Raw genomic sequence first — 144,179 nt, forward strand, 5'->3', positions numbered from 1 at the left:
AGGTCATGACAGTGAATCCCTGGCGATCTCAGCCATTGGCTCCGCGGATGTGAAGTATCATGTAAAGTATCTGTAAAGTATCATGACAGTGAGGTCAAATCAGATGAAAAGAAATGGGATCTGCCCTTTGGGTGGTCAGAGCCCTATCTTTAGAGGAGGCCTGTGAAGGAAGGTGAATGGTGTCCTGGAGTGGATGCTGCGGTGCACCACTCAGGTCCCCTTCTTCGGGACTGAAGCAGGCATTCAGCTACGGAGTGTTGGCAAAGAGAGCCACCTCTCCCCTCTGGCACACCCCCTCTCCGGGGGGCAGCCTGAGTCCAGTGACTGGTTGATGCAGGATGAGCCCCTCACCAGCTCCAGAACTCCCCCTCTTATTGGCTGAGGTTGTGGGTGTGACTGCATCTGCAGTCCGCTTTTCCATCTGCCCAAACCTGCTGCACTTTCTCCAGTACTGTGAAGAACATGCACTATGGGGTCAGATTTACCAGGCTTTGTCAATTAGCAGTGTGCTAACTTCTCAAAGTTTTATCTAGTACCTCTGTAAAAAAGTTTGTTAGGATGGTAAATATTTATGTAAGGCCATTTGCATAGTACCTGGAATACAGGAAGTGCTCAGTAAATGTTGGTTTTCATTTCAGACTTGGAGTCCTACCACAGTAGATATATTTCCTAAATCAGAGCAGGTGTATGTATTGGAGGGGTCAAATTACTATTTTAAGTCTTGGATATTTAGAGCTGAAAGGAAATACAGATATGGCAGCTCAACTCACTTATTTCCCTACAATAAAGAAATGGGGGGGGGGGTTCAGAGAACAGTAACAAAAGTGGTAATTTATTGAGGGTCCTCTGTATTCCAGGCATATTCACATACATCATTTCTTTCAAATTCCACAATAACCTTGTGACGCAGGCACTACTGTTGCTATTTTAGAGCAGAAAGATAAGGGTCAGAGGTTAAGTAACATGTTTAAAGTCACAACTAGCAGCTCATGGGGGGGGGAGGGATGCAAATTCAGAGCCTTCTAATTCTTATGCCCATAGATTTTCCAGTACACACACTGCTTTTTTCCTTGGAGTCATGAAGCCAGGTTGGAACCCCAGAGTCTTGATTCAAAGTGTGATTCCACTCTCCCATGTAACCTCTTCTCCAAAATGAGGCACTGACTGCCATACAAGTCAGGAGGAGGCAATTTGCTCAAGATCAAACTGAAACAAAAGGCAGGCTTGTTTAGCACATCACGGTGTAATATCATGCTGTCCTTGTATCTATTAAAGGAGAAATTTCATAACCCATCAGCAGCTGAGATTATAAATACCCAGATCCCCATGCTATAAGGGAGAATAAAAACCAGGAATCATATGCCAGAGTCCACAAGGAAAAGGAAGGGAAGTCAAAGTCTCCTAGTAGTATACACATCATCCACCTTAACCATAGCCACCATTGCTTTTGGCCAACAAGGTATAGATCCAAGCAAAGCAGGCAGCAGAGTTGCTTCACAATGCAGGTACCTAAATCTAGCCTTGAACGCTGCTCAAACCTGGTGCTGTTTCCTCGGCAGGATTTCTAAAATGCCTCTTTGCCTCAACTTCTGATCTCTATTTCTCATACAATAATAGAACAAACCAGGAATACTCCTATATGCCTTTTTTAAAGGTGGGGCGTTCCAAACTGGAAAGACAGAGGGGCATGGGGGAGCAGGGTATATCCAAAGCTTCTGAAAACATAGTTATGAATCTACCTACTGACAAACCTTGGCAAACTAGTTTATAGTCTAGCTATTAAAGCTTTGAAGGAAGTAAAGACAAAGAGGTACTTGACATGCTAAGTATCTAAGACTTTATAACCTTAATAGATTGCATTTCAAGAAAAGCTTAAAAATTTATTTTTTTGATAAATCTTTAATTGATAATTCACAGAAGTTTCATAAAATATTAGTGTTTGGAAGTCATCAGGAAAGATAATGACACACATTTTCCTTGATGCCACCAAAACAGCTAATAGTTCTCCAAGTTCATTAGATCTTCAACATGTTTGTTGACAGTGGATGTGCTCGGAGCCACACTGAAGCATAAATTCATTCTTTTTTTTTTTTTTTAAGATTTTATTTATTTGACAGAGAGAGAGAGACAGAGAGGGAACACAAGCAGGGGGAGTGGGAGAGGGAGAAGCAGGCTTCCTGCGGAGCAGGGAGCCCGATGCGGGGAGCCCGAGGCAGGGAGCCCGATGCGGGGAGCCCGATGCGGGGCTTGATCCCAGGACCCTGAAATCATGACCTGAGCCAAAGGCAGCCGCTTAATGACTGGGCCACCCAGGCGCCCCAGAAATTCATTCTTTCATAAGGTAAGCAGAGGCTTTTTCTTTTTCTGATTAAATTCCTTATATTTCCATTTATAATTAAAAGTTCAAATAAGTATTAAGTATGGTTTTATGTTTAAATTTCAGTACTCTGTTAAACTAAATGGAAATTTTATCATAGGTATAATTCTTGCTCTTGATTATCGATTGTTCTGGCTAAACTTCTGTTCATGAGTTAATTCCTCTTCTGAGGCATAGCCACCATATCCCATCACACTTTCTCCTTCTCATCCCCCTCCCCTCTGCACCCTCTCAGGGTCCACAACCTAAGCTGTCCATCCCACTCCTCTACTCCCATCCCCTCAATTCCTTTGATTTAGTATCAAAACCACAATTTATTTCTCAGTTGCTCTGGAGTAGGTATTTTTTCTTTGACTTAATTTTTGGTCCTTTGCTATTTGTTTTATTGTCATCTTGGGCTTGTATTAGAGACAGAGGAATATAAAAACTTGAAATTTCACCAATACTTGGGAGATTTTTCTCTGATGGTTGAGATAACTTTTTCTTTGATCACAATTTTCAACAACTTCAGTTACTTATAACAGACTTGCCTTTTAGGTTCCTTTGGCAACAAGTTAAAAATACTGATTTGTGAAGTTAGAAAATGCAAATTTTAAAAAAGAACAGAAAAACAAAACAGGCAACTTTTTAATATGAAACTAAATAGATAAAAATCAAGGACAATGTGAAACAAATAATATACAAACTTTTATTCAAAGATATTCAAGAAAGACATGTTTCGGTCATTTTAAAGTGAGATTAATTGAAGATCTCAGAAAAACTGTATTTGATCAACACACATGGCTACTCACAGAAAATTCTCTCTTCTGTTAATAGCAGCTAAATTTATACACACAGAAAAAATTCTTAAGACCATGCAAACTCAGTTGAATTCCATACATTCATTATATTCATCAAAAACCTGTAGTAATGTTCATGCCAAAGTGTTACTTTAAGAAAAAAATTAAAAATACACACCAAAACATGACCAAGATTAAACTAAAGAAAATAATAAATAAGCATAATTTATATTTTATTTAAAAAAGTTTGGCATCACACATATTTAAGTGTGTTACACCATGTTCATTCCTCAGAAGTGGCATTTTAAAGTGTTAAGCATTGTTAAATATCAAAAAATACAACTCTGTTTTACAATGTAGTACTGGCATAATTCAAAGTACTGTGCCAATTATAAATAGTATAATCAAGTTTCAAACATCTTTTCAAACATATTTAAAGGAAAGCATATAGACACACATTTATATGCACACAATTTATTATACTCATGTAATCAAAGATATTTTATAAAAGCAAACAGTTTTATTCCTCAGCTACTTTGTATACTTACACAGATTTTAATACCTGTTCAGATTTTCAGTTCCTGTGTATACAGATTTTCAGGAGAAGGAATAAAGATAAAATTTAATTTTACAAGAACACATTACTTTATCGTCCCTTCACAAAATAATCCATAGTCATTTGAGGTTGGTAAGAACTAGTCTTTAAGAAAGCAACTGTTGTCTAAAGACTACAGAATAAGTACTGTAGTCCGGTTTCTTATTAAAATTCAGTCAGCTGCTGCTCATTGCAGAAAAAGCCTATGCAGTGCTTCTACCAAAAATAATCTTCAGTATCTGAGGCCTATTAAGGCAGCCGATCTGATCTTCTGCTGAGACTTAAAGAGCAGCCACAAGTGGAGAAGTGCTAGACTCTGAGTCGCTTCAGAAATACTTGGTGAAGCTTGCTTCTCATATATAAATATGCCAAAAATGTCCTTCCGGCTCATAATGGTTTATCAATAACTGTGACCCCTGAGCAAAGAAAGAAATAAAACAGAAGTCACAGGCAGCATTCTGTACGCCTGAGAAAAGAGTGAATTCTTTATTACTGAAACAATAGGGACTGAACAAATCATGGTGTCAAGATCTCTTTCTTCAACTTGAATACTACTATCATTTTAATCTAAATGACAGTGAAATCTCTACTCAGTTATGGACCAGAACTACATCAGACTACTTAATCCAGAACTACTCTTTTGCTCTTTATGGTTATAATTAAGGGAAAATAATTTTACTTAGGAAATATCCAAATTCACCTAATACTCAAAAGGGACACAAGAAACTTTTGGGGGTGATGGATATTTTCATTATCTTGATTGTGATGATGGGTTCATGGGTATATACATATGTCAAAACTAATAAAACTGTACACTTTAAATATACACTATTCTATGTCAGTTATATCTCAATAAAAAGCTATTAAAAAATTTTACCTAATTTTGAGCCATGTTATTCTTGGAGCCTACTGTATATAGTTCTTCTATTAGGTGTTGTTTTGGATGATACATAAATAACCGTGATGGCTAATTAGTATAAACTCTTTAATCTCCACTCCTGGGTCAATATTAGAATGAATATTAGAATTTAAAGCAATATACATATGTATCTATCATCAGAATAATATGCAACATACAACTTTAAAGACTCATCATTATATTCATTAAAGATTATTACTATTTCTCTTACTAAGAGAATGAACCCAAAATGGTATTTTATCATTCACCCAGTGCTATGCTTAAGAAAAATTACTCCAGGGCGCCTGGGTGGCTCAGTTGGTTAAGCGACTGCCTTCGGCTCAGGTCATGATCCTGGAGTCCCTGGATCGAGTCCCGCATCGGGCTCCCTGCTCGGCAGGGAGTCTGCTTCTCCCTCTGACCCTCCCCCCTCTCATGTACTCGCTCTCTCTCATTCTCTCTCTCTCAAATAAATAAATAAAATCTTAAAAAAAAAAAAAAAGAAAAAAAAAGAAAAATTACTCCACAGTCTCACTATAGTACTATCACATGGCACCCTGCCAGGGGAGATGTCGTAGTAGTCCTATTTCTTGGATATCTGAGTAATGAAAGCCTTGCCACATAGTGAACTCCGCTCTACTCCATACAGATTTTAGCCATATTAAGTTTTATTATACAATTCTGCACTAGAAAGGTTTGGGATTTTGAATTCAAATGACTGTAGAATGACAAAACAATACCAGTGCTTTATTTTAAAATATATACATCCAATATTAATTATTTTGAGAATAAGAAATTACTTTGAGAAAATTCTCCCTAGAACATTAATATAAAAATCATGATGACATAATTTTTTCATTTAATAGAAGACCGTAAGAAAATTAGACAATTATTACCTGCGTAACTTCTCCCTGTGCTCATACAAGATGACACAACTGTCCATTTATCAGTTGTTGGATTATAATATTCTACAGATGCCAAGTTACAGGAACCATCATCCCCGCCAACTACATATAACAGACCATTAACTGCACAAACTCCTTTAAAAAAGTATGCAAAGAGAAAACAATTATTTTAAAAATTTGGGTAAATATAAATATCCCTATATGTATTTGGTGAGGTGATCCAGAGACACTTATTTCCTTGAAAAGGGGCAAGAAGAGAAGATGGTGAACATGAAAACAATTCCCTTTATATTTGACAGTCTAATACCACTTCCAAGCTCCTCCTCGTTCCATTTGTGTAGTAGTTGTTTTATAAGGGCATTGTTTCAATTAATCTTCATAATAACCTTACTTTATAGATCAGAAACTATTTTAATTCTTACTTTGTTAAAAAAAAAAAAAAAAAGTAAAGGTCAAAAAGTTTAGTTAACTCTCCCGAAGTCAGCTTCTTAGAAAATCCTAAAGAAAAAATATATATTGGTAGAAGGTAAAAATGATTCTGAATTCTGAAATGATACTGAATGGTTAACTATTTTATCTCCTGTAAAAGGAGAGAAAGGCATTATTTATTTCAGAATAACTCATTTTTTGCAAAAATTCAAAATATCTAGAAAAGTATATATAAAAAAAGACCAGGGGTGCCTGGGTGGCTCAGTTGTTAAGCATCTGCCTTCAGCTCAGGTCATGCATGGTCCCAGGGTCCTGGGATCGAGCCCGGCATCCGGCTCCCTGCCCAGCGGAGAGCCTGCTTCTCCTGCTCCTACTCCCCCTGCTTGTGTTCCCTCTCTCGCTGTGTCTCTCTCTGTCAAATAAATAAAATCTTAAAAAAAAAAAAAAGATCACCTCTAATTCTGTACTAATTAGAATAATGACCATTGAAATTCTGATCGCTACTCTTGCTGACTCTTATCTATGCATATATACTCAGATACTTCTTTTTTTAACCTTAAAGTTGCTTATACTACACACACTACTTTATTACCCACTCCCAAACAACATACCTTGGACATTTCCCTAAGTTAATAAATATAGATATACATAATGTTTAATGGCTGCATAGTATTCATCTATAATACCATAATGTAATTGTCTTTGCTGATAGATATTAAGTTATTTTCAGTTTTTTTGCTCTTATCAATGATGTTGCAATAAACAAGGATCCCTCTTGAATACTTCTTTGCATACTTATGCAACTGTTTTCTAAATGTAAATTTTTTTGAAAAAATTGAGTTAAAAAGTAAACTTGTAAAATCTCTTTACTTTTATACTTTAAAAGCATATTTTTTATAATTTTAAACAAGGTTCAGAGCTAACTGGTACCAGAGAGCATCAAAACATCCAGAAGGATGCTGCCCACACACTGGTTTCTGTAGTTTTGTAGATGATTTTGCTAACATAATTAACAGATGCTTGTAGATTTTTAACATAACAAAGTAATGAGTCCAAATCTCTATACAACATTTAAAAATGCACTATCAATAGTATCTTTTTTTTAAAGATTTTATTTATTTATTTGAGAGAAAGCAAGAGAGCACAAGCAAGGGGAGTGGCAGAGGGAGAGGGAGAAGCAGGCTCCCTACTGAGCAGACAGCCCAGTGTGGAGCTCAATGTGGGGCTCGACCCCAGGACCCTGAGATCATGACCTGTGCCAAAGGCAGATGCTTAGCCGACTGAGCCACCCAAGCGCCCCAGCATTAGTATCTTCTGTGCAAATGGAATGGATATTCTCAAATTCAGTTGTGTTATTATTCTAATCTCTTGACAAGAAGCAAACTCATCATTTTAATGTAGTTCAACTGCTTAAAAAGTAAGAGCAAGATGATAGTTCTACATACACAAATTACTGCTTTATTCTTCTAGCTAGAAGAAATGAGCTAATTTTGATTTGAAAACAATAAAATACAGGTAGAGGGGAAAAAAATCAGACTATTCCAGTGTTTAGGAAAATAATGAAAGCTCAAAATGCAAATAAATTTCCCAATCCAGCAAGGCACATGCACATATTACTGTGGCTTTTCTAATCTAATATGTATTAGGGTCAAGCACTTACTCTATTTAGGGCCCAGATTTGTGGGTCTTACCATGGTTCTTGACTATCTAGAGCCAAGAGATTTTTAGTACCTCACCAAATACAATTGATTGGATGAAGGGAAAGATCCTTGCAGTCCCACATACTTAGTTTCCCCTCACAATCACATCACTTAATTAGAAATTTTTTAAAAATAAAGAGAAATTAAGAAGAGCATTTTGGGGGGGATGGAGGGTGCATCTTGCAAAATCATCCAGTGGTGTACAGTGAGTTTGAGAATCAAGAGGAACTTATTTTGGACTATGGGAAATGGCATGAAGATAATGGCTTTTAAAAGATGACTCGCATTTCCTGAAAAGACTATTTAGCTATCCTGAATCTATTTTCCATTTCTATTTCCCTTCCATAGGTCTTCTTTTTAAGTAGTTAGTTCCCTAATCGTGAAGACCTCAGCTTTCTTAAAATTACTTGCTGTTGTAGGGCACCTGGGTGGCTCAGTCGATTAAGTGTCCGACTCTTGATTTCGGCTCAGGTCATGATCTCAGTGTTCTGGGATCAAGCCCTATGTCGGACTCCATGCTCAGCAGGGAGTCTGCTTGAGGATTTCTCTTCCTCTCCCTCTGCCCCTCCCCCTGCTCATGTTCGCTCTCTCTCTCTCAAATAAATAAATCTTTAAAAAAATTGCTTATTGTTGATATGTTGTTTTAGCTTTTCCAACTTTAGAAATCATGAACTATATTAAATTAGGGTTAGCTTCTTCAAGCTTCAAGATAAACAATGAGCTTTTAACCTGGTATAAATATTTACTCAACCAGACTAAATTCCCTGAGGATTGGGATCTTCAGTACATGATACATGGTACGCACTCAAAAATATCTGTGGTAAGAATGGATGAATTTAAGCATCAAATATAGAGGGCTCTTCCTCTAATTTAGTCTACATTATTACCAAAAAGTAGCCACTATGCTAGGCATTCACTATATAGGATTACTACATAAGTTTGTTTTTAAAGAGCTCATCTATTAGAAAACCCAAATCAGTAAAAGAAGAATGAAAATATACGACAGTACTAGTAAAACTCTGAATACAAATCAATATAAATTCCATAATCGTAAGCTAGACAGATACCTGCATTTCTTCTGCACATGTTCATATCTGCAACCTGTCTCCATGTATTGGTGGTAGGATCATACACTTCAACACTTTTTCGTACTAAAGGACCATCATGACCCCCAACAGCATACAGTAAGTTGTTTAACACGCCAACACCTATAAAACACAAAAACCAAACTACAGTAGAGTAAAAGTGACAAATTTGTAACATACTAGGGTTTATTCAAATGACTTATAAAAGTAAGTCAATATTAAAGCACACAAGAAATGGAAATGAATTGATTTGACAAATGAGAATCTCAATAAGAACTATTATTCTAAGAAAGGCATGTCAAATAAAATAAAAAATAGTATGAGGATGAAACACAGAGAGGAAAGTCATTTAACATAATCCTTCTGAAAACAACTTTCACGGTAAAAGCAAACCAGTATTAAAGCACAAAACTTGTAAGAAATGGATATGAAGAGACTTGATTATGAAGTTCGATAAGAACTAAGAACAAAAACTCAAAGAATGCCAAAAAATATAAATAATTAAGTGATACAAGAAGCCTTTAATACAGCACTTAGGAATTTTACAAAGTGATCTTTAATTATAGATAATTAATTCAAAAGACATTTAACAATGTCATTAAAATCAGTATATATGTTTTCTGGTAATATAAAGAGAAGCCAATGAATCATTTCACTTGTTTATTCTTTTCCAACATTTTTGTGTTTTTGGCTTTTTTTAAAAGATTTTATTTATTTATCTGACAGAGAGAGACACAGCGAGAGAGGGAACACAAGCAGGGGGAGTGGGAGAGGGAGAAGCAGGCTTCCCATGGAGCAGGGAGCCCGATGCCGGGCTCGATCCCAGGACCCTGGGATCATGACCTGAGCTGAAAGCAGACGCTTAACGACTGAGCCACCCAGGCATTTTTGTGCTTTAATCTAAATGCTCATTTTTGTGCTTTAATCTAAATGAGTTTCCTACATACCGGCTCCACTCCGTCTGGTGCTCATTTCTGCTATATAGGTCCATTCATTCGTTGTAGCATTATAGCATTCTACTGTGCTAAGACATTGACGTGAAGCTCCATCATACCCCCCTACAGCATAGAGCAAACCTAAACATGGAATCACAAAGAAAGCCACATTCATAAAAAGCTATTTTTTCAAGGCATAAAGTATTTTCCTCCAGAGTAGCAGTTTCCCTTTTATTACCAATTTTTATAAACTATAAAGATCTTGCCTAATGGTGATCGAAGAAGTTACCAAACCACATTATGAAGATCTGTAGGGTATATTTGATGATATTAATTTAATATTTTCATTAATAAATCTGAATAATAAAACAAAGTACACTCATTGCATCTTTGGATAATATTATTTGGTAAGTGAACAACATCGTAGGAAACAGAATTAAATATCCTGGTAATCTTAGTAAAATGGGAAAAAAAGTTAAATCAAGAATTAGTACCAGTATACAGTAGAATATTATTTGGTGATAAAAAGAAATGAGGTACTAGTAAATGCTACAACACAGATGAACCCAGAAAACATTATTTTCAATCAAAGAAGCCAGTCACAAAAGATCACATACTGTATTATTTCATTAATATGAAATGTCCAAAAATGGGAAATTTATATAGAGACAAAGTAGATTAGTGGCTGCTGAGGTCTGGGGAGATGGGGGTGACAGCTAAGGGGAGTGGGGCTGCTTTTTGGGGGAATAAAAATGTTCTAAAATGAATTGTGGTGATGTGTGCACATTGAATTGTACACTTTAAATGGGTGAATTGTATGGTATGTGAATTATATTGCAATAAAGTTGTTTTTAAAAAAAGTTAGTACAAAGAATTATACCAATATAGGGAGAGAGTGAGAACCCACAAATCTGCCCAAGCAGATTAAAAAAAAAAAAAATCACACCAAAAAATAATAGTTACAGCCTTTCTTAAGCTCTTTTGGTGGACAAGGTAGGATATAAATAAATAATTGTGGCAACCCATCCTCTTAAATGTGAAACAGCCTTTCTCCAGAAGTAAAATTTTGCACATGTCATCTGATTTGTTCCCTAAACAACTGAATTAAGATCAGTTAACAGTTTTATATAGGTTACAAACACAGAGAGAGAGAGAGAGAAGAGAAAGGGGTGAAGAAGAGGACAGAGGGAGAGAAGGAGGAGGGGGAGAACGAGGGCTTCCACAACTTAGTTTATATACACAAGCTCATTTTTAAAAAATAATACAAGTTGACAATGGCTCTTCCTTTCCTTGTTTAAATGATCGTTTGCTTGCCCATTTAGAAAACTGGTGTTTAGGTTATTGGAAGAATCCCTTGGAGCAATCAAGAAGCCATCCGTGCCTGGAAAGGTTCACCCGAAACGACTGTCAGCACCCACCTCCGACAACACCGACACCTACGCTGCTCCTCCTTGTGTTCATTGGAGCCACGTGAAACCACTCATTAGACTTTATATTATATGCTTCCACGGATGATAAACCTGTAATAAAGCACAATGCTCTTCACTTCCTCCTCTAAAAAAAAAAAAGTGAGGTGACTGTTCCTTTATATATATTATTAGGGAAGAGTACTTCAGGTTATGTTAAATTGGACTAAATTAAAAGAGGAAAATGCTGGAATGTAAACATATCAATTACATGATACATAGGACTAACCTCTTTTCCCCAGGGCTCCTACCCAAGCTACTGACATTTCTTAGCTTTTTAAATGTGATAAGAGGACTGATGGTGATAATGCATAAAGAAGGAAATTTATATACTTAGTACTCTTCCATTATTTAAAAGAACTCTTTTTTTAAAAAAAAAGATTTATTTATTTATTTGAGAGAGGGAGAGAGAGTGAGCACACAGAGGGAGAGGGAGAAGCAGGCTCCCTGCCAAGCAGGGAGCCCAATGCGGGACTTGATCCCGGGACCCCGGGATCATGACCTGAGCCCAAGGCAGACGCTGAACCCACTGAGCCACCCAGGAGCCCATTATAAGAACTCTTGATGGGAGATTTTAAACTTACCTTTATAATACCTTTAAACACTCAAATGTCTAATTTTGCCACAGTTTATTCCCTAAACTTGACTGCTATGTTAATTCTAATGCAACGTAGAAAAGACCAAAAGGAAGTTACCTGTGCTGCCATCAAAGCCTCCCACAGCATATAACAATCCATTCAATACGGCGGCCCCCAAAGTGCTTCTGCGGTCCCGCATGTTTGCAACGCTGGTCCACTGATCTTTCACGGGGTCATAGGAATCTACAGTGCGGACTCTCAAGGAGCCATTAAAGCCACCGACAGCAAAAACGAGCCCAGCCATGTAGACCATCCCTGCAGAAGAAATCCGGCAGTTAATGATGAATATGCAACCAGACTACCACACTATCTAAAGGCTGCATTCCAGTAAGTCCACAGCTGTTGTCAGAATATAAACTGCTCTTAGGAGAACACTGGCTAAATAGAACTCTATTCATTAGCAAGAATATCTAACCACTAAATTGTCCTCCTTTCTAAGATTATTAAAAAATGCAATGGTGTGGGCTGAGGTATTATTTTGACTCTTGGCTTTTTCAAGTATTTATTTACAGATTTAAATACTGTGGCAATATGTGCCAACTACTTAAACCTGTATACAGCTCCCACAGCTTTCAAATTTTGGATCTTCTACTCTGTATGTTTATACTCAATTTGCATAACGTACTCCTGATTTATCATGTTAGTGAGCTAAATCAGGGGTCGTGATTATTTTTTGTAGAACCTATGAGCTAGGAATGGTTTTTACATTTTTTAATGGTTGAAAAACAACCAAAAAAAAATATTTTGTGACACAGAAAAAATTAAGCGAAATTCAAATTTCTGCACCCATAAATAAAGTCTCACTGGAACACAGCCCCACCCACTCATTTATGTAGGTCTGTGACTGCTTTCACTTGAGTTGTGACAGAGACCATATAACCCACAACTCCTAAAATACGTACTCTCTGGTCCTTTAAGAAGTCTGCTGACCCTGGGCTAATGAGAGGTTAGGGAATTCCTGGATGGAGAAGCCAAATTGCTAGCCTCTGGGTTTAACCACCTTTTCACTTTTCTAAGCTTTTTCCTGCCGTTGTCCTGACCTGAAAAGCCCCTCTCACCATCCACTCTGCTTTCTTTAAGTTTCAAGTCACAGTGAAAGTTCTACATTCTCTCCACCCACTTTAGCCTGAAGGGATTACCTCTAGCTCCTGAACCCCCCAGAGCGAATCACACCTAGAGAGTGCATTTGAGGTTAGTAAATCTTGCACAGTCTGCATTATCATCACTTTACACTGTTCAAAGTTCTACTGTTCTTCAATTCTATAGTGCTTATGTCACTGCTCAGCTTGGGGGCAGGCACTGTGCCTCACAGTTCTCTGAATCCAGTTGGGAGATCAGGAATCACACCAGTCCTAAGTGTTGACCAGCTCAATGCTTCATATGATGTCTTCAGGCAAGGCATATACCATGACCCCCGACAGTCTTACCCTCTGGTGCTTTATCCCCCAGCTCCCAAAATACGTATGGATGTGCAGTCCTTCCTATGGCATGAAGACTCTTTACAGTTCAAATGAAACTGCCTGTGTTGGCAGCTCTCTGTCAGGGAAAGGAATGACTTCTCAGTCCCTGGTTCAATAAGGAAATGAATACTCAAGCTACTTTCTGGTAAATCTCAAGTATTTGAGGAGAGCTGTGGGCAACACACAATTTAAGTAGGCAGAGAACTAATGAAGGATGAAGAGTAACCCCTGGATTTCCTGAGTGCCCTCGATAAAGAAAATGTGGTATGTCTCCTGGGAAGGCCTGGGCAGCCAATGAGTAGTGAACACAGCAGGCAGTATATTTCAGCATGAAAATGCCCTATACCCCAAATGATGAGGAACACTGGGAAAAGTTCATTATGGGAATTTGGACCACTGCAATGTTCATTTTCTTTTCTTTACGAACAAAACAAAAATCTATCATCTCTCAGAGATATGTAGTATGCTTACCAAGTGCTAGAGTATTTCAGGTGACAAGGAAGAAAACAATGTATGAATCCAAACACTCTGGGTGCAGAGGGTGTGAACTAAAAGAACTGATACTCCCTAAAGTTACAGGGAAGCGCCCAGAAGTTTGAGTAATGTGGCCAGAATTCCACAGTTTAAGGGCATCCACTCTAGTCTGAAGTGGGTGGGGAGGCACGTTGTGCTTTCACGAGGGCACAATGAAGGTAAAATTCATGCATGAACAGTACACTTCGGAATGCACCCAGTCTAATGAGTTATGGTGCAATAAAAAGGAAACTGAATCAGGAATCAGATACGAAGTAAGAAACCAGTTATAAATATCAGGGAAGACTCCAAGAGTAACAATAAAGATAAAATACCTAAGAATAAACTTGCCAAGAAATGTACAAAACCATATGAAGAAAATGTTAAAAACCTACTGAAGAAAGAAGATACAAGTCCTATCACCAGTCATGTAACTAGTCCCATCATATCTTAAAACAAATTATAAAGCACAGTAATTATAATGATAACTGCTCTGTTTTGATGCATAAATAGACAAGACGAGTCAATGGAACAGAACAGAATATTTAGAATAAAACCAAATAAATGTAGAAACTTAGTATATGATAAAGGCAGCACTTCAAATGAATGGAAACAGTTGGATTAGCCAATAAAAAATCTTTGGACAACTGGCTACCATTAAAAAAACAAATTCCACATCTTACTTCTTATATCAAAATAAAGTCTAGATGTTTTTATATGAATATAAAAATTAAAACTCTGCAAATACTAGAAAAATTCATATTTTAAAAATATAATTTTGTTTTAGGGGAGAAACCTAGCAGACACCACCTTCACCAAGTGACTGAGGTTAATGTCACCAGAGAGAATCATGATAACCTCCATCTAATAATGAGAAAACATCAAACTGAGAGACATTCTTCAGAACAGCTGACCAAAGAATCAAGGGCATGAAAGATAAGGAAAGACTATGGAGCTATCACAGATCAGAAGAGACTAAGAAAATATGACAATTAAATGCAATATGGGATCTGAAACAGAATAAGGACACTAATGAAAAAACTCATAAAATATGAAGTCTGTAGTTTAGTTAATAGTAATGTACCAGTGCTAATTTCATAGTTTTGAAAATTGTATCATAGTTGTGTAAGATATTAATATTAAAGAATGAATATATCAGAACACTGTAGTATTTTGCAACTCTTCTCTAAATGTAAAATTACCTCAACATAAAAAGTTTAAAAATAATTTTTAAACTTAAATAAAAAACATATATATGTACACACACACACACACAAATAGTTTTGAATAAGGCTTTTCTACACAATAAACAAATCCTTAAATCCAAAGGCAAACTGATGTACAGGACTTCATAAAATGGCAAAAATTTTATATGGTGAAAATAATACAAGTAAAATCAAAAAAGAAAAGATCAATACAAATATTCACACCACATATGACAGACAAAAATGATACTTTCCTTACCATATATCTGTCAAGCCAATGAAATAATAAAAAAATGGCAAAAATCATAAACTGACAACTCAGAAAGACGAACTTTCCTCATAATAAAAGAAGTACAAGGTAAGATGAGATAACATTTTCCATCTACCAGAGTGGCAAAACTCAAAACATTTAATCACAAGGTGTTGTTGGGAATGTAGGGAAATGGGCACCTTCGTATTTCACTATTAGTGGTAGTAATAATTGGTGTTTCCTCTTAGGATACCCTTTGAATCAGGAATTAATTTCTAGAGTTTTACCCCACTAAAATATATTGGCACATGTACAAAATGATGTATGTGTAAGGGATTCACTGTAGCACTGTTTATAACATAAGATTAAAAACAATTTTAATGTTCAATTAAAAATTAACAAAAACTATACCACATCCAGGACCCCCACCCCCAAATATTAAACAGCTCTTAAAGAATGAGGTAACTATGCTGATGTGTAACCATCACCAAGATATACTGCTAAAGTACTACCTTCTATTTTTCTATGGGAGCTATGAATTATGGACCCAAGTTTGAGTCCCAGGAAGGACGCTTAGGGTTTACAACTGCCTTTCTGCTTGCAGTTTTGGCTAAATAAGGTCTATTTCAACAAATGTTTATAAAATGCATGCCTGGAAGAAGGCAACTAACTGTGGATTATAGCAAAGTCAGGAATATCTTAGAACAAAGGGTCCCAACCTAAAGAATTATTTTTCAATACTTCATTAAAGGTAACCAGGAAAATATCCAGCAAATTGCTAGCTATGCCACCTTATACTAGAGAATCAGAAAGGTATGTAAAGGTGAAGACTGAGTGGCTATCTGCAACAATATCTTGGGGCATTAATAACACATCTATTTTAATCTGCAACAATATCTTGGGGCATTAATGACACATCTATTTTAATCAAAGCTTTTCTAATAAAGATTCTTCTAATTAATAAAATAAGACCTGAGAGGGAAGCTCCCAATGACCCAGCAGCACAGAAATGACCAGAATGCATCATGCTTACCTGCCCTACATCTCCTGGAAGGTAATTCTGCTACTTGGTGCCATCGCTCTTCTTTAAAGTCATAGCATTCCACACTTCGGATAGCCTTTGGTGCCTGGCCCCCAACGACCACCATCAACTGGAAGGGCAGAAATGTAAGCACTTGAATAAACAACTATTGCATATGGAGGGATTTAAAATGTCTTACAAAGACACTGATGAGAAGAGTGTTAGGATGAAGATGGTAGGGTGAGCTGGGGAAAAACAACCACCTAATCAACACTTAATAAACATCAACAGAGGGGGCACATGTTAGAACTACAGTTCTATTATCTAGCACATTTAGTCAAAAATAAGGATTTCAGAAACTAGAATATGTTTCTGATCCTTCAAGCAAAAGCAGTATTAAAGCCAAAAACAGCAGGCAGTAGCACTGGCAAGGCTGCAAGAGGTCAGAGGGCTTGCTATAAACTAGACCCTGGCTTCGTAACGACCAGGGATTAGGTCTCCACAATCCAGGAGAACAGACAGAAGTGAAATTTATGTGAGTGGGTAGGTGAAATGAAAAGGGCAGTAAGGTATTAAAAGAAACATGAAAAAAGGGGTTAAAAAAAAAAAACTATTGAAAAAGGGGGAGTAGTTGAATTGGAGTTCACAAGAGAGCACACATTCCTAGATCTCAAGTAGAGACCTCCCTTGATGCCACACAAATAAACCACCCTAAAGGACAGATAATGGAGATACTAGAAATCCTAATGAATGAAGGTACAATAGGCTAGCGCTAAGAATAAACAAGGTCTACCAATTTCTTCAATTCAACTCAATCCAACTATTTACTCAGTGCCTATCATCTATATTTGTCCAGAACTGTGCTGGGTGTCATACACATAAGAAATATAAGACATGGTCTCTACCTCCCAAGAGCTCATAGATCTCACTAAGGAGACAAGACCCATGAAGTAATTCAAGAACAATATACAATTATGTATGACCAAAAAGGTGTATGATTAGTATAGACATTAATCACTAATGCTGATCAAAAAATGGAATGTTGCCATAGTTCAGTGAAAGCTTCCTGGAGGGGGTGGAACCTTGAGAAACAGATGGAATTTAGCTGTCACTGGGTTTGTCTTTTACTGAGTACAAAGGGGCACTCTTTGGCAACACTGAAAACACAGCCATCAAATCGGAAGAACATAAAAGTTAATGATATCACACATGGAAAACTTTAAAGAATGGCAAGGACCCGGGGGGAAAGATGATGTGATGATAGGAGAAAACAGATGTTCAAAGGAAATAAAAAATCAAAGCAAAAGAAAATGGAATGACTCATACACACAAAAAGGGGAGGTTTGTAACCTTAATGAAGCAATGACCTACCTGTACTTAGAACTACAGAAATATGGGTACAGAGAAAACAAGATTCCTGAATCAGAGTAGATCCCAAGTTTCCAAAAAGAAGCCTCTTTTAGCAATGTATTAATTGGAGAATAGAAGAAATTTTAAAGGCCTTAAAAAAGAAGACTGAGCATAGACCAATTATATGATTTTTTTTCAGATGTGTCATTCTTCTGATGCTGATGCAAATAAGTAAAAGGAAGAATTAAGAAAATCTGCAATATTCTCCCCGCTTTTACCCAAGGGGAAAAAAGTGGGTGGGGGGAGAAGAAAGGCAAGGTTGTAAAATCACAGAGGTAGAACAGACAGAAAGATCAATCTCATATCCAGCTATTTATGTAAGATCGATCAGCATTTAAACTTCTAAACACTGCCTCGCAGTTAGGCAGTAGTTAAGAGAGGCTTGGTTAACATCTCTGAAGGTCACTTGAAGAACAAATCTCTGAAGGGCATGCTTTTCAAAAAGTCCTTGAGAAACAATACTGATTTGCTAGATTTCGTGATTCTCAAGCTTTGAACCTCGTGTTTTCGGTGCAGTAGCTCCCTTCTACACATCACAGTGAGGATGGAAGGGAGAGTACACTACTGAATACAGAGAGCAGCAGTATTATCTGTCCTGCACTCAACCAAGAACAGTAGAATGAGTTGAGGATTCGTGACTCCAGGTATCACAGAACAGGGACAAAGAATGGATAATGGGAACACAAGAGAGCAGGGATATTTGTATGAGATCAAGAGACTGCATCAAAAACCACGTTGCTGGGCGCCTGGGTGGCTCAGTCGTTAAGCGTCTGCCTTCAGCTCAGGTCATGATCCCAGGGTCCTGGGATCAAGTCCCACATCGGGCTCCCTGCTCGGCAGGAAGCCTGCTTCTCGCTCTCCCACTCCCCCTGCTTGTGTTCCTGCTCTCGCTATCTCTCTCTCTCTGTCAAATAAATAAATAAAATCTTAAAAAAAAAAAAAAACCACGTTGCTAACCATCAAAAGAGTTGATCATGACCTGACACCCCAGTTATTTGTAAAAGGCATCTGATCTCATTGGAGAAACACCAAACTAATTATGCTAATGTAAAGGAATAGAAAACTGGGAACATTTTTTTGTATGGAAAAGTTAAATGTGACATAATATTTAAGGAAGGCAAGGAGTAGGGAGTTAAACATATTCAAGCGACCATCCTAAAATGTAGATTAAACTTTATTTTTTCATTTTCTTCACCTATTAAATATTAGTTACAAAATGCCTCCTGAAAAATCAAGTTTCATTAATTTTCCAATTGGAAATTTCAAAAGATATCCTGAATAGAGAAAAATACATACACAGAAATAATATGATAACGCTTGTAAAAATACAGATTCCAAAGTGAAAAAGCAACAAAGTACAGTAGCAAACATAGTTTCTCATTACGATGTCCAAATCCAAGAGTGCCTAACACAATCCCAATATTGTTTATTGAAGATGCAAAACTAATGTCTGAGATATAAAAAGAATCATTCATGCTAATCTGTATGAGTCCACAGAATCAGAGCCTAATATAAAAAGTACTAAGTCACTGTCATGGTAGAAATATTACTAAATATTACACAAGTTTCCTTAGCACTACGACCACATTTTGTCTGATTTGACTTATTACTATGATAAAATACATCATTATTTTGAAATACGTAAGCATGAGAAATTAATCTTTGCTTCATTCTTACCTACCTACTCAGAATTAATGTTGAATATAACCATTCTAACATGACAGTGTTGCTGAAAGAGCATCCGATACAAGCATCTTTTCAAAAATATGTGCAGATAAATAAATTCTGAGAAGGGCTCATGCGAATGCAAAGCCAAAGCAACAGTGGAGTTCCCTGCCATCTGCCAAGTCTGCTACTCCTCCTCCCTAGCCACCTGAGAGAGCAGAATGAATGAGAACCTTCTTGGATAGTATGCCCACCACAAAATAAAAGCCAAAAAATTGAGAAATCCAAAAGTATACATAGAGTTGGAAGGGCCACTCCAAAGCCACAACCAGAAAAGCCGAGAAACAACATAACTGAACAGATGATCACAACTCTATAAAAGAGAAGATAAAATACTTGATAGGACTTTACCAAGAACTCCAGAAAGCTTCCAAAAGTGACATGTTTATTCCAGAAATTGGAAAAGAGTTTTCACTCTAAAGGTCATAGCAGCATATTAAAGACAGAAAAACTAAAGATGCCAGAAGAAGGAATACACAAAAAGAGAACTTTTACAAATATGGAATGTTTAAAAAAGTGTTAAAGATAAAATAAACTACTTAGAAGGATGCTGAAAAAAACTAGCATAAAAAGAAATGGTAATTTAAATGGGCTAAGACCATGAACACTTTATAAATCTTTTTTTTTTTTAAGAACAAAAACTGACACCAAATAATATGGACAAATATGAAGTGATGTAGACTTATAAAGATGGCTATTTATAAAAGCAGGTAAAAGGGTATTTGGAAAATGTAAACATTTATAAAATCAGCAGACCCAGATGGCATGCATACTAAAGTGTTAAGGGAACTAGCTAATGTACTTACTGAGCCACTTACAATTATTTTTGAAAAATCTTGGAGAACTGAGGAGAGATCAGAAAATTTAAAAACGGCAAATACCAATTTTCAAAACAGGGTAGGAAGTGAATGCCTTGTAAATACCTTCTACGTGATAATAATTCTGAGTAAAAATTTAGAATATTTTGAGAAAAGCATCCAAACCTCTAGGAGACAACAAAATGATGAGTAACACGCAAAGGGATGTTAAAAAAAAAAAAGTCATGCCAAATTTGAATCTATTTGATCCTGACTCTCACTGGATGTTATAGGCCAAATTACTTATTTTTGGCTTAGATAATAAACATAATCCTATGGACTGAAATTTTCTACGAATGGACTATGTCAGTGAGTGGGTATTTCTAGCAGGGTGTCACCAGGAAGAGTGCTGAGGTCCATTCTAAATTAAAATATTTACTAATGATCTAGAAAAAGGAGTAAATAGCATACTTGCAAAATACACAGTTGGTTCTAAATTGAGAACTGGTATTAACACTGGGCAGAACAGAAAAACAATACCAATATAGATTTGAAGAAATTAAAAATGTACATTCCAAAAATAAAACTTGAAAAACCACTAAGTAAAAGCATTAAGTGAAAGAATTTAAAAGACATAATTTCATGGAAAGGACAGAGTGGTAACTAAAGATGACGTAAGAAAACAATGGGTAACAGATTAATTCTTATTTCTTAATCCATCATTGCCCCCCACACATACAAGAGCTAAAAATAAATACATAAATAAAAGCATTATATTATGGATCATTCTGATTAGACCATACACAAAATGACGCATAAAGTGCTGTTTTTCTAGTACCGTGAAGATGGAAAAAGGCAAAAGAAATTGCAGAGACAGAAATGCGGGGTTATTCTGTAAGGAAAATTAAATCAGTAAAACATAAATGGCTCAACTAAAAAGATAAAGGTAGAATATGAACTCTCACACAAGGGAAATGTGAACACTGGTGATCTGGGACAACAGAGGGGAGACATAATGAAATGGCTACAGATGATGCATGAATGAACTGTCAGACAGTATACAACAGGGAAGATGAAGGAAATGAACCGAACAAGCTGTTTATCAGCCTTAACTCTAATATGTAATTCTGTGAAACTGCTTGGTTTTCAGTTATTACCTAAACACATAGCTTACAGACAAATCTTTCTACCTACTCTGATTTTCCTTTCCACTATAACTAAAGCTAATAAAACTCTGAAGGGACAAAAATCAGTTGCTTTCTGTTCCAGAACAGTGAACATCATGTGGTTTATAAAGATTAAATGAACCAAACAATCCCCACCCTCTACACACAAACCCAAAAGAGAAGTTGAATTATATACACTACAATGAATTCTCAGGCACATGGAAATTCAGGTGGGTAAAAATATTAACAGCCTCACTATGGGCCTTTCAGATGAAGTAATAACAAGTGTGAACAATAGATCCTACTTTGGGAAGGTTCATAGGTGTCCTCAGTCGGGTCCGAACACTCTTCATTAATATACGCTGTTCTGTTGGCAGCAAATGATACTTCATAGCTTCAATGAGGTAATCTTTGCAAGCACTGCTATTCTTGACCAATGCTTCCTCTTCGACCCTCTGTAAGAAGAAATAAGACATACTCCATGACGGGGACAACTTATTTCATGATAAAACTGGCAAAGAAACAGAAGTAAAGAAGAGGGAAAAAAGTAATAACTATCCTCTCTGGTTCAGGCTTTTCCTTCAAAAGGAAAGTTTATGAATATCACTAAGAGAAAAATAAATGAAGCCAAAAAAATTCTCAAGTATCTGGTCTGCAGAGAAAAACATATGTAAGTAATAAAGAGAAGAACTGCAATCAAAATTATATACCTCAACATCAGCTATAAAATAATCTTTAGATAATACTATATTCACCTATCTCTCTCTCTTTTTTTTTTCCTGGGTATATTCATCTATTTCTTATCTTTAAATGTCAAGCCAAAGAGTAAGAAAAAAATTTAGATAATGAGTTCTTCGGGTGGAGTAGGCGACACTAATAAATTAAAGACATTTTTCAAGCACAAAAAGGCAAATAAAATATCCAAAAAAGGGATTCAAAATACCTATACCAACATGCCTACACCACAAATAAATCTTGTCCCTGCTATTCCTGACCTCAAATGCAGGACAGATTTTTCTGTTCATTTTCTTAACAGTGGAGTGCCAATGATTACGTGATCACAACAAATAATGAGGCTTCAAGAAATCCTAAAATGGGGCGCCTGGGTGGCTCAGTTGGTTGAGCGACTGCCTTCGGCTCAGGTCATGATCCTGGAGTCCCGGGATCGAGTCCCGCATCGGGCTCCCTGCTCGGCAGGGAGCCTGCTTCTGCCTCTGACCCTCCCCCCTCTCATGTGCTCTCTCTCTCTTATTCTCTCTCAAATAAATAAATAAAATCTTTAAAGAAAAAAAAAGAAATCCTAAAATGCTCAGATTGAATCTCTTAATAAAGAATGTTTCCTTAAATGGTTTCAATTATAAAAATGTTGAGGGCGCCTGGGTGGCTCAGTTGGCTAAGCGATTGCCTTCGGCTCAGGTCATGATCCTGGAGTCCCGGGATCGAGTCCCGCATCGGGCTCCCTGCTCGGCAGGGAGTCTGCTTCTCCCTCTGACCCTCCTCCCTCTCATGCTCTCTGTCTCTCATTCTCTCTGTCTCAAATAAATAAATAAAATCTTTAAAAAAAAAAAAATGTTGAAATGTTCCTAGTAGGATGCTAATAATAAAAAAATAAATTCAAAATTGTTCACAGACTGCTAAAATCCATTTATTTCTACTTATTTCAAATACCCCGGTTTTCCTCAGATTAGAAACCAAAGGCATGCCACTGTAAAACTGTGAAGTAGAATTAAATACTATTTGGGTCAAATGTCAAAATTCCATTTCTGCAGAGCAATCAGAAGCTATCAAAAGAAAAGCTAAGAAGATGCAGAGCAGGGACACAGAGGCACAGGTGCATTTATTTACTTGTAAATGACCACAAATCCTGCCTGGATAAGCTCTAGCGTTTGCTTGCCCACATCAAAAATCAGGGGAAGCAAATTTCTAAGAATGGGGAGTGGTCGAAGAAGGAGCAGCTGCCAAGGACTGCAGGTGCCTTTACGTCCTCTGTCCTGTGCCCCGTGGATCTGTATTCTGCAGGTCTTACCACCGTGTAACAGGCACCTACATGCTGTCAGCCCAGTGACAAAGTGCCACCAGTGACGAAGTGCTATGTGTATTCATGTGTTTTGCATATGCTTTTACCTGAACTAAATATTCCCGAGGAAGCAAAGGTAACCGCACGTGTTCCATCAGCCGAGCCATAAATTCTTGCCTTACATCCTTGTCGTGGTTTACCCAAGCTATTACTGCTTCAAATACCTTGCAGAATATATGGGGGAAAGAAAAATAAGGAGTGAGTTATGTACCACGGCACCTGAATGAAGTATGAAGAGATTACATTTTATTCACTGTTCTTGCTAAGACATCCAAGTTTAATACATAGCTCAAATTTTTCAAAATCCTGACCTGTGCTGTACTTAAAAAGCTGTTCAGTCTATCTCTTTTAATTTGGTATTTGTAAGTACTTTATTTTTTTCCAGCTTCACTGAAATATAATTGACGGATAACATTGTGTAAGTTTAAGATGTTCATTTGATATATTTATACACTGCAAAATGATGACATCATAGTTTTAGCTAATACCTTCATCGTGTCACATAATTACTTCTTCTTTGTGGTAAGAACATTTAAGATCTACTCTCTTAGCCACTTTCAAATATATAATACAGTTTGTTAACTATAATCACCATTATATTTGTTAACTATAATCACCAACTATAATACATTCCCCAGGACTTACTCATCTTATAACCAGAACTTTGTACCCTTTCACCAACATCTCCTCATTTCTCCCATCCCCAACCCCATGTAACCACCACTGTACTTTGTTTCTATGAGTTCAGTTTATTTAGATTCCATATATAAGTGATATTATACAGCATTTGTTTTTTTCTGACTTATTTCACTTAGCGTAATGCCCTCAAGGTCCACACATGTTGTCACAAATGGCAGTATTTCCTCCTTTCTCGTGGTTGAGTAATATTCCAGTGTGTGTGTGTGTGTGTGTGTGAGAGAGAGAGAGAGAGAGAGAGAGAGAGAGATCTTCTTTATCCATTCATCCACTGATGGACACTAGGTTGTTTCTATATTTTGGCTCTTGTGAATAATATTGCAATAAACCAATGCACATGGGAGTGCAGATGTCTCTTCAAGATTCTGCTTTCATTTCCTTTGGATATAACCAGAAGTGGAATTGCTGGATCATATGGTAGTTCTACTTTTAATTTAGTAAGTACCTTCAGTACTTTTATGTATTAAGTATTTTTCTTTTGGTATTTACTAAGCATTTCACCAAATACATTATCTAATCTTCTTGAACTTAAGTGGTAGCTGTGATAATCTGATGAAACATAATCTAATTCCCTGTTGATAACCTTCCTAATTTGAATTTGGTTCTAACTTACCTAGATTTAAATCTCAAGTCTCTTTGGAATAAAGCACCCAAAATAATAAAGCAAACTGATATTGTAGAATGAAAATCGCATACCCTTATAAACAACTATTTTTGGCTTTTTCTTTAGGTTTATGAATAAATGTTAACCGTACACTTCTAAATCAAGGGTCTGCAGAATAGATGAACTCTCTTTTCTCACAATGGAATATATTAAAATCTAGTATTTTTTTAATTTTCTTAAAAAACGAAATAAGGGCATTACAACTTAATAACATATACCTATGAAAAAGCTAATAAGCTAATAGGAAGACTATATTTGGCTATATAATTTCCTTCCAGCTGATGACCCAGTAATTCTTAAAGGCTTGTAGAAAATGCTTGATGATAGGTAAGTGGATTATTGGAAACAAAACTTCTGCTGATGCAGGAATAGAGCAAGAAACTAAAAATAATCTACATTATAATTAACATGCCTCTTTAATTCAGGTACCTACCAAGTACCTCTATGTGTTGGGTGCTAGCAATAAAAAGAATCCTGTCAATTCTATCTACTATTTCTCACCTCTGCTCCTCTGCTCTCTCTTCTCCACCTGTTTCAACCATCCTACATCAGATCCTATTGCTCAATGGTATGACTTCAACATCCTCCTATCTGACCCATACCCCACTTTTGGTTCATTCAGCACACACCACTGTGACAGCTGGCCTCCAAAATGGTCCCGTAATAAACCACATCTCTGAGTATCCATACTTTATATAGTAAACCTGCCGTAGGGAATCTAAGTTGGCCCTGTGTAAACCCCCCCCCCAAAAAAAAGCAGCAGAAGCAGTGTTGCGTGACTTCTGAAAGCCGGGTGATAAGAAGCCTTTTGGGGCACCTGGGTGGCTCAGTTGTTGAGTGTTTGCCTTCGGCTCAGGTCATGATCCCAGGGTCCTGGGATCGAGCCCCGCATCAGGCTCCCTGCTCGGTGGGAAGCCTGCTTCTCCCTCTCCCACTCCCCCTGCTTGTGTTCCCTCTCTCACCGTGTCTCTCTCTGTCAAATAAATAAATAAAATCTTAAAAGAAAAAAAAGAAGCCTTTCAGTTTTCACTCAGGTCTCTTGAAATGCTCATTTGGGGGAAGACAGATGTCATGCAAGAAGTCTGATTACTTCAGATCACCATGCTATGAGGAACCTAAACTAGCCACAAAGAGGGAGGGCAGGGAAGGGCCAGGGGGAAGAGGACAGAGGTGGAAGGAGATACCAACCAAACTCCAGCCCAGGAGCCAGAGAAGTGAATGAAGGAGCCACTGTGGATATTCTGGAGACATAAGATACCATGTGCAGACGGACTGAAGCTCCAGTATGGCTCATCTGGTATCATGCTGGTATCTCCAGACATTCAAGCCAAGCCAGCAGAAGCCCCAGACACTACAGAGCAGAGATAAGCTGTCCCAATATGCCCTGAATGAATTCTGCCCACAGAATTTTGAGTATAATAAAATGGTTATTGTTTTGTGTCACTACACTTTGGGGTGGCTTGTTATGCAGCAGTAGAAAATCAGAACAGCTTTCATGATATTTCTATTACATAGGTATTATCATGACATTGTCCTACCACTTAAAACCCTTTAAAGGCTCCTCATCACTAGGATGAAGTCAAGGTTCTTTAATATGGCTGAGAAGATATTTTATGTCATCTTCCCATCTTATCTCTTACCACTCTGCCAAACATATTCTAAACTCTAACCATACAGAACCAACGTAATGCCATTATTCCTTAACGCCTTTTTTTACATTTACGTATTCTACCTCTACCTGGAATGCCCTTCCCATTCCCACCCATCCAGACTTCCCCAGCAAACTCATACTCATTTTTAGAACTTGGATCCTACATGTGAGACAGGCTGAACTGCCATGCCCATCCCAGGAATGACGAAATGCTCCTAAGTACCCTCTACAGCATTCCATAATCACTAATTTAACCCACTTGTTGTTCCTCTAGTCTGTGGTGTAAAGATTGCTGTTTTCTTAATATTTCCGTATCTGTGACGCTATGGCAGTGTCTGGTACTCAGCAGGCACTCAATACATGTCTCTTAATATGACTAGTAATGTCTTCCTCTTCTTTATATTTCTGAAGTGCTAAGATTATACATCTAACAACCACTTCTCACGTACTTTTTTCATATGGTAAATATAATAGTAAATGTGCCTTTTTATGCCCAGGCAGGACGGATATCTTTGGAGAATAAAGCTAAATTTCATACAACTTTAAATGCAAAGCACACAAAGGAAAAATGTTTCAGTTTCTCCAAACTCAGTGTGTTCACAAGCTTTTGTGTCCTGATTCCCAAAGAATACAACCCACTAAGAGAAGAGAAAGTGGGGGGGGCGCCTAGGTGGCTCAGTCAGTTAAGCAGACGACTCCTGATTTCAGCTCAGGTCGTGATCTCAGGGTTGTGAGATTAAGCCCCACATCAGGCTTCATCCTCAGCACATAGTCTGCTTGAGATTTTCTCTCCCTCTCTCTCAAATAAATAAATAAATCATAAAAAAAAAAAAAGGTGCAGGTGGCTGACAAAGGCAACTCAAAACGTGGAGAGGGAGGCTACAGCCAGACAAAGCAGCTGCTCTTTGGAAGGGAGAAGGGAAGTGCTGGTAGGGGTGGGCTATGAGTGGCAGGAGATCAATTTAAAGGAAGAGTATGGTCAAGGATGTTCAGTGTAGGGCGCCCGGACGGCTCAGTCGCTTAAGCGTCTGCCTTCAGCTCAGGTCATGGTCCCAGAGTCCTGGGATCGAGTCCCACGTCGGGCTCCCTGCTCAGCAGTGAGTCTGCTTATCCATCTCTCTCTGCCCCTCCCCCCTGCTCTCATGCTCACTCTCTCTCTCTCTCTCAAATAAATAAAATCTTAAAAGAAAAAAAAGAATGTTCAGTCTAGAACAAGCTACTACTCTGTTATCCCTGGTAACTTCTTCCAACTCACAGGACAGTAAAATTACTTTGGTTTGAGAAATACTGCATTTAGATCACAATTTTTATAGGCATCTAGCTTTGGGAAGAAACCCAGCACCAAAGGACTAGTTTCAAACAGTTTAACATGTGCCAGTTCTTACTGTGGGGGTCAAGTACAAAACTCTAATGTCTAGCAATTCAGGGAACTTCCTATGGAGTGAAGAAACAGTAATTTGCACAATCAACAAGTTAACTAGTTAAGTTTCTAATAACTTCCAGATCAAAGATCACTGGCTGTCACTACACATACAGAATTACAAAGTTACGAAACAAAGTGAAATAAAGAAAGGAAAAGTACTACATCACAATATACCAGAAAAGAACAATTTAATTACCTTCTCTTCTGAGGAGATGGTAAGTTTGTCACTTGAGATTAAGCTGCACACTTGTTCAATGCCGAGATTGAGAAATTCTTCACTAAGTACAACATCTGCAAAATGCTGCTCTGTTTGGAGGTTAAAAATAAAATCCATTAACACCAACATTCCATTATCCATCTTCAAACTGCTTCAAAAGGAAAAGGTTTTTCTTAATCTAACCTAATAATGAGAAAAACAACTGCATTTCCTCAAGGCAAGAGCTAACAAAACCCAAACAATCTCAACTGGGGAAGTGCTCTCACTTGAGTAACAAAGTAGAGGCACAGGTAGGAAAACTGCCTTATATACTCAACTGAATCTCTTCTGCTTCACACGGTGGTATTTCATTAACCATGTATTCCTTATATGCTAATAAGACTATCAATATTTAAATCCGTAAAACCTTTTGATTACATAAATCAGATAAAGTACATGGTATTAATATATTCACACACTTGAATGTATTATGTAAAACACTAGAGGACTCCAAAACATAATGGAATAAGGAGGGAAACCTGCTTTATTTGAAAACTTTAAACAAATTTTAAATGCTCGTCAGTCTAAACATATGACTATCATTTAAAAAAAAACAGAATTGATTTATAATATAGATAGCTCTGAATTCTGTGGCAGTTTATCTGGGACCAAAGCATACTATTATATACCCTCAACCCCTTTCCAGAAACTGGTAAAACTAGTAATTCTTGAAATACTAAGAAAACTAAGATTTCACAAATATACCCACTCCTCCAAAGGGGGGGGGAGGAACTGTTCATATAATCAATGATTTTACAACTTTAAAAATTAATCATTTACACAATAACCTTTCCTGCAAATCCAGCTCTCATTTATAAAGTGTGAGTTCACAAGGAAATGTGGTGTTTGGGCTTTGGAGTCAGACACAGAGAGTTAAATCCCAGCTGTCATATGCTAGCTTGTAAAACCTTGGGCGAATTATATCATTTCTCTAAAGCCTTGGTTTCCTCATCTATAAAATGGGAATAATAAGAATACCTTACCTAATAAGACCACTGTGAGGATTAAACAAATTAAAAGTTTATAAAGCACCTAGAACTGTGTATGGTAGAGAGTAAGGATTTAATAACTTAGCTCTTACTGTATTGTTATCCTTAAGTTCTAAAGTAAAAATTTGCCAGGCAACCTAGGTATTTTCTAAAGGTCTTCGCAAGTAATCATATTCTTTTTTTTTTTTTTTTGTCAGGAAATATTTTATTGACAACTAGGGACGTGGCCATAAGAGAGGGAAGCACACAGGACTGCAAACTAAAACCCAACAGGCAGCAAAAGCCCTTTGAGCCAGGAACCCTGAGTCCTGGCGTCCTCACGGTCTCCCACCAAACAAGACTGGGCATTCAGGAGAAGGGGCATGGCTCTGGTGTCCCACAGAGTGAGAGGATATATGATGCCTCATTACGAGCGACAGGGTAAGGAGGTAAAATGGAGGGAGGGTCCATCACTGCCTAAGACCACCTCCTCCTCTCAGAGCCAACACGAGGTGGAGGACTGAACACAAGTAATCATATTCTAACAGTAATTTTTTTAAAAAGGCTTTCTAAGATGAAATAAAGATTCATTTCAAATGTGTTTCAACATACCACAGAAAGGATTAGTTGGCTTCCATCTTTTCAGAAACACTTCAAAATCTGCATTTACATAAACCCCATAACTATTCACTTTACAAAAGATTCATCACAAAATGACTTTAAAAATGATAAGCAGCTCTAGGATCATTATAAAATGATTTGGATTTACAAAAATCCAGCTGACACAATTTTTTTTCTGTTGGAATACATTTTTCTATTTCTTATTTTTTTATTGAAGTATAGTTGACACTGTTAATATTAGTTTCAGGTGTATAACAGTGACTCAACAATTGTATCCATTATGCAGTGCACACCAAGGTAAGTGTAGTTACCATCTGTCATCATACAGTTATCATATTATTGACTATATTCCTTATCTGTACTTTTCACCCCTGCAACTTATTTATTTTGTAAATGCAAGTCTGTACCTCTTAATCCCCTGCAACTATTTCACCCTTCCCCCTCCCCCACCTCAACAACCACCAGTTTGTTCTCTGTATTTAAGAGACTTTCCAGGTTTCTGTGCTTGTTTCATTTTTTAGATTCTCTATGTAAGTGAAATCATATGGTATTTGTCTTTCTCTGAGAAAGGTCCACCACGTTGTTGTGAATGGCAAGATTTCATTCTTTTCTATGGCTAACATTCACTGTACACATACACTACTTGTTCTTTACCCATTCATCTATCAATAGGTATTTGGGCTGCTTCCATATCTTGACTATTGTAAATAATGCCACAGTAAATGTAAGGGTGTATATACCTTTTCAAATTAGAGGTTTGGGTTTCTTTTAGGGAAATACTCAGCAGTAAAATTACTGGATCATATAATATTTCTATCCTTAACTTTTTGAGAAACCTCCATACTGTTTTCCATATGTGCACCAACTTACATTCCCATCAATGGTGCACCCAAGAAACCTTTTCTCCACGTCCTTGCTAACACTTGTCTTTTATTTCTTGTCTTTTTGATACTAGCCATTGTGACTGGTGTGAGATATTTCACTGTGGTTTTGATTTGCATTCCCCTGATTAGTGATGTTGAGCATCTTTTCCTGTGTCTCTTGGCTGCCTGTATGTCTTCTTTGGAAAAATGCCTATTCAGGTCCTCTGTCCATTTCTTAATCGGATTATTTGGGCTTTTTTGGTGTTGAACTATATGAGTTCCTTATATATTTTGGATATTAACCCCTTATAGGATAATCTGTCAATATCTTCTCCCATTCAATAGGTTGCCTTTTCATTTTTTTGTTTTATGGTTTCTCTCACTGTGTGAAAGTTTTTAGTTGGATGTAGTTCCAGTAGTTCACTTTTGCTTTTGTTTCCCTTGCCTAAGGGGACATATCCAGAAAAACGTGAAAGCTGATGTCAAAGAGAATATTACTTATGTTTTCTTTTAGGAGTTTAAAAGGCCTTACATTTAGGTCTTGAATCCATTATGAGTTTACTTTTGTGTATGGTATAATGTAATGGTCCAGTTTCACTCTTTTGCATGTAACTGTCCAGTTTTCCCAGCACCATTTATTGAAGACACTATCTTTTCCCCAATGTATATTCTTGTCTCCTTTGTCATGAGATTAACTGACCATACTATTTATGGGCTTTCAATTCTGTTGCATTGGTCTATGTGTCAATTTTTATGCCAGTACCACCTCTTTTGATTATTATAGTTTTACAAAATAGTTTGAAATCAGGAAATGCAATGCCTTCATTTTTGTTCCTTCTTAGGATTGCTTTGGCTATTCGTGATTCCATAAAATTTGTAGTATTTTTTTTTCTATTTGAACAATACCATTGGAATCTTGATAGGGATTATAGTGAATCTATAGACGGATTTGGTCTGGTATGGGCATTTTAACAATATTAATTCTTCTGATTCATGAATGCAGGATATTCCATTTATTTGTATCTTTTTCAGTTTCTTTCATCTAAGTCTTGTAGTTTTCAATGTAGAGATTGTTTACCTCCTTGGTTAAATTTATTCCTAAGTATGTTATTGTTTTTGATGCTATTATAAATGGGATTGTTTTGTTTTTCAGATATTTCATTGTTAGTGCATAGAAACTCAAGTTGCAAGTTTTGTATCCTGCAAGTTTACTGAATTTATTGATTAGTTCTAAGGTTTTTTTGGTGGAATCTTAGGATTTTCTATATATATGAAATCATATCATCTGCGAAGACAATTTTACTTCTCCCTTTCCAATTGAACGCCTTTTATTTCTTTCTCTTGCCTGATTGCTCAGCTAGGATTTCCGTAATATGTTGAACAGTAGTAGTGAGAGTGGGCATCCTTGTCTTGTTCCTGATCTTAAAGAAACCCTTTCAGTTTTTCACTGCTGAGTATGAAGTTAGCTATGAGTTTGTCATATATGACCTTTACTATATTAAGGTTTAATATATTAACGTATGTTCCTTGTATACCTAATTTGTTGAGAGTTTGTCTCATAGAAGGATGCCATATTTTGACAAATGTTTTTTCAGCATCTGAGATGATCACATAATATTTATCTTTCTTTCTATTCATGCACTGTACTTCATTTAATGATTTACAGATGTTGAACTATCCTTGAATCCTATGGATAAATCCCACTTGATCATGGTATATTATTCTTCTATGGACTCCTGAATCCAGTTTGCTAATATTTGGATAAGAATTTTTGCATCTACATTCTTCAGCTATATTGGACTATAATTTTATTTTCTTGTAATGTCCTTGTCTGGCTTTGGTATCAGAGTTTTAACCCTAGCCTTGTAAAATGAGTTTGGGAATATTCCCTCCTCTTCTATGTTTTGGAAGAGTTGGAGGATTAGTGTTAATTCTTTCAATGTTTGATAGAATTCATCAGTGAAGCTATTTGGTCCTGGAGCTTTCTTTTGGGGAGCTTTTAGATTACTGATTCCATCTCCTTAGTTGCTATTGGTCTGTTCAGATTTTCTATTTCTTCATGATTCAGTGTTGGCAGACTGCATGTTTCTAGAAATTTATCCATTTCTTCTGGTTATATTAGCATATAAGTGTTCTTACTAGTCTCTTATGATACTTTCTATTTCTGTGGTATAAGCTGTAATGTCTCCTTTTTCATTTCTGGTTTTATTTACTTGAGTCTCTGTTTTTTAGTCTAGCTAAAGGTTTCGCAATTTTACCTTCGCAAAAAAACCAGTTCTTAGTTTTATTGACCTTTTCTATTATTTTTCTGGTCTCTATTTCATTTATTTCTACTCTGACTTTTGTCATTTCCTTTCTTCTGCTAACATGGGGTTTAGTTTGTTCTTTTTCTAGTGACTTGAGGTGTAAAATTAGGTTGCTTATTTGGATCTTTTTTCGTAACAGGCCTTTATCACTGTAAACTTTCCTCTTACAATTGCTTTTGCAGCATCCCATAGATTTTGGTGTGGTGTGCTTCTGTTTGCTTCAAGATATTTTATTTCCCTTTTGATTTCTTCCTTGACCCACTGGTGGACTGGTGGTTCAGCATGTTGTTTAATTTCCTCACATTTGTGAATTTTCCTAGTTTCCTCTTATTATTGATTTCTAGCTTCATACCACTGTGCTCAGAAAAGATAACCAGTATGATTTTAATCTTAAATTTGCTAAGACTTGTGTTGTGACTTATCATATGATCTCTCCTGGAGAACATTTTGTGTGTGCTTGAGAAGAATGTGTATTCTGCTATTGTTGGATGTTCTATATGTCTGTTAGGTCTGTTTGGTCTAAAGTATGGCTCAAGTCCAATGTTTCCTCATTGATATTCTGTCTAAACGATCTATCCGTTGTTGAAAATGGATACTGAAGTCTCCTACTACTATTTTATTATACCTGGTCTGTTAGTATTTCTTAATATACTTAGATACTCCAATGTTGAGTCATATGTATTTTTAATTGTTACATCTTGATGAATTGAACCTTTTGTCACTATGTAATTACCTTCTCTGTCTCTACTTACCATTTTTGGTTCAACATCCATTTTGTATGATATCAATACAGCTACACTTGCTCTCTTCTGGTTTCCCCTTGCATGGAATATCTTTTTCCATCCCTTCACTCTGAGTCCTTAAAGCTAAAGTGAGTCTCTGGCGGGCATCATATAGTAGGGTCTTGTTTTTTTAATCCATCCTGCCACTGTGTGCCTTTTGATTGGAGAATTCAATCCATTTACATTTAGAGTATTTATTAATAAGACCTTACTAATTCCATATTATTGTTTTCTGGCTGTTTTATATTTCCTTTGTTCCTTTCTATGGTTTTTGATGTCAAAATTTACCTCTTTTTATATTGTGCATTCACTAACATATTGTAGCTATAGTTATTTTTTTTTTTTTTAATTTTTTTTTTATTTATTTATTCATGAGAGACAGAGAGGCAGAGGGAGAAGCAGGCTCCCAAGGAGCAGGGAGCCCGATGCGGGACTCGATCCCAGGACCCTGAGATCATGACCTGAGCCGAAGGCAGACGCTTAACCATCTGAGCCACCCAGGCGCCCTATAGTTATTTTTAATATTCTTGTCATTTAATCTTATGCTAGAGTTAACACAACACCATATTACATTATTAGAATATTCTATTCTATTCTGTTTATTTATTTGAGCGAGAAAGAGCATGCAAGAGTATGTGTATGAGCAGGGGAGGGGCAGAGGGAAAGGGAGGAGGAGGAAGCAAACTCCCCACTGATTGTGGAGCCCAACATGGGGCTTAATCTCATGACCTTGCGATCATGACTTGAGCCCAAACCAAGAGTCAGATGCTTAACCAACTGAGCCACTCAGGCGCCCCTAGAGTATTCTTAATACAACTGTACACTTGCCTTTACCAACGTCTTGCATATTTTCATATGTTTTCATGTTACTAATAATTAACAAGTCTTTTCACTTCATTTTTGTCAGCATTTCTAAGGCAGGTCTAGTGATGATGAATTCCCTTAGCTTTTTTGTCTGGGAAAGTCTCTTTCCATTTCTGAAAGACAACTTTGCTAAATAATGTATTCTTGGTTGGCAATTTTGTTTTTTTTTCCTCTCAGCACCTTGAATCCCACTCTCCTAGCCTGTAAGATTTCTGCTGAGAAATCCCCGATAGCCTTATGGGGGCTCCCTTATAAGTTACAAGCTTTTTTTTTTTCCTTGTTGCTTTTAATAAAGGTTATCTCTTTGTCTTTGATTTTTGACTATTTTAGTATAATGTGTCATACAGAAAATTTCTTTAAGTTGATTTTGTTTGGTGACCTATAAAAGCTTCATGAACTTAGATATCCAAATCTTCACCCAGATTTAGGTAGTTCTCAGCCCTTCTTTCCTTTTTTTTTTTTTTTTTAAAGATTTTATTTATTTGAGAGAGAGAGAGAGCACAAGCAGGGGGAGGGGCTGAGGGAGAAGCAGACTCCCCGCTGAGCAGGGAGCCTAATGCAGGGCTCGATCCTGGGACCCTGAGATCACAACCTGAGCCAAAGGCAGGCGCTTAGCAGACTGAGCCACCCAGGCACCCCAGCCCTTATTTCTTTAAATAAACATTCTATCCCCTTCTCCCTTTCTTCTTCTAGAACTCCAATAATTCACCATTTGGTCCTTCTAATGGAATTTCATAGATCATGCAGCTTTTCTTCACTCCTTTTCATTTTTTTCCTTATTCTCCTCAGACTGGATAGTTTTAACTTCCTGATTCTTTCTTCTGTGTGACCGTCTCCACTGCATTTTTCATTTCATTCACTGAATTCTTCAGCTCCAAAATTTGTTTGGTTCTTTTTTTTATGATTTCCCTTTGTTAAACTTCTCATTTTATTCATGTATTGTTTTCCTGAAATCACTGAATTATTGGTGTTTTCATGAAGCTCACTGAGTTTTCTTAAAACAGCTAATTTGAATTCGTTATCAGGAAAATAACAGATCTCAAAGTTTTTGGGTTTGGTTATGGGAAGATTACTGTGATCTTTTGGTGGTGTCATGTTACCTTGATTTTCCATGTTTGTTGGAGTTGTGTGCTGCTGTCTCTGTCTCTGACGTAGCGTCATCTCCTCTAGTCTTTGCTATCTTCAGGGGAGTAATACCTGCCTTCAGCCCTGCTGGAGATTCTGAGGATTTCTTGGACCTTCTATGGACACACCTGCTCTAAGCTTCTTATTCCCTTTTGTGGAAGAAATCTTAAGCTTGTATGCTTGTCTTCATCCTGCAACACACCAAACTGAGTGCTCACAGCCTCTCTTTTGTTTTCTCAAAGGTGGTGCTACAGCTGAAGTTTGTGGTCTCTCCCTGGCCCACAGATTTGGGCCTGCTGCATGTGCTTATTTGTCACCTTCCAAAGCTCACTCTTGCCTCTTCCTACAAAAGCACAAACAGGAAACTTGCCACACAGTGGGGGTGGGGGGCATAGCATAGAGGGGGTGGGGTGCATATGGGTCTGTTGAGAGGATCTGAGAGGGAGGCTTTCCCAGCAGCTAGTGGGCAGGCTTTTGATGGGAGTCCACCACGCAGTTAGTAGAACTGTGTCCCTCAGTGCTCACTCATACACTCTTCCTTTTCTGCACTTAAAGAATTGCAGCCTGAGGAAGATCTCTCTTGGCCCTGTGCTGTACACCTTGGGGAGGGGGTGATATGGGTAAAGTCAAACTGTTCCAACCCACTCTAATGTATCCAGACTTCTTTTTTTCTCTGATAAGTGCTGGATCTTCCCCTCTGGAAACCTGGACTTCTTTAAAGGCTCTCCTCTTGTCCACAGGTGACTGTCTAGGTCAATGTTCTCCAGTGGCTCCCTGACTGTGGTCAAGAGGGGCTAGAATGGGTTCATGGGTCACTTCAGAGTCCACAACCAAGACAGGGGTCTGTCTGCCTAGTATGCAATGCACAAGTAGGCAAGACTCCCACCGGATCCCTTGGTGTATGGTGCTGAATCCCACAGGTCCCACAAAGCCACTTTGTTCGTGCATGGATACAGAATACTTGTTATTGGGGGTGGGAGGGCAAAAATGAGGAATGTCTTATGCCACCATGATTAAAAACAAATGTTTTTAGAGGAAGGGAAAAGATGGTGGAGGAGTAGGGGACCCTATTTCAACCGGTCCCCGGAATTGAGCTGGATATCTACCAGACCACTCTGAACACCCAGAAAATCAACCTGAGATGTAAGAAGATAGATCTGGATCTCTACAAACAGAATATCGCAGGTGGTTGGATTCAAGGTACGAAGAGGTTCCGTGGGAAGATATCGAAGGATAAACAGAAGGGGGAGGGAGCTGAGCCATCAGGATCCTACACCACCGATGAGTGATAGCCTCCTGCACTGAGGACCGGACACAGACTCGCAGACCAGTAGCAGCGGGGAAAGGACTTTAGGGCAGCCCCCCGACAGAAACCCGGAGTGGGTGCGAACTGGGGGTGGCTGGTGGTTTTAGAAGCACAAAGGGCAGAGACATGCCCCAACCTGGAGGCAAGGACTGGGAGTGCTGCTGAGAGGCACACAACCCAGGACGCTGCAGTTTTAAGCAGCACAGACAGAAACGGAGATAGTGTGGCCTGGAGAGCTCACGGAAAAACAGACTGTGATCTCTCTGCTCTGAGGCAGAGGTTTGGAAACGGTCTTTTCAGCTCTGATTCTCGGAAGAGACACAGAAAGCCACCAGGGAAAGCCGCCAGAGAACAAAAGCCCCCAAAAAAACACTTTTCACTGAGCCCACCCCACCCCCACATGGGGCAGGGCAACTCTGCCCAAACAGGGTTGCCAGAGTAACAGTGCAGCAGGCCCCTCCCCCAGAAGACAGGCTGGGAAAACAAGAGGGCAACAACCCTAAGGTCCCAAGAAAACAGGTACATCTTGCTTGGGTTGTGGTCAGTAATTTGGACTCTGTACACTCCCAAAACCACCCCTCAACAGAATGACTAGGAGTAGGAATCCCCAAAATAGGAAAGACTCAGAGACTGTGACTTCTGCCACAGATTTACAAATGAATACAGATATAACCAGGATGTCAGAAATGGACTTCAGGGTAACAGTTACGAAGACCATAGCTAGAATGGAGAAATCGATTAATGGCAACATAAGAGTCTCTAAGGGCAGAAATGAAAGCTAAACTGGCAGAACTTAAAAATGCTATCAGTGAGATCCAATCTAATCTAGATACTCTTAATAGCTAGGGTAAACAAGGCAGAAGAACGAACTAGTGTTCTAGAAGACCAATGGATAGAAAAAAAGGAAAAGGAGGAGGCCTGGGAGAAACAGCTCAAAATCCATGAAAACAGAATTAGAAAAATAAGTGACGCCATGAAACGTTCCAATGTCAGAATTATTGGGATCCCCGAGGGGGTGGAGAGAAAGAGAGGACTAGAAGATATATTTGAGCAAATCATAGCTGAGAACTTCCCTAATCTGGGGAATGAAACAAACATTCGTGTCCTAGAGGCAGAAAGGACCCCTCCCAAGATCAAGGAAAAGGGGCCAATGCCCCGGCATGTAATAGTAAAACTCGCAAATCTTAGAACCAAGGAAACCATCTTAAGGGCAGTTAGGGGGAAGAGATTCCTTACATACAGAGGGAGGAACATCAGAATAACGTCAGACCTATCCACAGAGACCTGGCAAGCCAGAAAGGGCTGGCAAGACATATTCAGGGTACTAAACGAGAAGAATATGCAGTCAAGAATACTTTATTTGGCAAGGCTGTCATTTAGAATAGATGGAGAGATGAGAGCTTCCAAGACGGGCAGAAACTGAAAGAATATGTGACCACTAAGCCGGCCCTGAAAGAAATATTAAGGGGGGTTCTGTGAAAGGAGAAAGACCCCAAGAGTGATATATAACAGAAACTGACAGAGACAATCTACAGAAACAAACACTTCACAGGCAACATGATGACAATAAATTCATATCTTTCAATAATCACTCTCAACGTGAACAGCCTAAATGCTCCCATAAAACGGCACAGGGTTGCAGACTGGATAAAAAGACAGGACCCATCCATATGCAGTCTACAAGAGACTCATCTTAAACCTAAAGCTACATCCAGACTGGAAGTGAAGGGATGAGATTCATCTTTCATGCCAACGGACCTCAAGAGAAAGCTGGGGAGGCATTCTTATATCAGACAAAGTAGATTTTAAGCTAAAGACTGTAGTTAGAGACACAGAAGGACACTACATCATTCCTTTTTTTTTTTTTTAAGATTTTATTTATTTATTTGACAGAGAGAGACACAGCGAGAGAGGGAACACAAGCAGGGGGAGAGGGAGAGGGAGAAGTAGGCTTCCTGCCGAGCAGGGAACTTGATGCGGGGCTCAATCCCAGGACCCTGGGATCATGACCTGAGCCAAAGGCAGACACTTAACAACTGAGCCACCCAGGCTCCCCACTGTATCATTCTTAAAGGGTCTATCCAACAAGAAGATCTAACAGTTGTAAATATCTACACCCCCAACATGGAAGCAGCCATCTACATAAGCTAACTGTTAACCAAAATAAAGAGTCCTATTGATAACAACACGTTAATTGTAGGAGACCTCAATGCTCCACTCTCAGCAATAGACAAATCATCTAAGCAGAAAATCAACAAAGAAACAAGAGCTTTGAATGACACACTGGACCAGATGGACCTCACAGATATATACAGAACATTCCACCCTAAAACAAAAGAATACTCATTCTTCTCGAGCGCACAAGGAACTTTCTCCAGAATAGACCACATACTGGGTCACAAATCAGGTCTCAACTGGTACCAAAAGATTTGAGATTATTCCCTGCATAGTCTCAGACCGTAATGTTTTAAAACTGGAACTCAATCACAAGAAAAAATTTGGCAGAAATTCAAACACTTGGAAGCTAAAGACCACTCTGCTCAAGAATGTTTGGGTCAACCAAGAAATCAAAGAAGAACTTAAATAATTCATGGAAACCAATGAGAACGAAAACACATCAGTCCAGATCCTATGGGATACTGCAAAGGCAGTCCTCAGGGGGAAATTCATAGCCATCCAAGCCTCACTCAAAAAAATAGAAAAATCCCGAATTCACCAACAAACATTACACCTTAAAGAACTGGAGAAAAAGCAACAAATGATGCCTAAGCCACGCATTAGAAGAGAAATAATTAAGATTAGAGCAAAGATCAATGAATTAGAAACCAGAAACACAGTAGATCAGATCAACGAAACTAGAAGCTGGTTCTTTGAAAGAATTAATAAGATTGATAAGCCACTGGCCAGACTTATCCAAAAGAAAAAAGAAAGGACACAAATTAATAAAATTATGAAAGGGGAGAGATCATGACTAACACCTAGGAAACAGAAACAATTATTAGAAATTATTATTAACAACTATATGCCAATAAATTAAGCAACATGGAAGAAATGGATGTCTTCCTGGAAACTTATAAACTGCCAAGACTGAAACAGGAAGAAATCGACACCCTGAATAGGCCAATAACCAGTAACAAGATTGAAGCAGTGATCAAAAACCTCCCCCAAAACAAGAGTCCAGGGCCTGATGGATTCCCTGGGGAATTCTATCAAACATTCAAATAAGAAATAATACCTATACTCCTGAAGCTGTTTCAAAAAATAGAAACAGAAGGAAAGCTTCCAGACTCATTCTATGAGGCCAACATTACCTTAATCCCCAAACCAGGCAAAGATCCCATCAAAAGGGAGAATTTCAGACCGATATCCCTGATGAATATGGATTCCAAAATCCTCAACAAAATCCTAGCTAATAGGATCCAACAATACATTAAAAGGATCATCCACCACGACCAAGTGGGATTTATCCCCGGGATGCAAGGGTGGTTCAACATTTGCAAATCAATCAATGTGATAGAACACATTAATAAGAGGAGAGAGAAGAACCATATGGTCCTCCCAATTGATGCAGAAAAAGCATTTGACAAAATACAGCATCCTTTCCTGATTAAAACTCTTCAGAGTATAGGGATAGAGGGAACATTCCTCAAGTTCATAAAATCCATCTATGAAAAACCCACAACGAATATCATCCTCAATGGGGAAAAGCTGAGAGCCTTTCCCTTAGATTAGGAACACGACAAGGATGCCCACTCTTGCCACTACTGTTCAACATAGTACTAGAAGTCCTAGCAACAGCAATCAGACAACAAAAAGAAATAAAAGCATTCACATTGGCAAAGAAGAAGTCAAACTCTCTCTTTTCGCAGAAGACATGATACTTTATGTAGAAAACCCAAAAGACTCCACCCCCAAATTACTAGAACTCATACAGCAATTCAGTAATGGGGCAGGATACAAAATCAATGCACAGAAATCAGTTGCTTTCTTATACACTAACAATGCAACTGTAGAAAGAGAAATTAGAGAAACAATTCCATTTACAATAGCACCCAAAAACATAAGATACCTCGGAATAAACCTAACCAAAGACGTAAACGATCTATACTCTAGGAACTACAGAACACTCATGAAAGAAACTTAAGATGGAAAAACATTTCATGTTCATGGATTGGAAGAAAAAACATTGTTAAAATGTCTATGCTACCCAGAGCAATTTATACCTTCAACACCATCCCAATCAAAGTTCCAATGACACTTTTCAAAGTGCTGGAACAAACTATCCTAAAATTTGTATGGAATCAGAAAAGACCCCAAATTGCCAAGGAAATGTTGAAAAAGGAAAACAAAGCTGGAGGCATCACGCTGAGTGATTTCAAGCTATATTACAAAGCTGTGATCACCAAGATAGCATGGTACTGGCACAAAAACAGACATATAGACCAATGAAACAGAATAGGGAGCCCAGATATGGACCCTCAATTCTATGGTCAAATAATCTTCGACAAAGCAAGAAAAAATATGCAGTGGAAAAAAGTCTCTTCAACAAATGGTGCTAGGAAAATTGGACAGCCACATGCGGAAGAATGAAACTCGACCATTCTCTAACACCACACACAAAGATAAACTAAAAATGGATGAAAGACTTCAATGTGAGACAGAACATAGGCAGTAACCTCTTCGACATCAGCCACAGCAACTTCTTTCAAGACACGTCTCCAAAGGCAAGGGAAACAAATGTGAAAATGAACTTTTGGGACTTCATCAAGATAAAAAGCTTCTGCACAGCAAAGGAAACAGTCAACAAAACAAAGAGGCAACCCACAGAATGGGAGAAGATATTTGCAAATGACACTACAGACAAAGCGCTGATTTCAAAGATCTATAAAGAACTTCTCAAACTCAGCACCCAAAAAACAAATAATCAAGTCAAAACATGGGCAGAAGACATGAACAGACACTTCTCAAAAGAAGACATACAAATGGCTAACAGACACATGAAAAAATGTGCATCATCATTAGCCATCAGGGAAATTCAAATCAAAACCACATTGAGATACCACCTTACACCAGTTAGAATGGCAAAAATTGACAAGGCAAAAATGTTGGAGAGGTTGTGGAGAAAGGGGAACCCTCTTACACTGTTGGTGGGAATGCAAGTTGGTACAGCCACTTTGGAAAACAGTGTGGAGATTCCTCAAAAAATTAAAAATAGAGCTATCCTATGACCCAGCAATTGCACTATTGGGTATTTACCCCAAAGTCACAGATGTAGTGAAAAGAAGGGCCATATGCACCCCAATGTTCATAGCAGCAATGTCCACAATAGCCAAACTGTGGAAAGAGCCAAGATGCCCTTCAACAGACGAATGGATAAAGAAGATGTGGTCCATATATATCATGGAATATTACTCAGCCATTAGAAAGGATGAATACCCAACTTTTACATCAACATGGATGGGACTGGAGGAGATTATGCTAAGTGAAATAAGTCAAGCAGAGAAAGTCAATTATCATATGGTTTCACTTATTCATGGAACATAAGGAATAGCATGGAGGACATTAGGAGAAGGAAGGGGAAAATGAAGCGGGGTAAATCAGAGGAGGAGACGAACCATGAGAGACTATGGACTCCGAGAAACAAACGGAGGGTTTTAGAGGGGAGGGGGGTGGGGGATGCGTTAGCCCAGTGATGGGTATTAAGGAGGGCACGTATTGCATGGAGCACTGGGTGTTATACGAAAACACTGAATCGGGCGCCTGGGTGGCTCAGTTGGTTAAGCGACTGCCTTCGGCTCAGGTCATGATCCTGGAGTCCCGGGATCGAGTCCCGCATCGGGCTCCCTGCTCAGTGGGGAGTCTGCTTCTCCCTCTGACCCTCCTCCCTCTCATGCTCTCTGTCTCTCATTCTCTCTCTCGCAAATAAATAAAATCTTAAAAAAAAAAAAAAAAAAAGAAAACACTGAATCATGGAACACTACATCAAAAGCTAATGATGTACTGTATGGTGACATAGCATAATAAAATTTAAAATTTTTTTTAAAAATAATAAATATAAAAATAAATGTTTTATTCATATGAAAATATTAATGGTTAAGATTTTTTTTAAAAGAAAAAATAAAATATTTCCAAACTAGGTCCAAATAGTTTCCTTCCCCAATGAGAAAGAAAAGTGTTGCTATAGATAATCAATGCATTTCATCTTCTTGACTTCAGTGGACAAATGCTGTCCTAAGTAAGAAAAAAAACAATGGTTTACGCTTCCTATCTTGGGCCACTGCCCTACGTTGCTGGCATTTACACCAAACTTCTTTAGGTCAGATCTTAATACAGAAGCCTCTGAATTTTGATGCACTACACACTCACATCTTTATCTGTTGTAACATAGCCTCTGGCCCACCCTTCCCCTGAATTTGTTCTTTGGAAGTCCTTCTCTTGAGATTAAAACTTCTCAACCCCTGTACTGTGTTTAACCCTAAAGATACTCTCTCCCAGTTTGGATTCTATAATACTTCTTTCTAAACTTTTTTTTTTAAAAGATTTTATTTACTTATTTGACAGAGAGAGACACAGCGAGAGAGGGAACACAAGCAGGGGGAGGGGGAGAGGGAGAAGCAGGCTTCCCGCCAAGCAGGGAGCCCGATGAGGGGCTTGATCCCAGGACCCTGGAATCATGACCTGAGCCGAAGGCAGACGCTTGACGACTAAGCCACCCAGGCGCCCCTCTAACCTTTTTTTTTTAAGTTTTTATTTTTTTAAGTAATCTCTACACCCAACGTGGGTCTCAAACCATAACCCCGAGATCAAGAGTCACACACTCGGGATGCCTGGGTGGCTCAGTCAGAGCATTATTTTCTCCTAAATTTTCTTCTCAGGGTCTATAAACTCCTAAGTCTTTTGAGCATTCCTTGTATAATATCACTTGGGGTCTTCACCATAATCCTGGCTCCAAATTCAGGGCTTCCATTTGTCAGTCTGTCTCAAAACATGTAACCTGAAAATGAACTCAGTTTCATAGGTAACTGTCTGACCCAGGAAGAACAGAATGAGATAATCACCTTACATCTTTCTAGACACAGTTACAGTACTGTTATTGAATACACTATCAGCTAAAACCCTAACATCTTTGGATTGGTTTTACAAATACAAGTCTAATACCTGTCACAAAGCCAAGATAAGAAATTCTTCCTTTTCACTGAACGAATTCTTATTCAGCTTACTGCACCTCAGTAAGGTACAGTACAAATTAACAGCTACTGCACACCGGAATAAATACGCACACAGTAAAATGCACCCACAAAATACTCACTTAAAAAGTTATGCTAAAGGGCAGATCATGTCAGAGTTTGGTCTGTTTCCTTTACTCATATCCAGGGTTGGTTTCCATATCCCCAGTCTGGCTTCAGTCACCCTCTCTCTATCTTCATTACCATGGTTCTCCCTTAACCAACCTCAACTATTGTTTCTAATCCTTTCACTCACATGTTGACAAATTACTCTGAGAGCTTTCACTGTGACTTCAGTAACTTGCCCTTACTAGTTTATCACTGCTGCTGAATAAAGCCAACCTAGTTATGCTGACATTTAATAATCAGTTCCTTTTCTCTAGACAAATCCCACAACTGCAGGAGGGCATAATTCCCAGTAGTACAGACTGTATCATGAATGTGCAATACACATTAAACACATCTATTGTGCATATATGATATATATACATATTCTTCCTTATATATAAGGGCTCTCTTCACTCTCTAGGACAGCTGAACTTTTCTGTTTGCTTCCCTTCTGCACCTAAAATAAGATTATCAAGAAATGAAAGATAATCCTTAAGGATTTGTCACACCAGGTCTATTAGGATCATTAGCTCTGGTCCCTCATCCTAAATTAAGCCCAATGAAATCAATAATAAAAGTCTAAAGTTTTGCTTGTTCAGTTTTGCACCCAGTGATAAGTTACAAAGTATGCTTTATGTTTGATTTCCCAACACCAAACACCTTTTTGATCAAAATTAAGTGCCATGAAGAATTCCTATAATTCCTCTATATTCCACCTAGTGCAGAATTCCATCTGAGAAATGAGGGTAAGTGCATGGATAATAACATATTTTAGACCCACAAACAGCTTATCCCTGAGAGACAAAGTGTTTTTGGAAAAATAAAAATCTCCCTGGTCTTCATTATCCTAATTAATAAAATAAATGTTAGACTAGATAACCGCTAAGGTCCCTACAAGTGCTCATACTCTGTGATTCTTTCATTCTGTATACTATTAGTCTCTAGGAAAAAAAAAAATTACATATATATCTCCAGCAGCTCCATTAACACATACAGCTTTGGTGAAACCCAGAAACAGCTAACTCATCTGAATGAGAAAAACTGTCAACCCAAAGCAGAGCAGAGAGATTGCATGTCGCTTACTAGGACACAAATGAGGACCGTAATGAATGTAAAAATATAAAAATGATTAATTCTTGTAAGAAGCATCAATTAAGTCAGCATGAATTCATCAAGAAGCACTGTACATCAAATGCTTTCATGGTTCTCCAAAGGAAGAATCTTCCACATCAGTAAATTAACATTGCAAAGACCCTTAGATAATCAGCAACTAGTCTTTAGTATGCATATTACATAGTCAAGGCTAGTAATGCTACTATTAAAACCACTCTCTCAACACAAGTTTCTTTCAAAAGGGCAGCTTTCAAAATCATGGGCTTATTTTGAAAGATGTTTACCCTAAGCAGTGATTCCTAGCCTAAATTATAGAATGGTGGGAAATGACTGAAGCAAACTAATGGCAAAAAAAAAAAAAAAGTTATAGGAACTACTTTTACAGAGAATAAGGCATAATCAAGACACACTGAATTTGGGCATAAGTGGAATATTACTGGCCTAGAAACTCCTTGCAAGCAGGGGTTAAATTGCACTGAGCCTCTTTACCACCCACAGCAGCCTGGGTAAAGGCAGGCACATAAAGAGGGTAGCTTTGAAATGACTGACCATTGGCTAAAGGGCCAAGAGATTGCCAGGTAAGTGGCATTAGAGAGCAGATTTATGAAGAAATATAAGAGCATGAGGAGGCAGGAATATAGTCAGCACAAAGCTGTTTCAAATACCAACAAGGCGTTCAAAATACAAACAAGGTTCAACATGCCCTGGAATTGAGGTCTAAGGTGGCAGGTGGGTTTACGGAGGGAAGATGGTGGCCACAAGCAACTAGGAACAGGGAATCTCAACGAAGCCAAAAGTATAGATCCTGAGATCGCTGATGGCAAAAGACAGGAAGTAGAGAGGGAGGAGACAACCTAGGTGTCAAAGACAGAAGCAGACGTGGAGGTCTGGAGAGAGAACAGGCTGCAGAGAGAATGCTGCAGGCCGCCAGTCAGTGGTTCAGAACAGAGGACAGTGACAGGGACAGAACAACAGGCTGAAGTCGTACCCCTTTACCCACCTTCCCGGAGAGTCGGGGGTGGGGGGTGGTCCTCTAAAGAAGTTTGCCCCCAGTTCTCAGGTTTAGAGGGAAAGCAAAGTTTCATTTAAGACAAAGGGAGAGGGGACACACATGAAAACAGCTGGGCATATAAAAAGTGTGGTCATTTTCCAAGCATGGTGGAAAGGCTAAAAGTAGGGCAGTTCAGGCCAGGATGTAAACAGACAACAGGGTTAAGAGCAAGAGGAGGACGAGAAAGAAATTGAAAGTATGTCAGGGACTGGAGAAGACTTCTTTTCAGGTTTTCCTGGTACTGGGGAACGCTGAGTGTTCACCAATCCCAGAATTTCAGCTGGAACACTGGCTTGAAAATGATACTGCAAATCTCCCCAAAGATCACTAAGAACTGATAGTAAGTAGCTTCTCAAACTTTTAGTGTAGGGAGTGGTGAAATGAAGGAATGATTAAGAATCTAAAACTGTTGTTTCCCTTAAATTTGTTTGAAATTCTTACAATTCCACAACTGGCAACTTTTGTTTGTCAACACAGAGGCTAAACACAATTCGTATTTCAAATTAAAATTAAAACCTAACTTCCAAAACAGTCTGGGGCTATTAAAATGCCTTGAAACTAATAAGTTCAGTTTTTATCTCCTCCATATTTTTATCTTGGAGAAAATGCTAAAAACAAAAGTATTCATGATTTGGAAAACTGTTAAAATATGGACACCGCTCAAAACACACGGGAAGTAAAAGCATCCACAAGTTAGCATTATCCAAACAAGTCTCTACAACCTGAAATTAGGTGTGAAAATTTTCTTTTTTAGGCATGCAGCAAAAATAATTCCATCTAGCTCTTTAGCTAAGAAAATAATCATTCAAGAGCATCACAAAGGCTGATTACAGTCCAGAACACCATGCCTCAACATGCAGATCATTTAACCTGGCTGGTCTGGTCGCCGTCAGCTGTCTACAATTTGAAGAACATGTCACTACAGGCCCTGGTGAAGCCGCGTGGGCCAGCGTGACAGGCCGTGACTGCCAGCACCACACGGCCAAAGCCACGAGAGTGCAGCAGGATAAGCAGCAAGGATTTACACCCTCCCTGCTCAGGCTTTCTACCCCGCCCACTGGTTTCTCACATTTTTACTTTCTTTAAAAATGTGATATTATGAAAAATAAGCATGAGTTCATAGAAGAGATTTCCACGGAGCACCTTAATTCTTTCATTATACCTGTATAATTTAATTCAATTATAATACACACCAGAGAACTCATTTCCACTCTGCAAGAGAAAGGAATGAGGCAGATCTTATGTCCAGAATCTCAGGTGAGTTTTCAAAGGACAGGAGTGCTCCAGGCATGCTTGGGCTCAGAAAGTACCCTGAGGTTAAACAAGCCTTCTTGCCTTTCCCATCCTTTCTCTCTGTCGGCCCCCCTTTCTCCTCCCCTCTTCTTTCCATGTCTGTAAGCATGTATGTATGAACCCTTCTATTGCTCTGTATTCCTTCCTTTCTTTCTTTCTTGCCTAGAAAGGCCTGTCACAGGCCCACTGTCTAGGACAGAAAAATGAAAAAGGAAGGTATTAACTTTCTTAATTGCCACTGTCCCCCTTCACTCTCCCAGACCTTTCCACATGCTCCATGATTTGAATTTGAAAGTAATTTAGGAGTTTGGGTAGATTTTCTGGATGCATAAAGTGCTTGAATTGCAAAAAGAAAGAAAAGAAGGACTAAACAATTATTTGTTCACAGCAGGAAAAAAAGACTGTTATCTTCCCATGTGAACTCCTTACCTCCCCACCTCCTATTTGCGTAAGATATAAACAACAATCAGGTATTTTCACTAGGAAGAACAACTGTTTTTTAGTATTATTCTGAATTATTTACTTTAGAAAGTTTGTTATTAATATGCCAAAGTATATGGAAATAGTTTCATTATATGAAGTTGGTCACTGCGATTTTATTTCTTTAAAATTTTAAGAATGAAATAGATACGAAATGATGACAGAATTGCTTCAAATAATACAAGAGGATGTAAAAATTCATCAAGATGTAGACTTGCCACTGTGTACTTTTCTATATATATATACATGTATATATATATATAGGATATCATTAAAAAGTTTACATATAAAAAATAATAACAAGAGGGGGATAGTTAATAACAGGGGTATATAGTTGAAACAAGATTTTTCATGAATTGACAACTCCTAACGTTTGATGAATAGTACTATTCTATTTTCACGTGTGTTATAATTTTTCATAATAAAAGATGTTGTAAAATGTGACTTATAAACTCAAGCAAATATAAGATTCAAAAGCATGGTATAAAAGCAGTATATCCTTTAACACTAGACTACGATTTAAGATATAGTGCATTAGGGGCTCCTAGGTGGCTCAGTCAGTTAAACGTCTGACTCTTGGTTTCGGCTCAGGTCATGATCTCAGGGTCGTGAGATGGAGCCCTCAGTTGGGCTCCATACTCAGCACAGAGTCTGCTTGAGATTCTAACTCTCCCTCTCCTTCTGTCCTTCCCCACTCTCTCTCTCTCTAAAATAATCTTTTTTAAAAAAATAAAATAAAACATAGTGCATTAAAAATTAAGCATTAGGGGCGCCTGGGTGGCTGGCTCAGTCTGTTGAGCGTCCAACTCTTGGTTTTCAGCTCAGGTCATGATCTTATGGGTCATGGGATTGAGCCCCAAGTCGGGCTCCGAGCTCAGTGGGGAGCCTGCTTCCCTCCATCTCCTCCTTCCTGCACTTTCTCTCTTTAAAATAAATAAATAAATCTTTTAAAAAGTTAAGAATTAATTTTTCTTTATAATTTTGCTGAAAATGACATTAAACTGTCCACAAAAAGTTCTTTGCCTAATTATGAAGAAGAACTCTACAAACTAAGACATAGAGGTATTCAAATTCTGGTGGATAACTGTTCATATTTTATAGTATACCACACTAAATTTAAGATTTTAAATAAGAGAAAGAAATAACTAAATCCAATAAAAATCTCCTAAGCACACAGTACATGAGTTGGTTCTGACAGGAACAGAACTAAGAGTTCCAGTATATCATGTGAATTATGTGTGGACATCTTTTGCATGAGTCCTGCTTTATTCATTCTGTCCCCAAGTCCCTTTCCCGATCTCTTAAAAGTCAATAACGTGTATCAAGTCATATGAGACAACTAGCTGCCCAAGAAAGATATGTTTAACAGTGACTGTTTCATGCACAAAAAATTACCAAAAAATATACAAGCCTCCTTCATTCTCCCAATATAAATCACTTACAACAGGCACATTATGTCTAGAGTTAATGGATCTTACAAATTTAGACGGAAAATTTTCTACTTAGCTGAAGAACAGCTGAATTCACTGGAACACATCAGTGAATCCAAATTTGTCTTTGGTTTTTCTTAAAATGTCTCATCCCACTCAGAAGGATTACATGAATATCATTACATATTATAGGCATTCCCCAACTTACAGAAGGGTTGTGTGCTAAAAGTTCATCTGTAAATTAACTTTCTGAAATTCAGATCACATCTTCCCACTGAAAGAATTTTATAAAGGGTAGTCTGACTAATCAGGTCACCCCAAAGAAATCTATAAAATTCAAATTTACTGGACATACTATGTTTCACTGCAGCACTGCAGGTTTTTTCTCCAACTAACCACTTACCATTATTTCTTTGATAAATACAATAGGGATGCAGGCATTATTCCTCTCCAGTGCTTTGTGCGTTCACATGTACACACACGCACATACACACACACCCCTTATCCGGGTCAATGTGCTACAGCACAGTGTCCCTTACTCATCAGAGTAAGCACCGTGGAGCAGAGTTTAGACAAGGAGCTCTTGCATTTGGGGCGCCTGGGTGGCTCAGTTGGTTAAGCGACTGCCTTCGGTTCAGGTTATGATCCTGGAGTCCCGGGATCGAGTCCCGCATCGGGCTCCCTGCTCAGCAGGGAATCTGCTTCTCCCTCTGACCCTCCCCCCTCTCATGCTCTCTCTATCTCATTCTCTCTCTCAAATAAATAAATAAAATCTTTAAAAAAAAAAAAAAAAAAGGAGCTCTTGCATTTGAAGGTGGGAGGAAGTTGGGGTTCTCAAGCATATTAAGGGGCAGGGTCATGGAAGGTTCTATAATAACTGTTCTTATTGGATCTCACAAATACAGGACAGAGATGGTGGGTTATAACTTCCACCAGGCTTATCTTCCCAAAGACGGTTAAAAAAATTAGAAACTTTCTAAGAATCACCTTTAATATGTATTTTTTAAAATGCTTATAAATTCAGAGCAAAATAAATTATAGGTTACTTTTGTGTACTTTAGCTACTCCAACACAATAACAAGAAACTCTGCTCCTCAACTGGAAACATAGGGGATCAGAGGGTTCTATACAGCAACCAAAGTGATGGCTTCCTTGACAACAGCAACGGGCTGTCCTCTGCCACAGAAGGAGGGTGCCAGAAGGTCCTGAGAACTAGTGTCTAAGGAGAAAGAGGCCTATATTTCGGATCTACTTCTCCACTCTGCCCAAAGGCAACTAGACTTCAACACCTTTGAAAATTTTTAAGCCAGGGGGCGCCTGGGTGGCTCAGTCGTTATGCGTCTGCCTTCGGCTCAGGTCATGATCCCAGGGTCCTGGGATCGAGTCCCGCATTGGGCTCCTTGCTCAGCCGGGAGCCTGCTTCTCCCTCTCCCACTCCCCCGCTTGTGTTCCTTCTCTCGCTGTGTCTGTGTCAAATAAATAAATAAAATCTTTAAAAAAAAAAAAAGAAAATTTTTAAGCCAGAAAATTGTTCTGCTAGGTTCAAGAAAAGGGGATACAAAGCCACAGAAATTAAATGACTTAATTCATATGCAAATATTTTCTCATATGTATGTTAATTTGACAATTTGAAAGAAAAAGACATAGGGATTCAATACTTGCATAAAACTATCTATTCTATTCTTCAGGCCCAATACCAATTGATAGAGTTTTTTTTTAAGTTCAGAATTTTATAAACATGGTTCAATTCTGCAGTAATACATCGTAAGATTTTAAATGTATTATTATAAAGTCCCGATCCAGAAACACAACACAACTTTCCAAAAATCACTATAGAATCCCATCAGAACTCAAGAGTTCCAGATTCCTCTGTCTCAAACTCAGCCGAAGTCTATTCCACTTGCCTGCATAGGTGTTGGCTTTGTTCAGGAGGTCTGTGCATGCATGCATATCAGCAAAAGCCCGAATTCCTAAGCAGTTGACAGGGTGAAGCTGAGACTCCAAAAATTCACAGCAGGTCTTCTTCACATCCTGTAACTGTAACAGACCAGCTGCTGGGAGAAGTACCTGCAACATACAAGTAAGTCCGGTTAGGCAGGTGGATGGAGGAACACTATTTACCACTCCTATACAGATCACAACACATGCAGCTATAACTTATGATCTGCATCCAGTCCCAAATACTCCATGGACCCATGGAATACTCCATGGAAAGTAATGGAACAATTATTTGCAAAAAGGGCGATGCCCACATTCCCCATAATTTCTATAGAATCTTTCAAAGATCCCTTCTTGGTCATAAAAATATAAGAGATATCAGATATTAATCATTCTTTTTTATAAGCATAAACAAAATGTACCTTTGACTTTTAAAAACATAAATTATTAGGATGCTAGGGGGTGCTATGGTTCAGTCAAAATGGTTTTTTTCCCCTCAATTCAAGCAGTCATGACCTTCAGTGATTTGTGGGGAAGGCAGGAGCCCAAAGTAATACATACCACAACAAAGCCTCATTTTGCTCTTCCACTGTCTGAATAACACAACAAACTACTTTCCTTAGGGGACAGAACAATCTTAAATTCAACAGTCTCAGTACAATCAGATAATTTCTCTAAAATGTAATATATGTGCTAAAAAGGAAAACACAAAAGATAATTACTTAATATTAACTTTTTAATTTGTATTTGTATTTGAATAATTCCAAGAGATTTTGTATTAATTATGAGTTTTTCTATGGGATCTCACCAGTATCTTCACTATAAACACTATATCCAATACCACAACTGCTTTTTAAATAGGTCAATAATGGAAACATTTTTTTCCTTTTAAGCGAATTAGTGTGAAGCTATGTTAAGTACCACATTTGAAAGTCAAATTAAAGAGGAAAGCTTCATTAAAAAAAGAAGTTCTTGAACATCTGCTGCTCTTTTATAAAAGCCAAAAGAAAAAAATAAACCTCAACTATTAGAACAATGATCAATTTTAGAAAAGATCATATTAGCATAAAAAATAAATAAAACCTAAGTCCCTTCAGGAATTGACTCTCATACATGCCAAGCTGTAGACCAAAGAGAAAAAGAGAAAAGAAACAGTAGTTTAGGATATCTTTTATAAGTTTTCTCTACCAATGTAATAAATCCTAAATGTGGACAAGAAAGTGTGTTCATGTCTTTCTGTAACACAAACTAGTCTACTTGTTTAAATGAACCACAGTTTTACCTCCCAATCTAAAGGCTGCATATGTAGTTAACCCACATGTACACAATGAAATGGCCAGAATTAAGGACTGAGAGAATAATTTCATGTGTTTTTAGTGCAACTTCACCAACTAATATTAGTTTTCTCTAAAAAAATAGAAACAGTATCTAGTGGCCTTTTCCTTCTGAATTTAAGAAAAACAAAATGCAAATAATGCTGTTTATAGCGAAACCTTCTGTATAATATGTATAGTGTGCTTCATTATGTTATGAGAATGATCTCCATGGAAACCTTTAGTTGTTGATAATTTGCAAATTGGAGGTTTTTCTACACTGGTATAATTGTGCTCTGAAGCAACGTAAAGTACATTTCAAGATGCTTAACAGTGCTGCCATTTAATTCAGCAAACACATACAGTTAAGAAAGTGGTCTTCAGTGTAAGATTTAATCTCTGTGAAATTTGCACAAATACTAACAATCACCCATCTAGTTAGCATTTTCCCACAGACAATACAGTGTTAGAAAGTAGTATTCAAACTGGTGGTATAGAAAGACAGGAGCCTTGGGGGGGAAAAGCGGTTGAGCAGAAACGGGCTCACTCATGCACTATTGGCAGGAGTGTATACTGACCCAACGTTGTTGAAAACCAATTTGCCAATTTCAGTCAAAATTACAAATGCACATATCCTCCGACCCAGCAATTTAACCCACAGATACACTAACAAATGCTCAAAATCTCATATGCACAAGACATTCATTGGAGCACTACTGTGAATAACAGCAGAAGTTAGGAAAAAGCCTAAATGTCCATTGCAAGGAAACTGATAAAACACTTATATCCCCGGGGCGCCTGGGTGGCTCAGTCGGTTAAGCATCTGCCTTCGGCTCAGGTCATGATCCCGGGGTCCTGGGATCAAGCCCCGCATCGGGCTCCCTGCTCCGAGGGAAGCCTGCTTCTCCCTCTCCCACTCCCCCTGCTTGTGTTCCCTCTCTCGCTGTGTCTCTCTCTGTCAAATAAATAAATGAAATCTTTAAAAAAAAAAAACAACACTTATATCCCCTCCACTCAATGGAATGCTCTGCAGTCATTCAAAACAATGAGGAAGCTATATGAATGGGACAGTTTCTAAGATATATTCTTAAGTAAAAAATTAGTAATTGATGCATACTATGCTAACATACACATGTACGCCCTCACTTATATACACACCCACCTAAAAAAGTAGCTACAGCAGGCTTTTAAAAGTTTTATTTTGCTTCCTTACCTTCAACTTCATCACTACCAAGTCCAGATCTACCTTATCAGGAGAATGAAATTCATAAAACTGTGGAATACATACACGAGGGACAGAAAAGTTATTTCAATTGTAGGCCATGTAGCCGGAAATTCACATATAATTTTTAATTAATGGCAACGATGAGTCAAGTGGTCCCGTGCCTGGCAAACAATATATATTAAATATACTTTAAGTGCTAGTCAAATGTATAAAACAAGTTTATTTATAATATCCTTCTGTCAGTAAATCCTTTAAAAATGCCTCAGTTTTATGATGTAACTTTACTAGGACTAAATTTCAATAGCTCGTTAATTATTAATTACATACAGCTTCAAAAACAATGAATAATTGGCCCAGGCTTACTAACATGACCCATGGTGACCATCAGTTGCTCATGATGAAAACAGGAAAGCAGTCAGGGGCACACCAACTTTCTAGATTACTTTGTCTATTAGATAGCCAGCAAAAACAAAACAAAATAAAAAGTGCTCCTAATTTCAGATGAACCATATCCCACAATCAGAACCACTCAAACAGCTGACAGCCTATGAGCTGGATGCCTTGGGATCAAATCAAATCAAACCTTCTAATTCATCTGATAAAGAAACCAAATCCTAGAAGAGGCCAAAAGACTGGACCAAGTGATACAGCTGATCAGTGGAAAGCTAAGAATATAATCAAATTTGCCAACTCTTTGGTCTACAGTTCCTTCCACTACCTTGAGCCCTCTCTGTAGGTGCAGAATGGAAGTGTTTGTCCAATTTCTAAATCTCCAATACTTCTCTTTTCAGCAAGAGTAATAAAGAAAACAATCACTTCAACAATACATTGTTGTAATTGCTTCCACTTAATGAGCAATTACTACATCAGCACTGTGCTAAGCACTTGGCAGGCAATAATATCTCATTATCCCCATTATACACAAGTGAACACAGAAGCCTGGAGAAGTTGGGTAACTTGCCCAAGGTCACACACCTGGTATGGGACAGGTCGAGTCTACTATGAGAGCAGCAATAACCAGAATGAGTATAATGCTTTTAGATGGCACCCAGATAAACATTCTTACGTCATTAGTTAGGAGTAGGTTTTTAAAGTTACCCTCTATTTATTTCAATAATATAAACTTTTTTCTAAGTACATTTATTTAAGCAAGAATTGAATCAACATAAAGAAAAACATTAAATATTTAATAGTGCCAGCAGTATAGAATATAGCAAAATCATGAAGGTGACACACAAATTACTAAACTTTAGAAACCTCTGATATGGGAGATCACATTTAGTATTTTAATCTTTCAATATGTGATCTCATTCTGATTCTTATGGCTTTTGCCTATCACCGAAAAGGAAGGATGTGCTTTAATCTGGGGCTATCACAATCCCATGGCATATTTTCTACAGGGTGGATAAACTCTGCTATTAGTAACAAATGCGGGAAACACCTAGCAATGTAAAGAGGTGGTTTCTTAATTTGCTATTTAGGTCACAAAAATATCTTGGGCATTGTAATTAAAAGGTCTGAAGAATAAATTTATGCCTTAAAAACTAATTTTTCTGAGCTCCCTAGAGCAAAGGTGCAGTTGAACAGTGCTGCTTCTTATATGAAGTGGAATTATATTGACACCATAAACCTCCAGCCACATAGCATTATGACCTAATGGAAAATTTCCATTTGCTCCATTTTCCACATTAACGCTGAGATTGATGAAAATAACCCAAAGGCACTCTAAGATCTAAAGTGTATTCCAAAACATCAAAGAAAAAGCAATTATGTTTGTTATATAATACAAATGTTAATGATATAGTCTAAGAATTAAAAAGTGATTAATTCCCATACAGTATATACACTGAGGGAGGGCCACACTCCAAAAATTGAAATATCTCTCTTGATTATGTTGGTTTTTTTTTTAAGATTTTTATTTATTTGATAGAGAGAGACACAGCGAGAGAGGGAACACAAGCAGGGGGGAGTGGGAGAGGGAGAAGCAGGCTTCCCTCGGAGCAGGGAGCCCAATGTGGGGCTTGATCCCAGGACCCTGAGACCATGACCTGAGCCGAAGGCAGACGCTTAACGACTGAGCCACCCAGGCGCCCCGCTTGATTATGCTGAGGCCTAAGGAAAAATATACAGCTGGCAGTGTGTCTTGGGGTCCAGCCCTCCCTCCCCTTCCAGCAGCCTCTTCCACATTCTCCTTTAGTTCTATTCTATCAACCGTGAGCTTCTCCACTCAGACCCTGGTGTTCTCACCATGATCTCTCAGTCCCTTTCAGGTCACCACAAACAGCATCACACCAGCTTCATCTGCTTTGTAACACTTACCATTGTCAGAAATGATTTTATGTATCTGCTCCCATGTTTACTGTTTCTCTCCCTGCAGAAGAATATATGCTCTGGGCCTGTGAGGTCTTATCTGTTTTACCCCCATTATAGCCTCAGGTACTAGAAGAATATCTAGATGCAAAATAAATGAATCAATCTGAATGTACTCTCCTGGGTATTTGTATTTTAAAAGAGATACAATTTTGGATGTCCTTTGACCCAGAAATACAAATTCTATTTCTAGAATGTGTCTATATGGGACACTTGTGTCCTACTACAAATCTTCTGAGCCCTACCTCTTGCTCAAGCCACCACAGCAGCAACCAGGTCCAAGTAGACTTTGATCACCTCCATGAAAATGTAACTTAACAGAGCCTCCCCCCTCCCCCCACCTCCTACCATACCTCTCTCTGGTGTCCCAGCCAGGAAATGCACTGGGGACTCACAGCTGCACCATCTGGAAGCACAGGGAAACGCTTGTAGGGCCAGCCCTGACCTATGAAGAATGGTCCAAAGAAAGATGATAGCTAAATGCTTCCCTTCTTTATTCCCAAGCAGATAGTTCTGAGACACATTTCATAAGCCTCCTCAGATGGTCCTGGTGGAAAGCAAGATAAAGAATGCACTTCTGGATCTCCAGAATTCTAACCAAGGTAGCAATGGTAAAGGCAGCTATTTATTTGGTGATCATCACCCACCACTCACCAGACATGGCTTCAGTTTGGCCTGTCCTCTGAGTACCATGAGTCTCAAAGGCCTATGATCATCCAACTAGTGTTCTGTAGAATGTTACATAGGCTCTACACATTATTCTTTTTGTTCATGTGAAAAGCATTATCTCTAAGTGCCGGGAAAAACACGAAGTAAAAGAACATGACCAGCTAATTAAATAAACAACTTCAAATCAATCATTTTGGTAAATAGGAAAAATTTATTTTCACCTAGATGTGCTGATTTCCAAAATACGGAGACAATAAAAGCCTAAACATTTTACACCGTGGAGACGTTTTCTGCAATGAACAAAGAAGCAGGGGGAAAGCTACCACTGATTAGAGAAGACAAGTGGAACACTAGACATGGAAGACACACGAGACAAACAATTAGCACCCGTGTGACACTCTTACACCAGCTGCACATTTTAAAGGAAGATGCTTTCATCCTACTTCCCTTTGACAAGCCAAATTACACATAAGATGTTTCGCTTAGACAAGTACACTCCTTCTGCTTGGCTATTAGGATCTGCAATTTATTTTCAGCTTGGGCATTTACTCCATAGGGGGAAATAATTTATGTAGTCTTTTAAATCCTGAGCCATTAGCAGTGTGTTTATTAGAAAAGACTACCAAGGGGTCTGACTGTTCCATACACAAGATTTCCAGATGTCTATGAAAACATGCAAACATGAAACAGCTCAGCCACTACTAACTTTACAATGAGTGTACTATTAAAAAGGTTTTTATTAATTTCCCAGCCATTTTATATTCCTATCAGAAGCACCTGTCTGTTTAAAAGCAAGGGGGCACTTGGGTGGCTCAGTCAGTTAAGCGTCCGACTCTTGACTTCAGCCTAGGTCGATTTCAGGGTCATGGGATCAAGCCCCACATGAGGCTCTGCACTCAGCAGCGAGTCTGCCTGAGATTCCTTCTCCCTCTCTCGCTGCCCCTCCCCCCACTCTAGCGCAAGCGTGCCCTCTCTCAAATAAATAAATAAATCCTTTAAAAATAAAGAGCAAGGGCCTTGTGTGCCAGGAATGACCTAAAAACAAACAGAGAAACAGCTGTTCAAAGGGCATGAAGAGAGAGAAGAAATTATTCCCAAACTTAAAGAAGCTATATGCTGTTGGACCAAAAAAAATCTCATTATGAAATATAACCTATAACTTTCAGTACTATACATCTTCTAAAATCTGCACTTAGTCTCCAGATTATAAATAAATCATGTTCCACAAGTTTATTTTTTCAACTGGCTTCTTGATGCTCATTTAGTCATAAAACAGTATTAAAAATAGTTATAAATCACAGTATCAATGAATATACCACTTGACTGCTGCGGCCTCATGGGGCATTGGGTTCAGGAAAGAAGGAGAAAGAAAGTTTCCTTCCTCTTTCTGGGATGTAGGCCTGGCTGGGTGCAGAGTTTTGAAATAGGAAGTGTTTGACCACGGCATCCTGCCACCTCACTCACACTTCCACGTCTCAAAACCCTAAATCTCAACCACCAGGAGCTGGCCTCTGCTCTGTACACCCAGCTATGATTCCCCACACAGATCTGCCTTTCCTGACCGCTAAATGTTTCATCCTCTAAATAGATTTACCTCACCCCCTCCTCCCAACACCCCCCCGTCCCAAGCTCCATCCCTCCGGGTAGCTACTGCCAGCAAAGTCAAAAGGAAAGCCGTCTTATTATTAATTCATACTAATGGTTAATAACGCATCACCTTGGGGCACCCGGGTGGCTCAGTCATTAAGTGTTTGCTTTTGGTTCAGGTCATGATCCCAGGGTCCTGGGATCAAGCCCCGCATCGGGTTCCCTGGTCGGCGGGAGGCCTGCTTCTCCCTCTCCCACTCCCCCTGCTTGTGTTCCCTCTCTCACTGTGTCGCTCTCTGTCAAATAAATGGATAAAATCTTTAAATAAATAAATAAATAATGTATCACCTTCCAGGACAAATACCTTCCAGAGATATTTAAACTTTTAAGAGAGGCTGACTCTTAAGCAGAATACATTCTGTAATTGAAGTCATTTCCAATGGTATAATAAATGAGGCAGAAAGGCAAAAGTAGTACAGAAAGAGGATATATGTGGGCAATGTGGCTTTCCCACAGGCTGAAAACCACCCCTCCTCTACTATCCTTTCTACAGCTGCTTTTTCCATTCTTTTTAACCTAAGTTTTCTCTAAAATCTCTCACTTCTTCAACAGTGGCTCAAATGTATAACAAACATAGCACCTACCGTATAGAGTGTTGAAAAAAAATAAGTTGGTCTACCGCTCAACACAGTGCCTGGCACCTGGCAAAGGAGCACATTAGCTCTAATTCAAGGTTTCTTCTTGGATTGAATCGAACATTCAATCCCGTAACAACAGAATGCCAGGATTTCCTTTCTCCCTCACAAGATGATCTTCTATGCCAGATCATTTATAATAAGCGTAAGGTTGCTTTCTTTTTTGATCAAATATTCCCAAAGTAAAAGATATAATCAGGGACAATTCGAAAAGAACAAACACCGCATATAAATATGGGAAATATATTTGATATCCCACTGCCTATTAAATAAATATGAATTGAAATAATGATACAGCATTTTATGACTATTGATATTCTCTTTTTTTAAGATTTATTTATTTATTTGAGAGAGAGAGTGAGATAGAGAGAGAGCATGAGCAGGGGGAATGCGAGAGAGAGAAGCAAGCCCCCCCCGCTAAGCAGGGAGCGGGATGCGGGGCTCCATCCCAAGACCCTGGGATCATGACCTGAGCGGAAGGCAGACGTTTAACCGACTGAGCCACCCAGGTGCCTGACTATTGATATTTTCAACCACATATATTCAGGCCAAGGGATAGTAAGCCTTGGCCCCTATCACATTTTTGCCCTCACTGTAAACTAGTTAACTCTCTTAGAAAAGAAATAGGCAATATTCATCAAGAGCTACCAAAAATTATAAAAGTTTAAAGGCTTTGATGATGGAAGTATGTTCCCAATAATTTACCCTGAGAAAACAGTTCAAAAACTAGAACAGGCTACAACCATGAATTTTACTTTAGCATTATTTATAAGAATAGGAAAAAAACAGAAACAACTACAGATTTAGCAATATGGCAACAATTAGGTGAATTATGTTAAACCCACATGATAAAATATTATATTCAATGACAATGGAAACTAATAATGGTTTTAAAAAACTAGTATTTCTAAAATATTTGCAATAACATATAATATTATAAAATGAGACGGATACCCAGCTAGCTCTAACCTATGATTACATTAGAAAAACTTAACAGACATCAAGTGGACATTTCCACACGATTTAGTTTTTCTAACACATAATGGACATAAGTAAAGAAAGCGGTGCACGGGTCTTTTTAACAACAGCTTGGCTCCCTGCCCTCGCATCTGTCCGCTCTATAGCTAGCAGCACTGGATCTGGATCCAATCCTATCTCTAATCAGAACATCTCTCAGCTCTAACTAGAAGCAGCTCAACCTGGTCAACTTCATGTCAGTGCTAATGCGACCTTGGACACTTTGATGCTTTGTTCCCTAGACCAAGCTCCAGCCCACCTGCCTCTAACTAGGATCCTTCCCTAGTGGGCATCAGTAACTTGGCCCGACTTTACTATGCATGGACCAGTTCTCCCAGAGGCTGAAATCCTGCCCCCGGGGTCCCAGCCCAGAAAACGCGGAGTGCTTGTTCCCAGACTCCCTTCCTCCTGTTCTCCCAGGACCTCCTGCCTGGCTCTGCTCCTATCCATCAAACAGGGCCTATTCATCAAACAGGCCTATCCTATGGGCATTCCCCCATTATTCACCTAACAAATATTTGTTGAGTATTTAGTCTAGGGTCCAATCACTAGTCTAAGGTTCTAGGGATACGGCAGTGAACAAAATGGACAAATATACCAGCCATCCTAGAGCTTGAATTCTAACAGGTAGTGCTTACATTTAGTAGGGGCATATGTAATTTCCATCATCCCAGCACTCCTGCCCTTCAAAGTGGTCTTCATATCTCAAAGTCTAAAGTCCGGAAGCACTGGAGGATTTGAGAGCTATAGATTTTAAGCCCCAACCTGTTGCTGAGTTCCAGTAAAGCCTCAAGGGCAGAATGCAGTTAGTATGAAAAGAATGGAGAACGGAAACCATACCACAGGCTCAAGAGAACTCTGGTCTTGAATGCTGGACATGCTCCACAATAACTGTGTGACCCAAGAAAATCGCTTAACCTCCCTGAGCTGCAATTCTCTAAGTTGTAAAAAAAACAACTCTCTGTCCAGGATGTTGTAAAAACTAAATGAGATCATGTTTGGGGATTAACATAACAATAAAAAAAAAAGATGCACATTCTCCTGTGACAGCTAAAAAAAAAAAAAACTAAATGAGATCAGTATTTAGCAAAGTGACTGGAACATGGAAGGTAGGCAGCCCCTTCTTCCTAAATGAATATTTTTTATTCTATTTCTGCTGTCTTTTATGGGCATTAATCCACTTAAATTTCTTCTCCTTTAGTCCTTCCTCTCTAAAATCACCTCAAATAAAAAAAAATGACTACTAGCCGCTTTACTAACTGATCATGCATTTTAGTCCTATTATATAGATCAAAATTTCCCCTGTATCTCCTCTGTATTCTCCAGGATTCTTCCTTTCCACAACCTCAGAATTTCATGAATAAAGAACAGACTAACAGACTATCACTGACTCCACATCCACCTTCAACACAGAATTTAAACTCGTTAGTTTAGGGTGGTGAGACTGAGGCATCAATCCACTGCCTAACAAAGAAAACAGGGACCAACAAGAACTGTCAGCAGGCCCCAAAAATATTTTTTTAAAAATTGAAATCAAAGCAAGCAAGTTTAAGGGCCAAGGCTATCAACAAAGGTAAGATTCGAGTCTTAGTACAGGGACTAATGATGCTTCTGGCTTTTCAAAGGTGCTGCGTGGATATATTCACAACTGTGGATGGTAACTGCCAAATAAAATGCCAAATATAACTGTCGAAATAAGTTATCTTCACTGTCTTCACTCCCCAGGGCACTGTATTGCTTTATCACACACAACTCCCTCTTCTTCCTCTCCTCCTCCTTGGTCTTTCCAGTCTTACTCTTTCCCTCTTGCCTTTTTGTCTATGCTTGCTCTTTTTTTCATCTTCTTTCTAAACTGATTTATATTATTCGGAGCCTCCCCAACCCCACCAATTATGAAGTTTATTTCAGTGGAGTTTTTTCAAGACCAAAGAGACCGCTAATATTTTTTAAAGATTTTTTTTGTTTTCACAAATAATATAATGCTAAATCAAAACACATGGACACCCATTCACGCATGCACACACACATACCAACACTCACATACATCATATACTTCTTGGACAAACAACTCTTTTTCTGTCGCATGTTTATTATTCTCTCCTTCCAACCCTGTCTGTAATCAATATTCATATATCATCTCCCAACCCTATTTGTCAAAGCCCAGGCTTGACATGAAATGGAGATTATAAGATAAGATCAAGATCAAATTATTGCTGAAGAATGAAAAGTGAGAAAATACATAAGAAAGCACATGTCAAGCAAAAAAAAAAAAAAAACCAACAACAACAACAAATCCCTTTTAATAGGCAATTAAATAACTTTATCCATCTTACTTATTAGCCTCTCCCTGACCCCAACTAGAGCTTAATTACAGAATATGTGTTTCTCAATCCCCTTTATCAAAGTGCCTTAAGTCTTATTCATAACAGCCCAAAACTTTAAATACATGTCCATCATCATGCTGAACTGCAATAAACCCATACAACAGAATACTCAGCATTTATAAAAAGCAACTAACCACTAGAACATGCAGCAACACAGATAAATCTCACAAATGCTCTGTTATGCCAAAGTCAGCCTCAAAAGAATACATTCTGTATGATTCTATTTATATAAAGTTCAATATCAGGCAAAACTAATCTGTTCTAACAGAAATCCTATCAGTGGTTGCCTGGAGTCAGAGGTGAGGGATTTATTAGGAAGAGGCCTGAGGTTATAAATGCTCAATATCCTGATTTGGGTGTGGGTTAATGGGTATATTCATTTGTTAAAACTTAGCAAACTGAACATGTAAACAATAGCCCACTAAGGAAAAAAAAAAAAATGAATGCTTTAGGCCCACACTAAGATGCACCACAAGTCAGTGGAAGGCATTTATAAATTATGAAATAAATTTTTAAAATGAAAAATAAAAATCATACCTGACAGAACCCCAAATAAGAAAATAAATGAAAATATATCAAATGTATTTACATAACCAAATTTCTATACTAGTATTCGTAAAGTTAATTTAAAACAACAGCTTTTGAAGAAATGTTAGTGATATGCTACATTCTATTTTCACAAAAAATGAATCATATAACCTGGGGAAAGACACATGTATACTTAAACTAGATGATGAGAAGCACATTAATTTTACTAACCTGACAATGGAATTATGACATTGAAGTACAAAAGGTAATAATATTATTTAAAGTTGTGGATCAATAATGCTAGGATTTATAAAACCTTTGGCTTATTTCAAACTAAATATGCCAGAACCACAGATAATTCAACAACTCTAGGCTCTCACCACCTAAACTGGTTTGGAGAGCAGGATCCTGAACACTGGCAGCAAGCCTGTCACAGATGTGCTTTGCCCCACGTAGGTCCAAACATAAACAATATGAGGCATAGGTCAAACATGAAGAAAAAAATCCACCTAATAAGGACTCTGATGTATATCTAACCTTTCCCTGCTCAAATTACGACACTGCTATAAGATGCTGGATCACAATCAGGAAGGAGCCATTTTTTGCTCATCAAGATAAAATTCTTCTTATATACCACATGAAGCTAATTAAAATATCAATCACAAAATGACTCAACGGTGGACACCTTCAAAGATTATATATTTTAGGAGCATCTAGGTGGCTCAGTCAGTTAAGTATCTGACTCTTGGTTTCAGTTCAAGTCATGATCTCAAGGTCCTAAGATCGAGCTCTGCATCGGGCTCCGTGCTTAGCGCAGAGTCTGCTTGTCCTTCTCCCTCTGCTCCTCCCCCGCATGTTCTTTCTTTCTCTGGCTCTCTCGCTCTCTGGAATAATAAAATATTTTTTTAATTATATATCTTAATAATGTAAAGCCACAAGTACCTTAGTTATTAATATTTCTTGAATATCTAGCTTTTTAATACCTAGCTTAAAAAACCTAGCTTTTTAATACCTAGCTTAAAAAACCACTTCAAGTTTGATGCCCATTTAAATTTTATAACATGTTCTTATGATAAACTCTCTAGATTTTTCTCAAACTAGCTGACCTCCAACGGCTTCTTCCATACTAAATTTTAAGTAAGTTTTCATTTATCCTGTACTTTTAACTTATACAGAATAAAACAATTTAACTGGAATGACTGGAGAACAGATATTCTAGCTGGTCAAGTATTTTAATTAAAATTATGAGGATTACCAAGTTCAGACTTAAAATATAATAAAATGCAATTAACACCAAAACTCAATTGTAAATAATTTTTAAATTTATAATAATTATTAATATAAAAGAAATTCACCATTTTGTGCCTCTAGATAATAATAAACTAAAATTATCACAATTCTGGTAAAGCGATAAAATACTAGTTTACCAGTTTTCTGAGTATTAGAATGTCAGATAAATTCACTTCCATGATAGGATTTCCCACTACTATCCCATAAATAACCATTAATCCTGAAAGTTGGACTCAACACATTTTTATGTGTTTTTTTTTTTTTAAAGTTTTAACCTGTGTTTTAAGCACATCATCTGCCAAACTCTTTTAGTCACAAAGAACTACTTTCTGTCTCATAAAAGAAACAGAACATGAAAATGGAAAAACAATAAGGCTTCCAACACCTGTGCTAGGAAAAATAGCACTTTTTCTTGAACCACTGCCCGTCAAACCAGTGGAAGAGGATGTTACAAATTGGTACTGCAATCACCCCAGAGTGCTGTCTCTACACTAACCCAAATACACAAATCCTGTTGGCTGGAGAGAAATCTACAGCAAATTAAGATTTATTTTATAAAAAGAGAGGGAAAGGTTACATGAGCCATTTTTTTTTTACCCAGTAATCCCAAACAATCTCAGTGGGTTCTTCTTCTTCCTCGTGGTCACAAGACTTTTTATTGCTGCCCATTTCTTATTTCTGCTCAACATTTACAGAGCACTTTAATATTTTTATAAGCTTTAACTGGCATATTTCATATATCACAGCATTTCTGTGAGGTGTCAAAGCATTATCAGCTTTTATTTATAATAGCTAAAAAACAGAAAAGTTAATGTCTTACTCAAGGCCATTCTTGAAATCAATGGTTAAAATCACGATGTGAGCTCTGAATTCTAATACAATAATTAACCAGAGTCCACTAGCCCATGAAGGTTTTCTAGCAGAGAGCCAATCTAAGGGGGCTCCTTATTATTTTCTGAGTTGTTCAACAGTAACTTAAATATACTTGATTTAAATGATTTTATTTAAACCAGAAACATTTACAAAACTGCTCAGTAGATGTTTTTGCTCACCCTGAAGATAAGCCTGCTACTGAACTCCTCTGGTACATGAGCAACTTCTAATTGTGTGGCTGAGAATGGAAAATGGTCATTCAATTAAGATAACTAAAGGGCAGATCTGGAATGTGACTGTAATTAAGGTTAAAGCATAACCAAGTGTATAGTTATAGTCTCTGTCAGAAGAAATCATTCTTAACAGAAGTGCAAAATAGTTCTTATTATTCAATCTCTATATGGAGACAGATGAGAATTCAAAATTCCGGGCCCCTACCCTCTAATTAAGAATCCAGGCCTCAATGAGCCACCATGGCTGGTAGAGTTCCTTACAGCCTCAAGGGCCTGGAGGTAGAAAAGACAACTACCAGACAATAAAATGTTCAGAAATGGGTCATCTAAAGAGAAATTACTTGTCAGTTTTTCTGGATTCCATGCAGAGGAGAGAGGCATTGGATCTGACGGCACTCGATCAATTTCCTGATCACTAGAGATGTGTTTTGTAGTAGAATTAGTAGTAGAACAGTCCATTAGGGCCCTCCTTAATCCATTTGAAGTAACCTCCCTTCTCTATGATTTCATGCTCACCAAACAATCCTCTGATTAGAAGTCTATCACTTAGAGACCTAGGTCCTGGGAATGATGTGCATTGGATAACATACACATCTATCCAGTCACTAGAAACACCTATTACCCTGTAATGTAACAGGCTATAAAGGCTCTTAGGACAAGGGCCTTGTCTGTCTTACTTGATACTGTATCACCAATAGCTGGAACACTGCCTGGCATAAAATAGATGCTCCATAAAATCTTAATGAATTACCACTGAAAACTGGAATTCATAAGGATCAACACCGGCATTGGAAAAATGGGAAAACTCAATACCTTTAGAAATAAGAAAGGGAAAGAGCAAGCCATGTATAAAGAAGCAGTGAAACAGTTATTAATCCTTACTTGATCTATCCTCATCTAGCTGACGATGTTAAAAGCCTTAGATCTTCAAGTTCAGTCCAATTCAGTCTTAAACTAATCCTGACCAAGACTGTGAAGTTTATTAGGAGCCCAACCAGTGTTTCTAGTCTGTCATTAATCTTGCTGCCTTAAATGTGGTCTGCTTCCCAAAGCATCCTCATGCTTACCAAGCCACGTTGTGAGCCCTAAAGCCCTGCCCAACTAAGCATGGCCTCAGATCCTGGATTTGCCATCCACAATCCCAACTTTACATAGCTATGGTATTACAACTGCCTAGCGTTTACCAAGTCTCTTTCCCAACAAGTGAGCTTGGGGCTGTAGACTTGACTCACTGTTCACTCAGGGCAGCTCTTCCTGGATCAAAGACACTGCCAGCAGCCTAACAGCAGGTACCACCACCACCACCACCACCACCACCATAAGACTTCCTGCTGCCATGCCTCCTATAGCACCTCATTCAGACCTGAATCTGTCACTCGTCCTGGAGCACTTTCATTCGGATTACATGCTGCCCTCAATTTTAAACAATACTTATTGGGGCGACTGGGTAGCTCAGTTGGTTAAGCCTCTGCCTTCAACTCCGGTCATGATCCCAGGGTCCTGGGATCGAGCCCCACATCGGGCTCCCTGCTCAGCAGGAAGCCTGCTTCTCCCTCTCCCTCTGCCTGCCACTCCCCCTGCTTGTGCTCTCTCTCTCTCTCTCTCTCTGTCAAATAAATAAAATCTTTAAAAAAATAAATGAATTAAAATTAAAAATAAATTTAAAAATACTTACTGAGTGCTTGCTCTCCCAGATTCTTGCCCCTATTTTTGGCCCCATTCATTCCTGGCCCAAGCCTCAATCCCAACTATGCTTTTAGTGAGGTCCCAGCATGTCTCACCTGTACATAAACCAGTTATCTAATGAGTCATGTTTCACAAGCTCCTATATATGAAAGAACAGAATTTATCCCATCTCAGACAAGAAAATAAAGCTCAGAGAAGTTAAGAACTTTGGACAAAGTCACGTGGTATTTCAATAGCACAGCCAACAGCTATCCTCTATTTACTATGCTTTGTTCCTTGTTCATTTTTGGTAGCATCAGGACCAAGCACAGGACTGAAGACTTAGCAGATACTCCATCAGTCTGCTTAAATGATAGGGTGTTTTCAATATCCATTTTAAAATAAATATCCATCTAATGGGAATCTCATTTCAGTGTTTATCTACACAATGCAGAAATACACACAGCAAAAGCACTGGTTTACCAGCCAATGCTTCACCTGCTCACCTAACTAACCAACTCTCCCAAGTTCTCTGTACTCTCTAATATGCTTGCACACTTCTGCCCCTCCAGCTGAGCTGCATTTTATCAACTCATACATCTTGGTTTCACTCCCAAATCTGTTTATGGTACTTGCACTTGTTACTGAAATTATATAATTTAAATAAACATATATAATCCAATGAGATATAAGTGTAAAAAGAGAGCTATTTCTATGAAAACTAAGTTGATTGCTTTAGAATGATTTGATCAATGCGTTACTGCAAAAAAAAAAAAAAGCTCTCAAATTACACATGGGGGAAGAAAAGAGAAATTGTGTAACTCTAAGATGACTTTGCACTGAGATTTGTTTTCAAGTGTCTCAGTTCTTGCTGCACTTTTTTAAAAACTAGAAAATTAGAGTTGCTCCATCATTATGATGTCCTATGTGCAAAAAAGCATATGGCTCTCCGAGCAGCTAACCACACTAGTTTTACAACAAAAAATTGTCATACAATTTTACAGTTGCATGTTGTAAGTTAAAATAAAATATTTGGGGTATACATGTATTCTTTTTTGATGGTTTCTCCACTTTAATAGCCTTTTGTTGATTAAGTGGTCAACCATGTCAACAGGTCTCCTACTGTGGATGCTCTTTCCCTCTGATGCCTTCTTTTTAGGAACACCTCACTGGTAAAAAGTTATACAATATACTGTTAGCACTTCTGGTCTGAAACAAACAAAAATAACCTGCCCTACACCACCAACAAAATGGACACACTATGTTGAATTTTCTACTGTACTGAGATGGTGTAAAATACTCCGGTGTGTTTATTGCCAAAAATTAATTTTAACTGTCTCTTGAAAAATTTCACTTAAATTCTGTTCCTTTTCCAAAAAGATGAGATTTTCTATCCCAAATAATTTCAATTTATGCAACATCTAAGTTTTCTGAACTGTTTAAAATCTATCCACTCACAATTATCAGATGCTTCTTAAATTCTTCTGAAATGAGAAAAGTTCTAATAATGTAGACAGAACTTGTAGATGAACACTCATATAATATTAATTTGGAAATAAGAGTATTTACTTACACTGGCACTAGATACTTACCTTTGTTTTTCACACTTACATCAAGTGAAAACTCTTAGCTTCTTTTAGCAAGCCAAAACAAATACACAAAAGCTGAGAAGTCAAAATGTATGTAACAAAACCACAAATTTAGCAATGAAGTAAATGTTCTGAAAAATTCAAGTTGCTTTAGTATTCTCCAAAAATGTTGATCAACACATCAAATGAAGAAGAGTTAAACCTCCAATAATTTTTAGATAATGAAAAAAATATTTTTAGTTATAAAGGTATTTTTATTTTCATATTTATAAACTCTTTTTAAGCAACACTAGTTAATGGCAACTTAACAGCTGCTATGTGATACTGAACAAATTACTTAGCCTTCTTGAGCTTCCATTGCAAAATGGAGTTAATACCTATCTAATAAGGTGATGAATATCAAATGAGATATATGTAAAATGCCTAGTACATAACTGAAAATAAACCTTCATACAAACACACACATATAAAGCTAAGTATTCTTAACAGTGGGAGAGTGAGGCGGGGAGAGACAAAGTACATGAATTACCTAAAAGTGTATGCAAAACTCTGTGCATAAATGGCTATGTGCACTTTACTTGGGAAAGGGTCCATAGTTTTTCATCATTCTCAAAGGAATCCATGATGTCCCCAAATTTAAACAGTTTTTGTGTTTGTGTGTATGTGTTTTTAAGAGAGCTCGAGCAAGTGGCAGAGGGGAGAAAGAGGGAGAGAGAATCCTAGGAGTCTGATGTGGGGCTCAATCTCACAACCCTGAGATGATGATCTGAGCTGAAACCAAGAGTCAGATGCTTAAGCGAAAAAGCCACCCAGGTGCCCCATGATGTCCTCAAATTTAAAAAGCCTTTGACTTTATTTTCTCTGTTCCCAGATACATAATGTTTATAAAATTTCACTGGAAACTCTAGAAACAAGTTAAATTTAAATTACTCAATAGGAACAACAAAGTTCAATTAAAAGCATGATCGTGGTAAGATATATATTCTTTTATTTTTCCTTTAAAAAAAATACACAAACAAATTCATTTGGTTCAAATTATTCCCCAACCTTGCCATAAATAAAAGCAAATACCTAAATTCAAAACCAAAATTTAAAAACCTAAACAAAAAAAACAGCATCAAAAAAAAAAAAAAAATCAGGGAAACCCTGAAGAGCCAAGAAATTAAAGTGCTATTACTTATACGACACAATAATAATTATTCTTTTTTTGGAGTTAATGCTTCAAATTGATTCAATCCCTCATTCTGACTCAAAGTTCAACCTTCACTTCAAACAACTGTGATATATATATTTTTTAATTTGTGTAATAGGAGACTATATAGTATCACAGAACAGGCCCTAAACTAGGAATCAGGGAAACCAGGGTTTTGGTCCTGTTCAGGCACCAACTGACTAAGACAGCTGGACCTCAACATTCTATGGCACCATGATTCTACATCAAAACATGTAATCCCAAAGTAAAACACTAAGATATCTGCTATCCTAAAATCGTATCTTATTATTTATTACTAAAACAGAAACTTATTAAAAGAGAGGTTACCTGACCAGAGACTTGATTCTAGGTCTAATAAGAAAATATACCTATAACAACAAACTTTTGAACTACAGAAAGGTCTACTCCCACTGTCAAGTCTCTCAAAATATATATACTCAGAGCAGGCTCCCAGTTGGGGCCATTTAAAATTTTAGCTTAACTTTAACAAGAACACCACATACCTCCACCATACCACTCCCTTCCCTAAGGTGACCAGTGCTTATAAGAAAGATATAACAAAGTGTACACAGACAAAAATAAACAAGACAGAGGAGAGAGCAGTTTGGCCTATCTTGATAGGTAAACCCTAATTTTGTATTTCACTGAAAAATACCTGTTACGGAAAAGGCAACTTATTTTAATCAATTTTATTTCCAAACTGCCTTTTCTAAAATAAGTATTTTTCAATGGAATATAAATGAGGCTAAGCTCTCTTCCCCCACCCCCCCAAAAATAAAAACTACATGAATATTAAGCATTTAGTAAGTCTGCCAAATACAACTCTTTGAATGTACTCCTATAGGAGCTGAACATATACAAAAAAGGCAAATCAACATGGCAAGAGGTTTTCTGAAAGGCTGTGATAACTAATATTTCAGGACTGGAACGTGACAGTTATTAAAAGAAACAAGAGAGGCATTCTCCCAGTTCCTCATAGGCCAATGTCTCCACCACCAAGAACTACTACAAACAGCACTGAGGGCTGAATTCACACAGTCTATTAGGCCTAAATCATCTTAGGCCTAAATCATCTTTTGCAAATTTCCCCCATGTCACATTTTATGACAGCAATTCATTGGCTGAAGGTCAGATACAGGGCACAATGAGGCCCATGAACTCAAATGAATTTTTAAAAAGGAGCAAAAAAAAAACCAAGATAAAATCTTGTTGAAAATGATGTCCCCAAATCCAGCAACTAGCATAACCATACAGAAAAAATCAGATTGTTGGTACTGTTACTTCATGACATGAACCAAACACTTTCCTCCAGGTTAAAAAAAAAAAAAGTTCGCATAGCAGTTGATTCACACCTTTATACACGACTTTAATATCCAAACAACCAAGGTTGTTTCAAATGCCTTACCTCATGAACTGGATTTCCAAGCAAAGGCAAATGAGGCCACCTGGGAAAGATCACCCGAAGGCTTCACCACTGCCAATATTTCAGATTTAATAACAGCATGTCTTAACAAGTTAATGTCCAAAGATTTCAGTCTCCAAACTCAAAAAGTTTGTATTATATTTCAACTAATTATAAGGGACAAAAGATTGAGCCCACACTTTCCTATCTGAGCAAGTAGAATTCAGAGATTATTTCTTAAGAAGTTAGTCCTAATTCTTTTTGTTGTCCTCAAAACACAGTTTACCTGTTGGAACAAGGAGTATAAATAAACTTTCAGTTGGCAATTTGGCATAACTATCAAAAATTAAAACATGCATGCACCCACTGATCCACCAATTACATTTGAGAAATCTAATCCATGAAGTTTTGGATATAAACATAAAAATGTCCATTCACTGCAGTACTTTTATAAAGGTGGAAAAATCATATATGCTTTTTAACATATGGGATGCCATTCAAAAAAAGGAGCTGGGCCCACATATACTGACATGTGAAGAACTTCAAGATACTTTGTACAGTGAAAAAAGCAAGTTCCAGAATAACAGGCATAGTGAAAATATACTTATATCAGGAAAACTGTGCATGGGTGTGAGTGCATGGGTATATATAATTGCATAGAAAATGGTCTGAAACGATTCACACCAAGCAGATAGCAGAAGCTACCCTCTGGGGCAGGAGAATAGATCAATGTGTGTGGGTTGGGGTAGGTGAGAAAGGAAGGGCAGTTTAAAAGAGGCACTTTCACCTTCTACACTACATACATCTGTATTATTCATTTACATCATATATATATAAAACATTTGTTCTTTAAAGAAAGAAAATGCAATGTCAAATTTTAGCTAAATTCTAGAATCACAGAATATGCTGTAATAGAAAAAGAAGTAAAGACTGTTGATAGTCAAAAACATTCTTTGTAGATTTCAACCTCAAGGGAACAGAGAAATGTGAGCAGCATCAATCAGTAGTTATAAATGAATATGACAGCGTTTTCACAAACAAGTGTCATTCAGAGAACTGAAAGATTGGAACTTCAAGACTATAAAAGATACTGAAATCAGAAACATCACTAGAAAGATGTAATCATTCCAAACGTCCCTTAGAAATTCAGTTTTAACAACGAATTCCATTACTTTGGTACAAAAAGTATCCTGTGGTGTGGGTATGCTATTTTGATTTAAAAAACTGGCATGTACGAAGAACCAAATGGTATGAGGGGTTTACTCTCACCTGTACATTTTCTTCCGTAACCTGAATTTCTGCAGTGTAAACATAATCGATCAGCATCCTCAGAGTCCAGCCGTCTACCTCTTTTATTCGAACTCTCTTTGCTCGGCTCTCACTCATCTCACCTAAAACACAAAGGAGGAAAAGTGACACTACTGCAAGCCACTGCTGTGAAAATACCAATACCATTTTCTTGCCATTCACTATATTTTGTAGGCAACACAACCAGCCATTTTTTGCAGGCCTAAAACATTCCATTACCTCCCCTAGCAGCTTACCTAAGCAAATCATAAAACGTACTTCCGTTACCACATCAAAACAGTGAACATGCCACGTGCCCAGCTGTAATACCCGTGGCATTATTAGGTTCAGTATCTGATGCTGTCCATGCTTTTTTTGGTCCATGCTTGTGGGCAGCTTGTTTTCTTTTTGGATTTCTACTCATGACTAGAAGAGTCACAATGTTACCCCTTTTGACTAATAGCAATGAGCACTTGCTAAAAAGGACCCACTTGGTTAGCAGCATTCATTCAATAAGCACGGCAGTGGCTGCCATGGGCATGAGTGGCCTGCACCGGACACAGAGGCTTTGTTCTCGGGGACAGCATGACCCTCATGCAGGAAACAATTAGGACACAAACTATAGAAGCTGCTGAGGGAATGCAAGACAAAAGAAAGATCACAAAAGGGCTAGTCAATGACATGGGTTTGTTACAGAGATATTCTAGTCCAAGTTCTACTCCTCTTTGTCATCTGTGGTAACTTCATCCACAAACCTAAGTCACTTCCATACCAGCCTTTCTTACTAAAGCCAGATATTCTTCTATCTCACTGCCTGCTAAAAAGTGCTATAAGACCGCTCTCCTTTACTCACTGAACTAGTGAAGCATTCAAGGATCATAAATAAGGTCCTCTCTTGTGGAAAGAAACAGGAAAGCAGAAAAGAGAAGGGAACTTAGGGAGAGAAAGCAGCAGGTTTGAGCTCATATGTGTGGACAACATAAAATGACCCAAGACATAGGGAAGCATAAATTATCTAATGGTAGGGAAAGAAAACTTCAATTTAAAATGATGAAGGCAGTCTAGAAATTATGTTGACTCCTACGAGACACCTAGCACAAGGGTTTGGATCCACTGAGTTTCAAAGACAAAAGAAGCAGCATCAAAACCACTAATCCTTCACCTTAATCCAGTATCTGTTAGAAAAACAACATAACAGCCTCAGGATTTCTTGAAAGTTCATTTCTTTTTTAGCCATGGTACACTGTCAGCGACCATAAGCTATCAGAAAAGCCTACAGGAATCCATAATTACACAAAATTCCTTTGTAAACACAAACCCTGGGAGGAGAGAAATAATAATAGTGATGTACATTTAACTGCATGCTTCCCTGGAGATTATTTCTGACAAGATCTCAGAAAGAAGCTGTTCTCCTAAGAGCTAAAATATCTCAAAAGTATCCTGCCACCTCCCAGGGAGGGATGGGGGGGGGACGGGGGGCATCCACCAGTGTTATAAGAGAAGGGAGATAGTTAATGAGAAAGAGGTATGTATGCCTATACAGCAGGAAGACAAGGGACTGGGTTATGTGTCTGTTGCCTCAGCATGTTTTTTCCCCTCTAAAAAAAGGGAGGAAAAAGGAAAGGTTGAGAAATACAGAAATATTATATAAAGGCACATTCCTCTATCCTACTCTCTCGGATCTTGTAGACAGATAGGATTTGTATCATCTCAAAGTTCTTTTGTGTCTGAAGTGAAGACACTTTGGAATGTAGACTTGGACTTTGGACAAAGGCCACATCTAATTCACCTATAGGGCTCCGGCGATGTGTAAAGCCCTGCAGGGCCTGAGGCCACACAAGTATAAAGCCATGTACTTAGTTCTCAAGGAGTGAATTCAGCTCTCAGGACTTAGGCATGACCTAGCTTAGACAAAAACAAGTCTGACTTTAATTTACATATTTGTGTAAAAAATTAGTCCTTTGCCAAGCAGTTTTTAATATTCTAGTTTTTAAGGTATTGCTATAAGACATACTTTGCTAATTCATATATTCCATATGCGTCTTTTTTAATATGAATTTTCTTTCCCCAGAAAACTGTATCTGCTTTCAACAAATTCAATCTCTATCATGTGTTGCTTTAAAAATGTTTTAATCCTTATGTTTCATGTTAAGCTACAAAAACAGTAACAAACAGCTTGCCACAGATTGCATTAATAGTTTACAAATTCCAGTAAATACTAAGAATTAAAACACATACCAAAGAGAGTTGTAGGGATGCCTCGGTGGCTCAGTCGGTTAAGCATCTGCCTTCAGCTCAGATCATGATCCCAGGGTCCCCCACATTGGGCTCCTTGCTCGGCAGGGAGCCTGCCTCTCCCTCTGCCTGCAGTTGCCCCTGCTTGTGCTCTCTCTCTCTCTCTCTCACACACAAATAAATAAATAAAATCTTTTTTAAAAAATTATTTAAAAAAATAAAAATAAAGAGAGTTGTAAAAGCTATTTAGATCTAATTCTAGTTGTTACACATTACCTGAGTTACTGCCCTTTGCTGTTTATAGAGGAAATCTTTAGGCATTATGGTTTTGTGAGATTTATTTTTGATAATGCCTTTTTAAAAAATATTCAATGATACTGTACAGAGTTTATTCGTATCATTTTTAACTTCACAAAGTCTCTCTCCAGATTAGGGTGTTTTGCTTCTGTATCTTGATCATGTAGACCTGTGAAGCTCTATGAGGATATCCGCACAGATATCATCACTAAAATCCTGAGAAGCACTTTTGACTCTCCCCTCTTCCTTACCCACCCATCCCATCATTCACTAAAACCTTCAGAATGAACCTCAGAGAGATCTCAAATCGATGCCCCCCTCTCCTCTCCATCCCTTCCGCCACTATGTCACCAGGGTCCTACTACATCTTGCCAACACCAGCACAGCAACCTCCTAATTCTTTCCTTGCCCCCGGGACGACTCCACAGATCTGACCATGGTAGTCAAAAGCCTCCAGCTACTCCTAGTTCAGGCATGTGAGCTCCTTCCATATTCAGTCCCTGCTTCACTATCCAGCCTCCTCTCTCTCCTACTTCTAGCCTTAAAATATATCCAGAAGAATATTACGCAGCCATCAAAAAAAAAAAGAAAGAAATCTTGCCATTTGCAACAACGTGGATGGAACGAGAGGGTATTATCCTAAGCAAAATAAGTATCATATGATATCGCTGATATGAGAAATCTGAGAAACAAGACAGAGGATCATAGGGGAAGGGAGGGAAAAATGAAACAAGATGAAACCAGAGAGGGAGACAAACCATAAGAGACTCTTAATCTCAGGAAACAAACTGAGGGTTGCTGGAGTGGAAGCGGGGTGGGAGGGTTGGGGTGGCTATGTGATGGACGCTGGGGAGGGTATGTGCTATGGTGAGCGCTGTGAATTGTGTAAGACTGATGAATCACAGGGGCGCCTGGGTGGCTCAGTTGGTTAAGCGACTGCCTTCGGCTCAGGTCATGATCCTGGAGTCCCTGGATCGAGTCCCGCATCGGGCTCCCTGCTCGGCAGGGAGTCTGCTTCTCCCTCTGACCCTCCTCCCTCTCATGCTCTCTGTCTCTCATTCTCTCTGTCTCAAATAAATAAATAAAATCTTTAAAAAAAAAAAAAAAAGACTGATGAATCACAGACCTGAACCCCTGAAACAAATAATACATTATGTGTTAATAAAAAATATATATATCCAGAAGAAACTTCCTGTAGTTTTCCACATGCAGCGAATAACTTCCTGCTTTGATGCCTTTGTTAAGCTTTGTCCTCTTTGTCTCCCCATGCTCTCATTCCCCAGGCTAATCCCCATTCTTCAAGAGTCAGCTGGACCCTCTCCAGGTAGGCTTACCTATTGGTGGCCCAAAGCCAGGTTAGGCTCTCATCCTGGGTACATTGGGTACCTCCTGCAAATCCACTCTGTCCTAATAATACTTAGTTCCCCCTACCTGGATCCTTGAGCTCCCTGAGGGCAAGATGTCTTTCTCATCTTATCTCTGTATCCCACAACGCCTGACCTATTATAGATACCCAATAAATTCTGGTTGGATAAATGAATGACTAGAAGAATAAAAAGTGATACACATGCCAATCTAAAATGTAGCCTCTTTACTCAACATAATTAACACTTGAATTAGTCTTGAACATGGGTTTCTAGCTATGAAGGATTTCAGTCAACATTCACTGAACATCCACTATACATTCCAGGCCAAGCTAAGTACCTCACTAGTGAACACTGCACCATCTCCAAATTGTAAAAGTTTACAGACATATTTGTGGATAGAAACATTTCCATCTAAAAGACCTTTAATCAAGGCTCCTGAAACCTAGCACAAACTGATGACTTTATTCATGCACTCTAAAGTTCTAAAAAGTGAACAGGCTAAGAGAGCAAACCCTAAGATCCATTTCAATGTAAAAATCCTATGATTCTAATTTCAATTATTGTTTAGCATATAAAAATATCTAAGAAAAACATAAAAGCATAATACAGAATCTTTTACTATGCTGAAATGCTAAAAAGTGAATGGCAAATTTACAATTACATGTAGTAAATAAATTTTATTCCATTACTCTTCAGGTTCATTTGTAATCTAATCATTATTGCCCCTTTGTTTGTCATTAGTCCTGGGTTACAAAGAAGCTACTGATACACAGGTATTTTCATTCTGGCAAGCTGACCCGGATGCCCCTGCCAGCCATTCTCTATGATGGTCATGGCACATAATTCCCCAATCCTACCACTAATCTGAGGCAAACGTTGTAGCCACATTCCCCTGCCAGTTTCGGTCTAGTTTGAGTAACTTCTGGAAAAGGTCTACTAGACCCTAAAAGGGAGAAAAAAAGAAAAAGCACGCCCTCCCTCTCCTTCCTTGAGATGTTGAGTCCACTCTGATAGGCATCTTCCATTCACAAGGGGAGGCAACCTTGGGATAACATTTTTACTGCAAACAGCAGGGCAGAGAGAGAAGGAAGCGGATCCCTGATGAAATTCTCAGGCTGCAGATCTGACCATGCCTGGTGTCCAGCCTACCTCCCAGTTATGAGAGAATACACTTCCTTACTATTTAATAAACCAGTTTAAGTGGAGTTTCTGTCATGTGCAGACTAAGGCATCCTAACTTAAGCTCTTTATGCACAACACTCTATTTAATTTCAGAAATTATCTTTTCTTTGCATTTACTCTCTAACCTTTCCCCCTCTTCCAAGGAGAATCATGAGAGCAGGGACTTATCTGTCTTGTTCATCTCTAAAGTTCTCAAACCTAGGATAATGCCTAGCACACAGAAGATGCTCAATACATATTCCTTGATGAAAGAAAGCATGAATCTTAGACAAATATAACCATGCAAACAACTTTTTAAAAATACCACTTCTTAATCGTGCACATGATAATCCACCTTTTCATATTCTAACTTACTGAATCATGTTCAATATGACAAAAGAAATCATCAAAAAGCACAATACAAAGGAGTAAAAGTAAAAATTCAATATTTCCCACTAGATGTCATATACTTTAGACTGTGGCACTAAATAAGCCTCAAATGTATCTGTAAGAGAAATAGCATTTTAAATGCCACATTTGTAACAAGTAATTTAAAAAAAGAGCCCAATCTGATATATGCTTTCTCAAGTAACAGTTAAACCACCTGGCCTTGCTCTAAATAGGCCCACACTTCACAGAGTAAAAACCTGTGAATACATCACAGAATTACTTTTCACCTCCCTTCTCTACCCAAATACTTGGAATTACAATGAGTAACAGAATTCTTTTTTAGGTGATATAATTTGAATGAAAATTTCCCTACAATTTATGGAAGATTAAAAACAAGGGCCAAAAAAGGACATCTGCATATTTCCTAATAGGGGAGTCACAGGAAAACAAAAGAAGAGTAGGTAATGCCCTGTGCCATTGCAAACACTTCTGATTACCCTCGAAGCAGGAGAAAATAAATATACATAATGTATGATGCAATGGAAGCATGCAAAGGTCTACTGGTTGGCCTCACCATATTTTTTATAATAAAATTTAACAGGGCTTCAGATCAAAAAAAAAAAAAAACAGGAAAAGAAATAATGGAGTCATATTCTAGCAAAAAGTAAATAAATGTATGTACACTAAACCACCTAGACCAAATCTCCTTATGTTCCTTACCTAATCTCTGACAAATGATGTACTATTCAGTGGATTCAAAAGGAGAAAATGTACAAAGATCGCCAGAAAGGTGAACAGCATCTATTGCTTTCTATCTATGCACTATCACTTCACCATAAAGTCAAGCCTAATAAGCATGTCCATTTTTTAATTGAATTATTTGGTTTTTTGGTGTTGAGTTCTATAAATTCTTTATATATTTTGGATTTACCAAAAACAAAACCAAAAAAATTAATTTGAAAAAATTACATACAACTCCTGTTTATTGCAGCATTATTTACAATAGCCAAGACATGAAAGCAACCCAAATGGCCATCAATAGATGAATGGAAAAAAGAAGATTTGGTACATATATATGTGATAGAATACTACTCAGCTGTAAAAAAAAAAAATGAGATCTTAGCATTTGAGCCACCATGGATGGACCTAGAAGGTATCATGCTAATGAAATAAGTCAGACAGAGAAAAATATATACCACATGATTTTACTTATATATGGAATCAAAAATACAAAACAAACAAGCAGAAACAGGCCCATAAATATAGAGAACAAACTTGTGGTTACCAGAGGGGAAAGGGTAGCAGGACGGGCAAAACAGGTGAATGGGAGTTGGGGATACAGGCTTCTAGTTAGTGAATGAGTAAGTTCCGGGGATGAAAGGTACAGCACAGGGAAAATAATCAGTGGTATTGTAATACTGTTGTATGGTGGTGGCTGGCAGCTAGTGTTGTGGTGAGCACGGCATAACATACAGAGATGCTGAATCACTCTGTTGTACACCTGAAACTAACATTGTATGTCTGCTATTCTTCAATTAAAGTAGTAATAACCATAATTACAGCCAAAATTAATTACGTATTTTCTCTGTGCCAAGTAAGAAAACTGCTAAGAAATTCACATATATGATCTCATTTAATTTTTACAAAAATCCTAGGAAGTGGGTAATATGATCATCCCCCTTCTCCAGATGGGGAAACGGTAGCATAAATTGATGACATGAGTTTCCCATAGTTTCCAACAAGGAAGTAGCAACAGCAGTGTCATGGGAGAGAATGCCACTTACAGGGGACAGCACTATACAGGGAATTCCTAAACTAGGCCAACACATTCCAGCTAGAACCCTCCTCTCACAAGCCTAGAGACTCTGTTGAGAAAACTGTCCAGGAGAAATAAGTAAAATGTGAACCACGAGACTGAAATGAACCCTAGGACATAAAAATTTGACTAGTCTCACTTCATCAGAATTGACTTTTCAAATCAGCCTCAGCTAAAGAAAGGCACCCTCCCAACTTGGCTCACTGCCCCTCTGCTATCCTTCCTACATTCTTGATTATTTAACTCTGTTCAGGAACAGCAAGGCTGCAACAGACTAAATAGTGAGGGGCTCTAGACTCCTCTCTACTCCTAAAACACTAAGCCCATCCTCTTCACATGGCCTTCTGCACTCATCTTCATCTGTGTGAGTCCTTTAAACCTACCAGGTTTCAGGAAATGTCAGATCCCCTTCTCTCAGTGCTGCCCATCACAGCCCTTACCATCAGCATCACTGCTCTGGGCACCCAGATCTTCCACACACTACTGCATTATTTAAAGTGTGCAGATCATTACGGGGTGGGAAGCACACTTACGCCGGTGTGTATTCCTTGAAGTAGCTAAGCAAAATGTCAAGCACAAGAAATACTTCATGATTTCTGAAGTATGAATAGCTTTGTATTTGTGCTTTTTGGTATAACCACATTTGTTTTTATAAGTATTTTGTTTGCCCTACCAATACTCTTAAGATTATAAGCTCACTGTTGGAACAGATAGTAACTTCATTTCTTTGTACAGTAATATGTTTAAATTTATTTTATTTTATTTTTTTTAAGGATGAGGTTAAGAGGGCACCTGGGTGGCTCAGTCAGTTACGTTTCTGACTTCAGCTCAGGTCATGATCTCTGGGTCCTGGGATTGAGCCCTGCATCAGGCTCCCACTCAGCAGGGAGTCTACTTCTCCCTCCCTCTCTCTCTGCCCCTCCCCCTGCTCATGCTCTCCCTCTCGCTCTCAAATAAACAAATAAAATTTAAAAAAAAAAAAAAGGATGAGGTTAAGGACTTCAAGTGTTGCAAGCAAATTACTTTTTTCCGGAAGTACTGAAATTATTCTATATATTTTTTTACAGTTACCTAAGTTTTTTACAGTTACCTATTTTTTTTATGTAACCAAGTCAAAGGACACTAAATAAACATCTCTTTATTCATGGTAAAGAATAAGTGAAGCATATGTGAAAATCATTTGAAAAAATGGGAACAGTAAATGCACTTTTCTTTTGCCAAAATAATGAAGTGCCAAAAGTTGTTATAAATAGCAGGAAAGTAAACTGAGCCAATATATGTAAACATAAATATAAAGGGGGAAAATTGAGCATAAAATTGTGAGTATGTGAATGTACACATACACACAACATGATTGCAAAAATGAAAAACAATGAGGAAGAGGAATTTGAAACAAAGCAAGAGCATTTACTTCCATTACGATACTGAATTTCGTAACAGTAAAATGTTAGTAAGAAAAGAAAGTATGGAGAGAAAAGCCCAGATCTGTATACATTTAAAAAACACCCATAACTAAGACATTTCATACCTGTAAACATGGCATGAAAGTAAGGACTACAGGCAGCCAGCACCACTCTATGAGCAGAGATTTCCATGTCTTCAGCCACGATTGTGACATCACATAGCAAATTTTGACTGTTTACAAAGCAGAGAGAGAAACAAAATTTTAATGATACCAATAATAAATGTATTGAACATCCTGTGCAAATATATTATAGTAAAAGCACACTCTTCTGAAGTTGAGGCTAACTTTTAAAACTGCAATCCTGGGGGGCGCCTGGGTGGCTCAGATGATTAAGCAATCTGCCTTCGGCTCAGGTCATGATCCCAGGGTCCTGGGATCGAGTCCCACATCGGGATCCCTGCTAGGCGCGGAGCCTGCTTCTCCCTCTGCCTCTGCCTCTCTCTCTCTCTGACTTCCATGAATGAATAAATAAAACATTTTTAAAAAAAACAAAAAACACTGCAATCCTGGGGCGCCTGGGTGGCTCAATCATTAAGCGTCTGCCTTCAGCTCAGGTCATGATCCCAGGGTCCTGGAATCAAGCCCCGCACTGGGCTCCCTGCTCGGTGGGAAGCCTACTTCTCCCTCTCCCACTCCCCTGCTTGTGTTCCCTCTCTCGCTGTATCTTTCTCTGCCAAATAAATAAATAAAATCTTTAAAAAAAATAAAATAAAACTGCGATCCTTTGGGGCACCTGGGTAGCACAGTGAGTTAAGCAGCTGACTCTTGGTTTCGACTCAGGTCCTGATCTCAGGGTCCTGGGATCGATCCCCCACCTTTGGGCTCTGGCTCACACAGAGTCTGCTTCAGATTCTCTCTCCCTCTCCCTCTGCCCCTCCCGCTCATGCGTGCGCACTCTCTCTCTAAAATAGATAAATAAATCTTTTTAAAAAAAAAATAAATAAAACTGCGATCCTTTAAAACAGAATTCCTAAACATGAAGCACACAGAAAACAGGCATGACAAAAGCCCGACATGCATTGGGCCCTCACTCAGAATCTTGCCTTTGTTTAACAGACCAATCTTTCCCAATTTGATTACTGATTTCTCAACCTAAAGTAAATTACTAGCAGCAAACCATCAGTGGATTGTAAAAGGGGAGGTTGTTTGAATTAAGAACAACATCAGCAGAAGTGGCAGATGGCAGTTTGACGTTAAGATGAAGACAAAATGGGGCGCCTGGGTGGCTCAGATGGTTAAGCGTCTGCCTTCGGCTCAGGTCATGATCCCAGGGTCCTGGGATCGAGTCCCGCATCAGGGTCCCTGCTCCTTGGGAGCCTGCTTCTCCCTCGGCCTCTCTCTCTCTCTCTCTCTCTGTCTCTCATGAATAAATAAATAAAATCTTTAAAAAAAAAAAAAAAGATGAAGACAAAATAAAACATATGTAGAAAACCAAATTGGGTCAAAGTACCAAAAAAAAAAAAAAAAGATACTTAAAATGATGCTGGTCATCAAGCAAAGGTAAAATTATATTCAATTACACCTGCTATTTAAAAGGCATATAAGACACTTGAAGCTTAACTTAATCAGAACTTTTTACCAGTGAAAATTATCTCATTCCTCAAGGCTAAAAAAATTACCATATACAAAATTAAAAAGCATTTTGTTACCTTAAAACAAACCATTATTCAGCAAACATAATTATACCTCCAATTCTGAAATATCCATTTTAAGTCATTCAAAACCATGTGGTGAACACTTCTTACATTCTACACAAGCTGCTAGATGAGACTCTCCAGCTAAGTAAGAATGTCACAGAGTATCTTTTTGGCAAAAAGTGGTGCTGACGCTTCTTCCAGAACAAGCAAGAGGGCTCCAACTCTAAAACCCACCTTACCGGTCGTCATGTCATTAATGACTGAAACAGGTGTGGTGAACCCAAAAGTCCTTTCCACACCTCAAATACCCAAGCACTGAATTTATATGTAGAGCACACATAGGTCACACTTGGCCCCCCTCCTCCACTATTGTATTTCCTACAAGGATGGCCTGTCTGCTTCTGTAATTTTCTAGGAGCTCACAAGCAACATTTTCACATGAGCTTCACCAAGTCCTTGACGTTTTCCACTTTTCCGCACTGCTTACAAACTTGTTTCTGCGGAGATCATACCAAAAGTTTTCGGAGACCCTACTGGCATCTATTTTCCCTCCGGTCCAAGAGAAACTAAGAAAAAGGAGTCCCACGGCACTGGTGGTAAGTGTGTTCCAGGCCTCACTGCTGATGAGCTTGCCATGCCCTTTAGACTGAAGTATGGCTCATGGGCGTCACTATCATGGCTCCCGATGCTGTATGAGACATCAGGCAGGTCGCACATTAGAGTCATCAAAGGTGGCCTCAGGTCACCCATTTGTGAGTCCTCCACTGTGGAAAACTGACAAAGTCTACTGTCTGCTCGGAGAATATAAAACGACTCTGCAAGTCTGTGACTTCCATGGGTTCACAAGTAACCAGGGTGGGAAAAGTCCGTGGTGTTTTCAGGAGAATACTATGCAAGAGCTATACCTGCATGTATTATCTCATTCTGACCTCACCACAATCTTTAGGAGGTAGGTATTATTATGATTTTTACTCCCAAAATGTATAGCTGGGGAAGTCAAGGTTAAAGATGAACGACCAGGGCGCCTGGGTGGCTCAGTTGGTTAAGCGACTGCCTTCGGCTCAGGTCATGATCCTGGAGTCCCGGGATCGAGTCCCGCATCGGGCTCCCTGCTCGGCAGGGAGTCTGCTTCTCCCTCTGACCCTCCCCCTTCACGTGCTCTCTCTCTCTCATTCTCTCTCTCAAATAAATAAATAAAATCTTTAAAAAAAAAAAAAAAAAAGATGAACGACCAGCCGTAAGTCCCCACTAGTGGCAATGCCAGGATTCAAAGCCATGGAGTCTGGCTCCAAAGCCTTTTAACCACCACACAAAACCACCTAAAGCCATGCGGTTTCAAACTTGGTAAAGCTTGACTAAAACAGGAAATAAAATGTACAAATCAAATAATACCAATTTATTAGTTGACATACTATATACTAGAAACAATTTTTAAAGTTCTGTATATACTTTATAAAAGGCCTAATTTTAGTGGGTTTTTAGCACTACCTCTCCAAGAATATTTAGAAAAATCAAATTCAACAAAGCACTGCAAGGTCATCTCTGCCCTTAAGTTGTCTAGCAGAAAGGACTGGCAATGCCAAGATTATAGGATAAAGTGGAAAACATCGTTGTAAAGGTGCTATGGGAGGAACTAAATCAGACGAGCGGTCAGAAGAGTCTTCTTCAGCTACTGACCTTAAGCTGAGTTCTTTTTTTTTTTTTTAAAGATTTTATTTATTTATTTGAGAGAGCGAGAATGAGAGAGAGTACATGAGAGGGGGGAGGGTCAGAGGGAGAAGCAGACTCCCCGCCGAGCAGGGAGCCCGATGCGGGACTGGATCCCGGGACTCCAGGATCATGACCTGAGCCGAAGGCAGTCGCTTAACCACTGAGCCACCCAGGCGCCCCTTAAGCTGAGTTCTTGTGCGCCAAGCACTATGTTCATTTACTGTGTGTGCTGCCAAAGCAAGCATGCACTATGCTCATTTACAATAGCAAGATAATGTCCATGAACGGCAAGGAGTTTACAGTCTAAAGGGGAGAAACAGACAAGCTAGCAGGTAATTATAAAAATCAAACCTATAACTTTTAAGATGGGGCAGGTATGAGGTGTTTAGGAACACACAAGTGAGGCCAAGCCCAACCTTAAGGAGGCTTTGCAAAGGAAGCTGACTCTAAGCTCAAATGTGGAGAAGAGCAATTACACAGGCCTTATGTAAAACTGAAATTGCCCAGAAAAATGAAAGGCACTCCATCTCCTAAATGAAACAACATCATGCAAATTGATCCTTCTCAGGAAAGATACTGTTTTGAAAATTAATGAAACATGCCCGGACATACCAAGACATCCTTTAGTTTTCTGATATAAAGTGACCAATTCCCAAGACTGGAAAAACCTATCACTGCTGTGTATCTATTTTCTCAAAGTAAAATAGGCCATCTGGCTCTGAGGTCAAAAATAATTGGCAGTCACCTAAACAAGAATTTACTTTCTACTGGAAGTGGGGGTGGTGAGGCGATCACATGGCATCTGTCCATCTGTCTCCCTCGGGTACCAGGAAAACCTGGAGGCACTCCTGCCACATGGAGTGGAATCAGAGGAACAGCCAAAGCACCAGGCTGGTGAGATGAGCTGTCAGCCAGAGTCCATGGGCGAACCACAAACTATAGCCCAGGGATGTGCCCAAAGTCATCTCTGGAACAGCATCAGGTGTTAGAATAAAAGAAACAATAGCAAGACATAAAAAGAAATCAGACAAGGGGTCAGAAATCAAGGCAAGAAGGAAAGGAGCCAAGGAAATTAAAAACTGGCCAGGAACCAGAGGGTGAGCCAGACACAGAGATGCTGTTCCGGACATGGCTGCATCATGGAGTACTTTCCTCGGCACGAAGGGAGGTGGGGTGGGGAGATGAGCTGGTTTAAAGGTGAAAGGCTTCCCGACTGCTGACTTATGTCATATTTAACCAAACCTCCTGTAACTGACAATTTCATTCAACAGACAAGGGAGATACAATCTGGCTGTAATGTCAATAATCTCGAAGAGCAACAGAACTCCATGACAAGTGTCACCACTGTCTTCCTTCTTCTTCTTCTTAAAACCATGATGGTTTGATTTTGATATGAATTTGAATTTCTGTTGGCTGGTAAGCACAGGGAAAAACCTAGATGTTGGGTTTAGTAAGAGTCACCATCATAGTAAAAGTCCTGAAAAATAGCACAGCCCCCTCAACAGATATGTACCTGCGGAGATTTTCAAGCAGGAAGCAGGAAGTGGTGACATTCAATTTGGAAAGTTAGGGAAAACTACTACAGTCAGTGACTTAGAAACTGCCTGAAACTACTAAAGGGTCCCAGAATAGAGAATATTATTCTTTTCAAATAGAATCGAGACAGCACAATGACGTGAAAAATGACAAAACGGAGCCACAGGAAGACGTGGGGGAAAGCATGTCATCGAATACCTCAGAGAAGGGAAGGTAAGATCTTCAGATCTGACGACTGCAAGAACACTGGACCACAGTTGAGAGGAGAAGATGGAAAGAATAATTAGAAATAAAGTGAAAGAAGATATTAGGGACAGAGGAAAGCTGGTGGGGAGAGGGAGAAGAGAGAAATGAGGAAGGTGAGGGATTTCAGGGGAAAAGTAATATAGTGATGAGTTTCTGAACATGCAGATGAAAAGCCTATGTGGTAGAAAATGTAGGATGTATACAAAGGAAACTTCCTCATTAAAAGGTTTTTTTTTTAAATTGGTGAAATAAATCAGGAGTACTCTTAGCTATAATAATTTAAAGAAAAAAGCCAGAGTAAGATCTTCTGATTTTCTGATTTAAGACGGCCTAGTGAAAGCGAGCTTTGAAACAGAACACTCTCTCACATGTGGTAGGTATTCAACAACATGGAGAAAGGGAAAAGAAACAAACTGGGTCAGTAAACTACTTCACTACTATCCATTATTCATATTCTTTGAAATGTTAAATGATTCTATCCATGCTCAATAAACACCACTTAAAAAGAGATCAATCACATGTGCTTAAGAAACTCTGCAGATTACCAGTTAGTTGAGACTTGAAGTTTCAAACTATATCTTAAACTTTCTAAATAAACAAGTCTATTTGATTTGGGGGCTCTTCCCAACTGCTCTATCTTTCAAGGAATGTTTTATATTCTACTCTAGTACAACATGAAAACAAAAGAACTTCACAATGTCTTACCATAGAAAAAATATAGGTATTAGAGCAATACAAAAAATTCACATATGTAATTTCCTAAAATCTCTTTTAAAACAGTAATAAAGCTATGAAGAGACAGACTCACTTAAATTTTTTCTCTAATTCACTTGCCATTTTAGCAACAGAATACAAATAACTAAAGAGCCACAACTCACAGTTTTCAAAGATGCACAACAGATTCAAAGATGCACAACAGATAATTTAACCCTACTAGTGACCTGGATCCACAATGTCTAAAAGTCCTGGAGGAAAAATACAATAAGCACTCCTTTAAGAGAGAGCTTCAGGCTTTTTTGTTTAAATTATCTTTTGAAACGTAAGAACTGCTATTATAACTGAACCAATAAATATTTATGACTTATATGTGATGTATGGGGGAGCATTTGAATTGCTTCATATGATTTATCCTTACTTAAAACTTTCAACTCCTAAATACAACTTAAGGATCAAAATAATCTTCCTTCTAAAGAAGTAACAGGTTGGCCCCAACTAATAGTCATTGAAATTTTTAAAGCTCAAATACAGTCTTATCCCATGACCTACAAAACTGAAGTTTTTCTGTTTAAAATTTATTGTGAAGGCAAAATGCTACCTCTTGACAATTCCTTTTTTTGGTCATCTCAAAAAGCCACAACATAATGTTCTCAATAAAACATGTCTGAGATTTAGTCTGCTTGTCTCCTCCACAGACCCAATACAGTGTGTTGCACATAATAAGCCCTCTGTAAAGATCTATTGATTTGATTTTGAAAATGTCAGTGTTCTGAAAAACTCCTACCCCCACCAATTCATGCTAGGGAAATTGAAAGAGCTGCATTTCCTGCCAGAGATGTGTTGCTAAAAAGACCTGTCCTTACACCACACTGCCAGGTTGTTCCTCCAACATCATTAATCTTACAACGCTGCTCCCCTTTTCAAAAACTTTCCCTGATTCCCACTGCCCACAGGATTAAGTCCAAATTCATCCCGCTATTTAAGCCTGCACAATTCTGTCCTTCTCCCGCTTCCTAGCCACTGACTCCCCAGCATGAACTCTTGATTCGCTTTATCCAACAAGTTCTGTTTCTCCGCTCCCTCGCTCATGCAATTATCCAGGCCAGGAACTGCCTTTCCTCTCCTGTCCTTTGTATGAATCCTACTGCTCGCCATCAGGCCCAGCAGAAACCACTTCTGTGGGCCGCTGTAGATTTCTCCTGTGAAAATCCTCTTCGGCCCACGATCTTCCACCACCTCATCCTCTTCTCTGGACATCTCCTGCAGCAATCCAGACGCTTGCTGGGAATGGGCCAAGTCTGATACTGTTTCTGGCTCCCGCACAGCCTCTTGGGCAGGCGAGCTGATTTCAAAGGAGAACCAGCTGCTTACAAATACTTGTTGAATACACTGTTTAGAAGGGACTGCAGGGTTTTTAAACCAAGTAATTTTAAGTTATTCAAGCTCATATTGGGCTAGGACATGGAGCTGTACCTGGGCCAAACAAAACCAAAAATCAATCACTTCCATCAGCCAAAGGTTCATAAACATAGTGCCTACCATCCGGCTGTTACTGTACCAGGTAGAGGTGAGGGCACAAGAGCAGAGTGGTAAGAACAAGGAAGATCTCCCTTCCCAGAAGTCAGGAAACCCACTCTTAGCTACCCCTTCCTGGCAGCAGGAAGCTGATGCAATGGCAGGAAATAAGATTTCCAGCTGTAAGGAGTAGGCCTCTTTAGAGACTTTTTTTTTTTAATTACTCAGTGGGCCCTAAGGAGTAAGAGAGAAGTGAATGACATTAAAAACAAACCAAAAAAAGGGTTCTGATGAACCCCAAAGAGAGTTTAGTTTTTAAAACACTACCTGCTAGTGACTTTATTAAAACAATCACACGGTCATAGAGCGGGCAGCCAAAACCCTCCCGCTGTTCAAAGGTCATTCTTTGTCCTGAAAATCAGCATCAACTACCAGCCTGGTGACACATTAGCTCCTGAGATGGTGTGACACAAAGAACGAGGTACTATTTCACAGCCATACAGCTCACACCCAAAATGGGACAAATAGGTACATGAAGGCTAGCGCTAAATAATTCCAGGACGAGGTGCAGGCAGGCAGGAAAAAAATCTCACAGGCTCAGAGAATGTCCAAGCAACAACAAACCTTACATTCCATCCTGTCCCGTCCCCTCATTTCATAGCTAAGCCTAAAAGCCGTAAAACAGCTGCCCCAAGGCCAAAGAGTTTGTCCCCAAACCTGGGTCATCCACTTCAGGGGCAGGTGTCACCTGCCCTGACGTGCAGTGAGTTATGCCTGGGTCACCAGGGAGCTACTCACACCAGTGGAAGGGCCACGGCTACTGCGCCCCACAGGCGGGGTGGGGGGCGAGTTATGAATAGACATAGAAAAAGTCAGTCTTTCTAGACTTCTCAAAGAAAAAGAAGAGCCATTAAAAATCTTAGTCTTAAGATGACCAGCCTGTTTTTCTTACTTTTCTTGCAGGTCTATTTAGTAACCACTGCAGTTTACCTTCTCATAACGACTGTTACAATGGAATTAAAAAACTAAAACAGCACAGCCAGACCTGCTAGATTATCCCACCTATATATCTGCCCAAAGACTAAAATGAAAACACACTTATTAAAAATGCTGTCATTACACTATGTGTTAACTAGAATTTAAATAAAAATTTGGGAAAAAATTATTAGTAAAAATAAAAATAAAAAATAGGGACACCTGGGTGGCATAGTCAGTTAAGCATCAGACTCTTGGTTTTGGCTCAGGTCGTGATCTCAGGGTCCTGGGCTGGGCCTGTGTCTGTCTCTGCGCTCAGTGGGGAGTCTGCTTGTCCCTCTTCCTCCCCCTCTACTGCTCCCCACTCCCACTTGCGCGTGTGCGTGCATGCACACTTTCTCTCTCAAATAAACAAAATCTTTAAAAATAAATAAACAAAAATAAAAATGCTGTCAGAGCAGGACCAGGAAGCAAGTCAAATATGTAAAAGTCAATTTAACTTTTTTGTCTCTCTCCAATCCGCTTTCCACCTGGCAGCAAATACGTTCTTTTCAAGATGAAAATCTGATCATGTCACAACCCTGCCCGCTTAAAACTCTCCAATGGCTTCCTCCCATGACGACTCCTGATAAAGACCAAAATGTATAAAGACCATAAGTATACTGGGCCTCACCTGACCACTCAGGCTTCTTCCTTGTCATGACCCCCCTGGCCATCTGCACCCCAGCTGCCCCTCAGTTCCTCCAATGAGGCCAGCTCCCTCCCACCACCAGACTTGGGCACTGCCATTTCCTGTGTCTGGAATCCTGTTCTCTAATCTCTCCCACCCTCATCCTGGCTTCATTTCTTTTGCCTCTATTTTGCTTTAGATCTCAGCACAATTATTTCTATCTTCCCAAGGAAGCCTTTCCTGACCACTATAATCCACCTTCATAGCACCAGGCAGCCCTCCTTTGTAGCACTTACTGCCATTAAGATTTACAGTAAATTATGTGTGTAATTCTCTGATTAAGGCCTGCTTCCTGCATTCAACCATAAGCTACATGTCTGTTTTTGCTCACCACTGTATCTCTAGCACCCAACAGATAAATATTTACTGAATCTTTAAGTAAAGAAGAAACAAATGATGGACTTATAGCGTGGGCTTTTAGGAGGACATAGCACAGACAGATCGAAGGAAAGTATAAGTTATTCCCTTCTTTGTAGTCCAAGCTTTTAAATATATATACTTTGACAAAGAGAACAATGGGGTAAAAAATATATATATATATGTCTTTCACAAACAGCTAAGAAAACCAAGACTGTTACTACATACATTAGTCTTTTAATTAAGAAAAAAATTACTTGTGGCTCAATCAATTTGGGGGTAGGGGGCAGAGAAAGAGGGAGAGAATCTTAAGCAGGCTCCATACCCAGCATGGAACGGAGCTCGATCCCACAGCCCTGAGATCATAACCTGAGCCGAAATCAAGGGTCAGACATTTAACCGACTGGGCCACTCCAGGCGCCTCTTGATCAATTTTAAAGTCACTCCTTTCATATCAGTGACTCTCAAAATACTCTAGAATTACCTTAGCGATGGACATGTCACCAATCCTCAAAATTCCTACCACTACCACCACACCACCACCACCACCAGAGTCACATTTTTCTCTGACAGTTTTCTTTTTTGTCTTTTTTTTTTAAGATTTTATTGATTTATTTGTGAGACAGAGCGCACACAGAGGGAGAGTGAGAGGGAGACGCAGGCTCCCCGCTGAGCAGGGAACCCGAAGCGGGGCTCGATCCCAGGACCCTGAGATCATGACCTGAGCCGAAGGCAGACACTTAACCAACTGAGCCACCCAGGTATTCCTCTCTGACAGTCTTCTTTCCATATTCTTTGTGGTAAGTTAGAAACCTTAGACCAGTGCAGTTCAGTAGAAATATGGGATATAGATATAGATATATAAAAAATATATAAATGCAAGGTCAAAATCTTGTACTAATCACAAAAAAAGAAGTGAAAATAATTTCAATAATATATTCTATTTAACCCAAAATATCCCACATATTATCATTTCAAAATGTAATCAATATTCTTAAAAAAAATTTTTTTAAGATTTTATTTATTTATTTGAGACAGAGAGATACAGAGAGAGAGAGAGCACGAACAGGGGATAGGCAGAGGGAGAGGGAGAAGCAGGCTCCCCGCCGAGCCAGGAACCAGACATGGGGCCCAATCCCAGGACCCTGGGATTATGACCTAAGCCGAAGGCAGACACTTAACCATCTGAGCCATCCAGGTGCCCTAAAAACTTATTAATAAAACATTTTACATTCCTTTTTGTATTAAATCTTAGAAATCCATTATATATTTTCCACTTACAGAACATCTCGATTCAGACTAGCCACATGTGGCCAGTGGCTACCATATCAGACTAAGCAGTCTTATACTATTCATGCTTCTGATAAAAAATCTGCAGAAAAAGCTTTTAATGTTCTCTGTATCACACAAAGCAACAATGAGGCATGAAGAGTGTATTCAGTATAAACAACTGAAAAATAAAGGGAAGAGACCCATGGTTACACATATATTAAGTAACAATACCTTCTTAATTCATTCATGACTTTAAAAGCTTTCTTCATATGCCAAGGATTCACTGTCACTGGGCAGTGTTTTTCAGTATTATCATCTTTTGAATCGAGAGGCTTCTGATGACCCTGCTTTGTGCATCTGTGCATAAAAGAAAAGAACAAAAAAACAGAAAAGACCTTATTATAGATAATTTAGTTCAGGTTTATCAGGCTACAAGAGATACAATGAATCTCCCAAACTCGTTTAGAGGAAGTCTCACAGTATATCCCAATGTAAGATTAAGACACAATTCAGAACATTTTCTGATGGTCACTATGATTTTAACAAAAAAAAGTGGGTAATCACCTCCACAGTGTTAAAGCTCTGTCAAAGATGAGCAAAGAAAATTCAGTAAAAGTGGTTCGGCAGACAACTCAAAATAAAAATGATGAGAAATGATCTTCTGTGTTGGAAATTAACCTGCTTTTAACAATCTGTTGTAGTCATATATTATTTACAAACATATTACAAGACAGGAACAGGATCATATTTTATACAAACTTCAGAAACTCAGAATCTGATTTGAATTTTGCTTTCCACCTGCCAGGTTATTTACCCCACATATTTCAGACCTACTCTTGTAACAAGAGATTAATCATGTTAGCTAGAGTTTATTGAGTATTTGCTATACAGCAGCCACAGTGCTAAGTCATTTACCTGCATTATTTGCTTAATCTTCACAACAACTCTGTGAACTCATTACTATTATTATCCCCATTTAACAGATGAAAAGATAAAGGCAACAAAATTATTTGGGTAACTAAACAGTAGAGCTGGGTGAGACTGAAGCCAGTCTGACTCTTCGAGCTCATTCTTTTCACTCATGGTTCAATACCATTTCCTACATTAAGCAATGATACTTAACTTCATATTTAAACATAATTTTTAAGGGCATGGGCTATATTACTACTGGCATATAAATTATTCTTTTGAGACTTGGGGGCAAAAAAAATTAACAAATAAAATCAAGGTACCACGGCAGGGAGGGGGGATTAACTGCTGATGGACACAAGGGAAGTTTTCGAGGAGATGGCTGAACAACTCCAGAAATGTACTAAAAATCACTGAATTGTACAATTATAATAGTTGAATTTTATGGCATGTAAATTATGCCTCAATAAAGCTTTAAATAAAAAAATCAGGATACCAAATTAAGCCTAAAAATCATACTTGTTTATATATATCACACAAAGAACAGAGAAACATCATTATCTATTGCTGCATTTCTCTTCACACCTCTTCCTTTTCTGACCCATTTTGAAAGGATCGTTCATTTTTAAAACATTCTCTCTCACAAATTCATTCAGCACATATTATTTCAGTGCCAACTATGTACCAAGCACTGTTCTAGGCCCTTGGAATACATGTGAACAATGAACAAAAAAAGACTCCTATCCTCACAGAGCTTGGAGTCTAGCAGAGGAGAGAGAAGAGAGGGAAGAGACAACACACAGAACAAACCAGTGAAGTAGGAAGCATATTAGAAAATAAGAGCGATGGATGGAAGAAAAAAGGCAGGGTTAAAAGAAGCAAGAGTATGGAGTGATGCAACTTGCACTAGTCAATACAGTCATCAGAGCATCAATAGCCCAACTGAGAAGTGAGATTTGAAGCAGGACTAGGAGTGAGAGAATGTCCAGAAGGATGAAGAGCTAGAGCAAAGGCCTGTACGAGCCTCGTGTATTCCGGGAACTGTGAGACCAGGGCTGGGGCAGGGGGGCAGAGGGGCAGAGGGGAAGGCAGATCATGAAGGGCTGTAGATGCTGGAAGGCTTTTATCCTGAAGGCAATAGGGAGGCATTGCAGAAGAGTGACACAATCCAACTTATGTTTTCAAAGGATCACTTTGGCTGCTGGTTGAGAACAGTCAACATGGGCAAAGATGAAGGAGGGTTAGCTATTTAGGAGAGTAATGCAGTAGGGGGTAAGAGGGGCTCCGAGCACGGCAGCAGCAGTGGAGGTAGGAGCAGTGATGAGAAGCGACTGGGCTCTGGGTATATTTTAAAGGTAGTGCCAACAAGATTTGTTGACAGAATGTATGTGGCACGTCAAAGAAAATCGGAACGATTCCAGTTTTTTTGGTTTGAGCAACTGGACGGATAGAGTCTCTATTAATTGAAATGGGGGAGGCTGCAGGTGGAACCAGTTTGGGGGTAGGGAGATCAAGAGCTTCGTCTTCATACATGTTGCTTTTAAGACATCAGACATCCAAGTGAAGATATCAAATTGGCATATTAGAGTCTAGAGCTGGAAAGAAAATTTTAGCTGGATAGAAATGTGGGGATCATTGATTCCATAGAAGGTACATGAAGCAGTGAAACCCAGGCACTCAAACATTAATGTAACCTCCATAATCAACCATAGATGCTATCCTTGCTCATTCCTTGGAGCCCCAGGAATCAACACGAGTTGAGGCATCTGATTCTTCCAGGGTTTGCATACTAGATGTGGATATAAGTCCTGTTTCCCCATCCCTTGAGAGTTTTTGAAGGGGCCTTACAAATAAATTAGTACAAGATACTGCCTCTAGTGGGTGAGCCCACAGCTGGAGTGGAAGAACAGGATGGTGCACTCTACTACCCGTGGCCTCTGTGTGTGTGTGTGTATGTGGAGAGAGGGACGAGTTACACCTGGCCTGAGAAAAGGAGCTAGTAAGTCTAGGAACCAAAGATGAAAGAACATTCAGATCTGGCCGAGGAGACTGGGAAACATTTTACAGTATAAGACATATTCTCATAATGCTATGTCCCACCATCCTTTCATAAAGAAAATAGTAGGAAAAATTAAATTATGTAGGTATATGCAACCTATGCAAACTTTCTGACCACATAACACTTACTGTCCACATGTATAGGAAGTTAAGATTTACATCTGCTTCTAGTTTAATAACTTAAGAGTTTACAACAAAGGGGAAATATAATATTGAGGATTGACAAAACTATTAGAAGGCTTTTCAATGCTCAGAATGGAAGCAAAAGCAAATCAGCCCTAGAAAGAATATCATTATATAAGAGTCAAGAGTGTTTATATTTGCTTAAGAAATTATTAATTAAAACTTCCTGCATTAGAGAATTAACTTTAAGACAGCTACCATACAATAATCAATATCTACATTGGGGCATTCTTAAAGCTATTTTCAGCTCCTGCTTTTCCTGATGTACTCCAAAAACTCTACAAAGAAAAGACTTTATTCAAAGGCTTAAAGGAATAAGTAAGAAATAACATTGAATTTTTTTTAAGTGTTCTCTGTACTGAGAGCTACTTAGAAATACAGCACCCTGCCACGCAGGGCTACATTTTAACACTAAAGTCCTTTCCATAATTTTCCACTTCCTATGTGGTTTTGTTAGTCTCTCATTCAGAAGCAGAACTGAGTAACAAAATGACACATCATGCCTAAAACTACAGATGTAGAAAATGAACATATACTAGGAAGCAGGTAAGTGGGAGGTGAAGGTTTAACCTTTAAGTTATACCAGTGAAGTGTAGTTATACCTTCTCCCTACTTCCCTTCTAAAGCAGGGAGTTAGCCTTTTCCAGAGAAGCTTCTTATTCTGAGAACTGTCTTCTTTAAATTATCCGGAGGAGATACTTTTTCAAGGTTCTTTCATTTTTAAATCTTTCCCCAACTCTATACTCTGTAACCAGTCTTAAAATTGTCCAATAGCCTATTGTTATCAAAACATACTCTAGGGCGCCTGGGTGGCTCGGTTGGTTAAGCGACTGCCTTCGGCTCAGGTCATGATCCTGGAGTCCCAGGATTGAGTCCCGCATCGGGCTCCCTGCTCGGCAGGGAGCCTGCTTCTCCCTGACCCTCCCCCCTCTCATGTGCTCTCTGTCTCTCTCATTCTCTCTGTCTCAAATAAATAAATAAAATCTTTAAAAAAAAAAAAAATACTCTAAAGTAGTTGAGGTTTCCAAGGGTTTGGATCCCAATACATGGCTACACTTTATAATAGGTAATCCTGAAGCCTTTCTCAGTGACTGACTCTTCTGCAAATTTCCAGCTGCAGGCAAAGTTGGCTTCTCAGACTAGGTAACTAGGTAACTCTAACTCTGCCCCAAAACACACTACTGGCAGTAAATGAATTCTCAGAGAAGAAGAAAATAAAGACTCTAATAGGGCTGTCTCCCTCAAAGACTCAAGATCCATAACCAGGTTCTGAGGCCATCTTAGAAATGAGGTATAGTTTCTTCAGATATAGAGTATTTGCTCTGGAATAGTGATTCCCATTGGTGGGGGAGAGGACCAGCATGACCCAAGCAATTTTTTCAAACTGCATACAACCATCCCTTTTCACATGAAGATTCAGGCAAGCCCCTTTTATAGGACTAGGTATATCAGAGTGACAGCATCTCCAGGAGTAGGGGTGAAAGGCAGGTCTGTATAATTTAAAATTTAAAAAAAAAAAAAAAGGTGATGTAATATGTCCCACCCACTTACCTCCGACCCTGGGACAATCAACTCAGATTGAGAACAAACACTTTAGAAAATATGGGTTGTTCATGTTTTTAGGGTTTTCTGGTAGAAGCAATGCTATAATTCATGTGAATGATGCAGCTGCAAAATTTAACAGGGCACCAGACATTTTCACATTCAGGACACAAATACTTAGCCCCTGGGTGGCCACCATCTCTGCTCTCCCCTCTGCCTGTTCACCTCAAAAGCTGCAAGACTCCCTTGCTTGCAATGAGTCACCCACCATTACTCACAAACTTCTGCCAAGTTCACGTCAGCAGCTGTTGTTTTCAAAGTCACCATCCATGCTGTACTGCTCTGAAGTTTCTCCATTACCTTACAACATCTCTCCTACTTCCTCTGCTGTCTTCCTAGCTAAACTTGCATTCAGAGGCTGATTATCATACTAACATTGCTCCCATTCACAAAGCCAAGATATCACAAGTAGAGATTCAACCATAACTAATATTTTAACTAGTATTTGTTATGTCACTCTACAGTTTCCCAACAAAATACTCTCACATCCTTCATCTCACCCAAATAACCACTATAGTACTTACAGGTTGTAAAAATAGAGGGCTTTCTCCACTGGAAACATGTTTTGGTTTGTGGCAGAGTTGTGGTTTCAGTTTTTGCAATTAGCTAAAGACAAAGAGACCTTCTCTGCAAATTCCCTTCAAGTGTTTGGAATTTAAACTTAGGTACAGAGCCAACAGACTAACTAGAATTTACAAACATACAGTCATATTACCAAATAAATGTACCTTAAAAAAAAATGTTAACATCTGCCCTACTGACATTTAAGAATTTGGATTATACCTTCAGTATGAAGACCTTTAGGAACTGAATAGGAAGCATCTGTGAGACAAACACAAAAAAAGAAAGAAAAAAAACCCTGCCATCTAGTCAGAGAACATACATCATAATATTGCCACTGAAATCTTGCCATTTGCAATGACATGGATGAACCTAAAGAGTAGTATGGTAAGTGAAAAAGGTCAAAGACAAATACCACATGATTTCACTTACATGTGGAATCTAAACAAACAAACAACAAAAGAGACACAGACTCATACATATAGAGAACAACCTAGTGGTTGCTAGAGAGGAGAAGGTTTGGGGGGGTGGGCAAAACAGGTGAAGGGGATTAGGAGGTACAAACTTCCAGTTATAAAATAAGTCACGACAATGAGAAGTACAGCCTAGGGAATATAGTCAACGATATGGTAATAACTTTGCATGGTGACAGAATAAAAGGTAATATCCCTGAATACATCAGTATAGTACATATACTGTCGAAAGTTATGTTTCAGATTTCTCTGAGCTGGAAAAGCTGGAAAGGCCCAATTTTACTAAAATGGATTAGCAAAGAAAGCAGAACACTGAACCTACTGGAGGACGGAGGGAGAGATCATATACGTCCCCTCTTCTCCCCCTAGAATTTAGTTGTGTGGCTTTATGTTCAGAGTGTGGGGAAGCACTGGCAGGAGGAGGTGGTTGGGATGTCTGAAGTGGAGAGGTTGATGGAAGCTGGGATATAATTGTTCTCTGATAGTAGAACAATAGAGCTGTAAAAAGCTCTGCTTCAGTTCAACTCAGCTCTCTCTCCCTCTTTCCCTCCCACCTACATGACAAACAGAGCACAATCAGGCACTTTTTGTCCCTGGCAGTGACTATTACCAGGAAAGGGACCAGGGTAAAAGTATGTCTTATGCAAGATCAATCTTATTTTAAAGAATACGTTATAAACGGTTAACAAAACACTGTCAGAGCAGGATATCTATGATGTGCTAAAATCGGGAGAAGGAGGTTGATGATCCACTTCAAACACTTTCATGTCTTTTATCAACTCATATTTCTGGACTTTCTTTCACCACTTCTCCTAGGATTACTAGCACTTGGCTAGTAAGAGAGGGCTGCAATTTGATTGGACAATTCAGTTGACTAGCTACATTTTCCAGCACTTGAATGAAAAGGCACTAGGAGAGGACCAGAATCAGCTGGAAGACCTGAATTGTTCTGCCTACGCCAAATACTAACCAAGTGACCTTGGGTATAGTAACTTTGGCCTCTCTGGGCTTCAGACTGTTTACTTATAAAATAAGGTTTTGTTATTCCACAAATATGTCTAATATGAAATGCAATAGGAAAGTCAAAGATAATAACACCTCACCTACTTGCCTCAGGGAGCTGTACAAGCACTAAATACTGTATGAAAGTAAATACAGAGTTAAGAAGAAAAATGTTGAGGTTAGAAGCTAACCTGAATATAGAGATAGATTTTTATGGATTTTACTGGCCTTCCTCATTTTTAATTGCAACATTCGATCAAAAGTTGTTAGCAACAGTCCAGACAACCATCGCTGTTAATAAATCAAGTAGGTTTATTACAGTATTACAGTAACTGCCTACATGCCGACTGCACACCCTAACATTAACCAGAGTGAGGGATACACAGGAGGATGGATGCAGGAAACTTCTCCACTTAGCATCTAACTGGGGAGGGGCATCTGAAACCACTAGGGAATGGCACAAGTCAGGACACAAGTGCAAGATGATGGGTTATACTGATACTGTAGGATTGCAAAGAGCAGCTGGAACGAATTGGGATAAACAGGGGAGACTGTGTGAAGGAAGACAGGGTTCCACATGGGCCTTGGAAGAATTCCAAGTTGTTTTAACTGGGGACGGGATAGGAAAAGGCTGGAGACTCCTGCCTTGTGATAAGGCAGAGCTGACTTTAGGAGGTCAAAAGCAAATAATAATTTTGAACGTACTATAAGATTAGGCCAAAATGAGAGAGGGTTCTGATCATCTGGTTGAGATAACTGGTTTGGTAAGTCATTTGATGTGACTCTAAGATGTTGTTGGGATCAAAACAGTAGGTGGACTGAAAGGTGAGGAAAGAACACATGGAGGTTAATAGGAGAAAAGGTAGGAGAAAAAAAATGCAGGTATCAAGGGATAAAATCTGTTCATCAGAATGGTAGTGGTCAGAATGGACACTTGAAACCAGGACTCTACAGTTCCTGGAAGCTGGTAAGATGTGGAAGATGAGGAGAGAGAGAGAAATCAGAGACCATTCCAAGGCTTTGGATATCTGGGACCAGAAGAATGAGTATTGCACTGAATAAGTGCAGATGTTATAAAGGGAAGTCAGTTTGAGAACTCAGTTTTAGGCATGTTGCATCTGAGACATAAGAGTAGACGTTCTGTAAGAAGCTGAAAATTCAAGGCCGAAGCACCGATCTAGAGCCCAGGCTTAAGATATAGATGGAGCCAAAACCTAGTGATTAATAGTTGATTAAAAAGAACTGGCCAAGACCTGCATTCGTGAGGAACTGCCACCGCCAACAGTAACAGAAGAGAAGCCCTGTAAAACAGGAAAAAAGTGATCGAGTCCCACCTTCCCCTCTACTTGATAACCAATGAAAAGTAATTTACCATCTGAAAAAAGACAATAGAGACCTTAAGGGTGTTGACAAGATTAAACGAGATAAAGTAAATCACATTTAGCAACCTGGGCGCTTGGGTGGCTCAGTTGGTTAAGCGACTGCCTTCGGCTCAGGTCATGATTCTGGAGTCCTGGGATCGAGTCCCACATCGGGCTCTCTGCTCGGCAGGGAGTCTGCTTCTCCCTCTGACCCTCCTCCCTCTCATGCTCTCTGTCTCTCATTCTCTCTGTCTCAAATAAATAAATAAAATCTTTAAAAAAAAAAAATCACATTTAGCAACCTAAAACTACAGGAGGAAACCAAGAAAAAGTAGTGTCATGGAAAGCAAGAGCTTATTTTTCAAGGCAGGATCAGTGAAAAGAACTTGTCAAAAAAATACTTCAGCAAAGGCCAATAGTCTGAAATGTAAAACAGTAAAGCACTTAACACACAAAATATACTGACCCATGCACTACAGTAATTGTATTATATATTTGTTCACTATCAGTTTCAACCTCGAGGAAAAGGACTTTGTTTTCTGAGATATCCCCAAAGCCTGGTCATAGTAAGCATCCAGTAAGTATGAATGAAAAACCTGAACTCCCTTATTATAAACAGTAAATACATTTGGAATTTGGAAGAATTCTAAGGAAGAGCATCTGGAAAGCAATTTTCATTCTCTGTATCACCTCGAAAGAATTTTCCATCTGATCTTAATTAAGAAGTTCAGTTGTTTTCATAAACATTCCTGATGCAGTTCCATAACAGCCACAGGTGAGTAAATTTACAGTAACGTTCATGAAAGCACACTTACTAATATTTATTGAATGTCTACTGTGCGCATTAGGAAATATACATCAGAAACAAGGTTTGGGCCTATTTAATGGGATGGGGACGAGTGATTTCCCAGCATCAGAAAATTTAGACCACTGCAGAAATGTTACCTATTTCCAGAATCCACTTCTCAAGTTCCCAAATACACCTCAGAATTTTCCTTATATAACACTTCCTTCAACACACATTGATCCATGTCTTCTCTCAACATTACCTTGTCAGCCATTATTGCTCCTAAATATTTTAAACATCTTTGTCACTGAGGAGATTCACCTATGATCTGACAGATGCCCAATTTACATTCATGTCTAGGTAAACAAAAACAAGAATACATTTCAATGTGCTATAAAAGACAAACCAATGAATATTGGGGTAACCTCTGTCAAGGTTCCAAATTCACAGTAATTGAATCTAAAAAGTAGAAAACATTAAAGGTCATCTGGTCCAGTGGATCACAAATATCAGGCTTCCGTGAACTTTTTACTGGTCTGTGACAAAATAAGGAAAATGTAGTAAGTTTTCATAAAACTAAATTAATTCAATTTAAGGACTATCCTTTAGTCTGAAATAATGTCCTTCTTTGTATTTGGAAAGGGACACTAAAATGTCCTCTCTCTTACCAAAAGATGGTGAGAGTTGATAATTATTTTATCGATTTTTTTTTCTGCTAGGCAAAACAAAAAACTTAGCAATTCTGTGTTGGACCTCAGTTTTTTCTTTTAACTTCACAGGTCAGTGAAACCCAAAATTCTGAAAACCTCTGTTCTAATTCAACCCATCTTCTGCTGTCTAAATCCCTTAGAACATGGTCAACAAGAGGTTTGGTCTGCCTACGCTTGAACAACTCCGATGCCAAGATATGGCAGTGATGTGGAAACACTGGTCCAAGATATGGTTGTATCTGAGGCACGTTTGCTTAGTTTTGTGAAGGAAAAACAAAAACGTAAGGCTTGTAAGGAGAAAGCCAACTTGTGAAAGAGGAGCCAGTAAGAAAATGAGGGTTAAGAAACTGTTCAGTGAGGGGTGGTCAAAGGAATGCACTCCATCCTATACCTCGGTGTTCCCTCAACTTAATAATTATGAAAATCCTTTGCAAAAATAACTATAAAAGCTAGAATCTGTGAAAAGTTCCTAAGGTCAGGTCTGCACATCTCAGTTTACCACCTGAATTTCCTTTACTACCCTACATCTAGTTTTTAGTCACACACCTTCAGGTTCTATCAGAGGCAAATGTCCCATCATCTTCCTATCACCCAGACTCCAAAATGCAGGAGAATCTAAATGCCACATATAGGATGCAAAAACAATAAGCAGAGATATGACACCCAATGACAATATGAAAATCAAAAAGGATGAGGAGAACTTGGAGGCAAAGAGTGGAAAGAGTACAAAAGATCAAACCCTAATTTCAACAAGCCTATCCCAAAGGAATTAGGGAAACTCTGCCCCTCCAAGACAGTATGTTAACAGGCCAAAGGGCAGCAAGGTGGGATTTGAAAACAACGTGAAACTGGCTGTTAGAAAAGAAGCACGAGTATAAGCTCCTACACAGTGCCAGGCAGAGACAGGCATTCAAATATTTGCAGAATTAATGAATTAACAAACAGACATTTGCCCAAAGAGGATCTGAATCCCTGCTTCCAACCACATCACCCAAGGCATATTAAGCCCACATCAAACATCTTGCCTTGCCTTAAAGCTCAGGCTAAAAATCTAACCTTATGAAAGACTGAGCCCTCCCAATAACTTCCACTGCCTCCATCCACCAAGCTCTAGCCCAGTGAGGCCCAATAAAGCTCCTTCCCAAAAAGATACTGCCTTGCAATTCTCAAACACAGCACCCCTGATTTCGTGTGGAAGGGAAAAGTGAGCTAATGGGAGTGAAGGCAAACAGGCCAAGGGGTCAGAAGGAAAACTATTTCTGATTCTAACAAACTCTGAACTGAGGGTTAATCCTACATAGACCAAATGAAAATAAACCCTATTTGTATTTATTATTAAGTGAACGTGAACAATGAAGAAGTCTCACCAACTTTAGCCACCCATGATTAAAAGAAGTTTTAACAGTTCTTTCTTCCCTGCTGGTATTCCTAGCTTTCCATCACCTCTCAGCCTGCCATTGTTCCAGCATTACTGATGGAGTCTCAATACCAAAGAACTGTGCTAGATACCAAAATTATGATTAATTGATCTGTCCTAGATTTTGTTTATCAATATTTGCATGCACACGTATTTCATTTTCAATTATGTCTATTTAAATCATTTTCTATGCCTCTACTCCCTCCCTCCAGAGCCTGCTTATTGTCCACACCCTTTTTTCACCTGCATTTCTGAGAGCCCCCGTTCTTTCCTGTAGTTCCCTCTGCTCCAAAAGTAAAATGGGACTGCAGAAAAGGGATATAAAGGGGGCAGATTTACTACAGATAACATGCCTACATGGTATATTCTATATATTACGTGCTGTCTATACACAGGTAACGTTTCCTGCCTTAATTGACTCTAAGCCTGGACAGAACCCATGTGCTGGTGCTGTATTCACGCTACTGATGCTAACAGTCCACCATCATGTTTCCTAGGGGTTCCGGAGCTTTCCCAAAGCTGCTGAAGAACATGACCAGAAAACAAAGCCCTCAAAACCACAGTGATCAGGAAGCAACTGAGCCCCTGCTTCTACCAGCCCAGGAGGGTCAATTCATCAATCTTACTCCTTAGATCCCCATGACCTGTTCCACTCAAGCTAAAAATTCTGTAAGGCACTTTTAGAAACTGTAGTTCTAGGATCCTATTAGCTCTCCTAAAAGGACTCAACATCAAAAAATTATTCAGCCCAAGCCAAATATCCATATTTTGGCTGGAATTCTGCCACACATCCACAAGAGGCTGGTGCCGTACAACTGCCATGGAGTGAAACCGGCCAAATCTAAGTGAAAAACGCTAAGACTCCATGAATAAGATCTCATGAAAAGGTACACCGTTCTCAGAATGAGGTCTGCTTCGGTTTGAAAAGTCAGATTCAAAGGGCTCTTGTTCCTTCACAAAGGTTAACCTAAGGAAGGCAAACCAAAGCTGAAATTTCCAAAACTCCTGGGGATTTATAGTCCACTTTTACTAAATACTTCCAAAAAAATAACATTGTACTGAATAATGCAAATCTTCGATATCTTCCACAATAATTGTTCAACTGTTATTATTTCTGGAAAGTAGTTTCGTTGCCGGTATCTTGAATGTATCTGGGTACCAAGGAAAAAGACACCTGTGCCTGGCAGGTCGCTACACTACTAATTTGCCCAGGGTACCAAGGAAACAGAAGATGCTCTGGTTTCTGGATACAATTTTCTGCAGTGCCAGGTAAAAGAGGTCACATGCCCCGAAGAGCCGTGGCTCATTTAGAGTGATGTAAAAGCTCCTCAGATATTAATTTTGCTAGAAATCCAGAGAAGCAAGCAACCTAAGACCAATTCATTTAGACACCGGTGTCTGGTACTTTCCAGTTTCCTTTTTTTCAACGGACTCCCGTGCAGCACATCTCCATCCCGAGAAAGGGGTTGGCAAGCTGGGCACCAGCAACCCATGCATTCCAGGGAGGCGCACACAGGACGGGCAGAGTCCCCAAGCCCAGCCCCATCCCGAATCTTCTATTCGCCTGGGGCCAGGGAGACCCTTCCCTGGAAATCCTGGACAGGGTTCTAAGTCACTGCCTGGCCAGCGGAGTTTCCGTCCGCGTCCGCCTCAGGACTGCGGGAACCGCGCCGTCACGCCCCGCAGCTCCCACCTCCCGCGGCCCCCCGGCGTCCGCTCCCCGGCGGCTCCCGGCGGCCGTCCCCGAGCAGCACCCGCGGCCGGCGACACGCGCCGCAGCGGCGCGCGTCTCTGCAGCGGCACAGCCCGCCCGCTCGCCGGCTCACTCACGCGGGAGGTAGCGGCGGCGTCTCCATTGTGGCTCCTCCTGGGCTTCAGAACGCAGGCACCGACCGCCGCCGCCAGCACCATTCCAGCCGCGGACGCCGGCACTGCCCGCCCGCCGAGCCGCGTTCCATCCGCCCCAGAGGGGGCGCCGCGCTCGCCTCACCGCGCGCCACCACCTGCGGCGGCGGCCCCCGCGGCCATGGCCCGCTCGGCCGGGCGCGCTCCGTCTGCCTGCGCGGCTCCCGCGCTCGCCGGAGTGCGGGGCGGTGGCGGCGGCGGCGGCGGCGGCGGCGGCGGCGGGACGGGCGGGCGCGCGGGCTCGGCGACTTCCGGGTTCGGCCCCGGCCGCGCCGACGCCGTGACGGGACGGTGATGCGGCCTCCCGCGGCGGCCGAGGACCCCTCCCTCGGCGCCTCCCCTTCCTCCTGCTCCGGCTTGCGGCTGCTGAGGGTGCTGCCGCTGCGGAGGGTGCTGCTACTGCCGCTGCCGTTGCTGCCGCTAGCGGTGGAGGCGGGCGGGCGCCAGCCGGGAGCGGGGCGGGCGTGCCCAGACGCGGGCCCGCGGGGCGGGACGGGGGCGGCGGCCGCCCGCAGCTGGCGCTGGGGCTCACCCGGGCGGCGGGAGCTGGAAAATGGGAGGGGGTGTTGTCTGTGCGGGGAAAGGGCACCCGAAAACAGCATATCGGCGCTCGCTCTTCACTTACTGCTCTGCTTCGCGGGCGTGTTCACATCGCTCTCTTTTGATTTGAGCCTGTGCCCAGGGAGATGGGAAGGGTAGGCACTAACCAACCACTTCCTTCACAAATGGTGAAACTGAGGCAAGAAGAAGTGAATTTGCCTGTCCAGTGTCCCAAGCAAGGACCTGGGCCTCCCTTCCCAGTGTATGATCCATTCGTTGGACAAGTGAAGTGAGCACCTACTAGACAAGGTTTTGGTACGGGATACGACAAGAGAGCAAAGCCATCATGGAGCTGTCAATCTAGACGGGCTAAGAAACAAACGAAGGATGCGTGCTGTGAAGAAAATCAGAGTGAGGAAATGGGATGCTATTTTAGGAGTAACCAGAGAAGGCCCCTCAAATGATATCATTTAAACAGAGATGGAATAAAATTAATCTTGAGGAAAGCAAAGAGAGCTCAGGGCAAGGGAAGAGTAAGGCAGAGACTCCTATGCAAAACCTTGCCTGGCTTGTTGAGGAACAGGAAGGAGAACAATGTAGCAGGTGATCGTCCAAATATGCCCGCTGGACAACAGTAGCATCTGGCAGTTGGTTAGAAATGCGAATTCAGGAGGCCCACTTCAGATCTACTGAACCAGAAACTCTGGGGGTGGAGCCTAGGAGTCTGTCCTGTAACAAGGCTTCCAGATGATGCTGATGCGCGCTAAGGTTTGAGAACCTCTGCTGTAGCTGAAGCAGAGTGAGGACAGGAGACAGTCCGAGGAGGTGTTGTGTGGGGAGTACTGACAGGTCACAAAGGTCTTGTAGGCCATCATTAAAGATTTGGCTTTTACCAAGAAGAGACACAACTGTAAAGTTGTGAGCAGATTAATCTGATAATTAAAAGGACGCCTTTGCTGGTATTTGTTTTAAAATACTCCACCCAAAAAAAGGGGGGGGTAGGGAATAGTAGAAAAAGATGGACAAATTGCTAATTTTTGATGCTGAATGATGGGTGCATGAGGGTGGTCATCATTTATGTATATGTGTATGTTTTTAAAGGCCCATAATAAAAAAAAAAGTTATTTTTTTCAAAAGATGACTGGTTGCTATATGAGTGGTATATGTAGGGAAGTAAGAGAGCAAACAAGGAGATTAGCCTAGCTGGAATGAAAAATAAGGATGGCCTAGACTAAAGTCAGAGTGATGGAGAGAAGTGGTCAGATTCTGATTCTATTTAGAAGATAAAGCACACGGGAATTGCTGATAGGTTAGATATGAGTATAAGAAAAAGATAGAGTCAAAGATAATCCCCAGGGTTTTGATCTGGGCTCTTGGGAGAATGGACTTGACATTTACTGAGATTGGGGAGATAGAAACAGATTTGGTCAGGGGAAGGAAATATTTGTAAACTCTGATTTAGACATGGTTAAGTTTGAGGTGTCTATTAAACATCCATGTGAAGATAGGTGTAGACAACTAGATAAATATATCTGAAGTGGACATAACTGTGGAGTTTGTCAGCATACAGATGTTATTTAAAGTCACGGAACTGGAAACCACAGAGGTAGACAAATCATAAGAGACTCTTAATCTCAGGAAACAAACAGGGTTGCTGGAGTGGAGGTGGGTGGGAGGGATGGGGTGGCTGGGTGATGGACATTGGGGAGGGTATGTGCTATGGTGATAGCTGTGAATTGTGTAAGACTGATGAATCACAGACCTGTACCCCTGAAACAAATAATACATTATATGTTAATAAAAATAAATAAATTAAAAAAAAATAAAGTTACAGAACTGGCTGAGATCAACTACATAATTAGCTATGGAAGAGGACAAAGAAATGAGCCCTGGGGCACTCCAACATTAAGATATTAAGGTGAAGAGAATTCAGGAAAGGAGACAGAGAAGGAGCAGTGGGCAGGGTAGGAGGAGGACCAGAAATGTCTTGGTGGCCTACTGAAGTGTTCCAGAAAAAGGCAATATTTTAATATGCCTTAGCATGGGCTAACCTTGATCCACCATGAATAGGACATACACCATGAGTTACTGGTGGTTGTTTTTTTTTGTTTTGTTTTGTTTTTTCAGATTCCAAAGAAAACTTCCTACTTTATCAGGTCATTGTAAGAATTAAATGAAATAATCTATGTAAAGTGTATAACACTAAGTGTATAATGGAAGCACTTAATAAATGGTCATGGCTATTATTATTTCTACATATTTCCATGATATCAGTCATACCTGACTGAGCTAGGAATTGAGATTAAGTGCTGGACCCAAGAGATACACACTAACTTAGGTTTGATCAAAACTTTGATCTGACTTCTTTCTTCTGCATGCAAGGTGAGTGAGCAGAGCTGTTTGATCACCCATTTCAGGAACTCTTTCAAGAAAAAACAAAAAAAGTCTTCTATTGCTTGTGTATATTCCCACCCAAATGAAGATGTGTCAGTCTGACAATTAAGTACACAACTCCAAACCATAGTTCCCCTAGATTAATTTTTTCTGTTATAATTCTCTGCTCCTTAAGGGATCCAGATCATCTAGAATGCTAAGTATCTATCCAAACCTTTTCTTTTTCATTATCTATTTCTAAATTTGTAGACTTTACAAATGGTCTGGGAAAGAGTACCTTTTTACCCTCGTACAGCTCAACCTCACTGAGAGTCAAATGTCAGGTAGATTTGAAGGCAGTCCATGTTTCTAATCCAAGTCTCTGCCCTGGAGCCCATTCCTTGCAAAGAAGGGGAAGAAATAAACCCACAACTCAACATCTCATCTAAGAATTTTGAAGCAGTTTGAAAATGTTAACTAATCTCCACTGAGCTTTTGTTGTTTTCTGAAGAGACAGTGATGGAAACTTTGGCTTTCAGATGTAAGTAGACCTGCCCAAGATCAGTAGCAATTTATGAGGCCAGTTTCCATTTTCATCTTTGCATGGGCCAAGTAACTTCACAAAGCTGGCCCTTGGCCAGATGCAACCTCAAGACCTAACCCTGCCTTACATTCATGAGAAAAGTAAACAAAAATGCTTGACAGGATGAAGACAAGTCCATTTGTGGGGGAAAAAAACTTTTAATACATCTTTCTTTGTATGTCAGCTTCACCATTTTCTCAAGTAAAGGGCACAAAGGATTAAGAGTAGTTGCCCAAGGCCACCAAGGACTTCTCATTTCCATTTCCCTTGGTATGGAGCTGACTGGACATGCAAAGGTGTTTGAGATCTCCCTCCTTGGGTTATTAGCTCCACTCATCTCCTGATTATTCTTTAGATGAGTTGTTTACTCCCCACAGAGGGATGACACAAAAGTCCATTTGTTATACTGTTGAAATAGAACAAGTCCTTAGCCATGTTAGTAACCACAACCTAAAGCTAATGTGAGTAACCAGAATATATCACTTGTAAAGAAGATGGAACCACACAGAGGAACACATCAATGACAGTAGCTGGTGACAAAAGTTACTCAGATCGAGTTGAAATCAGATGTTGCAGTAGACTAATGACATGACATGGCAGGCACAGATACATCATATGGCAAGAATCTGGGAACTGGGGATTGTTCATGTAAAGAAAAGATTTAATTTCACCAGAGAGTATAAAGCTGTAAGATCCCATTTTTGTAATTCTTTTCAGTGTAAATATAGCAAATATGAAAAGCATCACTTATTCAAAAATACACCTTTAAAGAAAGCTGAAGACCTTCTATAAAGTCTTATTTTCTATCCTAAAGAGGTGGTTTAAAATTCATTACTTGGGTGCCTGGGTGGCTCAGTTGGTTGAGCAATTGCTTCGGCTCAGGTCATGAGCCCGGAGTGGGATAGAGCCCCACATTGGGCTCCCTGCTCAGCGGGGAGCCTGCTTCTCCCTCTGACCCTCTCCCCTCTCATGCTGTTTCTCACTCTCTCTCTCTCACTCAAATAAATAAATAAATAAATAAATAAATAAATAAATAAATAAATAAAAATCTTTAAAATGCATTACTTGAGTTGTTTTTCTATTTTTAAATTAGGGTTTTTGTTTTTATTCTTCTGATTTGGAAGCAGCTTAGTGTACATAATATGAAGCATTTCAAAATATCTTTGCAAGATTTTGCTATTTAGCAAATGGATTTGTTGATACATTAAAGGTATTTATTACATGCTTTGTGGTGTTAAATGGGGTGATGTGAGTCTTCTGCTCCAGACCAGTAGAAAATCCTTAATTGAAGGAATCCTTCATTTTTATGACTCCAGTTTCCTCTGCAAATGCTTCCTTGTTTTCATAGTCTTTAAGCTACCAACCCTACTTCCAGCGCAGCACACCCGCCCATTATCCTGTATGGGAGGCTCCTGGAGAAATAAAAGCAAATTGTTTGCTGCCAAGTTTAATTGGAAATCTGCTGGAATGGGTACAGGAAGTATCCAAAAGTAGAGTTCACACTAATGTATATCAGGTAAGCAGTTTCTCTGTGCTTTTTTTAAGAAAAGAAAATCTACTTAATCTATTTTTACTTGTATAGTTATATGGTATCTATTTATGTAGTCTAGTGATATAATACCTCATTAGAGAATTATCTAAGACTAAACATCTTTCTTTTTTAAAATTTTTTTTTCTTCTAAAAGATTTTATTCATTTATTTGACAGAGAGAGACAGCGAGAGAGGGAACACAAGCAGGGGGAGTGGGAGAGGGAGAAGCAGGCTTCCCGCGGAGCAGGGAGCCAGATGCGGGGCTCGATCCCAGGACCCTGGGATCATAATCTGAGCCAAAGGCAGACGCTTAACGACTGAGCCACCCACGTGCCCCTTTTTTTAAAAAAAATTTTTATTGTTATGTTAATCACCATACATCATTAGTTTTTGATGTAGTGTTCCATGATTCATTGTTTGCGTATAACACCCAGTGCTCCATGCAATACGTGCCCTAATACCCATCACCAGGCTAACCCATCCCCCACCCCCTCCCCTCTAGAACCCTCAGTTTGTTTCTCAGGGTCCATAGTCTCTCATGGTTCATCTCCCCCTCCGATTTCCCCCCCTCCATTCTTCCCCTCCTGCTATCTTCTTCTTTTTTTTTTTTTCTCTTAACATATATTGCATTATTTGTTTCAGAGGTACAGGTCTGTGATTCAACAATTCACAACTGCACAATTCACGGCGCTCACCATAGCACATACTGTCCCCAGTGTCCATCACCCAGCCACCCCGTCCCTCCCACCCCCAGTACTAGAGCAACCCTCAGTTTGTAAGACTAAACATATTTCTACACAGTCAGCAATGCTGGGGGGAGGAAAGAGCAAGTAAAAATTCTTGACAAACTACAGGAACTACAGGAAGCATTATTAGCATGTTGTCATTCTTCTCAAGTTATGCGTGCGTGTGCGCACGCACACACAAACTTCTGTTTGTCCATCACAGCTGACTGTTCGTAGCATGGACCTTAAACCAAACTGTGAAATACATTTGTTGTTGGCATTCTCATTTTCCCCATTCTGTTCCTTTTTTTCCCTTTGACATCAATATATCTATCACCTCTGACCCTCCCCATCCACTCATCTCCAAAGTCCTTTCTTCATCCCTAATAAAACTTAGAAATTATCTAATATGAGTTAACAGAATGGTTGATTAGTGGATTATACTTTAATATAATAGCTTTAATATAATGGAGTAACTTCTTATTGGTATTATTTTAGCCAAATAATATTTTATACCCTAGTCTTTCTCCTAGAATGCATTTCAATGCCCTCTATATTATTTTAATCACAATATTTTTGATAACAAAGTGTGATGTTGAAATGTGTCTTTTTCATTAATGGACTTGGACTTCATTCAATGAACTGTGAAAGGAATGTTTTACTTAAATAAAAGACAATGCTGATAGAAGAGATGAAAAATATTCCTGAACTCTAGACTTTTTTGAGACCAAAACCTCTGGAAGTTTGTATTATTTGTTCAAATTGTTCACATGGCAATATGAAAGATAAGTCTTGAATTTCCACATAAATCCTAAAATTTGAGCTCAGCCCAAGTCTCGGAATTATTTTTGCAAGTAAGGATCCTTTGCCAAGAAATCCTTTCTAGTTCTTAATCTGGTTCTAGTCAGCTTCTGGATGCAGAGAAGCATGTTTAATGCACGATATAAGTGGTTAGTCAATTCCTGAGGCATCCATATTTCTTCATTTTCCTTGTTAAGATTTTGGTAATAATCCAACCCAAGAAATAGAATTGAATCCAGGCTGCATATGTATGAGAACTATTCTTCACTGAACTAAAAATGAACCTAAGCTGCCATTTTGAAGTCTTTGTTAAAAGCCAACTATAATTAAATCATAAGAAAAATATTCCTAGTCATACTTTCTGAGGCAAACTAATTCAAGCAAATGTTAATTGTATTACACTTAGGTATTATATCAATTTTTTAATGCCAGGTGGGGAAAACACTGACCACCTTATTTTAAGTTGCAGTTGTACTCTCAACACTCTCTAAACTCCTTTTCTGATTTATTTTTCCCCAAAGCACTTATTTATAAATCACAATTTAACAAAGTAGGTGTTTTACATGTTTATTTCATTTATTGTCTGTCTTCCCCCTTAGAATGTAAGCTCTGTGAAGGCATAGATTTTAGTCTGTTTGGTCCCTGCAGTATGAGGCTTAGAAAAGTTCTGGCACATAGTATGCATGCGACACATACTATTGAATGAACAAATTGGCACTATTTACTATATTTACCAACCAAAACACTTACCTCCAGGAATGTATATTCTAACTCAGATTCATGCAATGTACATTTTAACACTTATATACAACAATTATATATAATTATATATTAATTTTTCTTCTTTTTTACTTTTGGAAGCATAAAATTGATGCTCCCCAGAAATAAGGAAGGCACAGAGAAACTTACTTTGATTCCAGTCAGTCAACAAGCTAACATTTACTGAATGATTTATTTGATGAATATACTGGGTTGAGAGTTGGGGGGAGTGGTAGAAATAATACAAAGCATAATGTGGGATGCCTGGGTAGCTCAGTCGTTAAGCATCTGCCTTTGGCTCAGGTCATGATCTCAGAGTCCTGGGATCAAAGCCTGCATTGGGCTCCCTGCTCAGCAGGGAGTCCACTTCTTCCTCTCCCTCTGCTGCTCCCCCTGCTTGTGCTCTCTCTCTCTCTTTCTCTGACAAATCAATAAAATCTTTAAAAAAAAAAAGCTTAAGACAAGAATTCTGCCTTTAAGAAACTTGTCATTAACTTCAGACTTCAAGACATAAATCTAGTATATTAAATCAAATTAATTGAACAAAAGTACCAGACAACAAAGTCTTCACAAATAAGGTGAGTACTGACTTGCTCACTTAAGAAAGAGAAAGGCACACAGTAGGAAAAGAGAATATATTCCTGGACAGAAAAGGGGGATTTTAGACAACAAATGATTTCAAAGACTGGGGTAATAAGAAATAAAGCCAAGATGTTAATGTGAAGGTCAGATTCTAGAGATCCTTGAATAGGTTTTATATGAAATAAGTAGATAAGTATTAGAGGAGCATGTCTGTCCATCTGTGTGTGTGTGTGTGTGTGTGTGTTTGGCCAGGTAGTAGAGTACAAACTACTGTAAGAATTTTAATCTGGCATTGGTGTGCAAAATTAATAACAGATGGAAGAGACTAGAAGCAGGAAGATCAGCTGGGAAACTATATAATCATAAGAGTTCATGTGGGGGCACCTGGGTGGCTCAGTTGTTAAGGGTCTGCCTTCGGCTCAGGTCATGATCCAAGGCAGTCCCGGGATCGAGTCCCACATCAGGCTCCCCCTGCTCTGTGGGGATCCTGCTTCTTCCTCTCCCTCTGCTTACCACTCCCCCTGCCTCTGCTCTCTCTCTCTTTCTCTCTCTCTCGGACAAATAAATAAATAAAATATTTTTTAAAAAATAAGAGTTCATGTGTGAGATGATAAAACTTGAAGTAGAGTAGTGTGCTATTAATGAAAAGGAAAGGCCAAATGAAAAAGATGGAATAAGCATGACTTGTTGACTAATTTGACATGAAGGCAAAGGAATATGAAGTTGTCAAATATCTTGGTGTTTTGACAGATATTGATAAAAAAGAATATGATGATATAATTTTTTTAAGATTTTATTTATTTATTTGACAGAGAGAGAGAACGAGCACACAAGCAGGGGGAGAAGCAGGCAGAGGGAGAGGGAGAAGCAGGCTCTCCACAGAGCAAGGAGCCCGAAGCAGGACTCGATCCCAGGACTCTGGGATCATGACCCAAGCCGAAGGCAGATGCTTAACCAACTGAGCCACCCAGGCGCCCCATATGGTGATAGAATTGATAAAAAAGGGGGCGCCTGGGTGGCTCAGTCGTTAAGTGTCTGCCTTCGGCTCAGGTCATGATCCCAGGGTCCTGGAATGGAGTCCCACATCGGGCTCCCTGCTCGGCGGGAGGCCTGCTTCTCCCTCTCCCACTCCCCCTGCTTGTGTTCCTGCTCTCGCTATCTCTCTTTCTCTGTCAAATAAATAAATAAAATCTTTAATAGAAAAAAAAAAGAATTGATAAAAAAGAAGAAAAATCACATGGGATAAATGATAATGGGTATGGCTTTAGGACTAAGAGTTTGCAGTAATAGCAAGATAGCCAAGCGAAATGTCCAGCAGAAAGTTGTAGATAAGCCCGACAAGGCCACTGGGTACAAAGATTCAGTCACTCAGAGAGTTATTGTACCCTGAAGAAACAGGTAATGCAACTTTCTGTGGCAAGCTACTTTGTTACAAGATGTAAACTCTCCCCCATGTTCTCCACATTATTCTATGCATAGGTTGACATCCCTGTGTTGTTACTGGTTAACTTCTTAATTGTTAATTTTTTAGGCAAATAACACATGATTATATTCTTACAGTAAAAATTCAGACCATAAAGTGAAACTTCCCACTGACCTCTCCCCCAATCCCCTTCCCAGAGGTAACACACATTAACCATTTTATGAATGTCCTTTCAAACATTTTTCTAGGCAGTTACATACATATGTGGTACATATAGAAACACATGTGTTTGTATTTGTTTGTTTTACATGAGTGGAATCATGCTGTATGGTACTATCAGCCCAATAGCAGCTGCTAAGGAAGTCTTACTGCCAATTTGCTGTAGCTGTGGGGAACCGAGGCAGGGAAAGCTCGGCTGCCAGTTGCCAATACATCCAAGATTTTAACTGACACTAATTTCAGGGAAAATTCTGAACATCGGAAGCTTGGCTAATGCATTAGATTAAATAGTACCTTGCCAGATAGAACTCCATTGGGTCTCAGTACCACAGAAACTTTTTCCCTCCCCTCTCACCAAAAGGCACACACTCGTTTGGAAATCTTATTTTTACTCTAATCCTTAGGAACAAGATTCAAGTCACTACTTCTCCAGTAAAAAAAAAAAAAAAAAAAAATCTTTAAACAGATTTACATTACCAGAAATCCTTAGTTTTTCTAGATTCTCAATGTTTTTTTCATAAAATCTCTTGTTCTAACCTGCACTTTTTCTCTCCGTAATTTTTCATTTCAGTTACTATTTTTAAAAAGGAGGCTTTCTCTTTAAAACTCGGGGTATGAGGAAGATCTAGAAGAGCTGAGTTATGGTGGATATCTGTTCATTTTATATTGGTCAAAAGCTGCTGAAATTTCAAATTTCATTCTCTTGTGTTTTTGTTCCTGGTTAAATCTTCCTAAAACCATAGTAATTACATGCCTACTTATAATGATTTACTTTAAAGTATATTTAAATATTGCAACAACATGCATTTTATTTAGCACAATCCATTTTTAAAGTTCTAACTGTGGGAAGCTTTCTATATATGTTCATAATTACAGTTTATTTGAATGTGGAATATTTTTGGAAAGTGAAGTACCATACTTTGGGGGGGTGGAATGAAAATAATTTATGTATTTTTAAATGAACTAAAGTTGTTTTTTTTTTTAATGTTCAGTATCTAGGGTAATTTTTAAATTTGTTGGTTCTATTTTATATTATAAGCCTTGAATAAAAATATCTTTATACAATGAAATCTCACTAATGTTTTCAAAATGCATATCATTGGCCATCTCCAACTACTTTGGTAATTGTGGTGATTAAATTACCATTGCAAGATTTTTTTCTTATACTGAATTCCATACAAAATAATTCTTGCAAGTGGAGGTATCTTTCAAAAAACTAGCTGAAAATTATTTATATTTTATCAGTAACGAATTATAATCATAGTACTAGAAAAGTATGGCTGAAGCCACTTTGATAACTTATCCAGTCCATTCACCTCATTTTATATGGGAATATAACCAATTCTTTTTTTTTAAATTTATTTATTTGTCAGAGAGAGAGAGAGAAAGCATAGCAGGGGAAGCAGCAGGCAGAGGGAGAAGCAGGCTCCGCACTGAGCAAGGAACCCGATGCAGGACTCAATCCCAGGACCCTGGGATCATGACCTGAGCCGAAGGCAGATGCTTAACCGACTGAGCCACCCAGGCGTCCCATAACCAATTCTTACAGGCATTCAGGGCATATTTCAGAACTTTCTCCAATAACTCATTCTACACTTTTACAGTCCTTTTCAAGACTTAGTACCTAGCATTGTGTTTACCTTGGAGACAGATTCAAAAAATAACGTGCCTGGGAATAGCTTGTGTACCCTGAGGAAATGAGATATACATATCTAAAATTATAGGGGAATCCGATTCATGAGTATAAAGATAATAAGGGTTGGATTATCCCAGAAACACTTTTTGGAAAGGTATAATTTGATTTGGGGACATGTAAGATTTACATCAATAGAGGAGAAAAGGGAACAGTTTCCTCACATAGGGAAGGAAAAAACAAAACAAATGCTGGACCTGGCAAAAATATAGGTCTACCCTGATTGGATTTGAAGAGTAGGTGAGATTGGACAGGTAAGACAAGGTGCTTTCTCAGGGGACCCCCCAAGGCCCTGGGTGTGCGGTACTTTATAAATTGGTCTAATAAGCTAGAAGACTGAGGCTTTTTAACAAGTGAGTAAACTATGCAAGCATTACTTTATTGAGATTTATCTGGCTGAAGTAGAAATGACCAAGTTGGGGTTTGGGAAGTTTTAGAAGGAAGGACATTGACCAAGGAGGCCTTACACTTTGCACCAAAGGTTTCAAAAATACCTATGTCCTTGTGACACAACACTTGCACTTCTAGGAATTTATCCCAAAGAAGTAATCATATGTGCACATGGGCCATCTACCAGAATATTTAATGCAGTTTATTTCTATAACAATAAATTAGAACCTTAAATTGATCAATAGGTGAGTGGCCAAATATTATTATAATACCACCATGTGGTGGCCTGTTATGGGACCATTAAAAGTGATACATTACAAGACCACTTAATGTCATAAAAAGATGACATACCTTTGACAGGAAAAGAAAGTTACAAAATCTGTGTATAGTATGATCCTATGTATCTAAAAGGAAAAAAAGGGTGTGCATGTGTGACAGAGAGAGAGTGAGAGAGCATCTCTGCTTGTAACTAGGAAGTTGAGCAAACAGGACACCTTTTGATTGGGTAGAAAATGCAACTTTTATCTTCCATTGTCCTTTTAAGTATGTGTTCGTTGGTGTTCCTGCCTTAAGGTGAAGGGTGAAAGGGGCCCATCACTTTAAGATGACAAAAAGTTCTTCAGCCAGTTATAGTCTTAAAAAACCACAACTCTGTCTTAATTGTCAAAATTCCAAACCTCACTCTGTGCTAACTTTTCTTCCCTCCCCAATCTCTGACTACTTCAGTCTGAAATCTTGCAGAGGGAAAAGTTGGAGAGGGAGTGAAATCCCTCACCAATACTCTTTAGACTGTGGATGGCCAATCAGGAAATTTGCATTCTAGAACCACCTCTACATCTCAAACTAGTAAATTAACCACTCCAGTTTTTCATTACCTCCATGTGAAAAATGGAACTAATAACACTTGGCCTACCTACATCTTAGATTTATTAGGCACATCAAATTATATCACAGAAGCAGAATTACTTTGCAGAGTTGAATAGTGTTTGGGTAGTGTATTATGAAACACAACCCACTAGACTAGGGATCCAAAAACCAAATGCCTACAGGAGGCCAGGAAGGTAACCTAAATGACTACATCATTTAAAATGTAAGGTGATAAATAGGAACGAGCATCTGACCTTAACTCTGGGGAAGTGATGGAGAGCCCCCGCCCAGGGAGAGGGAGCAGCTACCCCTCAGATCTGAGTCACTTGTGCCGTGGAGAAATACAGGCCATGTTACCGGATCCTCTGATATTTCAAGGAAAGCCAGAATTCCTGATTTTTATGTGAAATCTTCTAATTTTCCAATATTGACAACTGATTTAAATATCAAACACAACATAGACCAACAATGTGTGATCTGAACTAATGATGAGGCTAGATTCAGGCCCCAGGACATCATTTCATAATCCTGCACTAGACTATAAACAACTTGAAGGCAGAGACCTTGACTTTTATCTCTGTGGTCTCAATATTTGACACAATGTCTGACATATTTGGTGCTGAAAACATGCTGGTAAAATGATAGATGCTCCCTGCTAAATTGAAAGACTGTTTCTACACATGAAGACCACTCAAACAACTCAAGACTGCCTCTGCATAAACTTTTTTTATATATGTAAACTTAACTGTAACAGTCCTTCCTTTTATTTTTCCCAACCAGTCAAAATAGAGTAGGGGAAAGAAGTAGAAGAAAGCTAAAGAAATAGAGGCAAAATAAAAGATGAATGTGAGCAAAGAGTTAAGTAAATAAATCATAAGATGTTTGGTTATTTCTGGGGCTTTGTCAAATCTCCTGTAAGGAGATTAGGTTGATCTGATTGAAGTGGGTGGATTTAAGCACTAAAGAGGTAGGTGAGAAGAAGAGCAGCACCTGACTTAGGGGATGTTGGTGTCTGTTGTGGGGATAGCAGTAGTCAGAGAAGACTTCCTGAGGATGTGTTGCTATTTAATTCAACAAGTGATTTAATTCAACAAATAGGTACTGCATATTTACTATGGAATATATCAGTAAGCAAAACAGAGACCTCTAGCCCTCATAGAACTTACATTTTGCTGGGAGGAGGCAGACAATGGACATAATAAATTAGAAAATTATATAGTATGTTAGATGGTATGATGGTCAATTTTATGTGCCATTTGGTTAGTCTATAGCCCTTAGTTATTCAATCAAACACTGATCTAGGTGTTGCTGTGAAGGTTATCTTGGATTATCTGGATAGGCCTGATTCGATCAGTTGAATGACCTTAAGGATAAAACTGAGGTTTTGAGAAATTCTGCCCATGGACTGCAACTTTAACTCATGTTGGCAAGTTCTAGCCTGCCCTTCCTGACAGCATGCCCTGTGGATTTGGGACTTGCCTAGCTAGCCCCCACAGTTGCATAAGCCAGTTTCTTATACCACATAAGAAATCATTTGTCTTAGTATCAAACTATTGCTACAGAACAAACCACCCCCAGATTTAATGATCCTATCACCATTTGCCCAAGATTCTGGGCATTAGCAATTTGGATTTAGCTGGAAGAGTTCATCTCTGCTCCATGCCATGTCAGCTGGAATCACTCATGTGTTTGCAATCATTTGGCTAGCCAGCCAGGCTAGCTAGTGCCAAATGGCTTCTTTCACAGGTCTAACAGTTGACTGAGGGGGTGGGGCTGCTGGGATACCTCTCTCACCACCAGCAAACTAGCTCAAGCTTCTTCAGGTGATGGCTGGGTTCAAAAAAGCAGCAAGTGAGACAGTACAAAAACTCAATGTGCAATCACTCATCAAGCCTCTGCTTCTGCCATTGGCCAAAGCAGGCCATGTGGCCAAGCCCAACATCAATGTGAGAGGAGACTTCACAAAAGCACAAGAGCCTGGGTTTAGAGATCCATGACATACAGGGTTTGCCATTACTTCAACAATCCACCACAGTCTTTATAAAAAGCCTGTGAGGTAGGTACTGTTAATGTCCCCATTTTTTAGATGAGGCAACTGAAGCCCAACAAGGTGTTAAGTAACCGAGGGGCATCCGGGTGGCTCAGTGGGTTGAATGTCTGACTCTTGGTTTTGGCTCAGGTCATGATCTCAGGGTCATGGGATCCAGCCCTGCATTGGGTTCCATGCTCAGCAGAGAGTCTGCTTGAGATTCTCTACTTCTGCCCTTCCCCCCACTGGCATGCTCGCTCTCTCTCAAAATAAATAAAAAAATATTTTTTAAAAAAATGTATTAAGTAACCCATACCTAGTATCAGGCAAGGCTAAGATTTGAGCCAAGTCTGACTTCAGGGACTGTGCCCTTAACCACTAAGCTCTACATGAGGAAAAGCTGTGGGAGACAGACCAGAGGGGTGAAATGGTGCAGATGTGATGGGTCTTGAACACTGTCAAGGTCCCATCCTCTAGGTCCGTGCAGACTGCAACGGCAGGTATGGGCAGCAACAGGTAAAGAACTTGTGGGTTGAGATTCCTGAAAAAAAGAAGAGAGAAAAGCTTTACCAAGAAACGGAGTCAGAGTCACAAGCTGGGAGAAAATGAACCCTGGACCAAACCGCAGAAGGCTGGTGGTGACATAAATAGATGTCACATCTAGAAGTCAACACCGAAGAAGGTCAAGAGAATGGAGTGAAAACAGAGTGTTCCACACATTGCCACAGCCAAACCAGAAGTTAATTTTGCATCTCTAGGGTCTGGTACCCCTAAAAAATGAGATCTACTTTTGTAACAATTTGTCTGGAGTCATGCTCACCATAGCAGAAATAAATTCAGTTTTACTCCTTTTTCCTGAGGGTGCGGGTGTATGTAAAAACTGGGAATAGTGGATGTGCTGAAATTACAGTGAGCAGCTTTGAGCAGCCTCTGAGTGTATTTATAGATATCAAGCACACGAAACACGCCCACATCATACACCCTCTCCCCAGGAATACAGGATGTATGAAGAATAATACAAGGTGTACATTTGGCAGTCTGTACCACACAAGGGTGTGCTGGGCATCATAATTTTAAAAATCCTTTATCATACCTGACCAGTGTTTTATCAAAACTCTAAAATGAATGATTGGAAAGCTTGTAGACAGAATCATTTCAAATGCACAATTTTTCTTTTTTCCAACATGGGCACCAACATAATCTGTCTGAATCTCTTAAGGTCAAGACATATTGGTTATGACCTCAGGTGAATGGAGTAATGATAAGATGGCAAAGCGTTGGAACTCTTCCTTTTTACTCCATTCAGTTCTCTACCATCACTTTTAACAAAAAATATATTGCTTTTATGGTTAAGAAAACCTTATTTAAAAAAAACTAATAGGATCTCTAGACAGAGCTGTCTGGCTCTGTCTAGTGTGAAACACAGAGAGAATTACCGGGACAGAAGAGGTACAGGTACTTCAGTCAGAGGGGTACTCTGCCAATCCTCCATGCCCCAAAGATCTGGGAATGAAATCATTAAACTCTAGGACCAAATTCCAACCAATAATAGTTTCTTGGTGTGAAAAATAGGGACCTTTTGATTTGTTATCTTCAGAGGCAATGGAGACACATTGTTTATCAGAGAAGACATCACTTTTGCACTCACCAGAAAAAAAAAAAAAAGAGAGAGAAAGATAGAAAGAAAGAAATTACTGTGAGACCCAGGCTTAGAACAGACAGTACAAAAGATTGAGGGCATCTGCTCTCTTGTCGCCAATTTAGTGAGGCGCAAAGAACAGAAAAGATTGGCAGAGACTCAGAAATACTTAATATGAGAGAGAACACAGACACATGCTTGCTTGTTCCATACCAAGTACACCTCAACATTCTTAATGAAACAAACATTAATTGAGCACCTACTCTCTGCGGCCGAGTGCTACAGGGGGTTCACTACTGTATCAAACACAGCTTCTGCCCTCAAGGAGGTGATAATTTAACCATCCAAGTTGCTCTCAAGAACTTTATAGCAACTACAACACACTCTCCCTATTTCTTGGAATTAGATCTGCTTCTTTGCTTTATTTCATTTTGGTCTCTTACTGTTTCCTACCACTAGTTTCTCCAGATATTTGATGGCTGGTGGACTTTATTTTTTATTTTTTAAAGATTTTATTTATTTATTTGAGAGAGAGAGAGAATGAGTGAGAGCGAGCGAGCACATGAGAGGGGGGAGGGTCAGAGGCAGAAGCAGACTCCCTGCCGAGCAGGGAGCCCGATGCGGGACTCGATCCAGGGACTCCAGGATCATGACCTGAGCCGAAGGCAGTCGCTCAACCAACTGAGCCACCGAGGCGCCCAGGACTTTATTTTTTAATTTGAGTCTCTCACATCTGATTTCCTGGGAGAAGAAAAGACGGATTAACAATATGTTATCTGTTGGGATGTTTTCAAGTGACTCACTCCTTGAGGTTCCTAACTCACAAGAGCTCAGTGACAGGAGAAAATCTCTCTTTCTCCAAGTTGTTAATTCCTGCTTTAGGGTATAAGCCATCTTCTCTTTTAACAGAATTTCATAATGAGTTCTCTCTTGGCATAGTAATAATAGCAAAAGTTATAAATCCACTCTTTCTGACTTTTACATTATCTGTGAGTCACCATACCTCTGACTTCATCTGGCTCTGTGACACCCAGCAACTCCACACTCCCTGGTTTCAGTTGTACCTGTTACTACCTGACTAACTGTCCTGAGGAGAAAGCCAAGGAAAGCTGAAACCATCTGGCTTCTGGCTACCACAGGTCCCTAGAACTAATCTTGCTTGCTTGTGTGCTTGCTTGCTTTCTTCTCTTTTTGAATCATAGCATGGAGCTCATAGAATGCTCTGAGGAGAAACCTTAAATAATGTAGCACCTAGATTTATAGGAACAGGGAGAAATAAAACAAGTAGAATTTATGAAGGTCCTTTATTAAAAAGAAGGAAAAAGGGATGAGGCCAGGGCACATTTCATTCTTTTTTTTTCCCCCCTGTTCCTTTCCCTTCAGTGAGAGAACACTCTGTATAGAACATCCTTCCCAACCTGCATTTATATCGGTGGTGTCCTTCTGGGTAAACCTCTCTCTCCTCAGGCTCAAGCAGGCCTTTGCTGAGAAGTAGCCCAGGACAGGAAAGGATGGTGAGCCAGGACAAACAAAAGAAAACCAAGCAAAACTGTTGTTCTTTAAAATTCAACTAGAGCTCAGGAATCTGTAGAAATTCAGAAGTGAAAGAGCCCATTTTTATTTTTATTTATTTTTCTAGTGGGAGAAAGAGAGCATGGGGGTGTGGGGGAGACACAGAGGGAGAGGGAAAGAGAGATCCTTTTTTTTTTTTTAACATGTAATGTATTATTTATTTCCAGGGTACACGTCTGTGATTCGTCAGTCTTACACAATTCACAGCGCTCACCATTGCACATACCCTCCCCAGCTTCCATCACACAGCCACCCCATCCCTCCCACCCCCCACCATTCCAGCAACCCTCAGTTTGTTTCCTGAGATTAAGAATCTCTTATGGTTTGTCTCCCTCTCTGGTTTCATCTTGTGTCATTTTTCCCTCCCTTCCCCTATGATCCTCTGTCTTGTTTCTCAGATTTCTCATATCAGTGAGATCATATGATACTTGTTGGAAAGAGAGATTCTTAAGCTGGCTCCACATCCAGCACAGAGCCCCACACAGCGCTTGATCTCAGGACCCTGAGATTATGACCTGAGCCAAAATCAAGAGTCGGGCGCTTAATCGACTGAGCCACTCAGGCGCCCAGAAAGAGCCCATTTTTAGTTAACGGAAACAAGGAAGGGATAACAGAGGGGGTGGTCTGACAGATGGGTAGGACTTCCATGGCACAGATGACGGATGGGGAAAGACAACTACCTGCTTCCGCCATAGTGTGAGCCTGTTAACCCCACCCCTGAGATCCCATAGCTTCCTCTCTAGAATGTGGATTTGGGGACCTGGAAAGTTTCCTCCCAATTCATCTCTTGTTCTAGCATGTGATTTATAATAATAATATTGCTTGCATCTTGATGGAGATCTTTCCCACTCACCTTCTCTTTTATGCTAACTTTTGTCTTTCTCCATTTCCTCCTATTTATCCTCTTTAAGTTAATAATGAAATAATAATATCAATGAGTGTATTTGTTAGCCATTGCCAGGATTACACTGCATATAAACTACCCCACAATTTAGTGGCCTATGACATTAATTTGCACACTCATCAGGTCTCTGGAGTAGCTGCTCTGGCCTGGATTTTTCTGGACAGTTCTGCTTCACCTCCCAACCTTAGTAGGCTCCAGTTTATTCTCATTATCACTTCCAAATAATGTTTTGTATTCTTACCTTTGTCTACACCATCTCCCAACACATTGCTTATGTGGAAAAAGATGCATATAAGTATTCATTAGCAAAGTCAACAAAAAAAATCCACAAAATTTTCCAGAATTGTGTTTACTGTTGAAACGAATGTCCTAGAAGTAGCTAAGATCAAACCAGAAGGAACTGCCGTCTGGACTGTTTTCCACAAGCTTTATACATTATGACACAGTTACCATTCTTGTGTGTTAAAAGTAATGATGAGGATTCTAGTAATATCTCACTCAGTAAACCTAGTACTTAAGAGGATGAGATAGTTCAGGGCACCTAGATGGCTCAGGTGGTTTGGGTCTGACTCTTGGTTTCAGCTTGGGTCATGATCTCACGGTGGTGGGATCGAGCCCCACATCAGGCTCTGTACTCGGCATGGAATCTGCTTCAGCTTCTCTCTCCCACTATCTCTCAAATGAAAAAAGAAAATCTTAAAAAAAAGAAAAAAAAAGATGAGATAGTTCTAGTGAGGCAAGGTCACAACTTTTATACTTTTTCTGAAGAAAGTGGTTGCTAAGTAAATTAGTAATGAAAAGCAATCCAGAGGGAACCATTAGCAGTCCTCAGAAAGTCCTCTCAAGCATTCTTGAAATTCTGTGGCAGCATATATTTGCATATGAATGATAAACTAAAAATGATTTTTATTTGTTAAAGTAGGTTCAAAAGAAGCTCTCCTTGGAAGTTTTGTGGGAATTAGCCCACATTCCAGGAGAGCTTTAAAATATGAACTTGTAGATCTCAAAAAGAACTTTATACAATCAGACTTTAATTCACATGAGTCTTTCAGATAATTTTTCTGAATTAGAATTTTTCCCTTGTTAAGCAGTTTTACCCACCTACTGATGACTCTTAACAAAGCATTTTAGGAAGGATAGCAAGTGGAGAAGTGCTTTGGGTATTATTAAGCCAAATCAGTCAGCCCAGACAAACCTCATTGCATCATGACCCACCTGTACCACCCTGGGATCCAACTGTACCACAACAACCTGAAGAGAAAGGTCATGGGAAACACAAAAAATATGAGTATTACTCTCCAGAATTGACTCTGCTTATATCTTAAAATAAGTCTTCTTCCATGCAATACAGGTAGAATGTCCCTGTTTGTTCTCCAGGGAATGCAGTTCTGTAACAGTTCAGTGTAATTATTGTTCAGTAAATGGTAAAATTATGAAAATGTGAGTGTCTGCTGTGCTATTTGCCTCCAAATGGCATATGCTTTTGATTATTATTTGTAATTCCTGTTTCTAGCAGTAATAGACTTGTTACCTTAAAATGCTTAATCCCTGTGCATTGTAGTAAACAGCATTTTTAAATACCATACATTCAATTTTATGATGATTTATTGTTAGTGATCCTGTGCTTCTTTATAAACTTAAAAGTCAAATAAATTTATCTTAATTTTCTCTCTCTGCCTTTCTTCCCAAATGTGCTCATGCATGCTCGCTCTTGTTCTCTCTCTCTCTCCCCCTTTCTTACTACCAAATCTTCCCCTGTTTACTTTCTCAATCATCTTTGGACCAAATCAAATACTTTAACCTTCTGGAATTGACATTTGGGAAGGGTTAATTTTATCTGTTTCATTTCAGAAGTGCAGTACCAAAAGATTTTGACCGAACTCAGCCTTTTTTCAAAGTAATCAAGCCACAGATTAAACCTTCCAAATTCACAGCTTGCTCATGAACTAGACAAGCATGGGATGGGGGAGGAAACTGGAACATTCGGTACTGCATGATCCTCCCCATCCCTCTGTCACCTCTTTTGCCAAGAAAATTTTCTTAAGCTCCAAGCTAAATGACCAGCTCTTTTTAACCCTCTTTCCTTCACAAGAGTTTTCAGTATTTATCAGTGCTTCTCAAGCTTTTTTGACCTACACACCTTATTTTTTCTAGAGTTTTACCTGCTGTAGTTTTATTACAAAATCAGTGTTTCTGCCAAAATTATAATATTGAATTCTTTTCCACTCACATACACTGGAGATTCTCATGCATTCCTGAGTGAGGCATGGAGGGGCTGGGGTTGACTCTGTACTCTCCTTTTTTAAGAATCACTACAACTGGACTGCTCCTAGGAGCTTGGTTAGTAAGTCTCCCAAAGCTGAAAAAGAAATTCTAAAGAGTAAGTCATTATTGTTGTAGATATTCCAAATTGCATTAAATTAAGAGTTAGGACTATAAACAATGAATGAATTGGTCCCTGGAGGAAATACTCAAGTTTCTATGAGATGCTACGGTTGGTACTAGAACCTTGCACTGACTTTAGAGATTTTGCAACTAATAAAGACTAGCAGCCCATGATAATCTTTGTTTTGCTAAATAGAATTTAGAGAGCTGTTTGATTAATCTAAATGAGTTTTCTATTTTCAATCCTTTTTCCAAAATACGTGGTTCTGCATTTCAGTTTTTATACTGAATTGGCTTATGCACATTCCTAAAAAAAAAAATGAGATCCAGAAGTTAGTGATTAATGAATAGATAAGGCTGAACAACATTGGAACAATGTGATAAGCTTGTCTTCTGTTAGCATTTCTTTGACCTTGGGAACTTTGGTTTTTAAAGCTGAAGGTTTTGGGGATTTTGTTTGTTTACTTTCCTTAGCAAGGCACTAAGGTAGAATTTGTCTATGAATGTGAAACACTGAAAATATTAAAATTTACATATGCTTTCATTTATTCCTTTTAGTTATCAACATGTAATAAGCACATCAATAGCATTTTTTTCCCCTTTTCCTAAATATGGTTTATGAATATTATCTCATTAACCCTTACTGCCCCCCTGTGGTATAAGGGAATGTTCTCTTTCTCTGTCTCTTTAAATTGGGCTGACCAAATCTTTTAGAAATAAAGACGTTTGTCCAAACTGAACAGTGTAGAATTCAAGGCAGCAGGGTCTAACATTTCTCAATCAAGTTGCAGTAGAATATAAAATTTGACTCAATATATACCGTGTCAAGGAAGCTTATTCAAGACAAAACTTATTTAGGGGGTGCCTACTGGCATCATTACATGAAAAAAAAAACTGTAGATAAGTATATGTGAAAATTTATAACAAATATAAAGCCTATTCTGTTCTATTGGTCTCTGTGTCTATTTTGTACCCAGTACCATACTGTTTTGATCACTACAGCTTTGTAATAGAACTTGTAGTCCAGAATTGTGATGCCTTCAGCTTTGCTTTTCCTTTTCAGGGTTGCTTTGGCTCTCTAGGGTCTTTTGTGGTTCCATACAAATTTTTAGGATTGTTTGTTCTAGTTCTGGTAAAAAAAAAAAATTGCTGTTGGTATTTTGATAGGGCACAGAAATAAATACATGGATCAATAAGTAGAACAGAATAGAAAACCCAGAAATAAGCACACAACTATATGGTCAATTAATCTTCAACAGAGCAGGAAAGAGGGCGACTGGATGGCTCAGTTGGTTAAGCTACTGCCTTCAGCTCAGGTCATGATCCTGGAGTCCCTGGATCGAGTCCCGCATCGGGCTCCCCACTCAGCAAGGAGTCTGCTTCTCCCTCTGATCCTCCCCCCTCTCATACTCTCTCTCTCCCTCATTCTCTCTCTCTCAAATAAATAAATAAAATCTTTAAAAAAAAATCTTCAACAGAGCAGGAAAGAATATCCAATGGGAAAAAGACAGTCTCTTCAAAAACAGTGCTGGGGAAACTGGACAGTTACATGCAAAAGAATGAAACTGGACCTCTTTCTTAAACCATACACAAAAATAAACTCAAATTGGATTAGAGACCTAAATGTGAGACCTGAAACCATAAAAATCCTAGAAGAGAACACAGGCAGTAATGTCTCTGACATTGGCCATAGCAACTTTTTTCTAGATAGATCTCCTGAGGCAGGAAAACAAAAGCAAAAATAAACTATTGGGATTTCATCAAAATAAAAAGCTTCTGCACAGTGAAGGAAACAATCAACAAAACTAAAAGGCAACCCATGGAATGGGAGAAGATATTTGTAAATGATGTATCCAAAAAAGGGTTAGTATCCAAAATACATGAAGAACTTATAAAACTCAACACCCAAAAAACAAATAATTCAATTAAAAAGTGGGCAGAAGACATGAACAGACATTTCTCCAAAGAAGACATCCAGATGGCCAACAGACACATGAAAAGATGCTCAAATTCACTGATCATCAGGGAAATGCAAATCAAAACTACAGTGAGATATCACCTCACACCTATCAGAATAGCTAAAATCAACAACACAAGAAACAACAGGTGTTGTGGAGGATGTGGAGAAAGGGGAGGCCTCTTGTACTGTTGGTGGGAATGTAAACTGATGCAGCCACTCTAGAAAACAGTATGGAGGTTAAAAGTTAAAAGTAGAACTATCCGAGGGCGCCTGGGTGGCTCAGTTGGTTAAGCGACTGCCTTCGGCTCAGGTCATGATCCTGGAGTCCCTGGATCGAGTCCCGCATCAGGCTCCCTGCTCGGCAGGGAGCCTGCTTCTGCCTCTGACCCTCCCCCCTCTCATGTGCTCTCTCTCTCTCATTCTCTCTGTCTCAAAAAAAAAAAGTAGAACTATCCGGGGCACCTGGGTGGCTCAGTCAGCTCAGGTCATGATCCCAGGATCCTGGGATCAAGACCCATATTGGGCTCCCTGCTTGGTGAGCCTGCTTCTCCCTCTCCCTCTGTTGCTCCGCCTGCTTGTGCTCTCTCTCTCTCTCTCTGTTAAATAAATAAATAAAATCTGAAAAAAAAGAAAAAGTAGAACTATCCTATGACCTAGCAACTGCACTTCTAGGTATTTACCCAAAGAATACAAAAACACGAAATCAAAGGGATATACGCACCCTTATGTTTATAGCAGCATTGTCTACAGTAGCCTTATGGAAGCAGCCCAAGTGTCCATCAATTGATGAATGGATAAAGAAGATGTGGCATATATACAATGGAGTAGCCATAAAAAAATTGAAATCTTGCCATTTGCAGCGACATGGATGGAACTAGAGAGTATTATGCTAAGCAAAATAAGTCAATCAGAGAAAGACAATTACCATGTGATTTCACTCATATGTGGAACTTAAGAAACAAAGCAAATGAGCAAAAGGGGAGAAAAGAGAGAGAAAGAGGCAAACCAAGAAACAGACTCTTGACTATAGAGAACAAACTGGTGGTTACCAGAGGGGAGGTGGGTGGGAGGATGGGTTAAATGGGGATGGGGGTGAAGGAGGGCACTTGCTGTGATGAACACCAGGCGTCGTATGGAATTGATGAATCACTATATTGTACACCTAAAACTAATATTACACGTGTGTTAACTACACTGGAATTAAAATAAAAACTTAAAAAGTAGAAATATAAAGCCCTGTTGCTTTCAATATTATGGAGATCTTGCCTACTAGTTGCTGGTGTTCAGAAATGCTTCAGGTCAGGGAAGGGAAGACTAAATCTATTCCTAAATCCATTCCATTCTCCTGAAACATAATACCCTCTTGAATATATTTGATAGTTGAATTACCAATCCTGTTTCTTTGCCAGAAGTAGGTTCCTGGTAATGCTATGCAATATACCTGGCCTTGCCCTGATACTATTTTTTGGCCTCTGACTGCAAATGTTTCCTTCATGGGAGTCAATAGTGCTTTACATGGATATAACGTGAACTCTGAAGCCACATTATTGAGTATGGAGTTATCCCTCTCTATAGGAAGCACCTTGTTTCTAGTGTACTAAATATCTCTCGATATCTCCTCTGGTCACTGAGCTTTTCTTGCATTTTTCTTTAGGACTGAGGGTGTTTTAGGGGAGAAATATCCTTGACATGATCATTTCTCCTGTATCTGTTGCAGCCTGCTAACACATGCATTTCCATGTTGAAAGGAGCTACATTTAGGGTCAATTTTTTAAAAAATTTTTTGATAGAGTCAATTTTTATTTTATTTTATTTATTTATTTTTAAAGATTTTTATTTATTCTTTTAGAGAGAGCGACAGAGCACAAGCAGGAGGGCAGAGGGAGAGGGAAAGAGGGAATCTTAAATAGACTCCGTGTTGAGCACGGAGCCTGCTGCAGGGGCTCGATCTCACATCGCATGAGATCATGACCTGAGCTGAAACCAAGAGTTAGATGTTCAAGTGACTGAACCACCCAGGGGAATAGGGTCAATTTTTAAAACTAGCTTGCTGTTGGGCGCCTGGGTGGCTCAGTTGGTTAAGCGACTGCCTTCGGCTCAGGTCATGATCCTGGAGTTCCGGGATTGAATCCCCCATCGGGCTCCCTGCTCGGCAGGGAGCCTGCTTTTCCCTCTGACCCTCCCCCCTCTCGTGCTCTCTCTCCCATTCTCTCTCTCAGATGAATAAATAAAATCTTTAAAAAAAAAAAAAAAAACTAGCTTGCTGTTTTTAGAATATGATATATTCTCACTATGAACAAAATTCTGACATGACAGAAAAATACAAAGAAGAAAGTAAAAATATACCTAAAATTGTATCACCAGAGAAAACATCTGACAGTATGGTGAACATCCTCCAGACATTTCTCTATGCATTTCTATGCATTTGTAGATTAATGCAATTTTACATAAATGAAATCACATACTATATGCACTCTTCTGAAACATGCTTCTTTTCAGTCAATCATTTGTCCCTGAGATCTTTCCATATCCATCAATAAAGAACTACTTTCTTGTTTTACAGGCTGAAGTGTATTCTTTTTTTTTTTTTAACCAAAAAAAGATACTTATTGAACAGTTACTCACCACTGGATTAGACTTAGACAGGCCTTATAGAGAGTTTCCACCTTCCTGATTTATTTTCAGCCCTTGAGATCATCATCATAGATCAAAGTCAAGGCCCCCAGGAAGGTGACATATTCCTGGAAGCTTACCACTTTGCCCTTGTTCCAGTCCAAGTCGTCCATCAGCTTTGCAATCTCAGCATCCTGCAGCTTCAGGCCAATGGTGAGCTCTTTCTGGATCAGCTCCGTCAGGTCCTTCTTGCCCAGGGTGTTCTTGTCACCATCCCTGCCCAAGTACTTGCAGAAGATGACCACAAGGAGGCCAACGGCCTGATCCAGGGGGCGCTCCTTAGTTGGGCACTAGGCTCAGAGCACATGGCAGGGGGAATGTGGAGGAACAACTGGGGTGGTGGCCAGTGCACCTTTTAGCCTACACGCTGCAGTGTATTCTACTGAATCCATGTGTTACTTTGACACGACTTATCTAGGCTGGTTCTGAATTTCTACCATTATAAAAAGAGCCACATGAGGTATCCCATGGTTACATCTATTCTCACTTACTCATTTATTTCTTTTGGATAAATTACTATATGTAGGGTTTTAGGTCATTTTTATGCATATTGCCAAACTATCCTCTAGAAATATTGTACCAATTTATATTCCCACCAATAGGACATGAAAGTATGCATTTCCTGAAACCATATCCAATTCTGAATGTTAACTTTTTCAATATTTGTTGAGATCCAGGGCACCTGGGTGACTCAGTCATTAAGCGTCTGCCTTCGGCTCAGGTCATGATCCCAGAGTCCTGGGATCGAGCCCCGCATCGGGCTCCCTTCTCCGCAGGAAGCCTGCTTCTCCCTCTCCCATTCCCCCTGCTTGTGTTCCCTCTCTTGCTGTATCTCTCTCTGTCAAATAAATAAAACCTTTAAAAAAAAAATTTGTTGAGATCCAAAAAATGGTATTTAATTGATATTTTACTTAGTTAGTATTTGATTCCTAATAAGATTAAACATCTCCTGGGGCACCTGGGTAGCTCAGATAGTTAAGCGTCTGCCTTCCGCTCAGGTCATGATCCCAAGGTCCTGGGATTGAGCCCCATGTCTGGCTCCTGGCTCCGCGGGAAGCCTGCTTCTCCCTCTCCCTCTGCCTCTCTCCCTGCTCATGCTCTCTCTCTGTATCTCTCTGTCTCAAATGAATAAATAATAATAAAAAAATCTTAAAAAAAAAAGAAAGAAAAAGAAATTTAAAAAAAAGATTAAACATCTCCTATGCTTATTGGTTATTTGGATTCCTTCTTTTTTTTTTAATTCCTTCTTTTTATAAATTTCTTGCTTGTATTCTTTTGTCATCTTTCTTTTTGTTTCCCCCATATATGTACACATTTATTTTTATTTTTAGCACTTTGTTATGTGTCGTGTTATGAAACATTTTCCTAATTTGTCTTCTCTCTCTCTCCCTTCCTTACAGTGTGAATTGTTAAGTTCATTTTTTGTTTGGTTGTCTGCAACACAAAAGTTTAAAAAGTCAAAGTTATCAGTCTTATCCTTTTTGGCTTCTGAATTTTTGTGACACAGTTTTAAAAAGTCTGCTGTATCTCAAAGGGAAATATATTTATCCATTTTTTTCCCTCTAGTACTTCTGAGTCATCTATCACACTTACATATGTGATCCATCTAGAAGGTATTTACCATGTAAGGAGTTAAAATTTTGATCTGTTTGGTTTTTTCTTTTTTTTTTCCTGGATGGATGACTAATCTATTGTCCCAAACCCTTACCGAATGACTTTTCTTTACCACTTATTTAAAATGTTACCTTTATCTATAAATTAATATATTTTCATCTGGCATAGTGATCAACATTGTATTTGGAGTCAAACAGATCTCAATAAAGTTTGATCATTTTCTTCATATAGCACTTCTTGTTAAGGTTTTCTTATTTAATTTAAATTTTTGTTGCTATTGAAATTGATGTGTTGTGTGCCACTCTATTTTATGACTAGGGATTTTTTGTATATAAGCCAACTACTAATTTTGTACATATAGTTTAAAATAACCTCCAAAGGACGCCTGGGTGGCTCAGTTGGTTAAGCGACTGCCTTCGGCTCAGGTCATGATCCTGGAGTCCCTGGATCGAGTCCCGCATCGGGCTCCCTGCTCGGCGGGGAGTCTGCTTCTCCCTCTGACCCTCCCGACCCTCCCCCTCTCATGTGCTCTCTCTCTCAAATAAATAAATAAAATCTTTAAAAAAAAAATAACCTCCAAAAATGACAATTTTGCTGCTTCCATTCCAGTTCTTATTGGGTTCCTTGTTTTAATATACTAGTGGCACCTCTATTTTACTCCAGACATTAATGAGTTAAGGAAAAAAATTATCTAATTCTACTTTATTGAGTGATTTCACTGGAAATGGATATTAAATTTTGTTAAATGCATTTTTGGCCTCAGTCGAGATTATCATACAGTTTCTCCTCTTTGACTTATTAATATTGTGATTATATTAATAGTTTTTTAAAACTATAAACCTCATTTGCATTTTTGGAATAAATCCCACTTGGTCATAGAGTATCAGTCTTTTAATATACTTCTTCATTCTGTTCAAGATATGCAAGATTATTTTCACATTTATAATTTGACTGTCAATAGTGTATCCTAACAGTCCCACCATTTTTTTTTGTTCTACTTCAGGTACTAACTTCAAAGTCAATTAATGTAAAATACATTGCTTGGGGCGCCTGGCTAGCTCAGTTGGAAGAGCACCAACTCTTGATTTCTGGGTCATGAGTTTGAGCCCCACATTGGGTGTAGGATTAAGAGATAAAATAAATAAACTTAAAATAAAATAAAATACTATGCTTTATAAAATGGAACTACTAAACAAAGTCAGAAATGAAAGAGGAGAAATAACCGACACCACAGAAATACAAAGGATTATAAGAGAATATTCTGAAAAATTATATAGCAGAAACAGATAAGTTCCTAGAAACATATATCCTCCCAAAGCAGAATCAGGAAGAAATAGAAAATTTGGACAGACTGATTATCAGCAATAAAATTGAATCAGTAATCAAAAAACTCCCAGTGAACAAAAGCCCAGGACTGGATGGCTCCACAAGTGAATTCTACCAAACATTTAAAGAAGAGTTAATACCTACTCAAACTATTCCAAAAACAAAGAAGAGAAAGGAAAGCTTCCAAATTCATTCTATGGGGCCAGCATTACCCTGATACCAAAACCAGATGAAGACACCACAAAAAAAGAGAACTACAGGCCAATATCTCTGATGTATGTGATGCAAAAATCCTCAACAAAATATTAGCAAACAGAAACCAACAATACATTCAAAAAAATCATTCACCACAATCAAGTGGGATTTATTCCTGAGATGCAAGAGTAGTTCAATATATGTAGATCAATCAATGTGATATATCACATTAACAAGAGAAAGGATAAAAACCGCATAGTCATTTCAATAGATGCAGAAAAAACATTTGACAAAGTATGACATCCATTCATGATAAAAATCCTGAACAAAGTAGGTTTAGAGGGAATATACCTCAGCATAACAAAGACCATATTTGAAAAACCCACAGCTAACATCACACTCTGTGTTGAAACACTGAGAGCTTTTCCCCTAAGGTCAGGAACAAGACAAGGGTGTCCACTCTCACCACTTTTATTCAACATAGTACTGGAAGTCCTAGCCACAGCAACCAAATAAGAAAAAGAAATAAAAAGCATCCAAATTGGTAAAGAAGAAGTAAAACTTTCACTATTTGCAGATAACATGATACTATATATAGAAAACCTTAAAGACTCCACCCAAAAAAAAACCTAATAGAACTAATAAATGAATTCAGTAAGGATACAGGATACAAAATCAATATACAGAAACCCACAGCATTTCTATATACAATTAATGAGGTAGGAGAGCGAGAAACTGAGAAAAAAAATCCCATTTACAATTGCACTAAAAACAATAAAATACCTCCAGGGGTGCCTGGGTGGCTCAGTTGGTTAAACGTCTGCCTTCAGCTCAGGTCATGATCATGGGTTCCTGGGATCAAACCCCATGTCCAGTTCCCTGCTCAGTGGGGAGCCTGCTTCTCCCTCTCCCTCTGCCTTTCCCTCCACTTGTTCTCTCTCCCTCCCTCCCTTTCCCTCTCTCTCTCTCTCCTTTCAAATAAATAAATAAAATCTTGAAAAAAATTTTTAAAAATATTTTTTAAAAAAGAATAAAATACCTCGGAACAAATTTAACCAAGAAGATGAAAGATCTATACTCTGAAAACTAAAACACTGATGAAAGAAGATGAAGATGAAACAAACAAATGGAAAGATATTCTATGTTCATGGATTAGGAGAACAAATATTGTTAAAATGTCCATACTACCCAAAGCAACCTACAGATTTAATACAATCCCTGTCAGAATACTAACAGCATTTTTCACAGAACTAGAACAAATAATCCTAAAATTGATATGGAACCACAAAAGACCCAGAATAGCCAAAGCAATCTTGAAAAAGAAGAACAAGACTAGAGATACCATAATTCCAGATTTCAAGATACACCACAAACCTGTGGTAATCAAAATAGTATGGTACTGGCACATAAAAAGACACATAGATCAATAGAACAGATAGAGAGAAATAAACCCATGATTGTATGGTCAATTAATCTTTGACGAAGCAAGAATATGCACTGGGAAAAAGACAGTCTCTTCAATAAACAGTGTTGGGAAAACTGTATGGCAACATATAAAAGAATGAACCTGGACCACTTCTTTACATCATAGACAAAAATAAACTCAAAATGGAAAAAAGATCTAAATGTGAGACCTGATACCATAAAAATCCTAGAAAAGAGCACAAGCACTGATTTCTTTGACATTGGCAATAGCAACATTTTTCTAGATACGTCTCTAAGGCAAGGGAAACAAAAGCAAAAATAAATTATTGGGACTACATCAAAATAAAAAGTTTCTCCACAGCAAAGGAAATAATCAACAAAACAAAAGACAACCTACTGAATGGGAGAAGATATTTGCAAATGATATTCGATAAGGGGTTAGTATCCAAAATATATAAAGGACTTACACAACTTGACACCAAAACACCCCAGAAAATCCGATGAACAGACATTTCTCCAAAGAAGACATTCAGCTGCCCACAGACACATGAAAAGATGTTACACATCACTCATTATCAGGGAAATGCAAATCAAAATCACATTGAGGTATCACCTCACACCTGTCAGAGTGGCTAAAATCAAATCAACAACACAAGCAACAACAGGTATTGGTGAGGATGTGGGAAAAAAGGAACCCTCTAGCATTGTTGGTGGGAATGCAAACTGGTCCAGCTACTGTGAAAACAGTATGGAGTTTCCTTAACAAATTAAAAATAGAATTACCATATGATGCAGTAATTCTGCTACTGAGTATTTACTCAAAGAATAGGAAAACAGTCATTTGAAAAGATATATGCGCCCCTATGTTTATAGCAGCATTATTTACAATAGCCAAGATATGGAAGCAGCCCAAATGTCCATTGATAGATGAATGGATAGAGAAGAGATGATATATATATTATACCCTCTAGATCCACCCATGTTGTTGCAGGATGGCAAGATTTCATTCTTTTGAAAGAATGAAAGTACTCAGCCATAAAAAAAAGAATGAAGGGCACCAGGGTGGCTCAGTCAGTTAAGCGTCTGCCTTCGGCTCAGGTCATGATCCCAGGGTCCTGGGATCGAGCCCCGCATCGGGCTCCCTGCTCCGCGGGAAGCCTGCTTCTCCCTCTCCCACTCCCCCAGCTTGTGTTCCGTCTCTCGCTGTGTCTCTCTCTGTCAAAATAAATAAATAAAATCTTTAAAAAAAATGAAATCTTGCCATTTGCAACAACATAGATGGATCTAAAGAGTATAATCCTAAGTGAAATTAAGTCAGTCAGAGAAAGACAAATACCATATGATTTTATTCCTATGAGAAATTTAAGAAACAAAACAAACGAACAAATGAACAAAGAAAAAAGAGACAAAAAAACAAACTCTTAAATGTAGAGAACATATGGCCCACAAAAATGTGTACACAAATGTCCATAACATTATTCATAATAGCCAAAAACTGGAAACAACCCAAATGTCCACCAACTGACACATAAAGATAAACAAAATGTTGTATAGCCATACAGTGGAATATTATTCAGCAGTGAAAAGGAATGAAGTACTGATACATGCTACAACATAGATGAAAGTCTTAAAAACACTTTGCTAAATGAAATAAGCCAGTCACAAAAGGCCACATAATGTATATTTTCATTTATAGGAAATGTCCGTAATAGGCAAGTCCAAAGGTACAGAAAGTGGGTCAGTTGTCACCAGGGGCTGGGAGTGATGGGAAATGTGGTAACTACTAATGTGTACAAGGTTTCTTTTTAGGGTGGTGAAAATGTTCTAAAATTAGGTGGTGGAGATAGTTAACAATTCTGTGAATATACTATGTATCACTCAATTATATACTTTGAAAGGCTGAATTTCATTATATGTGAATTTTATCTCAATAAAGCTGTTATTTAAAAAAAAAAAATCATATGAGGGATGCCTGGGTGGCTCAGTCAGTTAAGTGTTCAACTCTTGATTTTGGCTCAGGTCATAATCTCAGGGTCGTGAGATTGAGCCCCACGTCGGGCTCCGCGCTAGGCGTAGAGCATGCTTAAGATTCTCTCTCTTCCTCTCCCTCTGCCCCTCCCCCCACTTGCACATGCTCCCTCTCTCTCCGTCTAAAAAATAAAAATAAGTAAAAAAATTTTTTAATTTTATGAGGAAAAAATAGTGAAGCCACACGGGGGAAGCAATTATTTACTTTTTTATTTTTTTCTCTTTCCAAAGGCTAGCTTAGGAATTAAAAACCTCTGTTAAAAACTGACGCTCTGCTGCAGAGGAACAAAGAACACCCTAAATCTCTTGACTATCACAGACTGAGAAATGTATAAGGTTCCCAACAACCAATCACAGACCTGTACTAGTGAACAATAGTGTAATTTCCCTGGCCTATAAAATTTTGCTGACAAAAGGCTTTACATTTAAAAGATATAAATGTAAAATACATTTGCACAAATTCATCTGACCTTCCATGTCTTCTGCTTTTACCACAAAGGTAATGATGAATCTGCTGGGAATAAGTTGGCAGGTAGACGAGCATATAGGAATGAGCTACAAAGGGTAAAAGGAGGGAGGAGTATAGGAGATCCGTGATGTGTTTGTCAGAGAAGGGCACTCTCATCCATCAACATGTTCTCCGGCTTTAAACCCTTCTTGGGAAGGCTACAGTTCCCAGTATCACACCTCAGAACCATTGTGAGGCAACTGGTCCTAATTGTAAGCCCTGAAAGACCAACCATATCAACTCATGCGAGTCATCAAACAAGACCCAAGTTATTGGGGCGCCTGGGTGGCTCAGTCTGTTAAGCGTCTGCCTTCGGCTCAGGTCATGATCCCAGGGTCCTGGGATCGAGCCCCACATCGGGCTCCCTGCTCAGCGGGAAGCCTGCTTCTCCCTCTCCCACTCCCCCTGCTTGTGTTCCCTCTCTCGCTGTGTCTCTCTCTGTCAAATAAATAAATAAAATCTTTAAAAAAAAAAAAAAAAGACCCAAGTTATCCTTTTGTTGCTGCTGTTGTCTAAAGGGTCGTGTTGCTTCATGAAATCAGTCAGAGTCTGGTCTAGGGATCTTTTAGGAAAATGTAATCAAGTCTGTGTTTAATACTTCATTCCCAATTCAGTACAGTATGTTAATGAACACTGACTAATGTGGAAATTATAGTACTGTAGGGCGCAGTAGAGTTCTTGCACAGGAAGAATTCTACCTCTGCGTTTGCCCTCACCTGCAATCACCGTGGTGCAGCCATATATCTTTGAGCAACTTGGACTTAATTTTTGAAAAGCCTTTTTAAAGCGTCTTATTATCTAATCGTTGTTAGGACTGGGTATCTGTGTTACAGATATGCTTCAAGAAACAATAACCATGGAAAAAGTTCTGTTTTTTATAAACAGTACAGTACATACTGCTAACCTTTCCACTAGCAGTAGTAGTAGTAGAAGAAGAATTATTACTATGGAGGGTCCTTATCCAGTATACTTGGAATCTATTATTTAAACAAAAAAGAGGGAGAGGGTTTCTAGTAATCAAACTAATAAAGGGTAGCTGGAGCATTTATTATGATAACAAATATCCCAGAGGAGGAAAATGTTACAAAATCCATCTTCAAGGACGAAGATGTCACTACTTATCCACTATTAGTGAGCAAAAATTTTAAACTTTTTCTATAGTGCTGATGAATTTGTACTGACCTATTATCACTTTCTTGCCAAGATTTTCTCATAAGATAGCCTGGGTGGCTCAGTGGGTTAAGTGACTGCCTTCAGCTCAGGTCATGATCCTGGAGTCCCAGGATCGAGTCCCACATCGGGCTCCCTGCTCGGCGGGGAGTCTGCTTCTCCCTCTGACCCTCCCCCCTCTCATGTGCTCTCTCTCTCATTCTCTCTCTCTCTCATTCTCGCTCTCTCAAATAAATAAATAAAATCTTAAAAAAAAAAGATTTTCTCATAAGATAAATATCTGTGTGACAGATATGACAGCTGAAATCGATCTCACTAGCCAGAAGTGGGTCACATGGACACCCATACATGGAAGGCACTGGCTGGGAGATCAGGACTATGGTTCAGGTTGGGTCAGCCAACTAACAATATCAGTCCCACCATCCCTTCCCTCACACACTCCTGACCTCACTGAACTCTGTGAAGCCCAGGCATAGGGACAAGCCCAGGCACATGTGAAAAAGAAGACTGCCGGGGCACCTGTGTGGCTCAGTAGTTAAGTGTCTGCCTTCGGCTCAGGTCACGATCTCAGGGTCCTGGGATCGAGTCCCACATCGGGCTTTCTGCTCAGTGGGGGATTCTGCTTCTCCCTCTCCCTCTGTGCTCTCTCTATCTCAAATAAATAAATAAAATCTTTAAAATAAAATAAAAGACTGCCTATTTCACAAATTACCTAATTACCAGTTTCACTTATGTATCAGTAATCAAGAGAATGTGGTATTAAAATAAGGAGAGACATATAGATACAGATTAATGGAACAGAATAGAAAGTCTAGAAATAGATCCACACGTGTATGGTCAAGTGATTATCAAAAGATGTCAAGGCCAATTAATTGAGAAAGAGTAATCTTTTCAACAAACATTGGAATTGGGCTTTCATATGGGGAAAAAAATGAACCATAAACACTATAAACAAATATTAACTTCAATTAATATAAAAGCCCACATTTCTGGAAGAAAACATAGGAGAAAATCTTTGTGATCTTGGGTTAGGCGAGGTCAAAGCACAAACCATGAAAGAAAAAAAAATGATAAATTGGACCTCATCATATTAAAAACTTTTGATCTTTAAAAGACACAGTTATGAAAATAAAGCAAGACACAGAAATTCTGAGCTTCCTTTCTTGCTAGTGATCTGAAGAGGCTATAGGACTAAGGAAGTACTCATGCACTAATGGATAGAGATAGATTCATGCACAATCTGAAGAGCACTCTGGCAGTACTTAATCAAATTAAGTACATGTATAATCTGTGGCTCAGCAGTCTCCCTGCTGGGTCTGTACCCCAAAGACATCCTCCCACAAGCCCAGGAAGGGGCATGTATAACTACTTTCATTGCAGTACTAATTGTGGTAGAAGCCAAAATGGTATAAAGCAGAGAAGCAATTACTATTAATTTATTTAGAAAATTTTTAGCATTCCCAGATCCCCAAAATAACCCCTTTTAAGCTTCTGTGATATTTTAGGACACATCTTGCTAACAGATGCACAAAATAAATCCAGATAAAGCACAGATGTACATGAACAATTCTAAGCTATGGCAGCTTGATGCCGAGATGCTGAGGGTAGTTCCCAAGGAAGAAGCCTGGCAGGGCCACTGTCACCGCTGAGGGCAGAGGTGAGGGGCATGATCCACAAAACAAACCCTGACCACTATTTTCACTCTTCACCTCTTTCATAAAAGCAAAAATCCTGTTTGGATTTCTTTCAGTTAATTAAAACAGGTACTAATGTAGGTGTTTCATGAAAGTGAACTTTCGAGAAGCAGGGTCAGTGGGGGGAGGGGCGGACGCCTGTACATCACATCAACTGTAATCTTTAAATCGGAAAGCAATTCATCCTGGTAGATTCTACTTTTTTTATTTTATAAAAAGGAAAATGACCACTATGCACCCATTAGGATGGCTATTTTTAAAAAAGGGAAAATAGTAAGTATCGAAAATGGAGACAGAAATTGGAACCCTTGTGCATTGCTGGTGGGAAGGTAAAATGTTGCAGCTGCTGTGGAAAACAGTTTGGCAGTTCCTCAGAAAGTTAAACATAGAAGTGTTACCGGGTCAGGGAGAGCAACAATCTTGGGGCACCTGGGTGGCTCAGTCGTTAAGCGTCTGCCTTCGGCTCAGGTCATGATCCCAGAGTGCTGGGATCGAGCCCCGCATGGGGATCCCTGCTCCGCGGAAAGCCTGCTTCTCCCTCTCCCACTCTCCCTGCTTGTGTTCCCTCTCTCGCTGTGTCTCTCTCTACCAAATAAATAAAATCTTTAAAAACAAACAAACAAAAAAGGGAAAGAATTCTTGAGACATTGTATGGTGCAACTTAGTCGGTTTATTTAAGTAGCACAGGGACGAGGTGGAATGACCTGTACTTTTTCTATATGAGGCCGGTGGTTACATGCTTAGTGCTCAAGGGGGAGGGGACATTCAGGGAGTATTAGATTATAAATGTCTTCTTTGAATTTCTACTTGTAAAACTACTTTCCCAAGATTTCTCTGGTGCTTATCATTCAGTTGGATATTAAGTATTGGTGAGGTTTGCAGGCAGTCATGAGGCCCTTTAAGAATGTGGCAACCAAGGGTGCCTGCCTGGCTCAGTTGGTAGAGCATGCAACTCTTGATCTTGGGGTTGTGAGTTTGAGCCTGCATTGGGTGTAGAGATTACTTAAAATAAAATCTTAAAAAAAAAAAAAAGATATGGCAACCAGCACATATTTGATCCTTATCAGAACTATGCAGGCTATAGATCAGTCTTCTGGGCTAAAAGTGAACATTTTTCTGTTTCCATCCCTCATCAGAAGTACATATGACTCAACAGTTCCACTCCTAGATATATACCCCAAAGAACTGAAAACAGGGACTCAAACATATACTCGTATACAAATGTTCATAGTAGTGTTACATTAAGCAAAAGATGGAAATAACAGAAATGTCCATGTGAATGGATGAACGAAACATGGCATATACATACAATGGAATATTATTCATCTGTAACAAGGCATGAAATTCTGATACATGCCACAAAATGGTTAAAACTTGAAAATATTATGCTAAGTGAAATAAACCAGACATGACTTGTCCAAAAGGACATATCTTATAATTCCACTTATGTAAGGTGCTTAGAATAGGCAAGTTCCTAGAAAGAGAGAGTAGAATAGAGGTTGCCAGGGGCTGGGACCAGAAGGGGATGGGTGTTATTGCTTAATGGACATAGAGCTTCTGTTTGGGATGATGAAAAAGTTCTGGAAATGGATAATGGTCATGGTTGCAGAACACTGTGAATGCACTTAATACCATGGAATGGTTGAAATGGTGAATTTTATGTTGTGTCTATTTTTCCATAATAAAGAGAAAGAGCGTGCATGAACAGAAGGTTCACAGGGTTAAGTGACTTGCCTGAGGCTACCTCCCTAACAGATGCCAGAATTGTGATCAACCCCGCCCCCCACCCCGCCAACTGGCCCCAGAACAGGAGCTTCTTGCCCTGCACTGTCCCCTGCCTTCTCCATCCTCCTGTCTTCTCAATATGGGAACCGAAACAAGACAGAGGTGCTTTCTCTGACCTCAGCTGGGAACGTGCCCATCAGGCTACTCACATTTTTTTCCAGGCTCTGCACATGTCCGCACGTGACCATGAACATACCGAGAGTATTGATTTGGGATTACAAACAAATTTTAGCAAGTAGGTGAATTCACAGATACAGAATCTGTGAAAAATGAGGATCGACTATGTTTACTAAAATGTATTTTTTTACATTTTTTTTTAAGATTTTATTTATTTGAGAGAGAGAGAATGAGAGACAGAGAGCATGAGAGAGAGGAGGGTCAGAGGGGGAAGCAGACTCCCTGCTGAGCAGGGAGCCCGATGTGGGACTCGATCCTGGGACTCCAGGATCATGGACCTGAGCCGAAGGCAGTCGCTTAACCAACTGAGCCACCCAGTCGCCCTAAAATGTATTTTTTTAAAAGAGTTTATTTATTTATTTGTCAGAGAGAGAGAGAGCACAAGCAGGGGGAGCGGCAGGCAGAGGGAGAAGCAAGCTCCCCGCTGAGCAAGGAGCCCAGTGCAGGGCTCAATCCCAGGACTTTCGGACCATGACCTGAGCCGAAAGCAGACACTCAACAGACTGAGCCACCTAGGCATCCCCTAAAATGTATTTTTAAGCTTGGCCAAGTTTTGGAAGTAATCTCCCAACAAAATGGGTACAGATTTATATAAGGTGCAAAATGTCCCTCTGGCTTTACTTGGAGAAACATCTTCTTCAGTGGAAAACAAATCAAGCACTTGTTTGCACTCTTACATGCATGTGAGATTCACCTGGGAAGCTTATTAAAATGCAGATCCTGGGCCTCTGAAGAGGTTCAGGTGAGCTAGGATTGAGCCCCGGCATCTGCATTTTTAAAAAGCAGGCTCAGATGATTCTGACAGCTGAAAATAAAATAAAATATATAGCAGGGCACCTGGGTGGCTCAGTTGGTTAAGCAACTGCCTTCGGCTCAGGTCATGATCCTGGAGTCCCTGAATCGAGTCCGGCATCAGGCTCCCTGCTCGGCAGGGAGTCTGCTTCTTTCTCTGACCCTCCCCCCGCCTCATGTGCTCTCTCTCTCTCAGATAAATAAATAAAATTTTTTAAAAAATAAAATAAAATAAGATAAAATATATAGCAGTTCTAAATCTGGGCCTACCTCTTGTTCATGCACTGCAGCCAAAGACCACAAGTAACACATCAGTAAGTCAAACAAATTTGGTTTATTGGCTGGGCTCATTGCAACCAGGGAGACCACACACCATGGAAGAACAATGGGGGCATCTCATTAAGAAAGAGTCAGAAGGAACTTGCTATGGGAATTTGGCTTGTGTTAGACATTTTGGGGGAGAGTTCAAAAAAAGCAAGCATTTGTCA

General features: G+C 39.1%; 2 protein-coding genes across 5 annotated transcripts; both read right to left on the reverse strand.

The window, feature by feature from the left end:
- Positions 1 to 3,042: 3,042 nt before the first annotated feature.
- On the reverse strand, positions 3,043 to 105,477 carry KLHL2 (kelch like family member 2). Of its 4 annotated transcripts, XM_035022766.1 has the most exons (15): positions 105,255 to 105,476; positions 92,593 to 92,718; positions 81,730 to 81,836; positions 72,918 to 73,039; positions 51,562 to 51,724; positions 28,062 to 28,171; positions 23,479 to 23,595; positions 21,660 to 21,809; positions 16,269 to 16,386; positions 11,865 to 12,062; positions 11,122 to 11,223; positions 9,716 to 9,844; positions 8,751 to 8,891; positions 5,546 to 5,689; positions 3,043 to 4,167 (listed from the first exon to the last, which is right to left on the reverse strand). In XM_035022766.1, the coding sequence occupies exons 1-15, from the start codon at positions 105,278 to 105,280 to the stop codon at positions 4,139 to 4,141; spliced, it is 1,782 nt and encodes a 593-aa protein (XP_034878657.1). In that variant the 5' UTR covers positions 105,281 to 105,476; the 3' UTR covers positions 3,043 to 4,138. The 4 variants fall into 4 exon arrangements, with proteins under 4 accessions (XP_034878657.1, XP_034878659.1, XP_034878656.1 ...); XM_035022765.1 differs by lacking the exon at positions 3,043 to 4,167 and having other exon boundaries at positions 5,161 to 5,689; positions 105,255 to 105,477; XM_035022767.1 differs by lacking the exon at positions 3,043 to 4,167 and having other exon boundaries at positions 5,597 to 6,052; positions 105,255 to 105,477.
- Positions 105,478 to 130,985: 25,508 nt separating this feature from the next.
- LOC118022519 (protein S100-A6-like) lies at positions 130,986 to 133,499 on the reverse strand. Its single transcript, XM_035023245.1, has 2 exons — positions 133,461 to 133,499; positions 130,986 to 131,267 (listed from the first exon to the last, which is right to left on the reverse strand). The coding sequence occupies exons 1-2, from the start codon at positions 133,497 to 133,499 to the stop codon at positions 130,986 to 130,988; spliced, it is 321 nt and encodes a 106-aa protein (XP_034879136.1).
- Between the last annotated feature and the right edge of the window lie 10,680 nt (positions 133,500 to 144,179).

Source organism: Mirounga leonina, unplaced genomic scaffold, assembly GCF_011800145.1.
Source record: "Mirounga leonina isolate KUSES-001 unplaced genomic scaffold, KU_Mleo_1.0 Mir_176, whole genome shotgun sequence".
Classification (NCBI taxonomy): Eukaryota; Metazoa; Chordata; class Mammalia; order Carnivora; family Phocidae; genus Mirounga; species Mirounga leonina.

Excerpts from the sequence above, each read along its gene's own strand:
- KLHL2 (XM_035022765.1), bottom strand. The coding sequence starts at position 105,280 with ATGGAGACGCCGCCGCTACCTCCCGC. Across the intron at positions 92,719-105,254 it reads ACGCCGCCGCTACCTCCCGC|ATGCACAAAGCAGGGTCATC; the intron begins GTGAGTGAGCCG and ends TTTTATGCACAG. Across the intron at positions 51,725-72,917 it reads TTACGGAAGAAAATGTACAG|GTACTTCTCCCAGCAGCTGG; the intron begins GTGAGAGTAAAC and ends TGTATGTTGCAG.
- LOC118022519 (XM_035023245.1), bottom strand. The coding sequence starts at position 133,499 with ATGAAGAAGTATATTAAAAGACTGATACTCTATGACCAA. Across the intron at positions 131,268-133,460 it reads GACTGATACTCTATGACCAA|TGCCCAACTAAGGAGCGCCC; the intron begins GTGGGATTTATT and ends CTCTGAGCCTAG.